The following is a 137,112-nucleotide window of genomic DNA, read 5'->3' as shown; positions in this document are numbered from 1 at the left end:
CGCGTGGTGAGCCCAGCGTCCTCCTACGCCACCATCTTCGCTCCCTCCTTACATTGTTTTCTTCTAATTAAAATTTTTAAAAATAACTTTTACTTAATTTTCTGAGAATCTTGACCTGGAAGCCAGAGCCATGGTGGTGAAGCCTGGAGACCAGGTTGTGGGTTGCTCCACAGCGCCAGTAGAGAAATGTTCTTTTGGCCTCCTCTAAGGATGGCTGGCTGGACCACTGAAAATACTCCAAGTGAGCGGGACATTGGCCACGGGTTGCACGGAAGAGGACGAGGTACCCAATAAATGCTGTATGTGCCCTGGTGAGTGCACCCCGAGCTTTCTGTGAGACAACAATGCCCATGGCTCACCGTGGATGGAGACCTTGAAGCAGCACAGTGGGACACAGGCCTTCCTGCACCTCGCGCTCACCACAGCCCAGCCTGGCAGGCATCCTGGCGTCTAAGCCTGATGCTGCTTCCTTTCACGGGTAGCCGGGATGGTTTGCTCATGCATCACTGTCTCCCTCGCACCTCCAAGTGCCTTTCCAGAGTGGTTCCTGTCTCAGGGTTCCCTGAAAGTGCCTTCTACCAAAGCAGAGACTCTCCCACCCCCACTTGGCACACAAACATTTTTGGCCAAGCAAGGTTCGGCACACTCGAGTGAGATCAACAGGAATTAATCCTGATGCACGCCAGATGTCCTCCTGACAATTTTCTCCAGTCTTCTGATTTCTTCCTGGATAGTCCAAGGCCCTTTGACCCAAGAATCCTCTTCCTCACGGGAAGGTGAGGTCACCCTGATGCCTCTGGGGTAGTACCAGGCAGGGCAGGATTTCTCCAAACAGGTGGACTGGGGAGGTGAGGTGACCAGTGGGCCCCCGAAAGCACATATATGTCCAAATCTCTGGAACTTGTATATGTGCCTTTACTTGGAAAAGGGGTCCTGGTAGGTGCAGCTAAGTGGAAGACGTTGAGATCACCCTGCAGTCTCCAGAAGTGATGTTCAAAGACAAATTTTGTTACAAGAGGCAGCAAGTATGTAAGATACACTGAGAAACGACAGGGCACGAAGGCCAGCAAGCACCGAAGCTGGGAAGGACATAGCTCCCCCGCCCCCCAAGTGTTTCTGCCCATGAACAGGGTGGTGTGGACACAACCCTGGCATCCAGCCAGGACTGGGAAAGCTGCAGCAAGAAGACAAAGACAAGAAACAGTTACACTATCTGTGGGAACAACTGTTCCTACCAACAAGTCAAGCAACAGGGGGGTAAGAGAAAGCAGAGTTCTGAGATCTTGAGAAACACCAAGTGAAGCCATATCATCAGGAAAGAAGAAATATCCCCTCTTGCCGCATGTACCTCTTGCCCCTCTGCAGAGGCCATGGGGACAGACCCCTCCCTGTACCGCTGAGCATCCTTCCAGGAGACGGCAGGACTCAACTAGCAAAAAACGAAGAACACGTGAAGCCACAACTACCTTCAGAACACTCGATTTGACACACGAGACAGGACCTTAAGGGTAGCAGTTATGAGGGTAGGGTGGCCTCAAGGAAGAGTGTGTAGCAGTAGGGGGAGTCAAGTGAATTTGGTGGGACCTAGCAGGACTGTAGAAAGGCCTACAAGCCCCAGAACATTCAGCATGGTGTGAACAGAGCCAAGTATGGTTAACACGTGTTCTCAGAGAGGCCAAACCTCTCCAACATCTGCTCGGAGCTTGGACTTTTTTCAATTGACGTTTGTTTTTTAGGAGTAATTGGAATCACCAATAATAAACTTCTCCAACCTAATGTACCTGTGGTGAATTGGTCTGTTTCCAGAAAGGTTCAGATGCTTAAGGTTTGTCCAGATTTGGTGGGGAAAAACAGAATGTTAGTTGTAAAATGCAGGGAAGCACTTTCGTCTTCCTAACCAGCACTAAGGACTAGGAAGTGCTGAAATTAAAGATCAGCTAGCAAAGATTCTGAACTGGAAGACATAGAATGACCTAACTATGCCTTATGGAGAAGAAAATGGAAGAATTACCCCCACATAAAGGAAATATGCATCCTTCACAGTAGTAAACGATGGACCATGGAAGGAGAGACAGTACAGGAAGATGAAATCCCAGCAATGGTCATCTGTGCCCACCACACAAAGCCCACGGTGTGTGCATCTTTCACAGAAGTAAACGATGGACCATGGAAGGAGAGACAGTACAGGAAGATGAAATCCCAGCAATGGTCAACTGTTCCCACCACACAAAGCCATCTCTTGACCCAATGCCCATAAGCTCTCCGTGGTCGGGAGGGAAGGAACCATCTCAGAGTTGCCTCAGCTATCGGAGATCTTGTGCTAGAGTCTTCTGAGGTGATCTCGTGAGGGCTGCCAGCCCCCAGTGTGGGTGGGCCCTCCCCTCTGCCACACTGGTATAAGACTCAGCACTGGGTCAGAGCTTTGTTAGAGGCAGCCTGGCAGGTTTCAAAAGGCTGAGATAATGGGGAAGGATGCAGCCCTGGGCACTTCTGGTGACCTTGAGAGGACAGCAGTAGGACAGGAAAACCAACACAGAAGATGGAAGAGGAATGGAGACTGGGTGGAAAGCATGAGCCTGCACAGACCTGCACACATGCATACACTCCTGTCTCCTGTGGTACTGGAGGAAGAGAGGCCTCAGCAAGCTGGCCCGTGGAAGTCACCCTGCCCTGATGGTCTATTACCTGAGCCCCCGACTGCACGGATTATGGGACCGCTTCCCTAGAGTACGCACATTTGGCCCACCTCTGGAGCACACCCTTGTCTTGAACTTCCACTTCCAGCTGGGTTATTCTATCAGCTGGTTTGCACACTAAAACTTCCATGTGGCCTAAGTGCCTTCGTGGCCCCGAGCACCAGAGAAAACGACAGCAGCCATTTCACAAGGTAATGGCAGCTTATTCTCACTACTCTTTATTGGCAGAGGGAAGCGCTCCACTACTGCATTGAAAGCCAGCAGTAAATAATGCCGTGATAAAATTAGTTCAAAGTAGACGGTACATAATCTGTTATACAACCAGGAAGTTCACAAAAGATTAATAGAAAAACAAAGGGAAACTGTGAAATGTCCAATGAAAAGCAGAAACGACATGAAAAAGCCATGCCGTTTCTATCTCTGTACCAGCTGCATAATAAATAAGGCACCAGGATCTGAGCACAATTTTTGGTGGCTTTTTTAATATGCCACCTCCATATTATAAGTTACATTGGCTACTTTTATAACACGAAATGGCTCTTTCCTCAAAATCTACAAATGGAGTTGGGGCACGTGTGTGGCTCAGTCAATTCAGCGTCCAATTTAAGTTCAGGTCATGATATCACAGTCTGTGAGTTCGAACCCCACGTCGGGTTCTCTGCTGACAGAGTTCAGAGCCTGGAGACTGCATCGGATTCTGTGTCTCCTGTCTCTGAAACTGCCATGCTCTTGTTCTGTCTCTCTCGCCTCTCAATAATAAACAAAATATTAAAGAAATTCTTCAAATTTCAAATGAAGTCCACTCTTAAACTTGTTTACAAACAAATGTAAACAGCTGATTTCCATAAGAAAAATATGGTCATTAGAGTTGCACTACATTCTTTCCAGGATCTCGCGCTTTCATTCTGGGTGCAACCCAGATCCCTGTCCCGAGGTGGGAGCCCTATGCTTCCAGAGTGGTGTTCTGAGAGTTTTGGTGTCAGGGGGCTAAAGGTTCTGATGGGGCAGAGGGAGGGGGAAGGGGTGGTCAGGTCGCCCTGCCCAAGCTTTCTGGGGCCTTAGCTCCCAGGTTCTGCGGGTCACACCAGTCAAGCTGCCCAGGCCCCCAGGAAGAGGCTCTGATAGGGCCAATGCTCTGAGGACACCCATGATGCCTATTTAGTAAGTGGAAGAACACAAAATATTCAAGCAGACAGGAACTTTAAAAAATCTCTTTCACTGTGAAACTTTAAGAAGAAGTTAGGAGTAATGTTCGATCATTTAACCCTGATCCTACCACAACCTTGTTACATAAGAAGTCGGCCATTCTCCACCATTGTTCAAATTCCAGTCAAATATCTTCCCGTGCCACCGCCAAGTACTGCGGCAGGTCAACACGTCACGTACCGACAAACTGCATGTTCTTTGCTGCATAGAGGATAGAGAAGTGACCTAGAAGGTTGCAGGGAAATTCTCTGCCGACCCAGCGGCTAAGTAACAAAAGTCCTTTGGTTACAATGATTTCTCCAAGAAGGTGCCTTCATAAAGCTTTTATCATTCAGAAATAAAGACTGGGATATAAAAAACAAAAATATATAATAACGGTTGTAACTCTTTAAAATGGCCAAACTCTGCAATTTGTTTATAAGTATTTACCTCGTTCCATCGGGCCCCCTGCCCAGAAAGCAGCCCCAGGGACTAAAGGGAGATAGGACCACAATTGTGCCAGGACCGGACCGGGCACAAGCCAGGAGAGTCCTGGGCTGCATGGGCCTGCTCCACTATTTGAAATGACCTTCCTGATATAGAAGATACTACTTTTTCATTTTAAGCGGCAGTGTCACATGCTGGCTGGGACTGTCTCACAACGCCCTTTCACTTGCCATTTTCTCGTCATAAGCGTGTATTCTTATGGCAGTGAAGACAGTTTTAAGTAGTAGTGTGAGAATAAAACAGTCCTTTTTTTTTTTAAGGAGAAAGAAACATTTTTTTGTTCAAATAAATGACTGAAACATTCCTCCAGAGCACAGGGCCCTTGATTGCAGTGAGATATCCGGTTACCCCAAAACACAACTTACAAGCTCTATACCTAGGCTTCAGCCAATGTGCAGACAGAAATATCTACCTCCACATACCCCTTATCCCAGAAGGGAGGACAGCTCCCTCCCAATATCAGTGACCCTGTCTCCACATGAGCGTTCCTGCTGGGCACTTTGAAATGCCCTGGGCTTACATTTGTCCACATAATACTGAAAGACAATTTTTGAAGGACGTTGTGGCCAAAGGGATCCTGCAGTGACAAGATTATGGCCTGAAACCCCAGTTAGAAGTAGAAAAAACGGCTCGAGACACTGTCCCTGAATGGACAACAGGGAGAACTTCATTAGAAAAGAACATCAGGTAGGAGAATGATAAAAAGCCAAAGTTTTTTCTAACACGAGAGAATGCGATAAAGCAAATTAATGCGACGAGCACAATCTCCTGAGAGCATGTTTGCCTCAGGAGTAAGAAGCCTGTGTGGGTTAGGACCAAGGGAATCCTCCTGCAGTGTTTCTCCAGAAAAGTGTGAAAATTTTCCGGCACTTGCCTTTTTTCCCTTTTCCTTTGAAGCCAGTAATGACACCTAGTTATCATATTCTGACTTGCAGCTATCCCTCAGGTATTTGGAGAGTGGTTTTGCTCCAAGAGTCCTTGAGAGTGCTGTGCCCGGCAAGTAGCAGATCCTGAACAATATTGCCAATGAATGAAATGTCTGCTCTGCATGGTGAAGGCATCTGTAGCCGACAGTCGGAGTTCTGCTTGGGGAACTGATGAATGGGGGTGACGGTGGGGGTAGTCCAGAGCCCAAGACCAAGAAAAATTTCTTGAAGACATTTTTCATACAAAAAAGGTGATTTTATTAAATGTTGGGGACAGAACCCACATGAAGGAAGACCTGCACTGGGGTCCTGACGGGTAACTCATTATTACACACCATCAGGTTGGCAGGGTGACAGGGATAGGGTAAATCTTTCTAAGCAGTGTTGAAAGCAAGTTTTCAGCACCCGAGGGGCTAGGTGTGGCTAGGGAAATACCTTTTATAACCACTTAATAAAACCCAAGTCATGAGACCTATTAAATGTATATCGGGGAAGGTGGTGCGTAAGCTTGGAGTAAGACTGCCAGCATATATCTGGGGCAGTTGAAATAAAAAAGTTGACTTGCAGGGTCATCAGAGTGGGATGATGTTAGACTAAGGTTGTGATTTGCCCCTAGCGAAGTGTCATCACCATCACTGAGCAGCTAAGCTCCTAGAGGGATGTCACTCTGCCCATTTCAGGGACTTGTCAGTGGGCTATAAGCAGTAAGGGAATTTAATTTTCATTTGCCATAGTATCACACATTACTATGGCGAGTACTATTACTATGACAAGTACTTAAGCCCCTTTTCTCTGTACTTGGGTTTTCAAGAGTGTCCAAAGAATAACAATCTTATCGCATGCGGGGTGGGAGGAGGGGCTAGATAGTGCTTTACCCCTCAGTCTGCATTTTGCTCCTTCATCATAACCTCCCTGAATAATGGCAACCCTGAAATGTTGAAGATTGATGAAGGTGGAAGATATCTTCTGTAGATTCTTTGTTCTGAGTAGGGGCGTACCTATATCGATTCTTATATATATCGGTCTTTATTGGTCTCTTGGGCAACATATAGACGAGTTACAAAAGTTGGCGGCAGCTGAATGAATACAAGGTGCACCATCTTGAGTAGTAAAACTTATCTTTTCCCTTCAATAGTGATGGAGTCGGCACCAGGCAGAGAAACTTGGGAGAAACCAAAAAAACATAGGTACAAAAACAAGAGAGAAGTGCTTTGGGAGTTGACAAACATGCTCCAGTCCAGGAATGTAGCCAGTCACTAGAGGAAAAAGACGTATTGTTTAAAGTCCCAATTTAAGTAAGCGTGTCGCTGAGATATCCAGAAATCTCTCTGTGGTAATCTGGAAAGTATACAGAGCATTTTGTCAGAGAACATTCGAAACCCTGTGTCTACCAGGGCTGCCAGTGAAGATTTTAGATGTGAGGCTTGAAGTATCCTCAGAGGGAAGTGGGAACAGGCAGTAGGAATCCGATTGGTCTTTCCAGTTGGGAACTCAAATGTCTGCAGTGATCCTTTGAATGGCCCATCGTAAGAAGAACCTGTTAGTATCAATTGAGAAAGTAAAATGAAAAAGAAAGGTGGGACCATCCTGAGAGGTTTGAGGTCCGGTACAGGTTCCTCGGAATAAGACGGCACATTCTTTTGCCCACTGACTGCCTGTAAAGTGGGTAGATGTTTTATTTCAATACGGGAGCCCATGAAGATTGCCCCTCGAAATTACTGCAGTAGGAAGACATGATGCAGTAAGGGCTTTTTATTTCAGAGTCAAAACCCCCGTTGCATGAGACTTTCCATCCTTTGAATAAACCGGGTCTTGGGGGTTTATATGGGGTGAGTTTCGAGTAACTCTCAGATCAGGTGTAGGGAGGACATGGTTTGCATACTTAGAGATTTATAAATTAACTCGTCTTCAAGTGAATACTACAATACTGTCTATTGCTAGGTCTGCAGTGAAAAAAGACTTTATGTACAGTTGTTGAGGAAACCCATCCCATTTTCAAGCTGTTTAAAGATTATACCCAGGAGATCCTATTTCTATGCCCACAGGAGAACAAGGTTGTCCATACCTGTGCTATCGTGACAGGATCTCTCAAGGTTCCCTCACGTTGTCTATTTAGGCAATTAAAGATAACTAGGATTTAACATCGATAATATGCATTGCTGAAATGTAGATTTTCTCTCTAAAAACCTTCTTTGACCGAGATAGCCAAATCCAGACTATTTCATTTGCAAAACAAAGCCACTCTTGAAAAATTGGCCTCATTATTTCCATAAACTCTGCAAGAAGTGTCATTGATCCTAAGGATATTTGAAAGTGCCCTTTGCTGGAATCCCTTCTAAGGAATATCCAGACTGAATTTCTGAGGCCCCTCCAGGCCAGAAGCGAAGGCAAGTACTTCCTGTCATACAGGCCTGCAATACCTGTGGAATTGGGCGAATTCCTCTTCACGAGGTCCCCAAGATATCCTGAGGTTCCTGTGTCTGCCAGGAAGGGACATTCTTTACTCGCCTGGTGAGGCTGCTGGGAACTCTGGGAACCAGGTATCCGACCAACATTTCCAAAGGGCTTTAATATCTCCATATTTCATCAAGTCAACCTTAGTTCCTTGAAGCTGTAGGGTCATTTCTGAGTCTACTCATATCTCTCAAATAGGACATTCCAGTAAAACCATAGGAAACAAACGGCATTTCTAATGGTGTCCTGTTACAAGCAAGAGATTCTTATTTCACGTAAGCAAATACCTGTAATTGCCATGAAAGAAAGAATACTTGAGAATTTTTGAATTTCAGAGGATTTAGGTACGGAGAAAAGATCAAGACTTCAGTTTACAAGTGAATAGTTGGTGATATCTCTGCATATTAGAGATAACTGAAGAGCAGAGAAACTTTCCTTGATATGGAAGAGCAATCATTAGAGAAGCAGCAAGATTTCCAGCAAGACTAACAAAACTATAATCTTCCTCAATTCATTTAGTCCCCTGTTCTTAATTCTGGTTTGGTTTGAATACAGTTTTTTGGTCTCGAAATCCTTACCCTTTTTAGTAGGAATCTGAATGATTTCAAATCCTTGTATTTGTCCTAAAAGTCGTTTTTTTGTGTGTGAATCTCCTACAAGATGAAGTCGTTTTGGTGAGAGAAGAACAATTCCGGGTGAAAAAAAAATCTCAGAAAAGGACACTGTTAAATATGTGATGACACCCAGCGTGATATATTTGACAAGAGCGTAAGACTTTGACACGAAGACTATCAAGGGAGGGCCTTAGAGCAAATCTAATTAAAACTTTAGGAATTGCATATGTCTTTGAGAAGTTACATCATTAACCCAAGCAAAAGAACCTAAGGTTTACCATTGTTTGACAATGCTTCTACCAGAAACAGAATACATGCCACGTAAAAAGGGCTAATTGGTCAAAAAGGTCTTAATTACAATTGAAATCTCGGAAAGTTTGTTCAAGCATTAGGAAGTGATAGAGCACATTCTAGAGAGACTTACAGATCATTAGTAATGTGAAACTTTATTGGGGCGCCTGTGTGGCTCAGTCGGTGAAGCGTCAGAGTGCAGATCGGGTCATTATCTAGCGGTTTTTGAATTCCAGCCTTGCGTCTGGCTCTGTGCTGACAGCTTGGAGCTTAGAGCCTGCTTCATATTCTGTGTCTCCCTCTGTCCCTCCCCTGACCGGGGTCTGTGTCTCGGTCTTTCAGAAATAAATGATAAAAATAAAACTTTAAATTATCTAACCAAGATGGCAAGACGAGATTCCAAAGGCAAATTGGGAACATAATAAAGTTGTTAGCAAAACCTAGCTCTTGTAGCAGTGAGATGTTTTCATTTTAAGTCATCAAAGACTTGACAAAGACCATATCTAAAGCTTTGGTTTTCCTGGCAGAAAGAGAAAGAAAAAACTCAACAAAACAACTAAAATTTGCTTATATTTTCTTATCAGGAGCAGATCTACAATCCAAGAACATCTTGTCTTTCCAAAACCGAAGAAAACAGGATTTTAATCTTATAACAGTGTAGTTGTAAAATCCATAGACAGCAAACAGTGCATCTTTACCACCCATAAAATTCCTTTCCAAAGATTTCCCTTCATGAACCTGCTACAACTTTCCTTTGCCTTCAGGTTTTGTCCCAAGTCATTTCTCGCCAAACAACCCATCTGTGTTAGCAGAAATTTACTATCTTTTACCTTCAACAAAAAATATACTGTCATTCTTTGACTTCCATTGTCTAGGTCTTACATACTTCCTATTGTCCAAAATACAAAGCTGCTTTCTTTATTTCCATCAGTCTTAAGTAAACAGCAGAATTTTAACTTTTAGAACCTTAGTCTAATGAAAACTTAGTAAGCAGTTGAGAACCGTTTGCACCATAATTTTTTAGATGGCTAATTCAGGAGTCAGTTAAGCACAAAGCATGTTTTAAAATAGGCCCAAATAGCTTTATTTGCTCTGCATTAAGGAGTTAAAAGCACAGGGTCTCCTGGGTGACTCAGTCGCTAAGAGTCCGACTGCGGCTCGGATCACGATCTAGTCGTTCATGGGTTCAAGACCCATGTTGGGCTCTGTGTGGACTGCTCAGAACCTGGAGACGGCTTCGGATTCGGTGTCTCCCTCTCTGCCCCTCCCACTCACTGTCTCTCTCTCTCTTCAAAAAGGGTAACATTACAAAAACTAGAAAAGAAAGAAGTTAAAAGCCGACCTTTATTCCAGTAAGCAAAGCTTTTCCCTGCAATCTATTTGGAAAGGACCTAGATGTCCCATGAACGTCATGTCATTCACCGTGTAAACTTGAAAGCAAAGTCTAAAGTCTCAGGTTTCTAAAGATTTTGAAAGCTATCTTCAGAATTACCCAAGTAATTTACCATTGGAGACTGTTGAATTTAACCAATATTTCATGTTCTCATTTGGTAACAAATAGCAATCGAGATCCAGTGAGAATATTTGACCTTTTATAAACGTTGGTAAAATAAAATTTCACACTGAATGCAAATAACTCTAAAGAGAGGTCTATCTTAATGAAAACAGCAAACTTCATTTACTGAAACACGGAATTGGTTCACCTACACCTACAAAAAAGACCTAGGACCATTTGTTCCAACGTTATCAGTTTTTACCAGAGATGCCAGTGGGCCCCAAGAACCTGAAGTGCGTGGTGCAAAAAAGTGCTCTCTTTTCCTTGATAAGGTGGGAAGAGGGGCCGATGGTGCCTGAAGCGCTGAGGGTGGTGAGTGAAGCAGTTCTATAGGCCTCACCCAAGGTGATGCAGAAACAGGAGGAAGGAGGGGGGAGAAGCAGAAGAGGTGAGGTGTCAGCAGAAGGCAGAGAAGGAAAATTTCCCGGGTCTAATCTTAGCTGGGACAGAAGAGCAGACACCATGGTCTTTTGTTCCAACAAAGTCGAATTAGGCAGTTCAGGTCAGGCCATTGAAGACAGGGAATTTCCCGGAAACAAGTGGACTTTCTGCAGTTGCTTGGGAATTTTCCTTAAAGTCTCCATCCTGAGGTAGACTGAGCACAGTTGCCTCCAGTTATAGACCTTAACCCACGAAAAGAATGAGGGGGAGGCTTTCACATCTATCAGGCAGAGGAACAGAGGAAGAGTCAGCGTCCCCTTTTCAGGGATGGCCTGTGTTCCTTTCATTGACTGAGTTTTCTCAGGAGGAGGCCTGTTTAAACAATTTCATCCAACATATCCGCGGGGAACTCACTGGCCTTGTTACTGACCAAATATATTCTGCAAGAGGCCCCGGTCCAGTAACCCCGAAAGGCTGGACCTAGGGCAACAGCCGTCTATTTGCCCTGGTTAGTAAGGCCATGAAGTGTTACAGGATCAGTCCTTTCCACATTTTGCAAACCCAACTGTTTCTAGGGGGTTCAAAAGGCATCCTAAAGGAGAATTTTTGCGGACCAAAGAAGAACTCCCATGTTCCACCTCGAGAGAAAAGGAGAGAGAGAGAGAGAAGGTCCATTACGTCTAGAACCCATCCCGACTCCCAAGTAGCATCCCCCACACAGGATATGTCAGGGGTTCCTGAAATGTCAAAGCGACCCGAGGCATCCCTTGAACAAAATTACTATGACTTCCAACCAAGTGACGAAGGGCTCCTGAAGGAGGGATGCTAGCCTCCCCACCCCCACCGGCTTCCCCATTGCATTCTAGACAACAGATGGGAGCCTGAATTAGAAAACTGCGTCTCTCTTGCTGAGAAGGCAGAGAAGAAACTGCTATTTTCAACCCATGGAAAACACTAAAGGAGTTTGACAAGGGGTAATGACGCAATTTTAAATAGTAGTGGGAGTAGGACATTGACGGAAAACATTAGAGAAATCCATCATTCCAACCCGCGTCTTCATTGCCAACTTCCCTAAGAAACGGCGCTCTGTTGGGTTTTAATTCAGTCGGGTACTGGTTTCGGTCAGCTATCAGTGGAGATCTGGCATGCAGAAGAGGTTAGCCCAGAGATGTGAGGGAGTCACATTAGAGTAATGAGGAGATATCCTCACACACGGGAGTATAAAGACTGGCAGCTGTGGTAGTCAGGTGGCTGACCACTGCCGGAGACAGACCACTTCAGACATGGAAAGAAATAAAGAGAGGGCATCAAGTTTCTGCATCTCACTACCATTCTGGCCAAGGTCCTAACTTCCAACTAAAAGGCAGGCTTTCTCCTCCCCGTAGAGTAGCCACAGGCTAGAGGATTGCAGCCAGAGCAAGCGCCAGAAAAGTGTTCCGATAAGACCCTACTTATCAAATTTCCCCTGAAATGAGAGTAAAGGAGGAAAGAGAAAACATTTTCACCAATTTCACACAGAAGCACAGAGTCGAGGTGAAAAGTTTCGTAGCCCCACATTCAGATGCCAAAATGATGTTTGCGGATGATGTTGAGCTAGTCCAGAGCTAATGACCAGCAAAGAATTCTGGAAGATGTCTTTGGTGCAAAAAGTTGATTTTTTTAATGCCTGGCAGAGTGTGCTGGGGTCCTACAGCTAACTCATCATTATATTCCCTCAGGTTGGCAGGAGGTCAGGGATGGAATAAGTCTCTAAGGAATTGTGGAAGCAAGGTTTCCAGCACCTTGAGAGGCTATTAGGGAAACACTACTTATATCCCCTTAATAAAACATGAATCATGAGATCCTTTAAATGTAGATCAGGGGCCATAAGCTTGGAGGATGATTGCCCGCATATATCTTGGGGAAACTGAGACAAAGAAAGTGCACTTACATGGTCCTGGATGTTCGGGTAATATTAAGCTACAGTTCTCTTTTGCCCCCAGCAAAGATCCATGATCTAGGCAGCTGAGCTTTTAGAGGGAGGTCATTGTGCTGGGTCAAGGAGTTGTCAATGTCAAAAATGTTAATTTTTCTTTTGCCTTAGTTTCCCGACATTAGCACGGCAAGGGCTTAAGCCCCTTTCCTTTGTTCTTGGGTAGCAGAGGTGTCCAAGGAATATCCCTCAGATCCCCCTGGGGTGGCAAGGGGAGGTGCTAATTTGCACTTTACCATCAGCCTGGTTCATGCTCCATCATAACTCTTACCATGCCAACTGCAGACTTTTGAGCCCCAAGTGATAAATGACAGGAGGTCAATGGATCCTTTTGTAAATAAGCAAAAGATTGCTTTCAGGTAGCATAGAAGAATGGGACCTCCCCACCACTCCCTGGATTTTCACTGAGTTATAGACAGGCCTATTGTGCCTGGTGGGAACCAAGAGAGAGAAAAGCAGCAAGTGATGGGGTGCCTAAGTAGCTCAGTTGTTTAAGCAGCTGACTCTTGATTTCAGGTCAGGTCATGATCTCAGAGTCATGAATTGAAGCCCTGCATTTGGCTTTGCACTCATGGCATGAATGAAGCCTGTTTTTGAACCTCTCCCCCTCTTTCTGCCCCAACCCTGTTCAATATCTTAGGAAATTATAAGACAAAGGCAAAGTTACCAACAGCTTAATCTACAGAAAACTATACTCATTTTCCTGGTGAGCAAACATCACTCACTTCTCCATAATGATGGGAGGAACAAAGGCAACAAAGAAGTGGTATATCTAATGGAATTTCCTGTGGTGACTGGGTGGTTCAGTGGTTTAACTTCAGACTTTGGCTCAGATTATGTTTTCGGGGTACTGAGTTCCAGCCCCATGTCGGGTACTGTGCTGACACCTCAGAGCCTGAAGGCTGCTTCACATTCTCTCTCCTCTCTCTCTCCCCTTCTGAGACACATTCTCTCCTACTCTCTCTCTGCCTCTGTTTCTCTCAAAAAATAATCAAATCATTAATTTCCTTTTTTTGTAATCTGAAGCTAATAGACAATTATTTGAGGTTGGCAGAGGAAAATTGTTCTACAAGATTTTCCTATTATCTTAATGTTTTCCTAGAGGGAGAAAGACCTTTGGCTTGACAAGAGCTAGGCCTACAGTGATCTGTGAGTCTTTAGCATATGAATGTCTCCTTGGAAACTTGCCTTTGGACTTTACCTTCCCCAAACCCCTAGGATATAACCAGTCTTCACGAACCCAGTGCAGACAGCTCTTCATGCCCACAGGTCCTGTCCCGTTCTTTAATAAAATCATCTCTGCACCAAAGGAGTCTTCAAAATTATTTTCGGGCCATCAGCTCTTAACCACACAAACCCCAGCATCACCCCTCAAAATTTTATCAAGGTAAACCTGAGATCCCTGACTGCAAGCTCCGTACATTCTTACCTCAGATAGGTCGAGTCTTTTGGCCCTCACCTGTTCTACAGCTCTTTCCTTCAATGGATAGAGGCAGGGGTAAATAAGTGATGGTGGCGTTGGCTCTCAGCTAATATTTGAGTGGAACTGAGCACTGGTCGTGTCCACTTTGATCTATGCTTTTCTTGGCTGACCAGCTCTGAGATTGCAATGTGCAAAGTCAAAACTTCAGCTGCTAGGAATGCAGGCATTTCAGGCAGCAGGGGAAAAGTGTCAGCAGGGTGACCATTGTCATGCCCACCAGAGTCTATGAAGCACCATGTTCTCTGTAAGATAATTCTTCCTCAGTGATATCAGAAAAAGATTTGTCCAAGTGGGACAAGGGTGTGGGAGCTTACTGCCAACTGCTGGGAGATTGATGTCTGGGTGGCAGCTGCATTGCTCCTGACTCCTTCCTGCTGATATATTTACTTTGCCTTAGAAGGAAGGCAAGCTGCTTTCCACCCGGCATTCTGTCTACAGGCAAACCTCTTGTGCTCAATGCTTTCCAACGCACTGTTCTCTGTTGCCAGTGTGAGTTTGCCAGCGAAGCCTATAATTTTCCAAGATGTCCCACATCAAGGACCCTGCTAAAAAAGAGTTGACAATAAAATATAACAATGGAGGCTTCCAGACTCCTACCACCAAAACCCCACAGGGAAGAACTGGTCAATAAAAAACAATGATTATGATGATAATCATAATCAGAATAATAACAAATGAGAAGAAAAACACGGGGGCCTGTTTTTCGCCTCCGATGGAAATGGAATGAAGCTGGGACTGCGGACATGAGCATTATTTTCCATGCAAGCTATGTGCCCTGAGAGTAAGAAGGAAAGTCTGTGGGGTTGGGATGATTGGAAGCACCAGTGACAAGAGCACTGCATCCTGAGCTACATAGGGCAGGAAGGTTTCTGGCTCTGGTCTTTTGCTTCCAACCATTTGGAAGAGGCACTCGTGATCTCAATGTTGGCTTCTCTGTGCTGGTTGGCAGCCTTGTCAGTGTATTGGGTTCTGGTCCCCGAGTCTTTGAATGGACTCTCTGCCCTGATCACCTGGGGAAGAACAATGCTCATGCTCCAACACTGGACTTCTCACCATGTGGTTACCTCACAGCTACCTGTGGAACAGGGTCACCAACAGCCCTCAGGCTAATAAGCACACAGGTCTCAATAAGGGAGGGCAATGTGTCCTTGGGAATCGCCATGTGTTAGCTGCTTGTGAATGCTGGGTGCTCTCTAAGTAACAGTAACTTGGTTCCTGACTCTGACCTCTGATCTCCAACTCCCCTTGCACAGAAGTGAAGATGGCTCCCTCCCAGTAACACTTACCCCATTGCAGAAGACTTTTTGCCTTCTCTTGCCAAGAGAGGTGTCACAGGTGAGCCCATGGAGAACACATTGTCCACGTTCCCCTGGATCTAGGGCAATTTAGCAGGATTCCACAATTAAATCAGACATAGTCCTAGGCTAAAAATCTCAATCCCTCCCTGGAAAACCTGTTTAGAAAGAGATCAAGGGAGTCAGAAGGGATGCATTTGGTTCCAAACTCTTTGTCTCAGATGATAATGGAATAAATCTGTGAGTGAAGTGACTGGCATGATTCCCCAAGGAAGTTTAGTGTCCTATGACTATGGAAAACCTGTGAGTTAAAGAGAAATGGAACATATTTAACTACATCTGGGAGCCTGAATGTAGCAGAAGCAACACAACATCTGACATCAAACAGTGTAGGGGGTTTGGGCACTAGACAGCTTTTTAGCTTTTCCTGTCCTTCGGTAAAAGGTGTGGTGATCTGGAAGGCAGAGTCTCAATATGAGCTGATGCTCAAGTCTGTAGGACTGGGTTCTGATTATGTTTAGTTTTTTGTCATTTCTTTGATCTTCAACAGTTGGCAAAATCACTGGGCATGCAGGGTCACTGAGTCTCCAAAAGCAGGATGTTGAGGCAATCTATGGCAGGGGGCAAAGAACACAGTAATATTGTACAAACAAGAAACTTCAATACACCACGTTTTGAGGAAGGCAACATTTTTTCGTTGATATCAAAAATTAGTTGTTCGGGGTGTTGAAAACAACCTTGATGTGTGCTCACTGGGAGTCAATCTGTCCTATGTGTAAACTTCCGACTTTGGCCCAGCTCATGATCTCAGGGTTCCTGAGTTCCAGCCCCATGTCGGGTTCTGTGCTAACACCTCAGAGCCTGAAGACTGCTTCGCATGCTGTCGCTCTCTCTCTCTGTGTCCCTCCCAGACTCATTCTCTCCTCCTCTCTGTCTCTCTCCCAAAAAGGAAATAAACATTCAAAACATTAAATTTGAATTTTTTTGTAATCTGTAGTAGTTGACCATTATTTGAAGCTGGCAGAGGAAAATTGTTCTCCAAGATCTTCCTATCTTAATTGCTTTCCTAGAGGGAGAAATTACCTTAGTTTGACAAAAGCTCGGCTTCCATTGATCTGTGAGTCTTTAGCTGATGAATGTCTCCTTGGAAACTTGCCTTTAGACTTTACCTTCCCCAAACCCCTAGGGTATAACCAGACTTCATAAGCCCAGTGCAGGCAGCTCTTCCTGCCCACAGGTCCTATTCCACTGCTTTAATAAAATCACCTCTGTGCACCAAAGAAGTCTTCAAGAATGCTTTCCGGGACGTCAGCTCTTAACCACACAAACCACACCATCACCCCGCAAAATTTTATCACGCTATACCTGAGATCCCTTCTGCAAGCTCTGTACATTCTTACCTCAGGTCAAGAAGTCTTTTGGCCTTCACCTGTCTTCCAGCTCTTTCCTTCAATGTATAAAGGCAGGGGTAATTAGGTGATGGTGTTGCCTCGGAGCTAACACTTACATGAGTGGAACCGGGCTCTGGTCTTGTCCACTTTGATCCTTTTCTTGGCCGACCAGCTCTGAGATTGCAATGTGCAAAGGCAACACTTCAGCTATTAGGAGTGCAGGCATTTCAGGCAGCAGGGGGAAGGTGTCAGCAAGGTGACCATTGGCATGCCTACCACAGCCTACCAAGCACCAGGTTCTCAATAAGATGATAATGCTCCCTCAGTGATATTAGAAAGAGATTTGTCCAGGTGGGACAAAGGTGTGGGAGCTTGCTGCCAACTGCTGGGATATTGCTGTCTGGGTGGCAGCTGCATTGCTCCTGACTCCTTCCTGCTGATATATTCATTTTGCCCTAGAAGGAAGGCAGGCTGCTTTTCACCCGGCCTTCTGTCCGCAGGCAAACCTCTTGTGCTCAATGCTTTCCAACGCACTGGGGTACCTGCTTCCTGTTGCCGGTGTAAGTTTTCCAGGGAAGCCCATGAAGCACTAATTTTCCAAGCTTTCCCACATCCAGGGAACCTGATATAAAAAAGTTGACAATTAAAAGTCAGAAGGGTGGCTTCCAGACTCCTGCTACCAAACACCACAAGGAAGAACTTGCCAATAAATAAAAATGATGATTATGATGATAATCATAACCACAATAATAACAAGTGAGAAGAAAAACACTAAGTGCCTAAGTTTTTCACCTCAGATGAGAATGGAATGAAACTGGGACTGCGAACATGAGCACCATTTCTCAGGCAAGCTATTTGTCCTGAGAGTAAGAAGGAAAAACTGTGGGGTTGGGATGTAAGGAAGCACTAGTCACAAGAGCACTGCATCCTGAGCTAAGTAGGGCAGGAAGTCTTCTGGCTCTGGCCATCCACTTACAACCAGTGGGCAAAGGCACTCGCGACCTATCTCAATGTTGGCTTCTTTGTGCTGGCTGGCAGCCATGTCTGTGGAATTGGGTTCTGGTCCCCGTGTCCTTGAATGGACTGTCTGCCATACCACCTGGGGTAAACAATGCTCATGCTCCAACACTGGACTTCTCACCATGTGGTTACCTCACAGCGACCTGTGGGACAGGGTCACAACAGCCCGCAGGCTAACAAGCACACAGGTCTCAGGGAGGGCAATGTTTCCTTGGGAATCGCCATGTGTTAGCTGCTTGTGAATGCTGGGCACTCTCTGAGTAACAGTCACATGATTACTGACTCTGACCTCTGATCTCCAACTTCCCATTCACAGGAGTGAAGATGGCTCCCTCCCAGTAACACTTGCCCCATTTCAGAAGACTTTTTGCCTTCTCTTGCCAAGAGAGGTGTCACAGGTGAGCCCGTGCAGAACCCATTGTCCGCGCTCCCCTGTATCTAAGGCAACGTCGCAGGACTCCACAATTAAAATCGTAGAGACATATTTCCGGGCTAAGAATCTCAATCATTCACTGGAATACTTGTTTAGAAAGGGATCAAGGGAGTCAGAAGGGATGCAGTTGGGTCCAAACCCTGTCCCAGATAATGGAATAATCTGTGAATGAAGTGACTGGCACGATTCCCCAGGGAAGCCTGGGGTCCTATGACTATGGAAAACCTGTGGGGGTATAGAGCAAAGAACATATTTTAGCTACACTTGGGAGCCTGAATGTAGCAAAAGAAACCCTACATCTCACATCAGTGTCAGGGGTTGGGCACTTGCCAGCTTTGCAGCTTTTCCTATCCTTGGGTAAAAGCAGTGGTGATCTGGAGGGCAGAGTCACAATAGGAGTTGATACCCCAGTCTGTAGGACTGGGTTTGTTTCTATTTAGTTTTTTGAGTCATTTCTTTGACGTTCACCTGCTGGCGAAACAACTGGGCATGCATGATCCCTGAGAGTCTCCGAAGGCAGCATTTTAAAGCAGTCTATGGCAGGGCAAAGAACTCAGTAATAGTCCCCGCACAACAAGAGACTTCAACACCCCACTTTTTGAGGAGGACATGTTTTCATTGATATCGGAAATTAGTTGTTCGGAGGGTTGAAAACAACCTTCATGTGTGCTCACTGGGAGTTAATCTGCCCTATCTGTAATGAGGAAGAATGAAATCAAGTCATTGGCAGCAATGTAGATGGAACGGGAAGGTTGTATGCTGAGCGACATAAGTCTGTCAGAGAAGGATAGGTATATGTTTTCACTCACATGTGCTTCTTGAGAAGCTTAAGAGAAGAATGTGGGGGAAGGGAAGGGGACAAAGAGTTACAGAGAGGGTTGGAGGCAAACCATAAGAGACTCTTAAATAGAGACAACAAATGGAGTGTTAATGGGTGGTGGGGGGAGAGAAAATGGGTGATGGCCATTGAAAAGGGCAGTTGGAATAAGTACTGGGTGTTTTAAGAAGCCAATTTATCAATAAACTATGAAAAAAAGAATAATTTTTTTTCAGCCCTATGTGATTTTTTTCTTTACTTCTGAATGTGGCCTTAAATGCCCCATCTCTATCAGTTTTGCCACAGCAGTGAGACCAACTGTCTCCCAATATCACCTGCCCATTCCCACAGGCAAGCCTCTTATGCTTCACACACATTCATGTCCCCAGTACCTCCTTTTCCCAAGGTATATCTGGAAGACACCAGAACACCAGTTCCTCAAGCGATTCCAAATTGATGGGAACATGGCAAGACTCCACCAATAAAACTGGAGACAAAGGTTGCCCGACTCCAGCACAGAATGTCTCCCAATGAACACACAGTGAGGATAAGTGAAAGGAAACTGAAAGATACACTGAGGGCTAAGGCTCTTCATCTAAGATGAGAACAGAAAGAAGCTGGAGCTGTTACTAGCACAACTCCCTGGGCAAGTCTGGGTTCCAAGGAGTGAAAAAGACTTGTTGGCATGAGGAGAAATGGAACACCCACTAACTATACCAGGGAGTTCCGTGAGCAACGTCATGCACCCCAACGTCAATATGGTCAGCAAAGTGTCAAGCTCTGGCCACGTTTCAAGCCATTCCCATCTGTGGATATAAAGGCCCTTGTGACTCACAGGTAGGCTCTTGCTCCTGGCCAATCTTCAGGTTCAGGCTCTGGTATTTTAGTCTTGGCGTATTGTGCCCCAACCTTCTCAGTGAATGAACTTTACACGCACGAACCCTGTCTCAGGGGGTAGGTAGCTCAGGCTTTCCTGAAAAGGGTAGGTAGAGAACAGGGCAATGGTCCCATTTTGAATAAAGTGAAACAAATTCTCAATGCAAAGATCTATTGTAAGTTCTGACCGAAGCCAATGTTTTTGGTAGGTGTTTCAGAATAAACATTTCCTTTCTACAAGGAGTCACCCATGGCCTTGGGCCTCATTTCACTGTGCAAAACTTGTCTTGCCAAAGTATTTGCTCTGCTTCAGTATCTTCAGAGAAGTCTTTTGAAAGACAAAATTCCCACAAATTAAAGAAAACCCATCTTCTGGAGGAGCTTTCTCGTTCTTCCTGACAAGTTAACGAGAGAAAGGTCCGGTCTTACATAATTATAGACTCTTGTCTTAGGGCTCACTACATAGGGCATTCTGAGGTGGGCACAACGGCCAGCACAGAGGTTCGGAGAGCATGCCTGATGCCAGAGGAGTTATTTTTGCAAGTGTATGGTTATTCTACAAAAACACTCTCACTCTTGAAAAATAATTCAACCTGGAAAATTTAGACAAGAGATTTTTTTGTTAAAGGACTTTTAGGGACTCCGAGGTGGCTCAGTCAGTTAAGGTTTCACCTTCGGCCTAGGTTATAATCTCATAGCTCATGGGTTCAAGCCCCGCCTCGGGCTCTGTGTTGACAGCTCAGAACCTCGAGTACGTTTTGGATTCTGTGTGTCCCTCCCTCCTTCTCTGGCCTCCCCTGATCATGCTCTCGCTCGGTCGCTCCCTCTCTCAAAAATAAATAAACATTAAAAATATCTAAAGTCCTTTTAAAAATTATGTATAAGGTGAGGTTCTTGCAAGGTTAACATTTAATCCCACAAAATTCTTCCTTCTGTTTGAGTTTAGCTTTGCGTGTGTATACTCACCGGATATCATGCCTTAAAACCCTCAAATAAATAAATTACTTGCTGTATACATCGTATTTCACGATCTGCCTTTTCCAGTCATGATTTGGAACACCTTACGTGCTCTCAAACAGCATTCCTGAATGTCATTTTAATGGCTTCCTAATATTTCACTTTTATTGTCATTTTGTGTCTACTGACACATTTTATAAACACACCAGGCAAACTTTGTTTCCAAGAAGCTGGATGAGGTTTTCCTTTTTACTGCCGGATGACTTGAGACAACCAAGGAAGAGACGTGCGGCTTCCCAAAAGACAGGGTCTTGCATCCTCAAGCCAGACTATGCTTCTGCACCTGATATTCTCCCCGATCTCAAGTACTAACCAAAACGGTCGGCTGCCTACAAATTCCTGGCCCCTCACCGCTCTTTTGGAAAGAGTGCTAACAAGCAAAAGTGTAACGTGCAGTTAACACATAAGAAGGAATCAATGAGGGTAGCAACATAACATGCTTACATAACATCTGAAAGATTCCCATGACGTTGAAGTAACCCCGTTTTTCAACACAAGATTTTAACATCCTGAAAATTTTACACTGAGACTAGGTCCTTAACTTCATTTGTAATTAACAAAAGAGGAATGAAGTTCAATGCAACCAACGATGATGCAGAGAGCGTTTCTTTGCGATCTCGTTTTCAAGTTTATCCTTGAGGTCGTGCAGGCAAGTGGCTTCATGCTGTGCCCTGAGACAGTGCTTCTCAAAGGTAGTGATCCTCTGTTGCATGTCTTCCTTCTGGGCCATGGCCTACAGCAGGTATTTCAGAGGAAAGACAGGGAAAGAATTAGTGTACGACACATTAATATACTCCAGACAGAAAAACAGGGTGAAATCCTAATTTCCAAAGAGAAAAGTAGCATCCTCGGGGCACCTGGGTGGCTCAGCCGGTGACGCTTTGTGAGTTGGGGCCCCGTGTAAGGCTCAGCGCAGACAATGCGGAAGCTGCTTGGGATTTTGACCACTCAGTTAACCAGGCTTATTCTTTCCGATGTGTTCAAAGACAAACGAATAATATAATCTCCCGGACATAAAATCTCCTCCCTCGTTGCCTCCGGACACAAGTGAGGTTTCCACAGTACAGGGCCTTCCATCCGGAGGCACACACCAGAAGACAACCATCATTTTTCCGGGAAAAGGGTGGATGAAATCTCACCCAATTACCACAAAGTTGAAGCAGTGGTGTTAACAAATGGAAACCAAACTCAACCTTTCATATAATTGGTAGTCATCTGTAGCTTAGCCTGTAACAAAACTGTATCACATGGTATCTGACACTGCAAATGGAACAAGAACATTCTGCCCTGCTTTTCTTGTCCACCACCCGAAAGATTCCTCTTCCAGCCTTCTGTTTACTAGGCAATTTATGTCAGCAGTCTCAAGAGTGAAAGTGATGAGTCTTAAGAAATGATTGAATTCTCCGCATATTGAACTCAGCTGCGGGGTTTCCACCCATCTTGGCCAAACAACTCCACTGAAAGGGTTATATAATTTCTGCAAATACTTTTGTTTTAAATTCTTACATGACCTCACCTACACTAAGGTACTAAACAGACTGCATGTGTACATACACGAGGGTCTGAGACGGTCTTCCTGAGTTGGCATTGCTGGGCTGCGGGGACTGTCCACAAAGGGCAGCTCACAGTGACAGGAGGAGGCACGGGGAAACCATCCTACCCTTACTAGTTTCTGTGACAATGATCAGATTCCCATCGACGACCACACGTGCAGAAGCGGCCGCACTCCTCCATGACCTTACACCAGGACCAGCGGGCTGCCCCTCGCTCACTCTGACCGCCACGACCAGGAGCACGGAACCCCTGGGAGGAGGGCAGGGCGGCAGAGGCAGCCGTGACGGCCCCTCGGCAGAGCCGCCCTCTCACGGTCGTGCCCCCGTAAGCGAGTTGAGACCAACACGCTGGTTCCTACGTGCCGAGTGTGTTCCCAACACGGACCGAGAGCACGGCATGGGCCAAGCTCAGATGGCCCACACTCCACACCCGATGGCACTCCGCCACCTGCCCCCCCAGGCCTCAGCAGGGGAGAGCCCAGGGAGGACAGATTCAACCACGCAGATGGAGAGACGGCCCGCCCAAGCCCCGGAGTAACGTTCCGTTCTGCTGCTACTTCTATCAAACTCCACAAGTTCAAACCCGTGGGAAATGAAGGACACACTGGGCAAAGGCCGAACAAAACACCCCACGTTTAGCTCGATGACGGCGTGGCCATTTCAAATGCCACCGACTTCACGGACATCTCGCTGCAACTTGGTGTTCTTTTCTTCAGAAATGAAGAGGTCCTTCCCTGAGGTGTCTAGGTTCTCTTCCAGCTTGACCACGAGACTGGAGAGGAGAGCCAGGCGCTCTTTCCTCTAGCTCTTCACCTTTGAAAGCCAGAAAGGGAAACAAGGGACGGGCCCCACCGCTAGTCTTGTTTAAAAAACAAGGGAAAAAAAGAAACCCCTCCAATCAAATCCTGTGATGACATCTGGAGCTGAACTCTGAATGTGGCCCTTATATCTTCAACGAAACTATACCCCTTTGTGCCACATGTAACTGCTCCTCACTTGGAAACAAAGGGATTGAGTTTGTTCTCAGAAGACTTTCGTTAGTCTTTACTGTAGAGTTACCCTAAGGTCCCCTTCGCCTCATATAACATGAGGGAATACTGGTAAGCTCTTTCTCGCTTGCTTTTTTTCACACAGTTGCTTGTTAACAGCTTTCAATTTTACATTGGAGAGAAAACTTCCCCGGAAAAAAGTACACTATGAAATTTGTACCAGCCAATCGATATGCACAACATTTCCACCAACCGCTGTTTTTTAACCATAGAGGTCTGACAAGAATTCAAGAAGCTTAAAAGGAAACTCCAGTTACACAAACACGCAATGTGTGCCTGATCACACACATCATGTGCACAAGTCAAGAACCGCTGTGGCTAGTCACACCGTTTCTTCCTCCGTTTTGTGGCTCCTGAACATAGAATTCAGGGCCATGAGCATCTCCGGCTAACTGGACAGGCCAGCCTGAGACTTCGCCTGTTGCCTCACCACCGTCATCCGGAGAGATCTCTCGTGCCTGGAGACAAGGAACTCCAAATGTTCTAGCAGCAGCTAGCGGGAGAGGCAAAAAGAATCCGTGTTTCAAGAACACTTTCAATTCCGGGCCTTAAGTTCACCAAATGCAAAACCAAGTCTGAATCCTTTAAATTCAATTCCGAGGTAGGGAGCTGCCCAAGCAATTGTGTTAAAATAGCCTTACTTTTCCTCACAGATCAAACAAGGTCTGAGAAAAATGGGTCCCATCCAACTCCACTGGGACATGTGGACCAAGGGAGAGAATGGTGTCCTGTGTGTAAATACACTGGCACGGCGCCTACTGACCCTGGTCTTATTTCTCTCTGCCTTCATTTCTGTGGTTTCCTCTCTCTGTAAGAGCTCCTCCTTGCAGATGGTGAGCTCATCAGTGAGTCCTGCAAACTCCTGGGGTTGGAAACGGGATAAAAGTGGAGAAACAGAGGGGGTCGTTAGCCAGAGCGCACCTGGCTTCCGTGGTTCTCCAGAGTCCACTCACCCTACTCCAATCACCCACAACCTTCAAGTAGCACACACACATAAGTCCCTTCCTCACCAATCACAGGAGTTCCAGGGATTTTTGTAGGAACTGAGACTCAATGGGACAGAGATATTTTCAGGTGCCTTGCAGGTCTATGACAGAGGAAATCTGCTGTTGCCCACTCCCAGCCTCTGGCCTCGTCTGGCAAGCAGGTTTGTGGAGCGGCAATGGGGAAAGGCACCGGGACTCAAAAGCTGCTGACAGCCTGAATAACTGGCTCAAAGTCAACCATACAGAATGGACTCTTCAAAAATGATAGTACGACTCGACGAAAGGAAGAGTTTAAGACTTATTTCCTTAGTCAAGCAGGAAACTTTCTGGCAGAAGGATTTCTGAGAGATGCCAGGGCCTACAACACCGCGTGGGGTTTTTCTTCCGTCAATACTGTGCGCCCACCCAGGACATGGCATACATGTGGGCTCCAAGGAGGTGTACGCACACTCTCCAGTCAATCGAGCGCAGAGACTGATGCAAGGCTCAATCCGTGAGCCATGACATCATGAACTGAGCTGAAACCAAGAGTCAGACGCTTAACTTCCTGAGCCACCCAGGCGCCCCAGAGGTTTTTTTCGCTATAGGACAAATGGAATAAAGTTTCACTTAACTGAAATTCCAAATAAAGAGTGGTTGACTTCGGCAATTCTAGAAAATCTGTGTATAAACAGGTGACATTCTTCAAGGTCCTTCATAAATTAACCCTTTACAAATCAATGGGAATTTTGCCACAGAACTGAACACGTTCCTTGAAATCTGACTTGACAAGGTGAACCCACAGAAGCCTTTCTGACCCTTGATGTAGAACTGTGCAAACCCATTTCCATGTGGAGATATTGTTCCAATAAATTCATTGGAAACTTTTCTGGAGATGTGTGACACTTGGAAAGGCTGGCAGATGAGCTGAGCAGCTTCGAAATATCAAAAAACAGTAACTAAAAGGGAGGTCTGAATCCATGAAATATACGCAGATACTAGGCTATTATAGCATTTCATACCCGAAAACATATAAAAAACTAACAAGATAAAACTTACCAAAACTTGTGCATTGAAACAGACAATACCCACAAGATGCCATTTGCAGTCAAGAGAAAGGCAAACAAAAGTGGAAATTCAGGATTAAGTCCTAATCGCATAAAATGAGCTGTAGCAGACGCTGTCCTCTGGGGAAAGTGTGCACCACCTCCTGTTGCTATTGAGGTCACGTCAAGTGTTGCACGAATCTGCTAATCAGCTCTTGGTAAGCCCTTCATTTCTCCAGTAAATCAAGCACCACAGGAAACGTGATATCTCATGGTTCCTGGGTAATTGTCACCGTGTTAAGCGTAATACCATGAACCATGGATTACACCCTGGGACCCGTCTGATGTGTCCGTAAGGATGCTGGACGTGCTCCCGAGATGCAGAGAAGAATCATGTTATGACAAGAAAAGGCTGAATGGCCTGACATGTACTGAGGCCCACAGCTGCAGCTGCCAGCCGGCCAGCGTGAAAGAAAGGGAAATTCTCGAAGCTCTCGCTGCGGCTATCCCAGCACCTGAAAAACCTGGGGCTTTTTGTGAGACATCTTTTTGTCTCATGTTGAAGATGTGGCATCTCTATGGGGGTACTAATGTTATGAGACGGGCACACGTGCAATCTCGACTCAAACGGAAAGACAAGTCCTGACATCACAAGTTAAGGCAGAAGGAAGGGAATGACCAAAAACTGGAATATTTCAATGCAGGCACAGGATAGCTTGGTGATTTTAGAAAGGGGTTTGGCTTTTAGAATGGTCAAGACGGATAGGAAGAGCAGCTTCTACCACGAAGAGGAAGTACACGGTTTCCCAGACGCCCAAGAGGTGATTGCAGAGAAGAAGGAACTACAATCCACCACATGTCAACCACTCCAACACAAACAGTGAAAAACCCAAGAAAATCAGTTGAGGAGACCATGGCTGCCTGCACAGGTTTTTCATGCAGAAGGAGGTGCCCTGTCGGGGGGAAATTGCCACAAAGGACATTTATTCACGAAAAAGACAAGTGAGCACAATGATGTTGGGTAGGAAGGGGTGAAGCAGCTACCGTCTGAGCGGACACAGGCTGGGTATGATCAGGGCGACTGGCCCTGTGTAGGAAGCTCACCCCAGGGTCCTGAAGGCAACAAGTGCCAGTGGCCAGTGGTCTGGCTGCACAACCAGAGCCCTTTCCCTGGACCAGTTCCATCCCGGCTCTGTCCCTCAACTCAGGAAGTACGCTGAAAGCAAGGGACTGTCCTTTAAATTTCCACTGACACTGGACAATGTCCTGGCCACCCAGAACCCCACGGGTCACCATCAAACGTGTCTTGGCAGCTCACTCGCTCTGGAGGGCAGCAAGTCTAAGTACACCAGCGGAGAAGGGGCCACGAGGACATGTGAAGCTCATGACAAATGCCATTTACAAGAAGGACGGTCATTGCTACCAAAGAGAACAACCTCAGATGAAATATATGAAAGGAAGATTCCGAGGGATGTTTTTATAAACTCCGTCAAGGCCAACACAATAAAGAAATCCCTGCTACAGAAAACTGTCCAAATGACGTGGTCACAGGACCTATGTCACAGCCTATCTGGAAACTCAAGAATGAGACTCTGATTATGGTAAAAAAAAAAAAAAATACGAAAAAGGTTTGGGGGATGCAGAGATTCAAAATGTGTATCCTAAAGAAGGTCGAGTGCAGAGAAAAACCCAGAGGATGTCACAGAAGACAGCACAGAGAGGAGATCTGGTGAAAAACCCAGAGGTCGAGGAAAGCTGAATGGAAGTGCCATCGCTGGAAAGCCTGCTGCCACCAGATGTGATCCGGCAGAGTCTCAGCTACTCTCCCACATGGACCATTCCATGACAAGGGCGCTGGGACTAAAGCCAGCCAGCCGTCTATGGAGACTTGAGCCAGGAAGGCCCTCCTGAAAAGTTGCAAAGACATTGCCCGCATCCACCACATACAGCCAGGCCCCGAGACCCAAAATTGCCCCATCCAGCGGGTCCTCCCCACCCCATGCAGGTCTGCACATCAGGACATTTGTGAGACCCACCCTCACTTTCCAGACAGCAAATCCTTACCAAGGAGCTCAGTGAATCTCTTCACCTGCCATGCACACGTCTGTGCGTGAAAATCGAGGGAGCATGCAGCCAGTCCACCCGAGACGCACGTGTGTCACTACCACCTAAGGGTTTTTCAGCAGGAACATCGTGTGTGAGACTTTTGTGCACTTGGACAACCTACCCACACACGGACATAAGGGACATAAGATCTGATATAAAACGAATAATGTGTTTTCCATAAGTAGTCTTTCAAAAAATGACATTACCTTGTAGCCTGCCTGTCTCTGTACCTGCCTGGAGAAAATGCCTCTCAGCCTACTCTCACAGGCCTTTTTTGTAATGCAACAATGTGTTCGGACTCTATTAGGAATATGGCTGTAAAATGCAGGCTAGAAAAGCCTTATAACAATTCATTCACCCCTGTATCTCCTAGGCCATGAGGTAGCAAGCGTACTGATTACATTAAGCAATCATGAAGTAGTCACTCTTCAATGTTAATGCATGGTTACGCATGTAACAATGTAAATATACAGGAATCTTTCTAATTCCTCCATTTCTGATGACTAGTTCTGGAGATACACTTAAAAACAGCTTAGTGTGTAACCTAAGCCAACACTGATGCGAGTTCTGGTAGAAAATTTATCCTAGAAACAAAACGGAGAAAAAACTTAGGTATGAATACAGCACAGAGCTGTGAACCTGTTTTCTATGTAACTGTTTCCATAGCTTCCTCGACTCGGAGAATATGGTATATATGACATAAAACATACAAATGTTAATGAAATTTTTGTGTTTCTACTAAGGTTTCTGGACAACAGGAGAGTTTGAACACTTAAGATTTCTGGTGAGGAAGTTATACATGGATTTTCAATTGTGGGCAGGATTTAAAACCGAGAACCAAGTTTTTCTAGGATCAGTTGTAGTCATCCGTGGGGAAAAATGGAGAAAGCACTACCATCGTCAACAGAAAAAAGTAAAATAGAATTTTTTTATTTTAATTTTTTAAATGTTATTCTTTATTTCTTAGAGACAGAGACAAAGAGCAGCAAGGGAGGGGCGGAGTGAGAAGGAGACAAGGAATTCAAAGCAGACTCCAGGCTCTGTGTTGTTAGCACAGAGCCAGACTCGGGGGTTACCTCGCCAACACAAAGTTCATGACCCGAGCTGAAGTTGGCTGTTTAACCGACTGAGCCACCCAGGAACAGAATAGGAGTAATTTGGAGGTTCCTTGTACACAAAGCAAACCTGTTTCCCCAAAAGAGTTAGTTACTAAGTTGCTCAGCAAAAGCCAGCACAAAGGGCCAACAGGAAGGAAGGCCGTCTTCTCAGAGATCGTGGCGTATTGTACACGGATGGGGCAGGATGTCGGCATCTCTGCACAGCGGGAGGCGCTCCCAACACAGCCAAGCTGCTGAGAGGCGAGTGGGGCAGGTGCAGGGAGGACTGCAGGACTCGGTCCCTCCACGAGTCCACCCAAGTGAAGACAGGGTACAGATCTCCAGGGACCTCACACATGGCCTCTGAGACATGCAAGCTCCATGACAGAGTACCCAGGGACCAGCAGGGAGAGGGAAGAGCAGGAAAGAGGCAAAGCCATCTCCCTGGCTTCTGACCACCGGACCAGGTAGCAAGCTGCTACGTTCACAAGAGGAGGCAGAGATGTTTGCAGATTTGTGGCCCATGTGGAACTCAAAGAGCCGACAACCCACCCAGATGGAGCTTCACTATGAGGCGGTCGGAAAGGTGTCCAAGAGACAGAGGGGAGTGGATGAAGAAGAATTCAGGGCAGCCGAACCTCCCAAGAAGAATCTCCTCCCCGATTCTGAGTGACTCAGACTCGTGACAAAATCAGCCATCCTGCAGCAGCACTGTGCACACGTCCCCCCTATTCCACCAAACCACACACTCCCATGCCCTTCTATTGCTCTCCGTATAACCACATACGTCTTTGGGTGAGGTACCTGCAGCACATAGTGTTCAGCACCTAGAACAGTACCTGCCATGCACTCAATAAACAGGTGAACACTTTAGTGTACGCCTTGTACTCACCCAGGTAACTATTACACACATTGCTTTTCAATATTACGTAGTTCTGTGTAGGGTATAAAGACACAAACTGTCCTGTGCTTTATGTGATGGGTGATATGAGGCGGTTGTACCTGTTGCCTAAAGCACGAATCTTATAGCTCAACCCACACAATAGGAGCCACACTACCCAATGGCGCCTACCCTGCTTCCAGTCGTGTCACCCCCCCAACACACTATCCACACAGTAACAGCACCAGCTTTCAAAAATTTTAACATCATGTCAGTCCTTTCCCCTGAGGACACAATGACCCAAGGCCCTTCTCTGAATACCAAATTCCTTACGGGGAAGTTTCTGCCCAACACCAGCGGCCTGGTGCCTCACTTGACTCCACTTCCCCTTCCATAGCTTAAAACAAAGCCACGTTTCTCCTTGATTCTGGCTTTTGGCCCCAGAGACTGCTTGGAGAATGTTCTGTTAGACTCAGATGCTGATGGACCTCTCCAGAAAAAGCCTTTCCTGAACGGCAGTGCGCAAGTAAGCAATTCCTCCTAACTGCATCATTCTCTCAGATAAACTCAGATGTGCCTCCACCTTCGACTCCGAGGAACACAGATGCCAGATCCCAACTACCACAATGGTGCAGGGTCATAAAGGGGCTCAACAAGGGTGCCTAGTTGTGTCTGTGCAGATGATGCAGGTGCACCAACCCAGAAACCCTTGTTGTCGGGGTTGCACTGTACAGTTGAGGGGCAATTCATCCCGATTCTGCTTCAGTTTCTGGGTCTCCCTTCCTCTGCCCTTTTGTCCGTACTTCCTCTCTCTCAAAAGTAAATAAATATTACCAAAAAAATTTTTAAAAAGCCAAAACTGATCAAACACTCACAGAATAAGTGTCACCCCATCCACCTCCTCGTCCTGCTTTGCCACATCCAGCCCGTCACTGCAATGCTTGCCCTGGGCAAGCACATGAAAGGGGAGGAAGGCAGCGGCGGTGGGGTGGGGGGGCCTGAGACACAACATCACCACTCAATGGACGCTGGCTGAGGATGAGCAAACTGACCATTTTAGAACGACGGGTACTAGGCAAGGATTACAGGGTTTCGTTTTCTCCTGCAACAAATGCTGTTGAGCAAAATGTTTACTATGACTTCTCTTTCTTCCCCGCCTGCTCTTATACTTGTGAATATTCTGTCAGTCAACCTATCATGAACTGGGAAAGATGATTTCAATCTGAAGCATGTTGGAAGGCATCAAGGAGACACTGAGGTAGTCACAACTGGAAGGAATGAGACCCCAACAAAAGGGAAGCCCGCTGAGCCAACACTAATGTTCAGAGTCCTCTCTCTCCCTCAAGACATGTGAGGATTCTGAATTTCTTCAGGGATTTGAGGCAATATACCAATGAGCAGGAAAGGAAACAAAACAGACAAGCAGAAAATCACTGATAACCAACACTGTACAGCACAGGGAGGTACAGAAAATTACCCCGGCACTCGGCAAACACTGCCTGAGAAGCTGAGCCTTCAATAATCTCATTGTGCTGCGGAGAAAATACCTGGGCTTTTGGACCAAGCCCCAAAGAGGGGTCCTGGAAGACACTCCAGGCCTCGAGATGGACATCCTGGAGGACTACACGGGGGTGGTGAACATTTTGAGCCCCGCTCACACTGAACCTTACAAAGACAGAGGACCGGTGACAAGTCATTCAGGCCTGACTGAGCTCAATAACCATCACACTCAGTGTGTGTGGGATGAAAGGCTGAAGAAAAGCAAGCACACGAAGAGCCTCTATGCTTCTCCATAATGTCCAACACAAAATTTAAAAAAGAAATTAAGAAAAGAAAAAGAATAAATGAAAAGAAATGAAAAAAAGAAACAAAAGAAAGAAAAGAAAAAAGAAAAGGGATGCCTGGGTGGCTCAGTCGGTTAATCATCCCACTTTGGTTCGGGTCATGATTTCACGGTTTTATGATTTGATTCCCGTGTCGGACTCTGTGCTGACATTGAAAAGCATGGAGCCTGCTTTGGATTCTGTGTCTCCCTGTTTGTCTCCATCTCCCATGCTCAAGATTTGTCTCTACCTCTCTCTCAAAATAAATAATATTAAAAAAATATATTTTAATAAAAAAGAAAAAAAAAAAAAAAACAGGGAAAGGCACGAGCCTAGCTCAGGTTACTCGTTTAGGTGACCAAAATTTGGTTTCGACCCAGGTTTGTGAGTGTGAGCCCTGTGTTGGTCTCTCTACTGATAGAATGGAGCCTCTCAAGAGTCTCTACGCTCCCCTCCCATCCTCTACCCCGACGCGTACTCTCACTCTCTTTCTGAAAAATAAATAAATAAACATTTTAAAAAACAAGGTTTTACATCATATAGACGAAAAGAAGAAAGAACAGAAAGAGACCAAAGGGAGACACACCGACTGGAAATACGGGATGCAAAGGTCAACTGTCCAACAAGCCTACTTGACAAATGGGAAATTTTCAGAGAATCAAAACAGATTCTAAACCTAAAAATTATCAGAGCTAAAACTAAGAACTCTAGGCGCCTGGATGGCTCATTTGGTTAAGCATCTGACTTCAGGTCAGGTCGTGATCTCGTGATTTGGGAGTTTGAGCCCCGCGTGGGACTCTGTGCTGAGTGCTCAGAGCCTAGAACTTGCTTCGGTATCTGTGTCTAGCTCTCTGTTCTTCCCTTGCTCAAATTCTGTCTTTCCAACATAAATAAGAGTAAAAAAAAATTTTTTTAGTAAGATTAAGAACTATGTGGGCTTAATATCAGACTAAACACAAGTGAAGAGAGCCACAGTGAACTGGAAGATAAGTATGTAAAAATTTATCTAGACCATACACAGAGAAAAAATCAATAGAGAAACCCAAAAGACACACAAAATATGGTTGAAGGGTCCAATGAGAACCTTCAAAGTAGAGGAAACACAGAATGGGGGTTACCAGATCCTACAAAGAATCAAAACTTTCCAAAACTCATAAAAGAACCATGACAATGACTCCACAAAGAATGCCTGAGGCAAAAAGATGTTAACAGTCATGAGAGGTAAAAGATACCGCCTTCCATGGGACAAGACTACCAGCTCATGTTTCCAGAAAGCAAATGAAGTCAGATGATGGATTGTCATCTAGAAATTGTTGAATGAAAATAACCACCAACCTGGAAGTCTTTACCTAATAAAAACCTTCAAAGTGAAGACAAGGTAAAGATATTTTCCAGGCAAAACAAAAGCAAAAAGAGAAAAAACAAACAAAAAACTAAGATTAGGAATCAACTACACAAACGAACTAAAAACAATATTAAAACACGTCGTTAAAGAAAAGAAACCTAGTCTCTGACAGATATAGGAAAAATCAAGGCTTCCAGAACAGCGTCCCAACAGAAAGGCTATGAGAACAAATCTTAACAATCATTAAAGACACAAAACAATGACAACTACGCCAAAATCTATCTAAAACTTTAAAATTTTACCGAAAAAAAGGTGAAAGTGTTCACCGTGGTTCAAATGTCAAAGGAAACAGCAGGGGCACCTGGTTAACTCAGTCAGTTGAATGTCCGACTTTGGCTCAGGTCACGATCTCACGGTTTGTGAGTTGGAACCCCGTGTCAGGTTCTGTGCTGATGGTTCAGAGCCTGGAACCTGCTTCAGATTCTGTGTCTCCATTTCTCTAGCCCCTCCCCCACTTTTTTATGTCTCTCTCAAAAAACCAATAAATATTAAAAAAAAAAAGAAAAGAAAAATGAGACGGCAGTGTCAAGGAAGCAGTCCAAGTCCTGAATCAGGCGGGGGTCAGTTTAAAATGCACCAGCCTCTAGAAATATATTCCAATTACCTACCAGATACGTGTACATTTCAAAAATCCCTCATATTTCTTTTTTTTAATATATGAAATTTATGGTCAAATTGATTTCCATACAACACCCCGTGCTCATCCCAAAAGGTGCCCTCCTCAATACCCATCACCCACCCTCCCTTCCCTCCCACCCCCCATCAACCCTCTGTTCTCATTTTTTAACAGTCTCTTATGCTTTGTCTTTCTCCCCCACTCTAACCTTTTTTTTTTTTTTTTCCTTTCCCTCCACCATGGGCTTCTGTTACGTTTCTCAGGATCCACATAAGAGTGAAACCATATGGTATCTGTCTTTCTCTGTATGGCTTATTTCACTTAGCATAACACTCTCCAGTTCCATCCACGTTGCTACAAAAGGCCATATTTCATTTTTTCTGATTGCCACGTAGTATTCCACGTGTGTATATAAACCACAATTTCTTTATCCATTCATCAGTTGATAAAAATCCCTTATATTTCTAATGGAAGGTCAGAGGCCAAAAGAACAAATAACAGGTGGGACCAGGAAGAAACTAGTAATATGGTAGGTGTAAACCAACATATCAGTCACACGTACTCAAATACTCCAAGCAAAAGATTGACTATCAAATTCATTAAAAGGAAACTAAGCATTCACTGGTCACAAAGTTACACCTTAAAACGAATGATCACTGACAGGTGGAAGTAAAAGATCGCCAGGCAAATCCTACCAAACAGAAAACTGATGTGGCCACTGGGACCCTCCAATAAAATAACCTCTATAGCAAAAAGCTCTACTAGAGAAAAAGAGGAACAATTTGCGATTAAAATTCCATCTTCCAAGAAAACAAGACTAATTTGCATATAACTGATAACGCAATGTCAAACTGCAGAAAAATTGACAAATATAGAAAAGGGCCACATCCATAAGCACGATGGGAGACTCGAAATAACATCTCTCAGTATCGGACAGAACTGACAACAACAGGAAAATCAAGGGAGTGGGACGGGGCTGTCCAAAATGCAGTCACGTACTTTATTATAAGTACTTGAAATGAGGCTCCTCCAAACTGCGATGTATAGAAAGTATAAAATGCACACCACATTTTAAAGAAAACATAAAAGAGAATGCAAAATCTTTCATTAGTTTTTTCTCACAGTAGCTAAACACTGTGATATGTTAGTAGTATTAAACTCATTCTCGTCTATTACTTACTTGATTTAAAGTTGTTACTAAAATCTGAATTCTGTCATTAACAAACTTCATCTAACCTATAAATATAGAAATACTGCATATCTTACCGATAAATATTTTTTTCACGTGACCAAAGAACAGTTCATGAAAACTCATATATGCTAGGACACTAGGAAAGTCATCTCATCTCAAAGGACTGAAATACTGCAGGGCATATTTAGGGCTTGCATTCAATGAAGAGTTCAATTTCCCCCAAAATTCATCACTTCCAAAGTGATGGTATGAAGACAGGGAGACTTCCGGTGATGACCAGTCATGGGCGGCTGAGAGAGCACTGTCACCCTTGCCACCACAGGAGGACATGGAGACGCAAGCTGTTGATGAACCAGGAAGCTGACTCTCACCTGACTCTGAATCTGCAGACGCCTTGACCTTGAGAACTTCCCAGTCTCCTCAACTATAAGAAAGAAGCTTCTTCTGCTTATTAGGCAGCCAGTCTATGGTATTTTGTTATAACCACACCAAAACACTGAGACAGATAACTTCATGGAATTAAGCTAGAAATCCGCACAGAGAGAACGAGAAAGTATCCCAAAATATCAAGGTGTTATGCTACTAAACATTGTGATGAATTAAGAAAAAAAAAATGCCACAATGAAAGTTAGAAAATAGTTTCACATAAAAGATAAACATTTGGCTTATCAAAACTTGTGAGATCAGTAAAAGCGTGCTTAAAGGGAGACTCATAGGGATAGCTCAGTCCCTCGGCAACCAACTATTGATTTTGGCTCAGGGCCTGATCCCATGGCCACAAGATCGAGCCCCGAGCAAGGTTCCTCACTGAGTGAGGAGCCTGCTTGAGATTCTCTCTCTCTCTGTCTCTCTCTCTCTCTCTCTCTCTCTCTCTCCCCCTCTGCCCCTCTGCCCTGCTCATGCTCTCATTCTAAAATGAATCAACACACCAATAAGCAAATACAATACACATACTGGAAAAGAACAAAGGCTAAAAATCAAATGAAGGATTTCTTTCTAGAACTACAAGAAAGGACAAAAATCACCACATAGATGGAACAATAAAAGGCAGAAATCCATGCAACAGAAAACAAAGAGTAGATGTCAGAAATCAAAAAAGCCAAAGTTGGTTGTCTGAGAAAGGGACAAAGCACGATTTACCTCTATCAAGGATTACTAAAGTAAATATCAAAACATATGCTGCAGATAAGAAGGATATTATAAACCAGTTTGCACTTTTTTCTTGGTAAGTTTGGGAAGTCTGAGCAAATTCTTCGAAAACAAAATGCCTTATCTAGAAAATAGAAGATATGGGAAATCGGAAAAATCTTGTTTCCACTTAAAAAAGCAATCTGCCATGAAATCCCTTCTCTCAAGGAAAACCTAACACCAGCAGGTTTGCCTATCACTTTTTCCCAAAAATAAAGAACATACAAAAAAATTCTTCTGGGAAAGCACAAGGAGTGCTCCTACCTACGTCGTTTTAGGAGGCCAGCAGGACCTTAACCTCAAACCCCAGGAAAGACAGCAAAATTGGGTGCAAGTGAACACCCACTACTCTCGAATACAGATGCAAGAATCCGAAGCACAATAGTTACAAATGGAATCCAATGAAAAGAGAATGGAATCCAATGAAAAGAGACAACAGGTTCTGCTTATTCTAGAAGGTCAAGAGTTGTTTTACGTTAAGCCAAAACATTAAAAAGAAAATCTCTTTTTGCAAAAGATGCACAAAACACTTCTCAGAAAATTTAGTCATTATTTCATTGATGATTTTTAAATCTTAGAAAATTAAAAATAGAGAATTTTCAAATTTTGATAGACCACTCTACCAGTAACGCCACTGGTGTCATATGTAGTGGTAAAATACTGAACTCTTTGGGTTCCTGAGTGGCCTATAGTTGGTGAAGCTTCCAGCTCTTGATTCAGCTCAGGCCATGATCTCACGGTTCATGGGTTTGAGCCCTGCATCAGACTCTCAGGTGAGAGTGTGGACTCTTCTTGGGAATCCTCTCTTTCCCCCCTCAGTCTCCTTCCCATGCATGTGCTCTAAATAAATAAATAAACAAACTTTAGAAAATATATACAAAAATAATGAAAACCTTCTCTCTACTATCTGGAAGGAGACAAGGACACCTACTCTCACCACTTCCTTTCAACACTGTACTGGAGGCCCTAGCCGGTTCAAGGCAAGAAAAGTGAAAACGGTCACACTACTGGAAAGAAACAAAAGAAACTTACGAAAGGCAACACTGGGAGAATGAAAGGCAGACATACACAAGAATATGAAAAATTCTGCCATTCACAGATATATTCCACACTCATAGAAAGACCTCTTTTGACAAAACACAAAACACACAAAACTATCACAAAGTGGCTTGCAAAAGGCAAATATTTGACAAAAGAAATATGCAAGTGGCTTAGAAGCACTTGCTTCCTGGGTCCCACGGGAGCAGCATGAATACTCCACACCTCCCAACACCTGAGCCCCAGCAAAGAGCAAACACAAGAGAAAAGGCAATACCAGGGATGAGCCACCGGGGAGCTCCCTCACTCTGTTGCTCGTGGGGAAAAGACACACGTGCCACCATTCATGACCTGCTCTTCCAAGGCAACCCAATACGATGCATGTGGATCTGCAGGCAGCCTCTGCACAAACCGGAACACCCACCGGAGAAAGAATAAACCGTTCCGTGCTCACTCACTAGGCCTTTGACAGCAAGGGAGGACGAGCAGAGCCACACAAGGAAAGCAGGTGCATTGCGCACACACAGCGCTCAAGGGTTAGCTCAACATGAAGCGAAGAACAAGCCAAAGCAATTGCCGGTGAAAGTCAAGACCGTGGTTACCTTTGGGGGACGTTCGGTGGGAGTCAGCAGGAGGTAGGAAGCACGGTAAGGTTCCAGTTCTTCACATCCAGGTGGTGGTTCCAAGAATGTGTTCGCTGAGTGAAAAATATGGAAGATCAGCTGAAAGTAGTGGCCTAGGATGTTCCAAACGTCCACCGCGTGCCACACAACTAGGCCGCTCTGTGCGGGCAGCTAACCCCCAAGAGAAGCAAGGAAGCCCCACCCATCTGAGTGCGGAGTCAGGAAAGAGCATCCAGACGCCAGAGGAGCTACCGCCACACCCTACTCGCCTCCAGCTGTTCATCTGGGGGAGTCCACATCACCTTCCTAAACATCATTGGCCACAAGACACTGAATGCAGAAGCAGCTGGAAGAATAAAGATCTTGCACTAAGCAAATGCCACGCTTCTACACAGTGTTGTTCTGAAAATGTACGGATTTTTTCCATGAAAGGTATGAGTACGTTAATAAGTACTAATTTATTGTCTTTAAGTGAATTCATCACATCTGAGATGCTCGGATTTGGTTTGGTTTCCTTAATGTTTGTTTTTGAGAGAGAGACGCAGGGCACGTGAAGGGGAGGGGCAGAGGGAGAGGGCCACAGAGAATCTGAGACAAGTCCAGGTTGGCAGCTGGCAGTACAGAGCCCGACATGGGGCTCTAAACCATCAACTGTGAGATCATCACCTGAGCCAGAGTAGGACCCTTAACACAGAGAGGCACCCAGGCGCCCGCTTCAATTCTCGGTTTAACCTCACCACAGTAGAGATCAAGAGACACAACCCCCACACTCGAAGGCTCTCTGGGGCCCTCAATAATCCCCTGATGCCCAAATGTCCCGACACCACCGAGTTTGAGAAACACTGACCCAGGGGAAAAAGGGCACTCTCCCCTTCTCCTCAACTTCCCAATTTCTATAGGGTTTCCCCAGCTCACCAAACTCTCTAGGGCCTGGCCCACAGGACTGGAGGGCCTAAGTCGACTTTTTTTCGTGAAAGCCGCCTCGGGGGACAGGACATGTGCAGCCTGTGCGGGGCCAAGTAACAGACAAGGCGGGACGGTCTGCGACAGCCTCGGCGTGGGCAGGCGGCACACTTCTCACACCACAGTAGCGGCTGAGGCAGGCACCGGGAGAACCTCCCAGAAGCAGCCTCTTGCAGTGAGAAGGGCCCTTACGGTCCCCCGAGCGTCCCACACACCGAACCCGCCGCCAGAAAGCGGCCACCACGACTGATGGGAGCCTGTGGGCATCCACATGGACAGTCTGTACTTTCTCCCGAGGGTGGCCAAATGCTGTCCCAGCATGAGTAGAACCAGGGGGCCCTGAGCCACCCGGCTTCTCATGGCTGGCATTGTGACGCCTGCGGGAGTCCTTGTGTCGAGGTGTTCTGCAGAACTCACCTGCCTCGATGGGGACGCCTTCTGAGAAGCAGGAGCCCCAAGGTGACATCCTCGTAGTTGGAAGTTATCTAGCAAGCGAGAAGAGCGACGTTCAGGGAGCACTTCTCTTGCCTTCTACAGCCTTCAGGAGCCTTCGCGAGCCTTCCTACTGCCTTCAGGAGCCCACTCTCCTCCCGCCCACCTCTCTGCCTGGCAAACGGGCTGTGGGGCCAGCAGACACAGAATCAGCTGCCTCAGGGCAGGAAGAACATCCAGTGGTAAGTTGCAACGATGGAGACTCATCAACAAACACCCGCCCGGACGCACTCTGGTACAACGTCAGAAGAGAACCCGATCTCAGCCGTGCTCCTTGGGCGTGGACACACGTCAGCAAAGTTTTGGGGTTTTAACAAAGGCCTCGCCTCAGAGGGCTGTACGAATACCTGCTCCTGGGAGAGACTTTGCAGCAGTGAGGGCAGGAATGTGTGTGACATCTCTGGAGCTTCCTCTCACGTTTGTTAAAACTGTCTAAAAAACTAGGCAAGAGGCCAAACACCCCCCCAAAAGATGCATGGGCGGGTTTCCATGCAATCACAACCCACATATGTGCTCTTTCCAAGCCTATTCCTCACCCCCTTCCTTGGCCACCGAGAGCGGCTCCAGAGCATGTACGAGCCCCGATGTTACTGATGGGCCAGGTTCGGGACACCCTGGGCTACGGTGGAGCCTCATTGTTCCTGATTGTCCATGTTTCCCAAAGAGCGAGTTCCCCCCCCCCCCTTGTCGCTTTTGGAAGACACACTGTGTCCCAAGCAAAGCAGCAGTGCTGACTGCCCACACATGGCACACTCTGACCCGTGTGAGGGGTCATCTCAGTGTGGATTTTAATTGTAGTCCTCTGATGAAGAGTGACTTTGAGCATCTTTTCCTTTTTCTTGTATTCAATATAATTTATTGTCAAATTGGTTTCCATTCAACACCCAGTACTCATCCCCACACATCCTCTCCTCAATGACCATCACCCGCTTTCCCCTCTCCCCCACCCCCCATCAAGCCTCAGCTTTTTCTCAGTATTTAAGACTCTCTTACAGTAAGACTCCTTCCCTCTCTGTAAATTTTTTCCCCCTTTCCCCTCTCCCCTGGTCTAAGTTTCTCAGCATCCAAATACGAATGAAAACATATTGTATCTGTCTTTGTCTTATTTCACTTGGCAGAACACCATCCAGTTCCATCCACTTTGCTACAAATTTCATTTTTATTGCCACGTATTAGTCAATTATGTTTGTAAACGACCATTTCTTCATCCATTCATCAGTTGAAGGCTATTTAGGTTCTTTCCATCATTTGTCTACTGTTGAAAATGCTGCTATAAACATTGGTGTGCCAGTCCCTTATGCACCAGCACTCCTGAGTCCCCTGTATTCTAGCAGTGCTTTTGCTGAGTCATAGGGTACATTTATTTTTAATTTTGTGAGGAATCTCCACAGTTTTCCAGAGAACCTTCACCAGTTTTCTTTCCCACCAACAATGCAAAAGGTTTCTTGTTTCTCCCCATCCTCTTCAGCATCTATAGTATCCTGATTTTTTCATTTCCCCCAGTCTGATGGGAAGTGCAATCTCTGTGTGGTTTTGATTTGTATTTCCGTGAAGAGTAGTGGTGTTGAGAGCAAGATGAGGAGCCTCTTGTCAGGTGTCTCTTGGCGATCTGTAGGTCTTCTTTAGAAGAGTGCCTATTCATATCTTCTGCCCAATTCATGACTGGATTGTTTTCAGATGTGGAGTTTGGTGAGTTCTTTATAGGTTTTTGGATAGTAGCCCTTGTCTGATAAGTCATTTGCAAATACACCCATTTCATCTGTTGCCTTTTTTGTGTTTATTGTTTTCTTTGGAGTGCAGAAGGTTTTTATCTTTATGAGGTCCGTATAGTTCATTTTTGCTTTTAATTCTCTTACCTTTGGAGATGTGTCATGTAAGAAATTGCCGCAGATGAGGTAAGAGAGGGTCTGTCTTTTCTCTTCTAGAGTTTTTACAGATTCCTGACTCACATTCAGGTCTTTATCCTTTTTAAGTTTATTTTGAGATATCTCTAAGGAATTGGTCTAGCTTCTTTTTTCTACATGTTGTTACCAGTTCTCCCAACAACATTTGTTAAAGAATCTGTTTTTTTCCCATTGGATACTGTTTCCTGCTTTGTGGAAGATTAGTGAGCCATATATATTTGGGTCTGATTCTGGGTTCTATATTTTATTCCATTGGCCTGTGTGTCTGTGTGCCCATACCGTACTGTCTTAATTACAGGTTTGTAGCAGAAGCTAAATTCTGAGATTGTGATGCATCGTGTTTTGGTTTTAGACTTCAATAATACTTTGGATATTCGGGGTCCTTTGTGATTCCACATAAATGTTAGGATTGTTTGTTCTAGCTTTAAAATAATGCTGACACAATGTTGATGTGGATTGCAGTGAATATGCCGATTGCTTTGGGTAGTATTGACATTTTAACAATAATTATTCTTCTAATCCACGAACATGGAAGATTTTCCCATTTCTTTGTGTCTTCTTCAATTTCCTTCATAACCATTCTATAGTTTTCAGCATAATTTTTTTATATCTTTGGATAGGTGTCTTTGTTATTTAGATTATACGTATTTTATGGTGCTGGCGCAATTGTGAATGTGATCAATTTCTTGATATCTCTCTGTTTTTCATTATTCGTGTATGAAAATGCAACGGGTTTCTGTACATTGATTTTGTACCCTGCGACTTTGCTGAATTCATGTTTCAGTTCTAGGAGATTTTTGTTGCGGTCTGTGAGGTTTTCCATGTAGAGTATCATGTGGTCTCTGAAGAGTGAAAGTTCGACTTCATCTTTGCCATTTTGATGCCATTTATTTCATTTTGTTGTATGAATTCTGGTTTCGGGAATTCCAAAACTACGTTCAACAACAGTGGTGAGAGTGGACATCTTTGTCATGTTCCTGATCTCAGGAGGAAAACTTTCATTTTTTTCCCCAGGAGGATGATACTAGCTATGGGCTTTTATCATCAATGGCTTTTATCATGTGTACTTATGTATGTTCCTTCTATTCCAACTTTCGTGAAAGTGTTTATTAAGAAAGTTTGCTGTGTTTTGTCAAATGCTTTTTCTGCCTGTATTGACAGAATCATGTGGTTCTTGTTCTTTTAGTAATGTGATATATCATATTGATTGATTTGCAAATATTGAACCAGCCCTATAGCCCAGGAAGGAATCCCATTTGACCATGGTGAATATTGTCATATGCTGTGTGTTTGATTTGCCAGTATCTTCTTGAGAATTTTTGCATCCTTATTCATCAGGCATATTGTTCTGTAGTCTTTTTTTTCTTGGTCTCTGGTTTCGGAGTCAAGGTAAAGCTGTCTTCGTAGAATGAGTCTGGAAGTTTTCCTTTCATTTCTATTCTCTAGAACACATTGAGTAAGAAAAGTATTAACTCTGCTTTAGCTATCTGGTGGTGTTCCCCAAGGAAGAATGTGGTCCAGAAAATGAGGTAAAATGACTAGGACAACTCCCTGGAAAGATGATCGTCCCAGGAATAAGATACAGATAGATAAGAAACACAAAAGAGTGGGGCAAAGGAAAGCTTCTGTCGTCTACAGTGGGAACCCAAAAGCAAGATGCCCGAGTTCTTACTTCAGAAAGAGAGGGAAAGCTTCTGGAGTTCACTGTTTTCCCTTGCCATCCTGTCAGTGGATAGAGAAGACAGTGATTCCAAGGTAACAGGCTTGTGTTGCAGGCGAAAGTTCAAATGTTTAGAACAGGGCTGGGGTGCTGTAATTCTTGAAAGGTCTCTTTCTGTGCTAAGCAGGTCCTCGAGAATCCTGCCCATGGTGAACCAACTGCTCTTCAGAATGAAATCTTTAATGGCCAGGGAGGGAAACAAGTTGGCTAGCCATTATTTCTTATACCAGCCAACCAAACACCATGTACTCTCAGGAAGGCAATCCTTCCTTTGGGATCTCAGAAACTGCTCTTGTTTAGCACAGACCAGATTCAGAGCTGGTTAGGAGTGGCCAGCACACACTATGTGGGGGACAGCCTCATTGTCCTTGCCTGAGACCCAATACAGGGTTATCCCTATGGTCAGGATAATCAGAATGGCTAGAAACAGAGCAAAAGTGTTTCAGTTCACCACATTATGGAATCAAGCTGAGACGGAAATATCTACCTCCACATGCTTCTTATCCCAGAAGAGAGGATAGCTCCCTCCCAATATCGGTGACGCTGACTCCACATAGGCATTCCTCCTGGGCAATTTGAAATGCCCTGGGCTTAACTTTGTCCACAGAGTACAGAAAGTCAATTGTTGAGGGATCCTGTGGCCGAAGGGACCCCGCAGTGACAAGAATATAGCCTGACACTCCAGTTAAAAGTAGAAAAAATGGTTCTGAGACACTGTCCTGAGTGGACACCAGGGAGAACTTTTTTGGAAAAGAGCAACAGGATGGAGGATACAGAGAAGACCAAAGTTCTTTCTTACTTAACACGAGAGAATGCGATAGAGCAATGAATGAAGCAACGAACGAGCACAGTATCCTGACAGAATGGTTGCCTCAGGAGTAAGAACCATGTATGGGCTAGTACCAAGGGAGACTTCCTGCACTGTTTCTTCAGACAGGGGTGGAAATTTTCTGGCATTGGCTTTTGTTGCCCTGTCCTTTGAAGCCAGTAGTGACACCTAGTTACCAGCTTTTGGCTCAGGTATTTGGAGAGTGGCTCTGCTGTAGCAGTGCTTTAGTGGGCGGTGTCCGGCATGTGGCACATCCTGAAGAATATTGCCAATGGATGAAGAGTCTGTTCTGCATGGTGAAGGCATCTGTAGCCACCAATGGTTGGTGTTCTGTTGTCAAACTGATGAAGAGTGGCGGTGATGGTTGGGGTGGTCCATAGCCCAAGACAAAGAAAGATTTCCTTAAGACAACTTTCATAAAAAGAAGGTGATTTTATTAAATGATGGGGACAGAACCCACATGCAGGAAGAACTGCACTGGGGTCCTGAAGGGTAACTCATTATTACACACCATCAGGATGGCAGGGCATCAGGGATAGGGTAAGTCTCTAAGCAGTGTTGGAAGCAAGTTTTCAGCACCTTGAGGGGCTAAGTGTGGCTAGGGAAATGCCACTTAATAAAACCCAAGTCATGAGATCCATTGAATGTATATCGGGGGTGCTTAAGCTTGGAGTAAGACTGCCAGCTTATATCTTGGGCCATTTGAATTAATAGAAGTTGACCTGCAGGGCCCTCGTTGTTGGGATAATGTTACGCTAAGGTTGTCTTTTGACCCTAGCAAAGTGTCATCACCATCATTGAGCAGCTGAGCTTCTAGAAGGAGCTCACTCTGTCCGTTTCAGGGACTTGTCAGTGGGCTATAGGCAGTAAGGGAATTTCATTTGCATTTGCTGTATCACACCTTACCATGGCAAGTGCTTAAGCCCCTTTTCCCTCTACTTGGGTTGTCAAGAGTGTCCACAGAAAAACAATAATATCCCCCCCGGGGTGGGAAGAGGGGCTAGCTTGTGCTTTATCCCTCAGTCTGCCTTATGCTCCCTCATCATATCCTCACTGAATAACGTCAACCCTGAAACCTTGAAGACTGATGAAGGTAGAAGGTTTCATCTTCTGTAGCTTCGTTGTACTGGGTAGAGGCGTAAGTCGTCCTAACCTATATGGATCCTTATTGGTTTCTTAAGCAACATGTAAAAGAGTTACAAAAGGCAGGGGCAGCTGAATTCAAAGTGGGCTTTCTTGAGTAGAAAGTCTCATCGTTTGGCAAGTAATTGTAGTGATGGAGTCGGCACCAGGCAGATAGGCATGGGAGAACCCTGCAAAGCCTAGTTAGAAAAACAAGAGAGAAGCCCAAAGTCCTTTGGTAGTTGACAAACATGCTCAAGTCCAGGAGTGTAGCCAGTCACTAAAGGAAAGAGAGGCATTGTTTAAATCAGTTGAAGTATTCATGTCAGTCAGAAATCCAGAATTCTCTCGGTGGTAATCTAGAATGTATACACAATATTTTGTCAGATCAGATTCCAAACCCCGTGTCTACCAGTGCTGCCAGTGAGGTTTTTAGATGTGAGGTTTGAAGCATCCTCAGATGGAAGTGGGAACAGGCAGCAGGAATCCGATTGGTCTTTCCAGTTGGGAACTCAAATGTCTGCAGTGATCCTTCGAATGGCCCATCTGTAAGAAGGAAATGTTAGTATGAATTGAGAAAGGAAAGTGAAAAAGAAAGGTGGGACCACCCTAAGAGAGGTTTGAGGTCTCGTACAGGTTCCTCGGAATAATAAGGCACACTCGTTTGCCCACTGACTTCCTGTAAAGTGGGTAGAGGTTTTGTTTCGATACGGGAGCCCATGAAGATTGCCCCTCTAAATGATTGCAGTTGGAAGACATAATATTAAGGGCTTTTTAAGGGCTTTTTATTTCAGAGTTAAATCCCCTGTTGCATGAGATTCCATCCTTTGAATAAACCAGGTCTTGGGGGTTTATATGGGGTGAGTTTCGAGTAACTGTCAGATCAGGTGTAGGGAGGACATCGTTTGCATACTTAGAGATTTACAAATTAACTCAGCTACAAGTGAATACTAGAGCACTGTCCCTTGATAGGTATACAGTGAGAAAAGACTTTGCATACAGTTGTTGGGGAAACCCATCCCATTTTCAAGCTGTTTAAAGATTATACCCAGGGTGGGTCTTATTACTATGCCCACAGAACAACAAGGTTGTCCATACCTGTGGTACTGTGACAGGATCTCTCAAGGTTACTTCACGTGTAGTTTAGGCAAACATTTAAAGACACCTAGGATTTAACATCTGTAAATGTGCATTGCTGAAATGTAGATTTTCTCTCTAAAAACCCTCATTGCCCAAAAGTAGCCATCCAGACTAATTCATTTGCAAAACACCACTTGAAAAACTTGGCCTCATTTATTTCCATAAACTCTGCAAGAAGAGTCATTGATCCTAAGGATCTTTGAAAGTGTATTTTGCTGGAATCCCTTCTAAGGTATCTCCAGACTGAATTTTTATAGCCTATCCAGGCCAGAAAGTTTTCAAATTCTTGTATTTCTCCTAAAAGTGGTTTTTTTTGTGAGTTTCCTACAAGACCAAAAAGGTTTTGTGAGAGAAGAACAATACCCCAAGTGTTAAAGTCTCAGAAATAGTGTTAGAGATCTGATGAGACTTCAGGATGACGCAACTGACAGGGGCATTCGGTTCTTTCTGTGGCATATAACACTGTGATACAAAGAATATCAAGTGAAGACCTTAGAGCAGAACCAATTAAAACTTGAGCATTGCCTGTCTTTGAGCAGTTACAGCATTAACCCAAGCAAGAGAACCTAAGGTTTACCATTGACCACGCTTCTCCAAGCAACTTAGCATACATGCCACATAAAAAGGCCTAATTGGTCAAAAAGACTTCATTTACAATTGAATTCTTGGGAAAGTTCGTTCAAGCCTTAGGAAGTGATAGAGCACATCCTAGATAGAATTACAGATCATTTCCAATGTGAAACTTTAAATTATTGGGGCACTGGGGTGGCTCTGTTGGTTAGACGTCTGACTGCAGCTCGGGTCATAATCTCGTGGTTTGTGAATTCCAGGCCCACGTCACACTCCTGTGCTGACAGCTTGGAGCCTGGAGCCTGGTTCAGATTCTGTGCCTCCCTATCTGCCCTTCCCCTGCTCATGTTCTATCTCTCTGAATTTCAAAAATAAATGATAAAAAATAAAATTTAAGTTGATATTTAACCGAGATGGCAAGACGAGATTCCAAAGGCAAATAGGGAACATTTTATAGTTGTTAGCAAAACCTAACTCCTTTACCATTGAGAAGTTTTCAGTTTAAGTCATCAGACTTGACAAAGAACATATCCAAAGCTTTGCTTTTCCTGGCATACAAAAGACAAAGAAAAAAACAAAACAAAAAACTTCGTTTACATTTTCTTATGAAGAGCAGATCAACAATCCAAGAAAACTTTGTCTTTCCAAAACATAAGAAAACAGGATTTTAAACTTATATCAGTGTAGTAAAATCCGTAGACGGCAAACTTAGTCCATCTTTACCACCCATAAAATTCCTTTCCAAAGATTTCCCTTCATGAACCTGGTACAACTTTCCTTTGCCTTCAGGTTTTGTCCCAAGTCATTTCTTTCCAAACAACCCATTTAACCCAATTTTCTTTCTTTTATACCCTCAACAAAAAATGTATTGCCATTCTTTGTATCTTTCTTACAACCTCCTATTTTCCAACAAAACTGCTTTCCTTATTTCCATCAGTCTTAAGAACACTTAGCAGAATTTTAACTTTTAGAACCTTAGTCTCCAATGAAAACTTAATAAGCAGTTGAGAACTCTTTGCACCAGAATTCTTTAGATGGCTAATTCATGAGTCAGTTAAGCACAAAGCATGTTTTCAAATAGGTCCAAATAGCCTTAGTTCCTATGCATTAAGGAGTTCCTCTGCATAAGTTCCTGTGCATTAAAAGCACAGAGGCGACTGGGTGACTCAGTCGTTAAGTGTCCGACTGCGGCTCGGGTCACGATCTAGCCGTTCATGGGTTCAAGCCCTACGTCGGGCTCTGTGTTGACTGCTCAGAGCCTGGAGGCTGCTTCGGTTTTATGTCTCCTTCTCACTCTGCACCTCCCCCACTCACACTCTGTTTCTCTGTCTTTTCTCTCTTCAAAAAGGATAAACATAAAAAGTAGAAAAGAAAGAAGTTAAAAGACCACTTCTATGTCCAATAATGAAAGAATTCCCCTGCAATCTCTTTGGAAAGGACATAGATGTCCCATGAACGTCTTGTCATTCACCGTGTAAACTTAAAAGCACAAGTCTAAAATAGTCTCAGGTTTCCAAAGACTTTGAAAGTTATCTTCAGAATTACCCAAGTAATTAACCATTTAAGACAGTTGAAAGTAACCATTATTTCAAGTCCTCATTTGGTGACAAATTGCAATCGAGATCCATTGAGCATAGTTGACCTTTCATAAAGATTGATAGAATAAATTTTCACACTGAATGCTGATAACTCTAAAGACAAGTCTATCTTAATGAAACCAGCAAACTTCATTTAGCTGAAACACGGAATTGGTTCACCTACACCCACAGAAAAGACCTACACTCATTTGTTCCACCGTTCAGTTTTTACCAGAGATGTCAGTGGGCTCCAAGAACCTGAAGTGCGTGGTGCAAGGGAATGCTCTTTTTCCCTTGATATTTAGCGTGGGAAGAGGGGCCGATGGTGCCTAAGGCACTGAGGGTGGTAAGGGAACCAGTTCCATAGGCCCCACACAAGCTGGTGCAGAAACAGGAGGAAGGGGATGGGAAAGGCAGAAGATTTGGGGTGCCAGCAGAAGGCAGAGAAGGAAAATTTCCCGGGTCTAATCTTGTCAGCTGGGACAGAAGAGCTGACACCATGTCTTTTGTTCCACCAAAGTGGAATAAGGCAGTTCAAGTCAGGCCGGAAAAGACAGGGAATTTCCCCGAAATTAGTGGATTTTCAGCAGCTGCCTGGGAAATTTCCTTAAAAGTCTCCATCTTGAGGTAACCTGAGCACAGTTGTCTCCAGTTATAGCCCCTAACTCACGAAAGGAATGAGGGAGAGGCCCTCATATCTATCATGCAGAGAGGAAGCGTCCGTGTTACCCTTTCAAGGATTGCCTCTCTTACCTTCAGTGACTGAGTTCTGAGTTCTCTCAGGAGGAGGCCTATTTAGACAAATTTCATCCAACATATCAAGGGGGAGCTCACTTGCTTAGCTACTGACCAAACACATTCTGCAAGAAGCCCCTGTGTCCCATTAGCCACCAAGGGCTGGACCTAGGGCAACAGCCGTCCATTTGCCCTGTTTAGTAAAGCCATGCAGTGTTACAGGATCAGTCCTTTCCACATTTTGCAAACCCAACTGTTTCCAGTGGGTTCAAAAGGCATCCTAAGGGAGAATCCTTGCGGACCAAAGAGGAACCCCCATGTTCCACCTCGAGAGAAAAGGGGAGAGAGAAGGTCCATTACCCTTAGAATCCATCCCGACTCCCCAGTAGCATCCCCCACACAGAATATGTCAGGGGTTCCCGAAGTGTCAAAGCGACCCGAGACATCCCTTGAACAAAATCACTATGACTGCCAACCAGGTGGCGAAGGGCTCCTGAAGGAGGGATGCTAGCCTCCCCACCCCCCACCGGCTTCCCCATTGCATTCTAGACAACAGATGGGTGCCTGACTTACAGACCCGCGTCTCCTTTGCTGAGAAGGCAGAGAAGTAACTGCCATTTTCAACCCATGGAAATACTAGAAGAGTTTGACAAGGGGAAATGACCCAATTTTAAGTAGTAGTTAATAGAGGACATTGAGGGAAAACAGAAAAGAGAGAAATCCATCATGATATAAGTGACATTCTGACCCGCGTAGTCTTCACAGCGAACCTCCCTAGGAAATGGCGCCCTGTTGGGTTTTAATTCAGTCAGGTACTGGTTTCGGTCAGCTCTCAGTGGAGATCTGGCATGCAGAAGAGGCTACCCCAGAGATATGGAGGGGGTCACATTAGATCAGTGAGGAGGAATCCTCACACACGGGAGTCTTAAGATTGGCAGACATGGTAGTCACTTAAGTGGCTGTCCACTGCCCAAGACAGACAACTTTAGACACGGAAAGGAATAAAGAGAGGGCGTCAAGTTTCTGCATCTCACTGCCATTCTGGCCAAGGTCCTAACTTCCAACCAAAAGGCAGGCTTTCTCCTCCCCGTAGAGTCGCCGCAGCCTAGAGGATTGCAGCCAGAGCAATCCCCGCAAAAGTGTTCCCTATATAAGACCCTACTTCTCAAAAATCCTCTGAAATGAGAGTAAATGAAAGAGAAAACATACCAAATTGACACTGAAGCACAGAGTCAAGGTGAGAAGATTCGAAGCCCCACATTCGGACACCAAAATGCTGATATTTGGGGATGATGGTGGACTGGTCCACAGCTGATGACCAACACAGAATTCTGGAAGACGTCTTTGGTGAAAAAGGTGGCTTTCTTAATGCCTGGAAGAGCTGTGCTGGGGCCCTACAGCTAACTCATCATTATATTCCTTCAGGTTGGCAGGAGGTCAGGGATAGAATAAGAAATTTTGGAAGCAAGGTTTCCTGCACCTTCAGGGCATAACTCTTGGGAAACACTATTAACCCTTAATGAAACGTGTCATGAGACCCTTTAGATGTAGATCAGGGACCGTAAGTTGGATCCCGTGTCCCAAGTTGATTGCCCGTGTATATCGGGGAAACTGAGGGAAAGGAAGTGGACTTACAAGGTCCTGGATGTTGGGGTAATGTTAGGCTACAGTTCTCTTTTGCCCCCATCAAAGTGCCATTATCTAGGCAGCTGAGCTCTTGGAGGTCACTGTGCTGGTTTCAAGGTGTTGTCAAAGGCCTAAAGGCATAAGGAATTTAATTTTTCCCGTGCCTTTGTTTCCGACATTAGCACGGCAAGGGCTTAAGCCCCTGTTCTTGGGTAGCAGGGGTGTCCAAGGGATATTCCTCAGATCCCCCATGGGGTGGCAGGGGGCGGCTAACTTGCGGTTTACTCTCAGTCGGGCTCATGCTCCATAACTCTTACCATGCCAACTGCCGCCTTTTAAGCACCAAGTGATAAGTGAAAGGGGGTCAATGGATCTTTTTGTAAATCAGCAAATGGTTGCTTTCAGGTAGCATGGTAGCAGAATGGGAGCTCTCCACCATTCCCTGGGTTTACACTGAGTTATGGACAAGCCCAATGTGCCTGGTGGGAACCAATAAAGACAGAAAATCAGCAAGTGTTGGGGTGCCTGGGTAGCTCAGTGGGTTAAGCGGCTGACTCTTGATTTCGGGTCAGGTCATGATCTCAAGGTCATGAATTGAAGCCCTGCATCTGGCTTTGAACTCATGGCATGAAGCCTGCTTTGGATCCTCTCACCCTCTTTCTGCCCCAACCTTGATCAATATCTTAGGAAATTACAAGACAGAGGCAATGTTAACAGTCTAATCTCCAGAAAACTACTCAATTTCCTGATGGGCCTGTATCACTCACCTCTCCATAGTGATGGGGGGGGGGGAATAAAGGCAAGAAGGAAATGTCAGATCAAATAGGATTACCTAGGGTGCCTTGGTGGCTCAGTGGGTTAAACTTCCGACTTTGGCCCAGCTCATGATCTCAGGGTTCCTGAGTTCCAGCCCCATGTCGGGTTCTGTGCTAACACCTCAGAGCCTGAAGACTGCTTCGCATGCTGTCGCTCTCTCTCTCTGTGTCCCTCCCAGACTCATTCTCTCCTCCTCTCTGTCTCTCTCCCAAAAAGGAAATAAACATTCAAAACATTAAATTTGAATTTTTTTGTAATCTGTAGTAGTTGACCATTATTTGAAGCTGGCAGAGGAAAATTGTTCTCCAAGATCTTCCTATCTTAATTGCTTTCCTAGAGGGAGAAATTACCTTAGTTTGACAAAAGCTCGGCTTCCATTGATCTGTGAGTCTTTAGCTGATGAATGTCTCCTTGGAAACTTGCCTTTAGACTTTACCTTCCCCAAACCCCTAGGGTATAACCAGACTTCATAAGCCCAGTGCAGGCAGCTCTTCCTGCCCACAGGTCCTATTCCACTGCTTTAATAAAATCACCTCTGTGCACCAAAGAAGTCTTCAAGAATGCTTCTCCGGGACGTCAGCTCTTAACCACACAAACCACACCATCACCCCGCAAAATTTTATCACGCTATACCTGAGATCCCTTCTGCAAGCTCTGTACATTCTTACCTCAGGTCAAGAAGTCTTTTGGCCTTCACCTGTCTTCCAGCTCTTTCCTTCAATGTATAAAGGCAGGGGTAATTAGGTGATGGTGTTGCCTCGGAGCTAACACTTACATGAGTGGAACCGGGCTCTGGTCTTGTCCACTTTGATCCTTTTCTTGGCCGACCAGCTCTGAGATTGCAATGTGCAAAGGCAACACTTCAGCTATTAGGAGTGCAGGCATTTCAGGCAGCAGGGGGAAGGTGTCAGCAAGGTGACCATTGGCATGCCTACCACAGCCTACCAAGCACCAGGTTCTCAATAAGATGATAATGCTCCCTCAGTGATATTAGAAAGAGATTTGTCCAGGTGGGACAAAGGTGTGGGAGCTTGCTGCCAACTGCTGGGATATTGCTGTCTGGGTGGCAGCTGCATTGCTCCTGACTCCTTCCTGCTGATATATTCATTTTGCCCTAGAAGGAAGGCAGGCTGCTTTTCACCCGGCCTTCTGTCCGCAGGCAAACCTCTTGTGCTCAATGCTTTCCAACGCACTGGGGTACCTGCTTCCTGTTGCCGGTGTAAGTTTTCCAGGGAAGCCCATGAAGCACTAATTTTCCAAGCTTTCCCACATCCAGGGAACCTGATATAAAAAAGTTGACAATTAAAAGTCAGAAGGGTGGCTTCCAGACTCCTGCTACCAAACACCACAAGGAAGAACTTGCCAATAAATAAAAATGATGATTATGATGATAATCATAACCACAATAATAACAAGTGAGAAGAAAAACACTAAGTGCCTAAGTTTTTCACCTCAGATGAGAATGGAATGAAACTGGGACTGCGAACATGAGCACCATTTCTCAGGCAAGCTATTTGTCCTGAGAGTAAGAAGGAAAAACTGTGGGGTTGGGATGTAAGGAAGCACTAGTCACAAGAGCACTGCATCCTGAGCTAAGTAGGGCAGGAAGTCTTCTGGCTCTGGCCATCCACTTACAACCAGTGGGCAAAGGCACTCGCGACCTATCTCAATGTTGGCTTCTTTGTGCTGGCTGGCAGCCATGTCTGTGGAATTGGGTTCTGGTCCCCGTGTCCTTGAATGGACTGTCTGCCATACCACCTGGGGTAAACAATGCTCATGCTCCAACACTGGACTTCTCACCATGTGGTTACCTCACAGCGACCTGTGGGACAGGGTCACAACAGCCCGCAGGCTAACAAGCACACAGGTCTCAGGGAGGGCAATGTTTCCTTGGGAATCGCCATGTGTTAGCTGCTTGTGAATGCTGGGCACTCTCTGAGTAACAGTCACATGATTACTGACTCTGACCTCTGATCTCCAACTTCCCATTCACAGGAGTGAAGATGGCTCCCTCCCAGTAACACTTGCCCCATTTCAGAAGACTTTTTGCCTTCTCTTGCCAAGAGAGGTGTCACAGGTGAGCCCGTGCAGAACCCATTGTCCGCGCTCCCCTGTATCTAAGGCAACGTCGCAGGACTCCACAATTAAAATCGTAGAGACATATTTCCAGGCTAAGAATCTCAATCATTCACTGGAATACTTGTTTAGAAAGGGATCAAGGGAGTCAGAAGGGATGCAGTTGGGTCCAAACCCTGTCCCAGATAATGGAATAATCTGTGAATGAAGTGACTGGCACGATTCCCCAGGGAAGCCTGGGGTCCTATGACTATGGAAAACCTGTGGGGGTATAGAGCAAAGAACATATTTTAGCTACACTTGGGAGCCTGAATGTAGCAAAAGAAACCCTACATCTCACATCAGTGTCAGGGGTTGGGCACTTGCCAGCTTTGCAGCTTTTCCTATCCTTGGGTAAAAGCAGTGGTGATCTGGAGGGCAGAGTCACAATAGGAGTTGATACCCCAGTCTGTAGGACTGGGTTTGTTTCTATTTAGTTTTTTGAGTCATTTCTTTGACGTTCACCTGCTGGCGAAACAACTGGGCATGCATGATCCCTGAGAGTCTCCGAAGGCAGCATTTTAAAGCAGTCTATGGCAGGGCAAAGAACTCAGTAATAGTCCCCGCACAACAAGAGACTTCAACACCCCACTTTTTGAGGAGGACATGTTTTCATTGATATCGGAAATTAGTTGTTCGGAGGGTTGAAAACAACCTTCATGTGTGCTCACTGGGAGTTAATCTGCCCTATCTGTAATGAGGAAGAATGAAATCAAGTCATTGGCAGCAATGTAGATGGAACGGGAAGGTTGTATGCTGAGCGACATAAGTCTGTCAGAGAAGGATAGGTATATGTTTTCACTCACATGTGCTTCTTGAGAAGCTTAAGAGAAGAATGTGGGGGAAGGGAAGGGGACAAAGAGTTACAGAGAGGGTTGGAGGCAAACCATAAGAGACTCTTAAATAGAGACAACAAATGGAGTGTTAATGGGTGGTGGGGGGAGAGAAAATGGGTGATGGCCATTGAAAAGGGCAGTTGGAATAAGTACTGGGTGTTTTAAGAAGCCAATTTATCAATAAACTATGAAAAAAAGAATAATTTTTTTTCAGCCCTATGTGATTTTTTTCTTTACTTCTGAATGTGGCCTTAAATGCCCCATCTCTATCAGTTTTGCCACAGCAGTGAGACCAACTGTCTCCCAATATCACCTGCCCATTCCCACAGGCAAGCCTCTTATGCTTCACACACATTCATGTCCCCAGTACCTCCTTTTCCCAAGGTATATCTGGAAGACACCAGAACACCAGTTCCTCAAGCGATTCCAAATTGATGGGAACATGGCAAGACTCCACCAATAAAACTGGAGACAAAGGTTGCCCGACTCCAGCACAGAATGTCTCCCAATGAACACACAGTGAGGATAAGTGAAAGGAAACTGAAAGATACACTGAGGGCTAAGGCTCTTCATCTAAGATGAGAACAGAAAGAAGCTGGAGCTGTTACTAGCACAACTCCCTGGGCAAGTCTGGGTTCCAAGGAGTGAAAAAGACTTGTTGGCATGAAGAGAAATGGAACACCCACTAACTATACCAGGGAGTTCCGTGAGCAACGTCATGCACCCCAACGTCAATATGGTCAGCAAAGTGTCAAGCTCTGGCCACGTTTCAAGCCATTCCCATCTGTGGATATAAAGGCCCTTGTGACTCACAGGTAGGCTCTTGCTCCTGGCCAATCTTCAGGTTCAGGCTCTGGTATTTTAGTCTTGGCGTATTGTGCCCCAACCTTCTCAGTGAATGAACTTTACACGCACGAACCCTGTCTCAGGGGGTAGGTAGCTCAGGCTTTCCTGAAAAGGGTAGGTAGAGAACAGGGCAATGGTCCCATTTTGAATAAAGTGAAACAAATTCTCAATGCAAAGATCTATTGTAAGTTCTGACCGAAGCCAATGTTTTTGGTAGGTGTTTCAGAATAAACATTTCCTTTCTACAAGGAGTCACCCATGGCCTTGGGCCTCATTTCACTGTGCAAAACTTGTCTTGCCAAAGTATTTGCTCTGCTTCAGTATCTTCAGAGAAGTCTTTTGAAAGACAAAATTCCCACAAATTAAAGAAAACCCATCTTCTGGAGGAGCTTTCTCGTTCTTCCTGACAAGTTAACGAGAGAAAGGTCCGGTCTTACATAATTATAGACTCTTGTCTTAGGGCTCACTACATAGGGCATTCTGAGGTGGGCACAACGGCCAGCACAGAGGTTCGGAGAGCATGCCTGATGCCAGAGGAGTTATTTTTGCAAGTGTATGGTTATTCTACAAAAACACTCTCACTCTTGAAAAATAATTCAACCTGGAAAATTTAGACAAGAGATTTTTTTGTTAAAGGACTTTTAGGGACTCCGAGGTGGCTCAGTCAGTTAAGGTTTCACCTTCGGCCTAGGTTATAATCTCATAGCTCATGGGTTCAAGCCCCGCCTCGGGCTCTGTGTTGACAGCTCAGAACCTCGAGTACGTTTTGGATTCTGTGTGTCCCTCCCTCCTTCTCTGGCCTCCCCTGATCATGCTCTCGCTCGGTCGCTCCCTCTCTCAAAAATAAATAAACATTAAAAATATCTAAAGTCCTTTTAAAAATTATGTATAAGGTGAGGTTCTTGCAAGGTTAACATTTAATCCCACAAAATTCTTCCTTCTGTTTGAGTTTAGCTTTGCGTGTGTATACTCACCGGATATCATGCCTTAAAACCCTCAAATAAATAAATTACTTGCTGTATACATCGTATTTCATGATCTGCCTTTTCCAGTCATGATTTGGAACACCTTACGTGCTCTCAAACAGCATTCCTGAATGTCATTTTAATGGCTTCCTAATATTTCACTTTTATTGTCATTTTGTGTCTACTGACACATTTTATAAACACACCAGGCAAACTTTGTTTCCAAGAAGCTGGATGAGGTTTTCCTTTTTACTGCCGGATGACTTGAGACAACCAAGGAAGAGACGTGCGGCTTCCCAAAAGACAGGGTCTTGCATCCTCAAGCCAGACTATGCTTCTGCACCTGATATTCTCCCCGATCTCAAGTACTAACCAAAACGGTCGGCTGCCTACAAATTCCTGGCCCCTCACCGCTCTTTTGGAAAGAGTGCTAACAAGCAAAAGTGTAACGTGCAGTTAACACATAAGAAGGAATCAATGAGGGTAGCAACATAACATGCTTACATAACATCTGAAAGATTCCCATGACGTTGAAGTAACCCCGTTTTTCAACACAAGATTTTAACATCCTGAAAATTTTACACTGAGACTAGGTCCTTAACTTCATTTGTAATTAACAAAAGAGGAATGAAGTTCAATGCAACCAACGATGATGCAGAGAGCGTTTCTTTGCGATCTCGTTTTCAAGTTTATCCTTGAGGTCGTGCAGGCAAGTGGCTTCATGCTGTGCCCTGAGACAGTGCTTCTCAAAGGTAGTGATCCTCTGTTGCATGTCTTCCTTCTGGGCCATGGCCTACAGCAGGTATTTCAGAGGAAAGACAGGGAAAGAATTAGTGTACGACACATTAATATACTCCAGACAGAAAAACAGGGTGAAATCCTAATTTCCAAAGAGAAAAGTAGCATCCTCGGGGCACCTGGGTGGCTCAGCCGGTGACGCTTTGTGAGTTGGGGCCCCGTGTAAGGCTCAGCGCAGACAGTGCGGAAGCTGCTTGGGATTTTGACCACTCAGTTAACCAGGCTTATTCTTTCCGATGTGTTCAAAGACAAACGAATAATATAATCTCCCGGACATAAAATCTCCTCCCTCGTTGCCTCCGGACACAAGTGAGGTTTCCACAGTACAGGGCCTTCCATCCGGAGGCACACACCAGAAGACAACCATCATTTTTCCGGGAAAAGGGTGGATGAAATCTCACCCAATTACCACAAAGTTGAAGCAGTGGTGTTAACAAATGGAAACCAAACTCAACCTTTCATATAATTGGTAGTCATCTGTAGCTTAGCCTGTAACAAAACTGTATCACATGGTATCTGACACTGCAAATGGAACAAGAACATTCTGCCCTGCTTTTCTTGTCCACCACCCGAAAGATTCCTCTTCCAGCCTTCTGTTTACTAGGCAATTTATGTCAGCAGTCTCAAGAGTGAAAGTGATGAGTCTTAAGAAATGATTGAATTCTCCGCATATTGAACTCAGCTGCGGGGTTTCCACCCATCTTGGCCAAACAACTCCACTGAAAGGGTTATATAATTTCTGCAAATACTTTTGTTTTAAATTCTTACATGACCTCACCTACACTAAGGTACTAAACAGACTGCATGTGTACATACACGAGGGTCTGAGACGGTCTTCCTGAGTTGGCATTGCTGGGCTGCGGGGACTGTCCACAAAGGGCAGCTCACAGTGACAGGAGGAGGCACGGGGAAACCATCCTACCCTTACTAGTTTCTGTGACAATGATCAGATTCCCATCGACGACCACACGTGCAGAAGCGGCCGCACTCCTCCATGACCTTACACCAGGACCAGCGGGCTGCCCCTCGCTCACTCTGACCGCCACGACCAGGAGCACGGAACCCCTGGGAGGAGGGCAGGGCGGCAGAGGCAGCCGTGACGGCCCCTCGGCAGAGCCGCCCTCTCACGGTCGTGCCCCCGTAAGCGAGTTGAGACCAACACGCTGGTTCCTACGTGCCGAGTGTGTTCCCAACACGGACCGAGAGCACGGCATGGGCCAAGCTCAGATGGCCCACACTCCACACCCGATGGCACTCCGCCACCTGCCCCCCCAGGCCTCAGCAGGGGAGAGCCCAGGGAGGACAGATTCAACCACGCAGATGGAGAGACGGCCCGCCCAAGCCCCGGAGTAACGTTCCGTTCTGCTGCTACTTCTATCAAACTCCACAAGTTCAAACCCGTGGGAAATGAAGGACACACTGGGCAAAGACCGAACAAAACACCCCACGTTTAGCTCGATGACGGCGTGGCCATTTCAAATGCCACCGACTTCACGGACATCTCGCTGCAACTTGGTGTTCTTTTCTTCAGAAATGAAGAGGTCCTTCCCTGAGGTGTCTAGGTTCTCTTCCAGCTTGACCACGAGACTGGAGAGGAGAGCCAGGCGCTCTTTCCTCTAGCTCTTCACCTTTGAAAGCCAGAAAGGGAAACAAGGGACGGGCCCCACCGCTAGTCTTGTTTAAAAAACAAGGGAAAAAAAGAAACCCCTCCAATCAAATCCTGTGATGACATCTGGAGCTGAACTCTGAATGTGGCCCTTATATCTTCAACGAAACTATACCCCTTTGTGCCACATGTAACTGCTCCTCACTTGGAAACAAAGGGATTGAGTTTGTTCTCAGAAGACTTTCGTTAGTCTTTACTGTAGAGTTACCCTAAGGTCCCCTTCGCCTCATATAACATGAGGGAATACTGGTAAGCTCTTTCTCGCTTGCTTTTTTTCACACAGTTGCTTGTTAACAGCTTTCAATTTTACATTGGAGAGAAAACTTCCCCGGAAAAAAGTACACTATGAAATTTGTACCAGCCAATCGATATGCACAACATTTCCACCAACCGCTGTTTTTTAACCATAGAGGTCTGACAAGAATTCAAGAAGCTTAAAAGGAAACTCCAGTTACACAAACACGCAATGTGTGCCTGATCACACACATCATGTGCACAAGTCAAGAACCGCTGTGGCTAGTCACACCGTTTCTTCCTCCGTTTTGTGGCTCCTGAACATAGAATTCAGGGCCATGAGCATCTCCGGCTAACTGGACAGGCCAGCCTGAGACTTCGCCTGTTGCCTCACCACCGTCATCCGGAGAGATCTCTCGTGCCTGGAGACAAGGAACTCCAAATGTTCTAGCAGCAGCTAGCGGGAGAGGCAAAAAGAATCCGTGTTTCAAGAACACTTTCAATTCCGGGCCTTAAGTTCACCAAATGCAAAACCAAGTCTGAATCCTTTAAATTCAATTCCGAGGTAGGGAGCTGCCCAAGCAATTGTGTTAAAATAGCCTTACTTTTCCTCACAGATCAAACAAGGTCTGAGAAAAATGGGTCCCATCCAACTCCACTGGGACATGTGGACCAAGGGAGAGAATGGTGTCCTGTGTGTAAATACACTGGCACGGCGCCTACTGACCCTGGTCTTATTTCTCTCTGCCTTCATTTCTGTGGTTTCCTCTCTCTGTAAGAGCTCCTCCTTGCAGATGGTGAGCTCATCAGTGAGTCCTGCAAACTCCTGGGGTTGGAAACGGGATAAAAGTGGAGAAACAGAGGGGGTCGTTAGCCAGAGCGCACCTGGCTTCCGTGGTTCTCCAGAGTCCACTCACCCTACTCCAATCACCCACAACCTTCAAGTAGCACACACACATAAGTCCCTTCCTCACCAATCACAGGAGTTCCAGGGATTTTTGTAGGAACTGAGACTCAATGGGACAGAGATATTTTCAGGTGCCTTGCAGGTCTATGACAGAGGAAATCTGCTGTTGCCCACTCCCAGCCTCTGGCCTCGTCTGGCAAGCAGGTTTGTGGAGCGGCAATGGGGAAAGGCACCGGGACTCAAAAGCTGCTGACAGCCTGAATAACTGGCTCAAAGTCAACCATACAGAATGGACTCTTCAAAAATGATAGTACGACTCGACGAAAGGAAGAGTTTAAGACTTATTTCCTTAGTCAAGCAGGAAACTTTCTGGCAGAAGGATTTCTGAGAGATGCCAGGGCCTACAACACCGCGTGGGGTTTTTCTTCCGTCAATACTGTGCGCCCACCCAGGACATGGCATACATGTGGGCTCCAAGGAGGTGTACGCACACTCTCCAGTCAATCGAGCGCAGAGACTGATGCAAGGCTCAATCCGTGAGCCATGACATCATGAACTGAGCTGAAACCAAGAGTCAGACGCTTAACTTCCTGAGCCACCCAGGCGCCCCAGAGGTTTTTTTCGCTATAGGACAAATGGAATAAAGTTTCACTTAACTGAAATTCCAAATAAAGAGTGGTTGACTTCGGCAATTCTAGAAAATCTGTGTATAAACAGGTGACATTCTTCAAGGTCCTTCATAAATTAACCCTTTACAAATCAATGGGAATTTTGCCACAGAACTGAACACGTTCCTTGAAATCTGACTTGACAAGGTGAACCCACAGAAGCCTTTCTGACCCTTGATGTAGAACTGTGCAAACCCATTTCCATGTGGAGATATTGTTCCAATAAATTCATTGGAAACTTTTCTGGAGATGTGTGACACTTGGAAAGGCTGGCAGATGAGCTGAGCAGCTTCGAAATATCAAAAAACAGTAACTAAAAGGGAGGTCTGAATCCATGAAATATACGCAGATACTAGGCTATTATAGCATTTCATACCCGAAAACATATAAAAAACTAACAAGATAAAACTTACCAAAACTTGTGCATTGAAACAGACAATACCCACAAGATGCCATTTGCAGTCAAGAGAAAGGCAAACAAAAGTGGAAATTCAGGATTAAGTCCTAATCGCATAAAATGAGCTGTAGCAGACGCTGTCCTCTGGGGAAAGTGTGCACCACCTCCTGTTGCTATTGAGGTCACGTCAAGTGTTGCACGAATCTGCTAATCAGCTCTTGGTAAGCCCTTCATTTCTCCAGTAAATCAAGCACCACAGGAAACGTGATATCTCATGGTTCCTGGGTAATTGTCACCGTGTTAAGCGTAATACCATGAACCATGGATTACACCCTGGGACCCGTCTGATGTGTCCGTAAGGATGCTGGACGTGCTCCCGAGATGCAGAGAAGAATCATGTTATGACAAGAAAAGGCTGAATGGCCTGACATGTACTGAGGCCCACAGCTGCAGCTGCCAGCCGGCCAGCGTGAAAGAAAGGGAAATTCTCGAAGCTCTCGCTGCGGCTATCCCAGCACCTGAAAAACCTGGGGCTTTTTGTGAGACATCTTTTTGTCTCATGTTGAAGATGTGGCATCTCTATGGGGGTACTAATGTTATGAGACGGGCACACGTGCAATCTCGACTCAAACGGAAAGACAAGTCCTGACATCACAAGTTAAGGCAGAAGGAAGGGAATGACCAAAAACTGGAATATTTCAATGCAGGCACAGGATAGCTTGGTGATTTTAGAAAGGGGTTTGGCTTTTAGAATGGTCAAGACGGATAGGAAGAGCAGCTTCTACCACGAAGAGGAAGTACACGGTTTCCCAGACGCCCAAGAGGTGATTGCAGAGAAGAAGGAACTACAATCCACCACATGTCAACCACTCCAACACAAACAGTGAAAAACCCAAGAAAATCAGTTGAGGAGACCATGGCTGCCTGCACAGGTTTTTCATGCAGAAGGAGGTGCCCTGTCGGGGGGAAATTGCCACAAAGGACATTTATTCACGAAAAAGACAAGTGAGCACAATGATGTTGGGTAGGAAGGGGTGAAGCAGCTACCGTCTGAGCGGACACAGGCTGGGTATGATCAGGGCGACTGGCCCTGTGTAGGAAGCTCACCCCAGGGTCCTGAAGGCAACAAGTGCCAGTGGCCAGTGGTCTGGCTGCACAACCAGAGCCCTTTCCCTGGACCAGTTCCATCCCGGCTCTGTCCCTCAACTCAGGAAGTACGCTGAAAGCAAGGGACTGTCCTTTAAATTTCCACTGACACTGGACAATGTCCTGGCCACCCAGAACCCCACGGGTCACCATCAAACGTGTCTTGGCAGCTCACTCGCTCTGGAGGGCAGCAAGTCTAAGTACACCAGCGGAGAAGGGGCCACGAGGACATGTGAAGCTCATGACAAATGCCATTTACAAGAAGGACGGTCATTGCTACCAAAGAGAACAACCTCAGATGAAATATATGAAAGGAAGATTCCGAGGGATGTTTTTATAAACTCCGTCAAGGCCAACACAATAAAGAAATCCCTGCTACAGAAAACTGTCCAAATGACGTGGTCACAGGACCTATGTCACAGCCTATCTGGAAACTCAAGAATGAGACTCTGATTATGGTAAAAAAAAAAAAAAAAATACGAAAAAGGTTTGGGGGATGCAGAGATTCAAAATGTGTATCCTAAAGAAGGTCGAGTGCAGAGAAAAACCCAGAGGATGTCACAGAAGACAGCACAGAGAGGAGATCTGGTGAAAAACCCAGAGGTCGAGGAAAGCTGAATGGAAGTGCCATCGCTGGAAAGCCTGCTGCCACCAGATGTGATCCGGCAGAGTCTCAGCTACTCTCCCACATGGACCATTCCATGACAAGGGCGCTGGGACTAAAGCCAGCCAGCCGTCTATGGAGACTTGAGCCAGGAAGGCCCTCCTGAAAAGTTGCAAAGACATTGCCCGCATCCACCACATACAGCCAGGCCCCGAGACCCAAAATTGCCCCATCCAGCGGGTCCTCCCCACCCCATGCAGGTCTGCACATCAGGACATTTGTGAGACCCACCCTCACTTTCCAGACAGCAAATCCTTACCAAGGAGCTCAGTGAATCTCTTCACCTGCCATGCACACGTCTGTGCGTGAAAATCGAGGGAGCATGCAGCCAGTCCACCCGAGACGCACGTGTGTCACTACCACCTAAGGGTTTTTCAGCAGGAACATCGTGTGTGAGACTTTTGTGCACTTGGACAACCTACCCACACACGGACATAAGGGACATAAGATCTGATATAAAACGAATAATGTGTTTTCCATAAGTAGTCTTTCAAAAAATGACATTACCTTGTAGCCTGCCTGTCTCTGTACCTGCCTGGAGAAAATGCCTCTCAGCCTACTCTCACAGGCCTTTTTTGTAATGCAACAATGTGTTCGGACTCTATTAGGAATATGGCTGTAAAATGCAGGCTAGAAAAGCCTTATAACAATTCATTCACCCCTGTATCTCCTAGGCCATGAGGTAGCAAGCGTACTGATTACATTAAGCAATCATGAAGTAGTCACTCTTCAATGTTAATGCATGGTTACGCATGTAACAATGTAAATATACAGGAATCTTTCTAATTCCTCCATTTCTGATGACTAGTTCTGGAGATACACTTAAAAACAGCTTAGTGTGTAACCTAAGCCAACACTGATGCGAGTTCTGGTAGAAAATTTATCCTAGAAACAAAACGGAGAAAAAACTTAGGTATGAATACAGCACAGAGCTGTGAACCTGTTTTCTATGTAACTGTTTCCATAGCTTCCTCGACTCGGAGAATATGGTATATATGACATAAAACATACAAATGTTAATGAAATTTTTGTGTTTCTACTAAGGTTTCTGGACAACAGGAGAGTTTGAACACTTAAGATTTCTGGTGAGGAAGTTATACATGGATTTTCAATTGTGGGCAGGATTTAAAACCGAGAACCAAGTTTTTCTAGGATCAGTTGTAGTCATCCGTGGGGAAAAATGGAGAAAGCACTACCATCGTCAACAGAAAAAAGTAAAATAGAATTTTTTTATTTTAATTTTTTAAATGTTATTCTTTATTTCTTAGAGACAGAGACAAAGAGCAGCAAGGGAGGGGCGGAGTGAGAAGGAGACAAGGAATTCAAAGCAGACTCCAGGCTCTGTGTTGTTAGCACAGAGCCAGACTCGGGGGTTACCTCGCCAACACAAAGTTCATGACCCGAGCTGAAGTTGGCTGTTTAACCGACTGAGCCACCCAGGAACAGAATAGGAGTAATTTGGAGGTTCCTTGTACACAAAGCAAACCTGTTTCCCCAAAAGAGTTAGTTACTAAGTTGCTCAGCAAAAGCCAGCACAAAGGGCCAACAGGAAGGAAGGCCGTCTTCTCAGAGATCGTGGCGTATTGTACACGGATGGGGCAGGATGTCGGCATCTCTGCACAGCGGGAGGCGCTCCCAACACAGCCAAGCTGCTGAGAGGCGAGTGGGGCAGGTGCAGGGAGGACTGCAGGACTCGGTCCCTCCACGAGTCCACCCAAGTGAAGACAGGGTACAGATCTCCAGGGACCTCACACATGGCCTCTGAGACATGCAAGCTCCATGACAGAGTACCCAGGGACCAGCAGGGAGAGGGAAGAGCAGGAAAGAGGCAAAGCCATCTCCCTGGCTTCTGACCACCGGACCAGGTAGCAAGCTGCTACGTTCACAAGAGGAGGCAGAGATGTTTGCAGATTTGTGGCCCATGTGGAACTCAAAGAGCCGACAACCCACCCAGATGGAGCTTCACTATGAGGCGGTCGGAAAGGTGTCCAAGAGACAGAGGGGAGTGGATGAAGAAGAATTCAGGGCAGCCGAACCTCCCAAGAAGAATCTCCTCCCCGATTCTGAGTGACTCAGACTCGTGACAAAATCAGCCATCCTGCAGCAGCACTGTGCACACGTCCCCCCTATTCCACCAAACCACACACTCCCATGCCCTTCTATTGCTCTCCGTATAACCACATACGTCTTTGGGTGAGGTACCTGCAGCACATAGTGTTCAGCACCTAGAACAGTACCTGCCATGCACTCAATAAACAGGTGAACACTTTAGTGTACGCCTTGTACTCACCCAGGTAACTATTACACACATTGCTTTTCAATATTACGTAGTTCTGTGTAGGGTATAAAGACACAAACTGTCCTGTGCTTTATGTGATGGGTGATATGAGGCGGTTGTACCTGTTGCCTAAAGCACGAATCTTATAGCTCAACCCACACAATAGGAGCCACACTACCCAATGGCGCCTACCCTGCTTCCAGTCGTGTCACCCCCCCAACACACTATCCACACAGTAACAGCACCAGCTTTCAAAAATTTTAACATCATGTCAGTCCTTTCCCCTGAGGACACAATGACCCAAGGCCCTTCTCTGAATACCAAATTCCTTACGGGGAAGTTTCTGCCCAACACCAGCGGCCTGGTGCCTCACTTGACTCCACTTCCCCTTCCATAGCTTAAAACAAAGCCACGTTTCTCCTTGATTCTGGCTTTTGGCCCCAGAGACTGCTTGGAGAATGTTCTGTTAGACTCAGATGCTGATGGACCTCTCCAGAAAAAGCCTTTCCTGAACGGCAGTGCGCAAGTAAGCAATTCCTCCTAACTGCATCATTCTCTCAGATAAACTCAGATGTGCCTCCACCTTCGACTCCGAGGAACACAGATGCCAGATCCCAACTACCACAATGGTGCAGGGTCATAAAGGGGCTCAACAAGGGTGCCTAGTTGTGTCTGTGCAGATGATGCAGGTGCACCAACCCAGAAACCCTTGTTGTCGGGGTTGCACTGTACAGTTGAGGGGCAATTCATCCCGATTCTGCTTCAGTTTCTGGGTCTCCCTTCCTCTGCCCTTTTGTCCGTACTTCCTCTCTCTCAAAAGTAAATAAATATTACCAAAAAAATTTTTAAAAAGCCAAAACTGATCAAACACTCACAGAATAAGTGTCACCCCATCCACCTCCTCGTCCTGCTTTGCCACATCCAGCCCGTCACTGCAATGCTTGCCCTGGGCAAGCACATGAAAGGGGAGGAAGGCAGCGGCGGTGGGGTGGGGGGGCCTGAGACACAACATCACCACTCAATGGACGCTGGCTGAGGATGAGCAAACTGACCATTTTAGAACGACGGGTACTAGGCAAGGATTACAGGGTTTCGTTTTCTCCTGCAACAAATGCTGTTGAGCAAAATGTTTACTATGACTTCTCTTTCTTCCCCGCCTGCTCTTATACTTGTGAATATTCTGTCAGTCAACCTATCATGAACTGGGAAAGATGATTTCAATCTGAAGCATGTTGGAAGGCATCAAGGAGACACTGAGGTAGTCACAACTGGAAGGAATGAGACCCCAACAAAAGGGAAGCCCGCTGAGCCAACACTAATGTTCAGAGTCCTCTCTCTCCCTCAAGACATGTGAGGATTCTGAATTTCTTCAGGGATTTGAGGCAATATACCAATGAGCAGGAAAGGAAACAAAACAGACAAGCAGAAAATCACTGATAACCAACACTGTACAGCACAGGGAGGTACAGAAAATTACCCCGGCACTCGGCAAACACTGCCTGAGAAGCTGAGCCTTCAATAATCTCATTGTGCTGCGGAGAAAATACCTGGGCTTTTGGACCAAGCCCCAAAGAGGGGTCCTGGAAGACACTCCAGGCCTCGAGATGGACATCCTGGAGGACTACACGGGGGTGGTGAACATTTTGAGCCCCGCTCACACTGAACCTTACAAAGACAGAGGACCGGTGACAAGTCATTCAGGCCTGACTGAGCTCAATAACCATCACACTCAGTGTGTGTGGGATGAAAGGCTGAAGAAAAGCAAGCACACGAAGAGCCTCTATGCTTCTCCATAATGTCCAACACAAAATTTAAAAAAGAAATTAAGAAAAGAAAAAGAATAAATGAAAAGAAATGAAAAAAAGAAACAAAAGAAAGAAAAGAAAAAAGAAAAGGGATGCCTGGGTGGCTCAGTCGGTTAATCATCCCACTTTGGTTCGGGTCATGATTTCACGGTTTTATGATTTGATTCCCGTGTCGGACTCTGTGCTGACATTGAAAAGCATGGAGCCTGCTTTGGATTCTGTGTCTCCCTGTTTGTCTCCATCTCCCATGCTCAAGATTTGTCTCTACCTCTCTCTCAAAATAAATAATATTAAAAAAATATATTTTAATAAAAAAGAAAAAAAAAAAAAAAAACAGGGAAAGGCACGAGCCTAGCTCAGGTTACTCGTTTAGGTGACCAAAATTTGGTTTCGACCCAGGTTTGTGAGTGTGAGCCCTGTGTTGGTCTCTCTACTGATAGAATGGAGCCTCTCAAGAGTCTCTACGCTCCCCTCCCATCCTCTACCCCGACGCGTACTCTCACTCTCTTTCTGAAAAATAAATAAATAAACATTTTAAAAAACAAGGTTTTACATCATATAGACGAAAAGAAGAAAGAACAGAAAGAGACCAAAGGGAGACACACCGACTGGAAATACGGGATGCAAAGGTCAACTGTCCAACAAGCCTACTTGACAAATGGGAAATTTTCAGAGAATCAAAACAGATTCTAAACCTAAAAATTATCAGAGCTAAAACTAAGAACTCTAGGCGCCTGGATGGCTCATTTGGTTAAGCATCTGACTTCAGGTCAGGTCGTGATCTCGTGATTTGGGAGTTTGAGCCCCGCGTGGGACTCTGTGCTGAGTGCTCAGAGCCTAGAACTTGCTTCGGTATCTGTGTCTAGCTCTCTGTTCTTCCCTTGCTCAAATTCTGTCTTTCCAACATAAATAAGAGTAAAAAAAAATTTTTTTAGTAAGATTAAGAACTATGTGGGCTTAATATCAGACTAAACACAAGTGAAGAGAGCCACAGTGAACTGGAAGATAAGTATGTAAAAATTTATCTAGACCATACACAGAGAAAAAATCAATAGAGAAACCCAAAAGACACACAAAATATGGTTGAAGGGTCCAATGAGAACCTTCAAAGTAGAGGAAACACAGAATGGGGGTTACCAGATCCTACAAAGAATCAAAACTTTCCAAAACTCATAAAAGAACCATGACAATGACTCCACAAAGAATGCCTGAGGCAAAAAGATGTTAACAGTCATGAGAGGTAAAAGATACCGCCTTCCATGGGACAAGACTACCAGCTCATGTTTCCAGAAAGCAAATGAAGTCAGATGATGGATTGTCATCTAGAAATTGTTGAATGAAAATAACCACCAACCTGGAAGTCTTTACCTAATAAAAACCTTCAAAGTGAAGACAAGGTAAAGATATTTTCCAGGCAAAACAAAAGCAAAAAGAGAAAAAACAAACAAAAAACTAAGATTAGGAATCAACTACACAAACGAACTAAAAACAATATTAAAACACGTCGTTAAAGAAAAGAAACCTAGTCTCTGACAGATATAGGAAAAATCAAGGCTTCCAGAACAGCGTCCCAACAGAAAGGCTATGAGAACAAATCTTAACAATCATTAAAGACACAAAACAATGACAACTACGCCAAAATCTATCTAAAACTTTAAAATTTTACCGAAAAAAAGGTGAAAGTGTTCACCGTGGTTCAAATGTCAAAGGAAACAGCAGGGGCACCTGGTTAACTCAGTCAGTTGAATGTCCGACTTTGGCTCAGGTCACGATCTCACGGTTTGTGAGTTGGAACCCCGTGTCAGGTTCTGTGCTGATGGTTCAGAGCCTGGAACCTGCTTCAGATTCTGTGTCTCCATTTCTCTAGCCCCTCCCCCACTTTTTTATGTCTCTCTCAAAAAACCAATAAATATTAAAAAAAAAAAGAAAAGAAAAATGAGACGGCAGTGTCAAGGAAGCAGTCCAAGTCCTGAATCAGGCGGGGGTCAGTTTAAAATGCACCAGCCTCTAGAAATATATTCCAATTACCTACCAGATACGTGTACATTTCAAAAATCCCTCATATTTCTTTTTTTTAATATATGAAATTTATGGTCAAATTGATTTCCATACAACACCCCGTGCTCATCCCAAAAGGTGCCCTCCTCAATACCCATCACCCACCCTCCCTTCCCTCCCACCCCCCATCAACCCTCTGTTCTCATTTTTTAACAGTCTCTTATGCTTTGTCTTTCTCCCCCACTCTAACCTTTTTTTTTTTTTTTTCCTTTCCCTCCACCATGGGCTTCTGTTACGTTTCTCAGGATCCACATAAGAGTGAAACCATATGGTATCTGTCTTTCTCTGTATGGCTTATTTCACTTAGCATAACACTCTCCAGTTCCATCCACGTTGCTACAAAAGGCCATATTTCATTTTTTCTGATTGCCACGTAGTATTCCACGTGTGTATATAAACCACAATTTCTTTATCCATTCATCAGTTGATAAAAATCCCTTATATTTCTAATGGAAGGTCAGAGGCCAAAAGAACAAATAACAGGTGGGACCAGGAAGAAACTAGTAATATGGTAGGTGTAAACCAACATATCAGTCACACGTACTCAAATACTCCAAGCAAAAGATTGACTATCAAATTCATTAAAAGGAAACTAAGCATTCACTGGTCACAAAGTTACACCTTAAAACGAATGATCACTGACAGGTGGAAGTAAAAGATCGCCAGGCAAATCCTACCAAACAGAAAACTGATGTGGCCACTGGGACCCTCCAATAAAATAACCTCTATAGCAAAAAGCTCTACTAGAGAAAAAGAGGAACAATTTGCGATTAAAATTCCATCTTCCAAGAAAACAAGACTAATTTGCATATAACTGATAACGCAATGTCAAACTGCAGAAAAATTGACAAATATAGAAAAGGGCCACATCCATAAGCACGATGGGAGACTCGAAATAACATCTCTCAGTATCGGACAGAACTGACAACAACAGGAAAATCAAGGGAGTGGGACGGGGCTGTCCAAAATGCAGTCACGTACTTTATTATAAGTACTTGAAATGAGGCTCCTCCAAACTGCGATGTATAGAAAGTATAAAATGCACACCACATTTTAAAGAAAACATAAAAGAGAATGCAAAATCTTTCATTAGTTTTTTCTCACAGTAGCTAAACACTGTGATATGTTAGTAGTATTAAACTCATTCTCGTCTATTACTTACTTGATTTAAAGTTGTTACTAAAATCTGAATTCTGTCATTAACAAACTTCATCTAACCTATAAATATAGAAATACTGCATATCTTACCGATAAATATTTTTTTCACGTGACCAAAGAACAGTTCATGAAAACTCATATATGCTAGGACACTAGGAAAGTCATCTCATCTCAAAGGACTGAAATACTGCAGGGCATATTTAGGGCTTGCATTCAATGAAGAGTTCAATTTCCCCCAAAATTCATCACTTCCAAAGTGATGGTATGAAGACAGGGAGACTTCCGGTGATGACCAGTCATGGGCGGCTGAGAGAGCACTGTCACCCTTGCCACCACAGGAGGACATGGAGACGCAAGCTGTTGATGAACCAGGAAGCTGACTCTCACCTGACTCTGAATCTGCAGACGCCTTGACCTTGAGAACTTCCCAGTCTCCTCAACTATAAGAAAGAAGCTTCTTCTGCTTATTAGGCAGCCAGTCTATGGTATTTTGTTATAACCACACCAAAACACTGAGACAGATAACTTCATGGAATTAAGCTAGAAATCCGCACAGAGAGAACGAGAAAGTATCCCAAAATATCAAGGTGTTATGCTACTAAACATTGTGATGAATTAAGAAAAAAAAAATGCCACAATGAAAGTTAGAAAATAGTTTCACATAAAAGATAAACATTTGGCTTATCAAAACTTGTGAGATCAGTAAAAGCGTGCTTAAAGGGAGACTCATAGGGATAGCTCAGTCCCTCGGCAACCAACTATTGATTTTGGCTCAGGGCCTGATCCCATGGCCACAAGATCGAGCCCCGAGCAAGGTTCCTCACTGAGTGAGGAGCCTGCTTGAGATTCTCTCTCTCTCTGTCTCTCTCTCTCTCTCTCTCTCTCTCTCTCTCCCCCTCTGCCCCTCTGCCCTGCTCATGCTCTCATTCTAAAATGAATCAACACACCAATAAGCAAATACAATACACATACTGGAAAAGAACAAAGGCTAAAAATCAAATGAAGGATTTCTTTCTAGAACTACAAGAAAGGACAAAAATCACCACATAGATGGAACAATAAAAGGCAGAAATCCATGCAACAGAAAACAAAGAGTAGATGTCAGAAATCAAAAAAGCCAAAGTTGGTTGTCTGAGAAAGGGACAAAGCACGATTTACCTCTATCAAGGATTACTAAAGTAAATATCAAAACATATGCTGCAGATAAGAAGGATATTATAAACCAGTTTGCACTTTTTTCTTGGTAAGTTTGGGAAGTCTGAGCAAATTCTTCGAAAACAAAATGCCTTATCTAGAAAATAGAAGATATGGGAAATCGGAAAAATCTTGTTTCCACTTAAAAAAGCAATCTGCCATGAAATCCCTTCTCTCAAGGAAAACCTAACACCAGCAGGTTTGCCTATCACTTTTTCCCAAAAATAAAGAACATACAAAAAAATTCTTCTGGGAAAGCACAAGGAGTGCTCCTACCTACGTCGTTTTAGGAGGCCAGCAGGACCTTAACCTCAAACCCCAGGAAAGACAGCAAAATTGGGTGCAAGTGAACACCCACTACTCTCGAATACAGATGCAAGAATCCGAAGCACAATAGTTACAAATGGAATCCAATGAAAAGAGAATGGAATCCAATGAAAAGAGACAACAGGTTCTGCTTATTCTAGAAGGTCAAGAGTTGTTTTACGTTAAGCCAAAACATTAAAAAGAAAATCTCTTTTTGCAAAAGATGCACAAAACACTTCTCAGAAAATTTAGTCATTATTTCATTGATGATTTTTAAATCTTAGAAAATTAAAAATAGAGAATTTTCAAATTTTGATAGACCACTCTACCAGTAACGCCACTGGTGTCATATGTAGTGGTAAAATACTGAACTCTTTGGGTTCCTGAGTGGCCTATAGTTGGTGAAGCTTCCAGCTCTTGATTCAGCTCAGGCCATGATCTCACGGTTCATGGGTTTGAGCCCTGCATCAGACTCTCAGGTGAGAGTGTGGACTCTTCTTGGGAATCCTCTCTTTCCCCCCTCAGTCTCCTTCCCATGCATGTGCTCTAAATAAATAAATAAACAAACTTTAGAAAATATATACAAAAATAATGAAAACCTTCTCTCTACTATCTGGAAGGAGACAAGGACACCTACTCTCACCACTTCCTTTCAACACTGTACTGGAGGCCCTAGCCGGTTCAAGGCAAGAAAAGTGAAAACGGTCACACTACTGGAAAGAAACAAAAGAAACTTACGAAAGGCAACACTGGGAGAATGAAAGGCAGACATACACAAGAATATGAAAAATTCTGCCATTCACAGATATATTCCACACTCATAGAAAGACCTCTTTTGACAAAACACAAAACACACAAAACTATCACAAAGTGGCTTGCAAAAGGCAAATATTTGACAAAAGAAATATGCAAGTGGCTTAGAAGCACTTGCTTCCTGGGTCCCACGGGAGCAGCATGAATACTCCACACCTCCCAACACCTGAGCCCCAGCAAAGAGCAAACACAAGAGAAAAGGCAATACCAGGGATGAGCCACCGGGGAGCTCCCTCACTCTGTTGCTCGTGGGGAAAAGACACACGTGCCACCATTCATGACCTGCTCTTCCAAGGCAACCCAATACGATGCATGTGGATCTGCAGGCAGCCTCTGCACAAACCGGAACACCCACCGGAGAAAGAATAAACCGTTCCGTGCTCACTCACTAGGCCTTTGACAGCAAGGGAGGACGAGCAGAGCCACACAAGGAAAGCAGGTGCATTGCGCACACACAGCGCTCAAGGGTTAGCTCAACATGAAGCGAAGAACAAGCCAAAGCAATTGCCGGTGAAAGTCAAGACCGTGGTTACCTTTGGGGGACGTTCGGTGGGAGTCAGCAGGAGGTAGGAAGCACGGTAAGGTTCCAGTTCTTCACATCCAGGTGGTGGTTCCAAGAATGTGTTCGCTGAGTGAAAAATATGGAAGATCAGCTGAAAGTAGTGGCCTAGGATGTTCCAAACGTCCACCGCGTGCCACACAACTAGGCCGCTCTGTGCGGGCAGCTAACCCCCAAGAGAAGCAAGGAAGCCCCACCCATCTGAGTGCGGAGTCAGGAAAGAGCATCCAGACGCCAGAGGAGCTACCGCCACACCCTACTCGCCTCCAGCTGTTCATCTGGGGGAGTCCACATCACCTTCCTAAACATCATTGGCCACAAGACACTGAATGCAGAAGCAGCTGGAAGAATAAAGATCTTGCACTAAGCAAATGCCACGCTTCTACACAGTGTTGTTCTGAAAATGTACGGATTTTTTCCATGAAAGGTATGAGTACGTTAATAAGTACTAATTTATTGTCTTTAAGTGAATTCATCACATCTGAGATGCTCGGATTTGGTTTGGTTTCCTTAATGTTTGTTTTTGAGAGAGAGACGCAGGGCACGTGAAGGGGAGGGGCAGAGGGAGAGGGCCACAGAGAATCTGAGACAAGTCCAGGTTGGCAGCTGGCAGTACAGAGCCCGACATGGGGCTCTAAACCATCAACTGTGAGATCATCACCTGAGCCAGAGTAGGACCCTTAACACAGAGAGGCACCCAGGCGCCCGCTTCAATTCTCGGTTTAACCTCACCACAGTAGAGATCAAGAGACACAACCCCCACACTCGAAGGCTCTCTGGGGCCCTCAATAATCCCCTGATGCCCAAATGTCCCGACACCACCGAGTTTGAGAAACACTGACCCAGGGGAAAAAGGGCACTCTCCCCTTCTCCTCAACTTCCCAATTTCTATAGGGTTTCCCCAGCTCACCAAACTCTCTAGGGCCTGGCCCACAGGACTGGAGGGCCTAAGTCGACTTTTTTTCGTGAAAGCCGCCTCGGGGGACAGGACATGTGCAGCCTGTGCGGGGCCAAGTAACAGACAAGGCGGGACGGTCTGCGACAGCCTCGGCGTGGGCAGGCGGCACACTTCTCACACCACAGTAGCGGCTGAGGCAGGCACCGGGAGAACCTCCCAGAAGCAGCCTCTTGCAGTGAGAAGGGCCCTTACGGTCCCCCGAGCGTCCCACACACCGAACCCGCCGCCAGAAAGCGGCCACCACGACTGATGGGAGCCTGTGGGCATCCACATGGACAGTCTGTACTTTCTCCCGAGGGTGGCCAAATGCTGTCCCAGCATGAGTAGAACCAGGGGGCCCTGAGCCACCCGGCTTCTCATGGCTGGCATTGTGACGCCTGCGGGAGTCCTTGTGTCGAGGTGTTCTGCAGAACTCACCTGCCTCGATGGGGACGCCTTCTGAGAAGCAGGAGCCCCAAGGTGACATCCTCGTAGTTGGAAGTTATCTAGCAAGCGAGAAGAGCGACGTTCAGGGAGCACTTCTCTTGCCTTCTACAGCCTTCAGGAGCCTTCGCGAGCCTTCCTACTGCCTTCAGGAGCCCACTCTCCTCCCGCCCACCTCTCTGCCTGGCAAACGGGCTGTGGGGCCAGCAGACACAGAATCAGCTGCCTCAGGGCAGGAAGAACATCCAGTGGTAAGTTGCAACGATGGAGACTCATCAACAAACACCCGCCCGGACGCACTCTGGTACAACGTCAGAAGAGAACCCGATCTCAGCCGTGCTCCTTGGGCGTGGACACACGTCAGCAAAGTTTTGGGGTTTTAACAAAGGCCTCGCCTCAGAGGGCTGTACGAATACCTGCTCCTGGGAGAGACTTTGCAGCAGTGAGGGCAGGAATGTGTGTGACATCTCTGGAGCTTCCTCTCACGTTTGTTAAAACTGTCTAAAAAACTAGGCAAGAGGCCAAACACCCCCCCAAAAGATGCATGGGCGGGTTTCCATGCAATCACAACCCACATATGTGCTCTTTCCAAGCCTATTCCTCACCCCCTTCCTTGGCCACCGAGAGCGGCTCCAGAGCATGTACGAGCCCCGATGTTACTGATGGGCCAGGTTCGGGACACCCTGGGCTACGGTGGAGCCTCATTGTTCCTGATTGTCCATGTTTCCCAAAGAGCGAGTTCCCCCCCCCCCCTTGTCGCTTTTGGAAGACACACTGTGTCCCAAGCAAAGCAGCAGTGCTGACTGCCCACACATGGCACACTCTGACCCGTGTGAGGGGTCATCTCAGTGTGGATTTTAATTGTAGTCCTCTGATGAAGAGTGACTTTGAGCATCTTTTCCTTTTTCTTGTATTCAATATAATTTATTGTCAAATTGGTTTCCATTCAACACCCAGTACTCATCCCCACACATCCTCTCCTCAATGACCATCACCCGCTTTCCCCTCTCCCCCACCCCCCATCAAGCCTCAGCTTTTTCTCAGTATTTAAGACTCTCTTACAGTAAGACTCCTTCCCTCTCTGTAAATTTTTTCCCCCTTTCCCCTCTCCCCTGGTCTAAGTTTCTCAGCATCCAAATACGAATGAAAACATATTGTATCTGTCTTTGTCTTATTTCACTTGGCAGAACACCATCCAGTTCCATCCACTTTGCTACAAATTTCATTTTTATTGCCACGTATTAGTCAATTATGTTTGTAAACGACCATTTCTTCATCCATTCATCAGTTGAAGGCTATTTAGGTTCTTTCCATCATTTGTCTACTGTTGAAAATGCTGCTATAAACATTGGTGTGCCAGTCCCTTATGCACCAGCACTCCTGAGTCCCCTGTATTCTAGCAGTGCTTTTGCTGAGTCATAGGGTACATTTATTTTTAATTTTGTGAGGAATCTCCACAGTTTTCCAGAGAACCTTCACCAGTTTTCTTTCCCACCAACAATGCAAAAGGTTTCTTGTTTCTCCCCATCCTCTTCAGCATCTATAGTATCCTGATTTTTTCATTTCCCCCAGTCTGATGGGAAGTGCAATCTCTGTGTGGTTTTGATTTGTATTTCCGTGAAGAGTAGTGGTGTTGAGAGCAAGATGAGGAGCCTCTTGTCAGGTGTCTCTTGGCGATCTGTAGGTCTTCTTTAGAAGAGTGCCTATTCATATCTTCTGCCCAATTCATGACTGGATTGTTTTCAGATGTGGAGTTTGGTGAGTTCTTTATAGGTTTTTGGATAGTAGCCCTTGTCTGATAAGTCATTTGCAAATACACCCATTTCATCTGTTGCCTTTTTTGTGTTTATTGTTTTCTTTGGAGTGCAGAAGGTTTTTATCTTTATGAGGTCCGTATAGTTCATTTTTGCTTTTAATTCTCTTACCTTTGGAGATGTGTCATGTAAGAAATTGCCGCAGATGAGGTAAGAGAGGGTCTGTCTTTTCTCTTCTAGAGTTTTTACAGATTCCTGACTCACATTCAGGTCTTTATCCTTTTTAAGTTTATTTTGAGATATCTCTAAGGAATTGGTCTAGCTTCTTTTTTCTACATGTTGTTACCAGTTCTCCCAACAACATTTGTTAAAGAATCTGTTTTTTTCCCATTGGATACTGTTTCCTGCTTTGTGGAAGATTAGTGAGCCATATATATTTGGGTCTGATTCTGGGTTCTATATTTTATTCCATTGGCCTGTGTGTCTGTGTGCCCATACCGTACTGTCTTAATTACAGGTTTGTAGCAGAAGCTAAATTCTGAGATTGTGATGCATCGTGTTTTGGTTTTAGACTTCAATAATACTTTGGATATTCGGGGTCCTTTGTGATTCCACATAAATGTTAGGATTGTTTGTTCTAGCTTTAAAATAATGCTGACACAATGTTGATGTGGATTGCAGTGAATATGCCGATTGCTTTGGGTAGTATTGACATTTTAACAATAATTATTCTTCTAATCCACGAACATGGAAGATTTTCCCATTTCTTTGTGTCTTCTTCAATTTCCTTCATAACCATTCTATAGTTTTCAGCATAATTTTTTTATATCTTTGGATAGGTGTCTTTGTTATTTAGATTATACGTATTTTATGGTGCTGGCGCAATTGTGAATGTGATCAATTTCTTGATATCTCTCTGTTTTTCATTATTCGTGTATGAAAATGCAACGGGTTTCTGTACATTGATTTTGTACCCTGCGACTTTGCTGAATTCATGTTTCAGTTCTAGGAGATTTTTGTTGCGGTCTGTGAGGTTTTCCATGTAGAGTATCATGTGGTCTCTGAAGAGTGAAAGTTCGACTTCATCTTTGCCATTTTGATGCCATTTATTTCATTTTGTTGTATGAATTCTGGTTTCGGGAATTCCAAAACTACGTTCAACAACAGTGGTGAGAGTGGACATCTTTGTCATGTTCCTGATCTCAGGAGGAAAACTTTCATTTTTTTCCCCAGGAGGATGATACTAGCTATGGGCTTTTATCATCAATGGCTTTTATCATGTGTACTTATGTATGTTCCTTCTATTCCAACTTTCGTGAAAGTGTTTATTAAGAAAGTTTGCTGTGTTTTGTCAAATGCTTTTTCTGCCTGTATTGACAGAATCATGTGGTTCTTGTTCTTTTAGTAATGTGATATATCATATTGATTGATTTGCAAATATTGAACCAGCCCTATAGCCCAGGAAGGAATCCCATTTGACCATGGTGAATATTGTCATATGCTGTGTGTTTGATTTGCCAGTATCTTCTTGAGAATTTTTGCATCCTTATTCATCAGGCATATTGTTCTGTAGTCTTTTTTTTCTTGGTCTCTGGTTTCGGAGTCAAGGTAAAGCTGTCTTCGTAGAATGAGTCTGGAAGTTTTCCTTTCATTTCTATTCTCTAGAACACATTGAGTAAGAAAAGTATTAACTCTGCTTTAGCTATCTGGTGGTGTTCCCCAAGGAAGAATGTGGTCCAGAAAATGAGGTAAAATGACTAGGACAACTCCCTGGAAAGATGATCGTCCCAGGAATAAGATACAGATAGATAAGAAACACAAAAGAGTGGGGCAAAGGAAAGCTTCTGTCGTCTACAGTGGGAACCCAAAAGCAAGATGCCCGAGTTCTTACTTCAGAAAGAGAGGGAAAGCTTCTGGAGTTCACTGTTTTCCCTTGCCATCCTGTCAGTGGATAGAGAAGACAGTGATTCCAAGGTAACAGGCTTGTGTTGCAGGCGAAAGTTCAAATGTTTAGAACAGGGCTGGGGTGCTGTAATTCTTGAAAGGTCTCTTTCTGTGCTAAGCAGGTCCTCGAGAATCCTGCCCATGGTGAACCAACTGCTCTTCAGAATGAAATCTTTAATGGCCAGGGAGGGAAACAAGTTGGCTAGCCATTATTTCTTATACCAGCCAACCAAACACCATGTACTCTCAGGAAGGCAATCCTTCCTTTGGGATCTCAGAAACTGCTCTTGTTTAGCACAGACCAGATTCAGAGCTGGTTAGGAGTGGCCAGCACACACTATGTGGGGGACAGCCTCATTGTCCTTGCCTGAGACCCAATACAGGGTTATCCCTATGGTCAGGATAATCAGAATGGCTAGAAACAGAGCAAAAGTGTTTCAGTTCACCACATTATGGAATCAAGCTGAGACGGAAATATCTACCTCCACATGCTTCTTATCCCAGAAGAGAGGATAGCTCCCTCCCAATATCGGTGACGCTGACTCCACATAGGCATTCCTCCTGGGCAATTTGAAATGCCCTGGGCTTAACTTTGTCCACAGAGTACAGAAAGTCAATTGTTGAGGGATCCTGTGGCCGAAGGGACCCCGCAGTGACAAGAATATAGCCTGACACTCCAGTTAAAAGTAGAAAAAATGGTTCTGAGACACTGTCCTGAGTGGACACCAGGGAGAACTTTTTTGGAAAAGAGCAACAGGATGGAGGATACAGAGAAGACCAAAGTTCTTTCTTACTTAACACGAGAGAATGCGATAGAGCAATGAATGAAGCAACGAACGAGCACAGTATCCTGACAGAATGGTTGCCTCAGGAGTAAGAACCATGTATGGGCTAGTACCAAGGGAGACTTCCTGCACTGTTTCTTCAGACAGGGGTGGAAATTTTCTGGCATTGGCTTTTGTTGCCCTGTCCTTTGAAGCCAGTAGTGACACCTAGTTACCAGCTTTTGGCTCAGGTATTTGGAGAGTGGCTCTGCTGTAGCAGTGCTTTAGTGGGCGGTGTCCGGCATGTGGCACATCCTGAAGAATATTGCCAATGGATGAAGAGTCTGTTCTGCATGGTGAAGGCATCTGTAGCCACCAATGGTTGGTGTTCTGTTGTCAAACTGATGAAGAGTGGCGGTGATGGTTGGGGTGGTCCATAGCCCAAGACAAAGAAAGATTTCCTTAAGACAACTTTCATAAAAAGAAGGTGATTTTATTAAATGATGGGGACAGAACCCACATGCAGGAAGAACTGCACTGGGGTCCTGAAGGGTAACTCATTATTACACACCATCAGGATGGCAGGGCATCAGGGATAGGGTAAGTCTCTAAGCAGTGTTGGAAGCAAGTTTTCAGCACCTTGAGGGGCTAAGTGTGGCTAGGGAAATGCCACTTAATAAAACCCAAGTCATGAGATCCATTGAATGTATATCGGGGGTGCTTAAGCTTGGAGTAAGACTGCCAGCTTATATCTTGGGCCATTTGAATTAATAGAAGTTGACCTGCAGGGCCCTCGTTGTTGGGATAATGTTACGCTAAGGTTGTCTTTTGACCCTAGCAAAGTGTCATCACCATCATTGAGCAGCTGAGCTTCTAGAAGGAGCTCACTCTGTCCGTTTCAGGGACTTGTCAGTGGGCTATAGGCAGTAAGGGAATTTCATTTGCATTTGCTGTATCACACCTTACCATGGCAAGTGCTTAAGCCCCTTTTCCCTCTACTTGGGTTGTCAAGAGTGTCCACAGAAAAACAATAATATCCCCCCCGGGGTGGGAAGAGGGGCTAGCTTGTGCTTTATCCCTCAGTCTGCCTTATGCTCCCTCATCATATCCTCACTGAATAACGTCAACCCTGAAACCTTGAAGACTGATGAAGGTAGAAGGTTTCATCTTCTGTAGCTTCGTTGTACTGGGTAGAGGCGTAAGTCGTCCTAACCTATATGGATCCTTATTGGTTTCTTAAGCAACATGTAAAAGAGTTACAAAAGGCAGGGGCAGCTGAATTCAAAGTGGGCTTTCTTGAGTAGAAAGTCTCATCGTTTGGCAAGTAATTGTAGTGATGGAGTCGGCACCAGGCAGATAGGCATGGGAGAACCCTGCAAAGCCTAGTTAGAAAAACAAGAGAGAAGCCCAAAGTCCTTTGGTAGTTGACAAACATGCTCAAGTCCAGGAGTGTAGCCAGTCACTAAAGGAAAGAGAGGCATTGTTTAAATCAGTTGAAGTATTCATGTCAGTCAGAAATCCAGAATTCTCTCGGTGGTAATCTAGAATGTATACACAATATTTTGTCAGATCAGATTCCAAACCCCGTGTCTACCAGTGCTGCCAGTGAGGTTTTTAGATGTGAGGTTTGAAGCATCCTCAGATGGAAGTGGGAACAGGCAGCAGGAATCCGATTGGTCTTTCCAGTTGGGAACTCAAATGTCTGCAGTGATCCTTCGAATGGCCCATCTGTAAGAAGGAAATGTTAGTATGAATTGAGAAAGGAAAGTGAAAAAGAAAGGTGGGACCACCCTAAGAGAGGTTTGAGGTCTCGTACAGGTTCCTCGGAATAATAAGGCACACTCGTTTGCCCACTGACTTCCTGTAAAGTGGGTAGAGGTTTTGTTTCGATACGGGAGCCCATGAAGATTGCCCCTCTAAATGATTGCAGTTGGAAGACATAATATTAAGGGCTTTTTAAGGGCTTTTTATTTCAGAGTTAAATCCCCTGTTGCATGAGATTCCATCCTTTGAATAAACCAGGTCTTGGGGGTTTATATGGGGTGAGTTTCGAGTAACTGTCAGATCAGGTGTAGGGAGGACATCGTTTGCATACTTAGAGATTTACAAATTAACTCAGCTACAAGTGAATACTAGAGCACTGTCCCTTGATAGGTATACAGTGAGAAAAGACTTTGCATACAGTTGTTGGGGAAACCCATCCCATTTTCAAGCTGTTTAAAGATTATACCCAGGGTGGGTCTTATTACTATGCCCACAGAACAACAAGGTTGTCCATACCTGTGGTACTGTGACAGGATCTCTCAAGGTTACTTCACGTGTAGTTTAGGCAAACATTTAAAGACACCTAGGATTTAACATCTGTAAATGTGCATTGCTGAAATGTAGATTTTCTCTCTAAAAACCCTCATTGCCCAAAAGTAGCCATCCAGACTAATTCATTTGCAAAACACCACTTGAAAAACTTGGCCTCATTTATTTCCATAAACTCTGCAAGAAGAGTCATTGATCCTAAGGATCTTTGAAAGTGTATTTTGCTGGAATCCCTTCTAAGGTATCTCCAGACTGAATTTTTATAGCCTATCCAGGCCAGAAAGTTTTCAAATTCTTGTATTTCTCCTAAAAGTGGTTTTTTTTGTGAGTTTCCTACAAGACCAAAAAGGTTTTGTGAGAGAAGAACAATACCCCAAGTGTTAAAGTCTCAGAAATAGTGTTAGAGATCTGATGAGACTTCAGGATGACGCAACTGACAGGGGCATTCGGTTCTTTCTGTGGCATATAACACTGTGATACAAAGAATATCAAGTGAAGACCTTAGAGCAGAACCAATTAAAACTTGAGCATTGCCTGTCTTTGAGCAGTTACAGCATTAACCCAAGCAAGAGAACCTAAGGTTTACCATTGACCACGCTTCTCCAAGCAACTTAGCATACATGCCACATAAAAAGGCCTAATTGGTCAAAAAGACTTCATTTACAATTGAATTCTTGGGAAAGTTCGTTCAAGCCTTAGGAAGTGATAGAGCACATCCTAGATAGAATTACAGATCATTTCCAATGTGAAACTTTAAATTATTGGGGCACTGGGGTGGCTCTGTTGGTTAGACGTCTGACTGCAGCTCGGGTCATAATCTCGTGGTTTGTGAATTCCAGGCCCACGTCACACTCCTGTGCTGACAGCTTGGAGCCTGGAGCCTGGTTCAGATTCTGTGCCTCCCTATCTGCCCTTCCCCTGCTCATGTTCTATCTCTCTGAATTTCAAAAATAAATGATAAAAAATAAAATTTAAGTTGATATTTAACCGAGATGGCAAGACGAGATTCCAAAGGCAAATAGGGAACATTTTATAGTTGTTAGCAAAACCTAACTCCTTTACCATTGAGAAGTTTTCAGTTTAAGTCATCAGACTTGACAAAGAACATATCCAAAGCTTTGCTTTTCCTGGCATACAAAAGACAAAGAAAAAAACAAAACAAAAAACTTCGTTTACATTTTCTTATGAAGAGCAGATCAACAATCCAAGAAAACTTTGTCTTTCCAAAACATAAGAAAACAGGATTTTAAACTTATATCAGTGTAGTAAAATCCGTAGACGGCAAACTTAGTCCATCTTTACCACCCATAAAATTCCTTTCCAAAGATTTCCCTTCATGAACCTGGTACAACTTTCCTTTGCCTTCAGGTTTTGTCCCAAGTCATTTCTTTCCAAACAACCCATTTAACCCAATTTTCTTTCTTTTATACCCTCAACAAAAAATGTATTGCCATTCTTTGTATCTTTCTTACAACCTCCTATTTTCCAACAAAACTGCTTTCCTTATTTCCATCAGTCTTAAGAACACTTAGCAGAATTTTAACTTTTAGAACCTTAGTCTCCAATGAAAACTTAATAAGCAGTTGAGAACTCTTTGCACCAGAATTCTTTAGATGGCTAATTCATGAGTCAGTTAAGCACAAAGCATGTTTTCAAATAGGTCCAAATAGCCTTAGTTCCTATGCATTAAGGAGTTCCTCTGCATAAGTTCCTGTGCATTAAAAGCACAGAGGCGACTGGGTGACTCAGTCGTTAAGTGTCCGACTGCGGCTCGGGTCACGATCTAGCCGTTCATGGGTTCAAGCCCTACGTCGGGCTCTGTGTTGACTGCTCAGAGCCTGGAGGCTGCTTCGGTTTTATGTCTCCTTCTCACTCTGCACCTCCCCCACTCACACTCTGTTTCTCTGTCTTTTCTCTCTTCAAAAAGGATAAACATAAAAAGTAGAAAAGAAAGAAGTTAAAAGACCACTTCTATGTCCAATAATGAAAGAATTCCCCTGCAATCTCTTTGGAAAGGACATAGATGTCCCATGAACGTCTTGTCATTCACCGTGTAAACTTAAAAGCACAAGTCTAAAATAGTCTCAGGTTTCCAAAGACTTTGAAAGTTATCTTCAGAATTACCCAAGTAATTAACCATTTAAGACAGTTGAAAGTAACCATTATTTCAAGTCCTCATTTGGTGACAAATTGCAATCGAGATCCATTGAGCATAGTTGACCTTTCATAAAGATTGATAGAATAAATTTTCACACTGAATGCTGATAACTCTAAAGACAAGTCTATCTTAATGAAACCAGCAAACTTCATTTAGCTGAAACACGGAATTGGTTCACCTACACCCACAGAAAAGACCTACACTCATTTGTTCCACCGTTCAGTTTTTACCAGAGATGTCAGTGGGCTCCAAGAACCTGAAGTGCGTGGTGCAAGGGAATGCTCTTTTTCCCTTGATATTTAGCGTGGGAAGAGGGGCCGATGGTGCCTAAGGCACTGAGGGTGGTAAGGGAACCAGTTCCATAGGCCCCACACAAGCTGGTGCAGAAACAGGAGGAAGGGGATGGGAAAGGCAGAAGATTTGGGGTGCCAGCAGAAGGCAGAGAAGGAAAATTTCCCGGGTCTAATCTTGTCAGCTGGGACAGAAGAGCTGACACCATGTCTTTTGTTCCACCAAAGTGGAATAAGGCAGTTCAAGTCAGGCCGGAAAAGACAGGGAATTTCCCCGAAATTAGTGGATTTTCAGCAGCTGCCTGGGAAATTTCCTTAAAAGTCTCCATCTTGAGGTAACCTGAGCACAGTTGTCTCCAGTTATAGCCCCTAACTCACGAAAGGAATGAGGGAGAGGCCCTCATATCTATCATGCAGAGAGGAAGCGTCCGTGTTACCCTTTCAAGGATTGCCTCTCTTACCTTCAGTGACTGAGTTCTGAGTTCTCTCAGGAGGAGGCCTATTTAGACAAATTTCATCCAACATATCAAGGGGGAGCTCACTTGCTTAGCTACTGACCAAACACATTCTGCAAGAAGCCCCTGTGTCCCATTAGCCACCAAGGGCTGGACCTAGGGCAACAGCCGTCCATTTGCCCTGTTTAGTAAAGCCATGCAGTGTTACAGGATCAGTCCTTTCCACATTTTGCAAACCCAACTGTTTCCAGTGGGTTCAAAAGGCATCCTAAGGGAGAATCCTTGCGGACCAAAGAGGAACCCCCATGTTCCACCTCGAGAGAAAAGGGGAGAGAGAAGGTCCATTACCCTTAGAATCCATCCCGACTCCCCAGTAGCATCCCCCACACAGAATATGTCAGGGGTTCCCGAAGTGTCAAAGCGACCCGAGACATCCCTTGAACAAAATCACTATGACTGCCAACCAGGTGGCGAAGGGCTCCTGAAGGAGGGATGCTAGCCTCCCCACCCCCCACCGGCTTCCCCATTGCATTCTAGACAACAGATGGGTGCCTGACTTACAGACCCGCGTCTCCTTTGCTGAGAAGGCAGAGAAGTAACTGCCATTTTCAACCCATGGAAATACTAGAAGAGTTTGACAAGGGGAAATGACCCAATTTTAAGTAGTAGTTAATAGAGGACATTGAGGGAAAACAGAAAAGAGAGAAATCCATCATGATATAAGTGACATTCTGACCCGCGTAGTCTTCACAGCGAACCTCCCTAGGAAATGGCGCCCTGTTGGGTTTTAATTCAGTCAGGTACTGGTTTCGGTCAGCTCTCAGTGGAGATCTGGCATGCAGAAGAGGCTACCCCAGAGATATGGAGGGGGTCACATTAGATCAGTGAGGAGGAATCCTCACACACGGGAGTCTTAAGATTGGCAGACATGGTAGTCACTTAAGTGGCTGTCCACTGCCCAAGACAGACAACTTTAGACACGGAAAGGAATAAAGAGAGGGCGTCAAGTTTCTGCATCTCACTGCCATTCTGGCCAAGGTCCTAACTTCCAACCAAAAGGCAGGCTTTCTCCTCCCCGTAGAGTCGCCGCAGCCTAGAGGATTGCAGCCAGAGCAATCCCCGCAAAAGTGTTCCCTATATAAGACCCTACTTCTCAAAAATCCTCTGAAATGAGAGTAAATGAAAGAGAAAACATACCAAATTGACACTGAAGCACAGAGTCAAGGTGAGAAGATTCGAAGCCCCACATTCGGACACCAAAATGCTGATATTTGGGGATGATGGTGGACTGGTCCACAGCTGATGACCAACACAGAATTCTGGAAGACGTCTTTGGTGAAAAAGGTGGCTTTCTTAATGCCTGGAAGAGCTGTGCTGGGGCCCTACAGCTAACTCATCATTATATTCCTTCAGGTTGGCAGGAGGTCAGGGATAGAATAAGAAATTTTGGAAGCAAGGTTTCCTGCACCTTCAGGGCATAACTCTTGGGAAACACTATTAACCCTTAATGAAACGTGTCATGAGACCCTTTAGATGTAGATCAGGGACCGTAAGTTGGATCCCGTGTCCCAAGTTGATTGCCCGTGTATATCGGGGAAACTGAGGGAAAGGAAGTGGACTTACAAGGTCCTGGATGTTGGGGTAATGTTAGGCTACAGTTCTCTTTTGCCCCCATCAAAGTGCCATTATCTAGGCAGCTGAGCTCTTGGAGGTCACTGTGCTGGTTTCAAGGTGTTGTCAAAGGCCTAAAGGCATAAGGAATTTAATTTTTCCCGTGCCTTTGTTTCCGACATTAGCACGGCAAGGGCTTAAGCCCCTGTTCTTGGGTAGCAGGGGTGTCCAAGGGATATTCCTCAGATCCCCCATGGGGTGGCAGGGGGCGGCTAACTTGCGGTTTACTCTCAGTCGGGCTCATGCTCCATAACTCTTACCATGCCAACTGCCGCCTTTTAAGCACCAAGTGATAAGTGAAAGGGGGTCAATGGATCTTTTTGTAAATCAGCAAATGGTTGCTTTCAGGTAGCATGGTAGCAGAATGGGAGCTCTCCACCATTCCCTGGGTTTACACTGAGTTATGGACAAGCCCAATGTGCCTGGTGGGAACCAATAAAGACAGAAAATCAGCAAGTGTTGGGGTGCCTGGGTAGCTCAGTGGGTTAAGCGGCTGACTCTTGATTTCGGGTCAGGTCATGATCTCAAGGTCATGAATTGAAGCCCTGCATCTGGCTTTGAACTCATGGCATGAAGCCTGCTTTGGATCCTCTCACCCTCTTTCTGCCCCAACCTTGATCAATATCTTAGGAAATTACAAGACAGAGGCAATGTTAACAGTCTAATCTCCAGAAAACTACTCAATTTCCTGATGGGCCTGTATCACTCACCTCTCCATAGTGATGGGGGGGGGGAATAAAGGCAAGAAGGAAATGTCAGATCAAATAGGATTACCTAGGGTGCCTTGGTGGCTCAGTGGGTTAAACTTCCGACTTTGGCCCAGCTCATGATCTCAGGGTTCCTGAGTTCCAGCCCCATGTCGGGTTCTGTGCTAACACCTCAGAGCCTGAAGACTGCTTCGCATGCTGTCGCTCTCTCTCTCTGTGTCCCTCCCAGACTCATTCTCTCCTCCTCTCTGTCTCTCTCCCAAAAAGGAAATAAACATTCAAAACATTAAATTTGAATTTTTTTGTAATCTGTAGTAGTTGACCATTATTTGAAGCTGGCAGAGGAAAATTGTTCTCCAAGATCTTCCTATCTTAATTGCTTTCCTAGAGGGAGAAATTACCTTAGTTTGACAAAAGCTCGGCTTCCATTGATCTGTGAGTCTTTAGCTGATGAATGTCTCCTTGGAAACTTGCCTTTAGACTTTACCTTCCCCAAACCCCTAGGGTATAACCAGACTTCATAAGCCCAGTGCAGGCAGCTCTTCCTGCCCACAGGTCCTATTCCACTGCTTTAATAAAATCACCTCTGTGCACCAAAGAAGTCTTCAAGAATGCTTCTCCGGGACGTCAGCTCTTAACCACACAAACCACACCATCACCCCGCAAAATTTTATCACGCTATACCTGAGATCCCTTCTGCAAGCTCTGTACATTCTTACCTCAGGTCAAGAAGTCTTTTGGCCTTCACCTGTCTTCCAGCTCTTTCCTTCAATGTATAAAGGCAGGGGTAATTAGGTGATGGTGTTGCCTCGGAGCTAACACTTACATGAGTGGAACCGGGCTCTGGTCTTGTCCACTTTGATCCTTTTCTTGGCCGACCAGCTCTGAGATTGCAATGTGCAAAGGCAACACTTCAGCTATTAGGAGTGCAGGCATTTCAGGCAGCAGGGGGAAGGTGTCAGCAAGGTGACCATTGGCATGCCTACCACAGCCTACCAAGCACCAGGTTCTCAATAAGATGATAATGCTCCCTCAGTGATATTAGAAAGAGATTTGTCCAGGTGGGACAAAGGTGTGGGAGCTTGCTGCCAACTGCTGGGATATTGCTGTCTGGGTGGCAGCTGCATTGCTCCTGACTCCTTCCTGCTGATATATTCATTTTGCCCTAGAAGGAAGGCAGGCTGCTTTTCACCCGGCCTTCTGTCCGCAGGCAAACCTCTTGTGCTCAATGCTTTCCAACGCACTGGGGTACCTGCTTCCTGTTGCCGGTGTAAGTTTTCCAGGGAAGCCCATGAAGCACTAGTTTTCCAAGCTTTCCCACATCCAGGGAACCTGATATAAAAAAGTTGACAATTAAAAGTCAGAAGGGTGGCTTCCAGACTCCTGCTACCAAACACCACAAGGAAGAACTTGCCAATAAATAAAAATGATGATTATGATGATAATCATAACCACAATAATAACAAGTGAGAAGAAAAACACTAAGTGCCTAAGTTTTTCACCTCAGATGAGAATGGAATGAAACTGGGACTGCGAACATGAGCACCATTTCTCAGGCAAGCTATTTGTCCTGAGAGTAAGAAGGAAAAACTGTGGGGTTGGGATGTAAGGAAGCACTAGTCACAAGAGCACTGCATCCTGAGCTAAGTAGGGCAGGAAGTCTTCTGGCTCTGGCCATCCACTTACAACCAGTGGGCAAAGGCACTCGCGACCTATCTCAATGTTGGCTTCTTTGTGCTGGCTGGCAGCCATGTCTGTGGAATTGGGTTCTGGTCCCCGTGTCCTTGAATGGACTGTCTGCCATACCACCTGGGGTAAACAATGCTCATGCTCCAACACTGGACTTCTCACCATGTGGTTACCTCACAGCGACCTGTGGGACAGGGTCACAACAGCCCGCAGGCTAACAAGCACACAGGTCTCAGGGAGGGCAATGTTTCCTTGGGAATCGCCATGTGTTAGCTGCTTGTGAATGCTGGGCACTCTCTGAGTAACAGTCACATGATTACTGACTCTGACCTCTGATCTCCAACTTCCCATTCACAGGAGTGAAGATGGCTCCCTCCCAGTAACACTTGCCCCATTTCAGAAGACTTTTTGCCTTCTCTTGCCAAGAGAGGTGTCACAGGTGAGCCCGTGCAGAACCCATTGTCCGCGCTCCCCTGTATCTAAGGCAACGTTGCAGGACTCCACAATTAAAATCGTAGAGACATATTTCCGGGCTAAGAATCTCAATCATTCACTGGAATACTTGTTTAGAAAGGGATCAAGGGAGTCAGAAGGGATGCAGTTGGGTCCAAACCCTGTCCCAGATAATGGAATAATCTGTGAATGAAGTGACTGGCACGATTCCCCAGGGAAGCCTGGGGTCCTATGACTATGGAAAACCTGTGGGGGTATAGAGCAAAGAACATATTTTAGCTACACTTGGGAGCCTGAATGTAGCAAAAGAAACCCTACATCTCACATCAGTGTCAGGGGTTGGGCACTTGCCAGCTTTGCAGCTTTTCCTATCCTTGGGTAAAAGCAGTGGTGATCTGGAGGGCAGAGTCACAATAGGAGTTGATACCCCAGTCTGTAGGACTGGGTTTGTTTCTATTTAGTTTTTTGAGTCATTTCTTTGACGTTCACCTGCTGGCGAAACAACTGGGCATGCATGATCCCTGAGAGTCTCCGAAGGCAGCATTTTAAAGCAGTCTATGGCAGGGCAAAGAACTCAGTAATAGTCCCCGCACAACAAGAGACTTCAACACCCCACTTTTTGAGGAGGACATGTTTTCATTGATATCGGAAATTAGTTGTTCGGAGGGTTGAAAACAACCTTCATGTGTGCTCACTGGGAGTTAATCTGCCCTATCTGTAATGAGGAAGAATGAAATCAAGTCATTGGCAGCAATGTAGATGGAACGGGAAGGTTGTATGCTGAGCGACATAAGTCTGTCAGAGAAGGATAGGTATATGTTTTCACTCACATGTGCTTCTTGAGAAGCTTAAGAGAAGAATGCGGGGGAAGGGAAGGGGAAAAAGAGTTACAGAGAGGGTTGGAGGCAAACCATAAGAGACTCTTAAATAGAGACAACAAATGGAGTGTTAATGGGTGGTGGGGGGAGAGAAAATGGGTGATGGCCATTGAAAAGGGCAGTTGGAATAAGTACTGGGTGTTTTAAGAAGCCAATTTATCAATAAACTATGAAAAAAAGAATAATTTTTTTTCAGCCCTATGTGATTTTTTTCTTTACTTCTGAATGTGGCCTTAAATGCCCCATCTCTATCAGTTTTGCCACAGCAGTGAGACCAACTGTCTCCCAATATCACCTGCCCATTCCCACAGGCAAGCCTCTTATGCTTCACACATTCATGTCCCCAGTACCTCCTTTTCCCAAGGTATATCTGGAAGACACCAGAACACCAGTTCCTCAAGTGATTCCAAATTGATGGGAACATGGCAAGACTCCACCAATAAAACTGGAGACAAAGGTTGCCCGACTCCAGCACAGAATGTCTCCCAATGAACACACAGTGAGGATAAGTGAAAGGAAACTGAAAGATACACTGAGGGCTAAGGCTCTTCATCTAAGATGAGAACAGAAAGAAGCTGGAGCTGTTACTAGCACAACTCCCTGGGCAAGTTTGGGTTCCAAGGAGTGAAAAAGACTTGTTGGCATGAGGAGAAATGGAACACCCACTAACTATACCAGGGAGTTCCGTGAGCAACGTCATGCACCCCAACGTCAATATGGTCAGCAAAGTGTCAAGCTCTGGCCACGTTTCAAGCCATTCCCATCTGTGGATATAAAGGCCCTTGTGACTCACAGGTAGGCTCTTGCTCCTGGCCAATCTTCAGGTTCAGGCTCTGGTATTTTAGTCTTGGCGTATTGTGCCCCAACCTTCTCAGTGAATGAACTTTACACGCACGAACCCTGTCTCAGGGGGTAGGTAGCTCAGGCTTTCCTGAAAAGGGTAGGTAGAGAACAGGGCAATGGTCCCATGGCAATGGAAACCAGCCAAACACAGAGCTCTTACTGGCAGGAGGTCAACCTTTCCTTTTTGATATCAGAAATTAAGTGCTATGTGATGACACACGGTGTGAGTGCAGGCTCCCCAGGAAGGACTGGGCACTGTCTGAGTGACAGCCCTGTAGCTCCTCAACATGGTACTAGGCCTTTGATCCAGAAATGAGATCGTATCCTTCCAAACCAACATGAAAAACGAATTGCTGTAGGGTACCACACCACCGAGTGGGAGCTCCCCTAGAGCTTCTTGCCTGAGGACAGACAGTTGCTCCTGAATCTGACCCCTGATCCCAGTCTCTTCTTGACAATGAAGAGGTGTGCTCTCTCCAGCACCAACTGCTTTGAATTGCTTTAGCATATTATATTCTCTATTCTATTTAACATCTAAGTTGATTGCTTTGCAGCATGACACCTGTCTGTGGAGTGCTTTCAACCCACAGGGACACATCACTGTTTGTTTTTATGTCTCTGGCTAAAAGTATGTCACTTTACAACAACCTATGTTGCTAAAGTGCGAAATCTCCCAATGGTTTAGCTGTAATTCTGTGATTGCCAACAGGAAACTGATATCTGACAGAAATATAGAAATATCTAAATTCCCTTGAAAGACAGTCTTTGTCAGTTGTGGTTCCTGCATTTGGTCACGTTCTACTATCATCTAGAAATGAGGATTTTGCATATTTAGAAACACTTGTGAGTAGAAAATGTCATAAACATTGAATGTTCATTATAGCACACTCTTCTGTCTTATTTTCCTTCATTTATTCTAAATATCTGAGTGGCAAACATTAGATTTTATTCGATTCCTGCTGAGGTATAAGAATAAAGAGAAACTAAATAGAAATATTTCTGGAATAAGTGAGTCAGTCATAATAAATCTTTTTGTTTTTAGGCTTTTTGTTTTAGGCTTTTTGTTTTTTTTTGTTTTTGTTTTTGTTTTCAGTCCTCTTTGTAATATGTAATGATGCCTCCAGTTTTTCTTTGGTTTGTAGGATTGCTTTATTTGGGGACTCGTGGAATTCCATACACATTTTAGGATCCTTTTTCTGTGAAAGATGGTGGTGGTATTTTGATAAGGATTGCATTAACATGTAGATTGTTTGGCGTAGTATAGACCTTTTAACCATTTTTTAGTCCAAACCATGGGCATGGAGAGGTTTCCCTTTTCTTTGTGTCCTCTTGCATTTCTTTCATAAGATTTCAGAGTACAGATTTTGTACCTCTCTATTAAGGTAATTTCTACGTAACTCATAAAGTATTTTGGTGCAATTGGCAATAGCTTAAACCTCTCCCATCATGTTTGCTTTAAAAATGAGAGATGAATATTGTAGAAGAAATCATGCCAACACTTGCTGTGCATTTGGGGTCATCTTACTATCCAAATTCCACATATGAACTGGCACACACACACTGACGATATGTTCAAGAGAGGCTGGACACTGGGCATTGACAAAACAGAAAGAAGAAACAGGTTAGAGAGAGCTCTGCCATGGGGCAGCAGCATCCATTTTCACAGCTGCATGCACAAAGGCCCAAAGATGGTCAAGAAATTCTTGATGTTCGTAGATCTCTGCTACACCCAGGGCGACCTTTGACCCAGCCTCCAGAGGAAAGGACTAGGGTCCTACAGTCCACCTCTCTGGACACCTGGAATTATGATGAACTAACTTCAGTTAGTTTGACAATAACTAAAGGAGAAAAGTCTTCAGTGTTCTCCCATAATCATTTGTGTTACCAGCGGGTTTCTCCTGAGTTCCGTAAAATCATAAAGTGTCATCTAGCTTTGGTTCTCGATCAATGCTTCGCTGTGTTCTGAGATACTAGAGAAGGACTTGATACTTGCTGAAGCCTTTAGAGACTAGAGAGCTTTGGGGACTTGGGGCGGTGAGAGCTGGGATAAGGAAGGACATGTCAGAGCACTGTACACTGAGTCCAGAGCCCAAGCCCAATAACAGGCCAGGGTCCCCAGGCCCTTCATTTGGAAACAGGGGATTTATTTTGCTGGCTGACTGGAGGATGCCTCCTGAGTCACAAGTATACACTGGAGATGGACAAAGGGGAACGGTACAAACCTGAGATCCGTAGCACAGCTCTTGGGCGTGTAGGTTATGAGCTTTACTCAGGGACCTTCAAGGGCTACGTTAGCTTAGGTTTAAGTTAGGTTAGGTTAAGTTAGGGTTAGAGTGCTGATTCTGTCTGGTGGTCTTCATGCCTGTGGCTGCAGTGCTAGTGCCGGACACCAGGGTACAGGCAGCCTCCTGTGTCAGGGGTACACACTGAGACTTGCTGGAGGAACGGAACAAGAGAAAGTTCATGTAGAGGTCATTCTGGAATCCCCCAGCCTCTGATACAACAGGAATCCCCATTAGTAGCAGTTATCTTCACAGAGTAAGCCCATTAAATCTAGACAGAGGGCTCCACGGTCCTTCAATTTCTTCATTCAGTAACTGCTCCAAGGACGTACTTTGTGCTAGGGGATCTTGTGGGCCTAACTTAAAGGCTGACAATGACAAAGCAGTCCCCGCCTGCCAGGTCTTCACAGTCTGGTGGGGAGATGAACGAAGGTATGAAAGACAAGACGTCCCAATAAAAAGGGAAGGGGTTCAAGGACTGTAGTAGAGAAAAAAAAGTGTGCTCTAAGGACAGCCTGGGGAGTCACTGGAGAGTATGTCACTGAAGTGACATTTGCTGGGGACAGAATGACAAGAGAGAACCACCCTGCCCATGTCTGCAATGTGTCAGGAGAAGATATTGCTGTGGCCAAGAATAGGAGACAAAATCGAGTGTGTCCAGAAACATTAGAAAGGTGGAAAATGTGGCTGTGGGATCTTGGGAGGGGAGAGGCAGGGAGGAGCCAGAGCATAGACCAGATGCTGGGACCTGGTAGACTATTAGGTTTCCATTCCTCTCTGACAGCATTACCTAGGTACTTTGAAACTTAAAGCTACAAATATTTAATAGATCACAATTTTTGTAGGAGAGGAATCCAGTCACAGCATAGCTGTGTGACCCTGCCTCAAAGTCTCTATGAATCCAGGTTTGTGGTCTGAACGGAGACTCAAAAGGGTGATACTTTCTTTTCAAGCTCACTCACACAGACAGTGTCAGAACTCAGTTGCAACTGAGAGCCTATTTCAATCTTTTGACTTGGAAACTTGCTTCTTACTCTCCTATATCATGTTCTCATATGGTAGCCCTTAACGCAAGGCTTGATTCCCCATTTCCAGGGTTAGCAGAGAGGCATAGGGAGCAAATGAGGACAGAGAGCAGAGAGAGAGAGAGAGAGACAAAAGAGAAAGAGATAGAGACAGAGAGAGAGAGAAAGAGGAGTAGACAGACATAGAGATGGAACAAACACGGGACAAAGCAAGAAGTGACAGAATTTCTGTCCTGAAATCTTGAAACTGACCTCCAATCACTAACAGCTTAGTGGTTTCACAAGGGGTGAAGTTTCCTGATTGGACACAGATCACTGTCTGTGTCCCTGGGGGATGTCCAGGAGAGTGTGTTCATCATGTTCACCCAGAACTGAAAACAGTGGCTACATTTTGGAAATGGCAGTGATAAACTTCCAGCCTCATCATTAGAAAAGTGAACATAGGACGATGAGTTTGGTGTAAATCTCATCCACAAAACTAGAAAAATAACTCATCACACTCCTGAAACTAGTCACCTTGTTGTGCACACACTCCTGAAATTAGACCCCTTGTTGTGCATTTGAGGTTAGGACACTCATTTTTCAGTAGCGAGAGGGGCCTCAACTCTGTTACTGGAGAGTTATTGTTGCCATGATTTCAGTTGCCATCACCGTTGATTCCGGAAGGGAAGGGTCTGCTTCTGGAGACCAAAGCCAGGGATTAGGGATTTGCACAAAGACTTTCATGTAGGCATATGTCATCTCTATTTTTTCTCTAAGAGCCCTGAATGGGACACCTTCTCAGAGAGGATCCGATTCCTCTGGCAACACGACCATGATACAGCATTTAGAATGATGGTGTCAGAATGTCAACACTGTTGTCAAAACCATTTAATGGACCATGACCAAGTGTTTAGATTTCTGTTTCTTATTTTAATTTAAATTTTAGTTAACATATTGGTTTCAGAAGTCGAATTCAGTGAGTCATCACTTACAACACTCAGTGCTCATCACGAGTGCCCTCCTTAGGACCCACCACCCATCTAGCCCATCTCTCACCCACATCCCTCCATAAACTCTCAGTTTGTTCTTTATCATTAAAAGTCTACCTCTCTTCTAGGTGCATGTGTGGCTCAGTCGGTTGAGTGTCTGACTCCGGATCAGGTCATGATCTCACAGTCTGTGAGTTCGAGCCCTGCGTCAGGCTCTGTGCTGACAGCTCAGAGCCTGGAGTTGGCTTTGGATTCTGTGTCTCCCTCTCTCTCTGCCTCTCCCTGTTCAAGCTCTGTCTCTCTCTCTCTGTCAAAAATAAATAAGCATTAAAAAAAATATATTTCATCGCACTGTGTGCTGACAGCTCAGAGCCTGGAGCATGCTTCTAATTCTGTGTCCCCCCCCCCCGCCCTTCCCCGGCTCATGCTCTGTCTCTCTCTGTCTCAGCAATAAACATTAAAAAAAATTTTTGTCTACCTCTCTTCTCTTCCTCACCTTCTCATATGTTAAATTACACACGCTAGTGAAATTGTGATATTTGTCTTTCTCGGTTGGACTCATTTAGTTTAGCATAATACATTCTAGTTCCATCCACATAGTTGCAAATGGCTATGCACTCTCAGTTGATGGCTGAGTAATATTCTCATCAATATAAAACCTGCACAGTGAAGGAAACAATGAACAAAAAAGCAGCACCCAGCATGGGGGAAGATATTTGCAAGACACTTATCTGATAAAGGGTTAAGATCCAAAATCTAGAAGCAACTTATCAAACTCAGCACCTCCCCCAAAAAAAACCCAGTTATGAAATGGGCAGAAGACATGAATAGACCCTTTCACAAAGAAGACTTCCTGATGGTTAACAGACATATGGAAAGATGCTCAACATCACTCTGCATTAAGGAATGCAAAGCAAAACCATGACGGGAGACCACCTCACACCTGTTAGAATGGCTACAATTAACCACACAAGAAAAAACAATTGGTGAGATTTGGAGAAAGGGGAACACTCTTGCAGTGCTGGTCACAATACAAACTGGTGCAGCCACTCTGTTATGACTTTTTAAAGAAGCAACTTTAGCAAGCACTCCTCCTTCTATGGCTACTTTTTCTCATTTATGTGTACTATTAAGGGCATTGGCAGCAGGTGAAGATTTTTCCTTAGGAGGAGTAGGGTAAAAAAAATTGAAAACCTGGGGCACCTGGGTGGCTCAGTTGGTTAAGCAGCCGACTTCAGTCAGGTCATGATCTCACGGTCCGTGAGTTCGAGCCCCGTGTCGGGCTCTGTGCTGACAGCTCAGAGCCTGGAGACTGTTTCAGATTCTGTGTCTCCATCTCTCTCTGACCTTCCCCCATTCATGCTCTGTCTCTCTCTGTCTCAAAAATGAATAAACATTAAAAAAAAATTTTTTTAATTGAAAACCAATGTAAATGGATATTTAAAGATATGAAGTAAGGTTTACCCAGTTGAAATGAAAACAAGAATAAAAACAGAAACAAAACAGTTTGCCCAACAAAAAAGCCAAACTCACATTGTGATTCCACTCTCTGAAAATAATGCTTATATGTAGAAAAATAGTGTAGGCTGTGATTGTCCTTGAATGTCAGGATTTTTATTTCCTTCATTATCCTTATTTTGTCTTTCCAAATAACACAGAAAGCTACCGACAAATGTAACCTGGTTTGGTTAAGCTGCTTCAAAATCAAAGGAAAGTCAATAAGGAAGATGACCCAATGGAGGTTTCCAAAGAGAATGACTTGATTGTCACAGGAATAGAGAAGCCCTTGGAAAAACTAAAGAGGCCTAGAAGATTTCTGCCACAATGCTATAATTTGGTGAGACAAATTACTTGGTCCTCTCCAGTTTAAACAAGTTCTAGGAAATAAATACACAGGAGATTATAAAACTTTTGTTCAGTATACAAACACATTTTCCAAAAGCTTTAATGCATTCCTTTGCAAGACCTTCGTGCTAAGCTTTCCTTTTGGAGGAATTTTCCTTTGAAGTGCAAGTCTCTGCTCTAAATGACCCATGCTGTGCTCTCCATCCCTACTAACCACATGGACCCCCTTTTCACCTGTTTTCTTCATTGGCAGTGATCTCCACATGGGCACAGATCACATTTTGTCCCGGTCACTAATGAAGATATAGTGCTGGACACAGAGGAAGGATGGGTGGCCTTTAAAGGAATTCATACAAAATGAACCTGTATTTGACGCGTCATGAGCGTCAAAACTACAGGCCCAGGATGGCACGCACGGAGTATTTCCCGCTAACCTTCCATTGTTAAGCTGCCTTTGTCTCTCTGAAAACATTGTCATCCTCATTCTTCTTCAATGCCTGCACAACTACTGCTAAATATTTCTGCACAGGAAAGAGAGGAATCTGTGCAATGTGACTTAGAGGACACTGTAACTTTTTTGAAGGTAGTTCTTTTTTTTTTAATTTTTTTTAACGTTCATTCATCTTTAGAGACAGAGAGAGATACAGCATTAGCAGGGAAGGGGCAGAGAGAGAAGGAGACATAAGCTCTGAGCTATCAGCACAAGGCCCAACACAGGGCTCGAACTCACAGATGGCGAGATCATGATTTGAACCCGTCAGACACACAACTCACTGAGCCGCCCATACGCCCCCCCCCCCCCAAGGTAGTTCTGAAGCCACAGCAGGCCTGGCAAGGGAGCCATAACTACAATCTCATGTAATGCACCTACTAAATGATTGGACAGGTACTCATTTCATTTACTTTCTTTTTCAAATTGTATTTTTTTGTTGTTTCTTAGATTTCAAAAGGTTAATACAAATAGTTAATTAGTCTCAGGGACCAAATATTACCCAGTGTGCATTTTGGCAGGTACACATTTCAATCCACTTCACGTGCTGCAAAAACTACCCAACCAACCACCTTCCCTCTAGTACTATCAAACTGTTCTAATACTAGGGTCTGTTACTTGATAGTCTATTGCTCTCCTCTCGCTTTCTCTCTCTTTCTCTTTCTCTCTCGCTCTCTTCTCACTCTCTCTTATTTCCGGTGATTCTTTGCTTCTAACCCATAAATAATTACATTATTGCAAAGTACTTCTATATTTCTGACAAAATTCATTATCAAAATTGTTAAATTCATCAAACTATTACAAGTTGAAACGTTACACTCTTCACTGGGCTGCATAATATATATCCTACAGGCTCACCCAGGAATAAAACAAACCCTTATGGCACCCATAAAAGACCTAGATGGATGCTCAGTGGGAAGAAGGTGCAAGCTACCAGGGACATTCGGCCAGCCTGGCCTTACACCCCTGCAGATACTCATCAACTCCTGCCCACCCTAGTGCTGGAACAGCACGCCAGCTGGCCTTTCCCTCCCATCTGCCCCACCTGGCTCAAATCCAACCCGGAAACCTCATCTTGCCCAGAGAACATCACCAGCCCAAGCCCACTACCTTAGCTGCATCCTGTGAATGGCCAGAGATCTGGGGATGAGGGCTTCGAGGGAGAGAACAGGTCCAAGACCCAAGGAACACAGGCCTGTGGCAGACTCTGAGTCTGGGGTGTGCATGCACTTACCACCCCTCCTGGGTCCTAGTATCCATCCATCCAGCCCCCAAACTCCAGCCCACAGTCCCCAACACCCTACCTCCGACACCCGGGTGGAGCGCACTACCCTCCATGCAGGTGCTAGGGGTGTGTCAAGGAACATGCAAAACAGGGATGGGGATAGAAGCCCGTGCAGTGGGATTTGGCCCAGGGATGACAGCGGAGTGGGGAGCGGCCCCCTGTGACATATGGTGGGTTGTGTGATCCAGACCAGACGGCTGGGCAGGCCTGGGAGGGGCCGAGAAAGCAGTGACTGGGGTGTGCTTGGCCCCAGGAGCACTGCACCCTGGGAAGTAAGACAGTGAGGAAGGGGCGCAGGCGGGCACCAAAGCAGAGGTGAAAGAAGACAAAGGTAAAAGGCAAAAGCCTACAGCACGCTTTGTTCCCTCAAGGGCTCCCATCCAAGTACTAACGAAGCCCAAAACTGCTTAGGTTCTGATAACAATAGAGATCTGGCACATTCAGGGAAGTATGGCATAAGACACAAGAGGCTGCCACTGGGCGCCTCAAGAGCCTTCTCCACGCCCCTAAAACCCAGTACGTGCAACTCTTCACCCGTGCACCTGCCTGCCTGCCTCCCTGCCACTGTGCTGGCCAGCCTGCCTCCCACCGACTTCCTCTGCTGGCACCAAGTGGGTGGCAGAGGCCGCGCAACAGGCCCCTGGCAACCCGGAGTGGCGAAAGCCCTGGCTGTCTCTGAAACTGGTACTCTTGCAGGCTGCTCCGGCTTGGTCCCACGTCCACCTCCGCCTTCATCCCACACCTCACCGCACTGCATGGCACTGCACCTCACAGCAACTCAGCAAACCACACCACCCCACTCCACCACACCCCACACAACCCCACACAACCCCACACCACACCAAAGCACAGCACACCACACCACGCCCCACTGCTTATGTGAAATGTGTGGGAGCGAGCAGGAGCATCCTCCCGGGCAGGCCTTAGGGGCCCCCCGGATTCTCAGGGCCTCCTCTCCACCCTAAGGAAGCCCCCCACCTGGCCTATCCCTCCCTTCAGCCCCATCTGGCTCAAACGCAAACTGGAGGCCCAAGCATCCCCAGAGAATATCACCAACCAAAGCCCGCTGCCCTAGATGGGCCTTGTGAATTGACAGGGGCTCTGGGGATGAGGGCTCCGAGGGAGGGAAGAGGTCCAGGAACCATGCAGCCCAGGCCTGTGGCATAGTTGGAGTCTGTGTCCCTCATGCCCCTTCTTTGTCCTCAGATACATGCACCCCAGCCCCCACCGTCCAGCCCCCAGCCCCTGGACCCCAGACTCAGGAACCTGGACTTTGGAAACAAGTCCCACCTGCACTCCAAGCGGTGTAGGTGGTATGTCAGGAAAGGTGCAAAGCTAGGGTGTGGATTCAAGCCCGTGCAGTGGGATTTGGCCTGGTTTTGGGAGTGGGGGGCAGGGAGCGGGACCCTTGTGAGGTGAGCTGGGGTGTGCAAGGCAGGCCAGGCCCCTGGGCTGAACAGGGAGGGGCTGAGGGATTCCTGGTTGGTTTGAGATTGGCACCAGGAGCGCAGCTCCCTGGTCAGGGAGGGAGGGGACCTGGGCTGGAGCCAAAGGAGAGGTGAAGGAGGTCAAAGTCAAAAGGCAAAGCCTACAGCACCCGGTATTCCCAGACGGTCTCCCATCAAAGTACTCACCAGGCCCGAAAGTCCTTAGCTTCCGAGACAAAACAATCAGGCGCATTCAGGATAGTATGTCCCTAAAGGCCATCCGCTTCTGCTTGGTGCCTAAAGAGAATGGCCCTCGCCTCCCAAGACCAGAGCGTGTCCCACAACACACGTGAAGCTGCCTGCCAGCCTTCCTGTCAGCTGGACGGACTGCCTCCTGCCGCGTTCCTCCGTGGGCACCGGGAACCAGGAGTGGGTGGGAGGGCAGGTGGCGCAGCGAGACCACAGACTCCGACTCCGCCACACGCCTGGGCTCCCTGGGTCCTGGACCTCGCCCCTCCCTCTAGCCCTAATCCCCAGGGACCCTGGCATTTCGCGAGGCCGGGTAGGGCAGCGGGCTCGGGCTGGTGATGTTCTCTGGGGGCGCTGGAGCCTCTGGGGTGGCTTGGCACCAGGTGGGGCAGACGGGAGGGAAAGGCCGGGTGGCTGGCTGCGTTCGCCCTGCGGCTGAGGAGGAGGCGCTGAGACCCCGGCGGGGCGGGCCCGGAAGACACGGCCGGCAGGATGCCCCACGCTCGCCTCCACCCTCTTGCCAGGCAGCAACCCTACGTGGTGCGGTGCGGTGCGGGATGGAGCGGAGGCGGACGTGGGGGCAAGCCGGGAGCACCCTGCAAGAGTCCCGGGATCGGAGAACGCCGGGGCTTGCGCCACAGCGCCTTGCCAGGGTCCTCTTGCGCGGCCTCCGCCACCCGCCCGGGGCCCGCGGCGGAGGGCGGTGGCAGTCAGGCAGACAGGCAGGCATGCAGGCAGGCAGAAGGGCAGGCAGGGGCGTGCATGGGTGAAGCGCGGCACCCGCAGGGTTGGGACGCGTGGAGCAGGCTCTTGAGGCGCCCAGCGGCGGCGGCTGGCGTCGACGGCCAGACCACCCCGAACGCGCCCGATCTCCTCTGATCTCGGAAGCTAAGCAGGGCCGGGCCTGGTTAGTACTTGCATGGGAGACCGCCTGGGAATACCGGGTGCTGTAGGCTTTTTTGCCTTTGGCCTTTGGCCTCCTTGACATTTCCTTTGGCGCGCGCCGCCGCTCCCCCCTCGCCCTCCCTCCCTGTGTCACTCTCTCCCCTGGGAGCGCGGCTGCTGGGGCCAAACACACCCCAGCCATTGATCCCTCCGCCCCTCCCGGGCCACCAAAGCGGCCTGGCCTGGCCCGGCCCCTCCCCGCCCGGCCCCGCCCCCCGAGCCCGCACACCCCACGGCACTTCACGAGGGGCACGCTCCCCGCTCCCCGCACCCGGCCAGATCCCACTGCACCGGCTGGAAGCCACGCCCCAGCTTTGCACCTTTCCTGACACACCACCCACACCGGCACCCGGCACCGGCACGGAGGGCGGGGGTGCGGTGAGGGCAGGAACGGGGGCTGGCGCCTGGGAACTGGAGGGTGGGGACTGGGTGGGTGGATAGGAGAACCCAGGAGCGGGCGGGCGGGGCAGCGAGACCCCAGACTCGGACTCCGCCACACGCCTGGGCTCCCTGGGTACTGGACCTCTCCCCTCCCTGGAGCCCTCATACCCAGGGCCCCTGACATTTCGCGAGGCGCACCTAGGGCAGCGGGCTCGGGCTGGTGATGTACTCTGGGGGCGCTGGGGCCCCCAGGGTGGCTTGGCACCAGGTGGGGCAGACGGCAGGGAAAGGCCGGGTGGCTGGCTGCGCTCGCCCTGGGGCTGGGGAGGAGGCGATGAGACCTCGGCGGGGTGGGCCCGTAAGGCACGGCCGGCCGGCCGGATGCCCCACGCTCGCTTCCACCCTCTTGCCAGGGAGCAGCCCGACGTGGTGCGGTGCGGTGCCGTGCGATACTGTGCGGGATGGAAGCGGAGGCGGGCGTGGGGCCAGGCCGGGATCAGCCTGCAAGAGTCCCGGGATGAGAGAACGCCGGGGCTTGCGCCACAGCGCCTTAACAGGGTCCTCTTGTGCGGCCTCCGCCACCCGCCCGGGCCCTCGGCGGAGGGCGGCGACAGGCAGGCAGGTCCGTGCACGGGTGAAGCGCGGCACCGGCTGGGCTTGGGACCCGTGGAGCAGGCTCTTGAGGCGCCTGGCGACAGCCGCTGGCGTCTACGGCCATAGCACCCCGAACGCGCCCGATCTCCTCTGATCTAGGAAGCTAAGCAGGGTCGGGCCTGTTTAGTATTTGGATGGGAGACGCCTGGGAATATCGGGTGCTGTAGGCTTTTTTGCCTTTGGCCTCCTTGACGCTCCTTTGGCGCGCGCCGCCGCTCCCCCCTCCCCCCTCCCTCCCTGTGTCCCTCTCTCCCCTGGGAGCGCAGCTACTGGGGCCAAACACACCCCAGCCACTGCTCCCTCAGGCCCTGGCGCAACAGCAAGGCGGCCTGGCCTGGTCCGGACCCGCCCCGCCCCGCCCCCCTAGCCCGCACACCCCACGGCACTTGACAAGGGGCACGCTCCCCGATCCACGCACCCGGCCAGATCCCACCGCACCGGCTGGAAGCCACGCCCCAGCTTTGCACCTATCCTCACACATCACCCACACCGGCACCCGGCACCCGCACGGAGGGCGGGGGGGGGGGGGACGGGGGGTGCGGTGAGGGCAGGAACGGGGGCTGGCGCTTGGGAACCGGAGGGTGGGGACAGGGTGGGTGGATAGGAGAACCCAGGAGCGGGCGGGCGGGTGGCGGAGGCCGCGCAAGACGACCCTGGCAAGGTGCTGTGGCGCAAGCCCCGGCTTTCTCCGATCCCGGGACTCTTGCAGGCCGCTCCCGGCTTGGCCCCACGCCCGCCTCCGCTTCCATCCGGCGCGGCACCGCACCGCACCTCACCGCACTAGGTCGGGCTACTCACTGGCAAGAGGGTGGAAGCGAGCGTGGGGCATCCGGCCGGCCGTGCCTTCCGGGGCCCGCCCCGCCGGGGTGTCCGCGCCTCCTCCCCAGCCCCAGGGCGAGCGCAGCCAGCCACCCCCCCGGCCTTCCCGTCCCGTCTGCCCCACCTGATGCAAACCCACCCCGGAGGCCCCAGCGCCCCCAGTGAACATCACCAGCCCGAGCCCGCTGCCCTAGCTGGGCCTCGCGAATTGCCTGGGCCCTGCCCGGGGATGAGGGCTCGAGGGAGGGGAGAGGTCCAGGACCCAGGGAGCCCAGGCGTGTGGCGGAGTTGGAGTGTGGGGTCTCGCTGCCCCACCCGCCCGCCCGCTCCTGGGTTCTGGGATCCACCCACCCAGCCCCCACCCTCCAGTCCCCAGGCGCCAGGCCCCGGTCCCGCCCTCACCGCACGCCCCCCACCCCCCACCCCCCGCACCCCCCCACCCTCCGTGCGGGTGCCGGTGTGGGTGGTGTGTCAGGAAAGGTGCAAGGCTGGGGCGTGGCTTCCAGCCGGTGCGGTGGGATCTGGCCGGGTGCGGGGAGCGAGCGGGGAGCGTGGCCCTCGTGAAGTGCCGTGGGGTGTGCGGGCTCGGGGGGCGGGGCCGGGCGGGGAGGGGCCGGGCCAGGCCAGGCCGCTTTGGTGGCCCGGGAGGGGCGGAGGGATCAGTGGCTGGGCTGTGTTTGGCCCCAGCAGCCGCGCTCCCTGGGGAGAGGGGGACCCAGGGAGGGAGGGGGGAGGGGCGGCGGGCGCCAAAGGAGAGGTCAAGGAGGCCAAAGGCCAAAGGCCAAAAGCAAAAAAGCCTACAGCACCCGGTATTCCCAGGCGGTCTCCCATCCAAGTACTAACCAGGCCCGACCCTGCTTAGCTTCCGAGATCAGACGAGATCGGGCGCGTTCAGGGTGGTATGGCCGTAGACGCCGGCGGCTGCCGCTGGGCGCCTCAAGAGCCTGCTCCACGCGTCCCAGGCCCAGCGGGTGCCGCGCTTCACCCGTGCACGCACCTGTCTGCCTGTCTGCCTGCCTGCCTGCCTGCCTGCCTGCCTGCCGCCGCCCTCCGCCGCGGGCCCCGGGCGGGTGGCGGAGGCCGCGCAAGAGGACCCTGGCAAGGCGCTGTGGCGCAAGCCCCGGCGTTCTCCGATCCCGGGACTCTTGCAGGCCGCGCCCGGCTTGGCCCCACGCCCGCCTCCGCTTCCATCCGGCGCGGCACCGCACCGCACCTCACCGCACTAGGTCGGGCTACTCACTGGCAAGAGGGTGGAAGCGAGCGTGGGGCATCCGGCCGGCCGTGCCTTCCGGGGCCCGCCCCGCCGGGGTGTCCGCGCCTCCTCCCCAGCCCCAGGGCGAGCGCAGCCAGCCACCCCCCCGGCCTTCCCGTCCCGTCTGCCCCACCTGATGCAAACCCACCCCGGAGGCCCCAGCGCCCCCAGTGAACATCACCAGCCCGAGCCCGCTGCCCTAGCTGGGCCTCGCGAATTGCCTGGGCCCTGCCCGGGGATGAGGGCTCGAGGGAGGGGAGAGGTCCAGGACCCAGGGAGCCCAGGCGTGTGGCGGAGTTGGAGTGTGGGGTCTCGCTGCCCCACCCGCCCGCCCGCTCCTGGGTTCTGGGATCCACCCACCCAGCCCCCACCCTCCAGTCCCCAGGCGCCAGGCCCCGGTCCCGCCCTCACCGCACGCCCCCCACCCCCCACCCCCCGCACCCCCCCACCCTCCGTGCGGGTGCCGGTGTGGGTGGTGTGTCAGGAAAGGTGCAAGGCTGGGGCGTGGCTTCCAGCCGGTGCGGTGGGATCTGGCCGGGTGCGGGGAGCGAGCGGGGAGCGTGGCCCTCGTGAAGTGCCGTGGGGTGTGCGGGCTCGGGGGGCGGGGCCGGGCGGGGAGGGGCCGGGCCAGGCCAGGCCGCTTTGGTGGCCCGGGAGGGGCGGAGGGATCAGTGGCTGGGCTGTGTTTGGCCCCAGCAGCCGCGCTCCCTGGGGAGAGGGGGACCCAGGGAGGGAGGGGGGAGGGGCGGCGGGCGCCAAAGGAGAGGTCAAGGAGGCCAAAGGCCAAAGGCCAAAAGCAAAAAAGCCTACAGCACCCGGTATTCCCAGGCGGTCTCCCATCCAAGTACTAACCAGGCCCGACCCTGCTTAGCTTCCGAGATCAGACGAGATCGGGCGCGTTCAGGGTGGTATGGCCGTAGACGCCGGCGGCTGCCGCTGGGCGCCTCAAGAGCCTGCTCCACGCGTCCCAGGCCCAGCGGGTGCCGCGCTTCACCCGTGCACGCACCTGTCTGCCTGTCTGCCTGCCTGCCTGCCTGCCTGCCTGCCTGCCGCCGCCCTCCGCCGCGGGCCCCGGGCGGGTGGCGGAGGCCGCGCAAGAGGACCCTGGCAAGGCGCTGTGGCGCAAGCCCCGGCGTTCTCCGATCCCGGGACTCTTGCAGGCCGCGCCCGGCTTGGCCCCACGCCCGCCTCCGCTTCCATCCGGCGCGGCACCGCACCGCACCTCACCGCACTAGGTCGGGCTACTCACTGGCAAGAGGGTGGAAGCGAGCGTGGGGCATCCGGCCGGCCGTGCCTTCCGGGGCCCGCCCCGCCGGGGTGTCCGCGCCTCCTCCCCAGCCCCAGGGCGAGCGCAGCCAGCCACCCCCCCGGCCTTCCCGTCCCGTCTGCCCCACCTGATGCAAACCCACCCCGGAGGCCCCAGCGCCCCCAGTGAACATCACCAGCCCGAGCCCGCTGCCCTAGCTGGGCCTCGCGAATTGCCTGGGCCCTGCCCGGGGATGAGGGCTCGAGGGAGGGGAGAGGTCCAGGACCCAGGGAGCCCAGGCGTGTGGCGGAGTTGGAGTGTGGGGTCTCGCTGCCCCACCCGCCCGCCCGCTCCTGGGTTCTGGGATCCACCCACCCAGCCCCCACCCTCCAGTCCCCAGGCGCCAGGCCCCGGTCCCGCCCTCACCGCACGCCCCCCACCCCCCACCCCCCGCACCCCCCCACCCTCCGTGCGGGTGCCGGTGTGGGTGGTGTGTCAGGAAAGGTGCAAGGCTGGGGCGTGGCTTCCAGCCGGTGCGGTGGGATCTGGCCGGGTGCGGGGAGCGAGCGGGGAGCGTGGCCCTCGTGAAGTGCCGTGGGGTGTGCGGGCTCGGGGGGCGGGGCCGGGCGGGGAGGGGCCGGGCCAGGCCAGGCCGCTTTGGTGGCCCGGGAGGGGCGGAGGGATCAGTGGCTGGGCTGTGTTTGGCCCCAGCAGCCGCGCTCCCTGGGGAGAGGGGGACCCAGGGAGGGAGGGGGGAGGGGCGGCGGGCGCCAAAGGAGAGGTCAAGGAGGCCAAAGGCCAAAGGCCAAAAGCAAAAAAGCCTACAGCACCCGGTATTCCCAGGCGGTCTCCCATCCAAGTACTAACCAGGCCCGACCCTGCTTAGCTTCCGAGATCAGACGAGATCGGGCGCGTTCAGGGTGGTATGGCCGTAGACGCCGGCGGCTGCCGCTGGGCGCCTCAAGAGCCTGCTCCACGCGTCCCAGGCCCAGCGGGTGCCGCGCTTCACCCGTGCACGCACCTGTCTGCCTGTCTGCCTGCCTGCCTGCCTGCCTGCCTGCCTGCCGCCGCCCTCCGCCGCGGGCCCCGGGCGGGTGGCGGAGGCCGCGCAAGAGGACCCTGGCAAGGCGCTGTGGCGCAAGCCCCGGCGTTCTCCGATCCCGGGACTCTTGCAGGCCGCGCCCGGCTTGGCCCCACGCCCGCCTCCGCTTCCATCCGGCGCGGCACCGCACCGCACCTCACCGCACTAGGTCGGGCTACTCACTGGCAAGAGGGTGGAAGCGAGCGTGGGGCATCCGGCCGGCCGTGCCTTCCGGGGCCCGCCCCGCCGGGGTGTCCGCGCCTCCTCCCCAGCCCCAGGGCGAGCGCAGCCAGCCACCCCCCCGGCCTTCCCGTCCCGTCTGCCCCACCTGATGCAAACCCACCCCGGAGGCCCCAGCGCCCCCAGTGAACATCACCAGCCCGAGCCCGCTGCCCTAGCTGGGCCTCGCGAATTGCCTGGGCCCTGCCCGGGGATGAGGGCTCGAGGGAGGGGAGAGGTCCAGGACCCAGGGAGCCCAGGCGTGTGGCGGAGTTGGAGTGTGGGGTCTCGCTGCCCCACCCGCCCGCCCGCTCCTGGGTTCTGGGATCCACCCACCCAGCCCCCACCCTCCAGTCCCCAGGCGCCAGGCCCCGGTCCCGCCCTCACCGCACGCCCCCCACCCCCCACCCCCCGCACCCCCCCACCCTCCGTGCGGGTGCCGGTGTGGGTGGTGTGTCAGGAAAGGTGCAAGGCTGGGGCGTGGCTTCCAGCCGGTGCGGTGGGATCTGGCCGGGTGCGGGGAGCGAGCGGGGAGCGTGGCCCTCGTGAAGTGCCGTGGGGTGTGCGGGCTCGGGGGGCGGGGCCGGGCGGGGAGGGGCCGGGCCAGGCCAGGCCGCTTTGGTGGCCCGGGAGGGGCGGAGGGATCAGTGGCTGGGCTGTGTTTGGCCCCAGCAGCCGCGCTCCCTGGGGAGAGGGGGACCCAGGGAGGGAGGGGGGAGGGGCGGCGGGCGCCAAAGGAGAGGTCAAGGAGGCCAAAGGCCAAAGGCCAAAAGCAAAAAAGCCTACAGCACCCGGTATTCCCAGGCGGTCTCCCATCCAAGTACTAACCAGGCCCGACCCTGCTTAGCTTCCGAGATCAGACGAGATCGGGCGCGTTCAGGGTGGTATGGCCGTAGACGCCGGCGGCTGCCGCTGGGCGCCTCAAGAGCCTGCTCCACGCGTCCCAGGCCCAGCGGGTGCCGCGCTTCACCCGTGCACGCACCTGTCTGCCTGTCTGCCTGCCTGCCTGCCTGCCTGCCTGCCTGCCGCCGCCCTCCGCCGCGGGCCCCGGGCGGGTGGCGGAGGCCGCGCAAGAGGACCCTGGCAAGGCGCTGTGGCGCAAGCCCCGGCGTTCTCCGATCCCGGGACTCTTGCAGGCCGCGCCCGGCTTGGCCCCACGCCCGCCTCCGCTTCCATCCGGCGCGGCACCGCACCGCACCTCACCGCACTAGGTCGGGCTACTCACTGGCAAGAGGGTGGAAGCGAGCGTGGGGCATCCGGCCGGCCGTGCCTTCCGGGGCCCGCCCCGCCGGGGTGTCCGCGCCTCCTCCCCAGCCCCAGGGCGAGCGCAGCCAGCCACCCCCCCGGCCTTCCCGTCCCGTCTGCCCCACCTGATGCAAACCCACCCCGGAGGCCCCAGCGCCCCCAGTGAACATCACCAGCCCGAGCCCGCTGCCCTAGCTGGGCCTCGCGAATTGCCTGGGCCCTGCCCGGGGATGAGGGCTCGAGGGAGGGGAGAGGTCCAGGACCCAGGGAGCCCAGGCGTGTGGCGGAGTTGGAGTGTGGGGTCTCGCTGCCCCACCCGCCCGCCCGCTCCTGGGTTCTGGGATCCACCCACCCAGCCCCCACCCTCCAGTCCCCAGGCGCCAGGCCCCGGTCCCGCCCTCACCGCACGCCCCCCACCCCCCACCCCCCGCACCCCCCCACCCTCCGTGCGGGTGCCGGTGTGGGTGGTGTGTCAGGAAAGGTGCAAGGCTGGGGCGTGGCTTCCAGCCGGTGCGGTGGGATCTGGCCGGGTGCGGGGAGCGAGCGGGGAGCGTGGCCCTCGTGAAGTGCCGTGGGGTGTGCGGGCTCGGGGGGCGGGGCCGGGCGGGGAGGGGCCGGGCCAGGCCAGGCCGCTTTGGTGGCCCGGGAGGGGCGGAGGGATCAGTGGCTGGGCTGTGTTTGGCCCCAGCAGCCGCGCTCCCTGGGGAGAGGGGGACCCAGGGAGGGAGGGGGGAGGGGCGGCGGGCGCCAAAGGAGAGGTCAAGGAGGCCAAAGGCCAAAGGCCAAAAGCAAAAAAGCCTACAGCACCCGGTATTCCCAGGCGGTCTCCCATCCAAGTACTAACCAGGCCCGACCCTGCTTAGCTTCCGAGATCAGACGAGATCGGGCGCGTTCAGGGTGGTATGGCCGTAGACGCCGGCGGCTGCCGCTGGGCGCCTCAAGAGCCTGCTCCACGCGTCCCAGGCCCAGCGGGTGCCGCGCTTCACCCGTGCACGCACCTGTCTGCCTGTCTGCCTGCCTGCCTGCCTGCCTGCCTGCCTGCCGCCGCCCTCCGCCGCGGGCCCCGGGCGGGTGGCGGAGGCCGCGCAAGAGGACCCTGGCAAGGCGCTGTGGCGCAAGCCCCGGCGTTCTCCGATCCCGGGACTCTTGCAGGCCGCGCCCGGCTTGGCCCCACGCCCGCCTCCGCTTCCATCCGGCGCGGCACCGCACCGCACCTCACCGCACTAGGTCGGGCTACTCACTGGCAAGAGGGTGGAAGCGAGCGTGGGGCATCCGGCCGGCCGTGCCTTCCGGGGCCCGCCCCGCCGGGGTGTCCGCGCCTCCTCCCCAGCCCCAGGGCGAGCGCAGCCAGCCACCCCCCCGGCCTTCCCGTCCCGTCTGCCCCACCTGATGCAAACCCACCCCGGAGGCCCCAGCGCCCCCAGTGAACATCACCAGCCCGAGCCCGCTGCCCTAGCTGGGCCTCGCGAATTGCCTGGGCCCTGCCCGGGGATGAGGGCTCGAGGGAGGGGAGAGGTCCAGGACCCAGGGAGCCCAGGCGTGTGGCGGAGTTGGAGTGTGGGGTCTCGCTGCCCCACCCGCCCGCCCGCTCCTGGGTTCTGGGATCCACCCACCCAGCCCCCACCCTCCAGTCCCCAGGCGCCAGGCCCCGGTCCCGCCCTCACCGCACGCCCCCCACCCCCCACCCCCCGCACCCCCCCACCCTCCGTGCGGGTGCCGGTGTGGGTGGTGTGTCAGGAAAGGTGCAAGGCTGGGGCGTGGCTTCCAGCCGGTGCGGTGGGATCTGGCCGGGTGCGGGGAGCGAGCGGGGAGCGTGGCCCTCGTGAAGTGCCGTGGGGTGTGCGGGCTCGGGGGGCGGGGCCGGGCGGGGAGGGGCCGGGCCAGGCCAGGCCGCTTTGGTGGCCCGGGAGGGGCGGAGGGATCAGTGGCTGGGCTGTGTTTGGCCCCAGCAGCCGCGCTCCCTGGGGAGAGGGGGACCCAGGGAGGGAGGGGGGAGGGGCGGCGGGCGCCAAAGGAGAGGTCAAGGAGGCCAAAGGCCAAAGGCCAAAAGCAAAAAAGCCTACAGCACCCGGTATTCCCAGGCGGTCTCCCATCCAAGTACTAACCAGGCCCGACCCTGCTTAGCTTCCGAGATCAGACGAGATCGGGCGCGTTCAGGGTGGTATGGCCGTAGACGCCGGCGGCTGCCGCTGGGCGCCTCAAGAGCCTGCTCCACGCGTCCCAGGCCCAGCGGGTGCCGCGCTTCACCCGTGCACGCACCTGTCTGCCTGTCTGCCTGCCTGCCTGCCTGCCTGCCTGCCTGCCGCCGCCCTCCGCCGCGGGCCCCGGGCGGGTGGCGGAGGCCGCGCAAGAGGACCCTGGCAAGGCGCTGTGGCGCAAGCCCCGGCGTTCTCCGATCCCGGGACTCTTGCAGGCCGCGCCCGGCTTGGCCCCACGCCCGCCTCCGCTTCCATCCGGCGCGGCACCGCACCGCACCTCACCGCACTAGGTCGGGCTACTCACTGGCAAGAGGGTGGAAGCGAGCGTGGGGCATCCGGCCGGCCGTGCCTTCCGGGGCCCGCCCCGCCGGGGTGTCCGCGCCTCCTCCCCAGCCCCAGGGCGAGCGCAGCCAGCCACCCCCCCGGCCTTCCCGTCCCGTCTGCCCCACCTGATGCAAACCCACCCCGGAGGCCCCAGCGCCCCCAGTGAACATCACCAGCCCGAGCCCGCTGCCCTAGCTGGGCCTCGCGAATTGCCTGGGCCCTGCCCGGGGATGAGGGCTCGAGGGAGGGGAGAGGTCCAGGACCCAGGGAGCCCAGGCGTGTGGCGGAGTTGGAGTGTGGGGTCTCGCTGCCCCACCCGCCCGCCCGCTCCTGGGTTCTGGGATCCACCCACCCAGCCCCCACCCTCCAGTCCCCAGGCGCCAGGCCCCGGTCCCGCCCTCACCGCACGCCCCCCACCCCCCACCCCCCGCACCCCCCCACCCTCCGTGCGGGTGCCGGTGTGGGTGGTGTGTCAGGAAAGGTGCAAGGCTGGGGCGTGGCTTCCAGCCGGTGCGGTGGGATCTGGCCGGGTGCGGGGAGCGAGCGGGGAGCGTGGCCCTCGTGAAGTGCCGTGGGGTGTGCGGGCTCGGGGGGCGGGGCCGGGCGGGGAGGGGCCGGGCCAGGCCAGGCCGCTTTGGTGGCCCGGGAGGGGCGGAGGGATCAGTGGCTGGGCTGTGTTTGGCCCCAGCAGCCGCGCTCCCTGGGGAGAGGGGGACCCAGGGAGGGAGGGGGGAGGGGCGGCGGGCGCCAAAGGAGAGGTCAAGGAGGCCAAAGGCCAAAGGCCAAAAGCAAAAAAGCCTACAGCACCCGGTATTCCCAGGCGGTCTCCCATCCAAGTACTAACCAGGCCCGACCCTGCTTAGCTTCCGAGATCAGACGAGATCGGGCGCGTTCAGGGTGGTATGGCCGTAGACGCCGGCGGCTGCCGCTGGGCGCCTCAAGAGCCTGCTCCACGCGTCCCAGGCCCAGCGGGTGCCGCGCTTCACCCGTGCACGCACCTGTCTGCCTGTCTGCCTGCCTGCCTGCCTGCCTGCCTGCCTGCCGCCGCCCTCCGCCGCGGGCCCCGGGCGGGTGGCGGAGGCCGCGCAAGAGGACCCTGGCAAGGCGCTGTGGCGCAAGCCCCGGCGTTCTCCGATCCCGGGACTCTTGCAGGCCGCGCCCGGCTTGGCCCCACGCCCGCCTCCGCTTCCATCCGGCGCGGCACCGCACCGCACCTCACCGCACTAGGTCGGGCTACTCACTGGCAAGAGGGTGGAAGCGAGCGTGGGGCATCCGGCCGGCCGTGCCTTCCGGGGCCCGCCCCGCCGGGGTGTCCGCGCCTCCTCCCCAGCCCCAGGGCGAGCGCAGCCAGCCACCCCCCCGGCCTTCCCGTCCCGTCTGCCCCACCTGATGCAAACCCACCCCGGAGGCCCCAGCGCCCCCAGTGAACATCACCAGCCCGAGCCCGCTGCCCTAGCTGGGCCTCGCGAATTGCCTGGGCCCTGCCCGGGGATGAGGGCTCGAGGGAGGGGAGAGGTCCAGGACCCAGGGAGCCCAGGCGTGTGGCGGAGTTGGAGTGTGGGGTCTCGCTGCCCCACCCGCCCGCCCGCTCCTGGGTTCTGGGATCCACCCACCCAGCCCCCACCCTCCAGTCCCCAGGCGCCAGGCCCCGGTCCCGCCCTCACCGCACGCCCCCCACCCCCCACCCCCCGCACCCCCCCACCCTCCGTGCGGGTGCCGGTGTGGGTGGTGTGTCAGGAAAGGTGCAAGGCTGGGGCGTGGCTTCCAGCCGGTGCGGTGGGATCTGGCCGGGTGCGGGGAGCGAGCGGGGAGCGTGGCCCTCGTGAAGTGCCGTGGGGTGTGCGGGCTCGGGGGGCGGGGCCGGGCGGGGAGGGGCCGGGCCAGGCCAGGCCGCTTTGGTGGCCCGGGAGGGGCGGAGGGATCAGTGGCTGGGCTGTGTTTGGCCCCAGCAGCCGCGCTCCCTGGGGAGAGGGGGACCCAGGGAGGGAGGGGGGAGGGGCGGCGGGCGCCAAAGGAGAGGTCAAGGAGGCCAAAGGCCAAAGGCCAAAAGCAAAAAAGCCTACAGCACCCGGTATTCCCAGGCGGTCTCCCATCCAAGTACTAACCAGGCCCGACCCTGCTTAGCTTCCGAGATCAGACGAGATCGGGCGCGTTCAGGGTGGTATGGCCGTAGACGCCGGCGGCTGCCGCTGGGCGCCTCAAGAGCCTGCTCCACGCGTCCCAGGCCCAGCGGGTGCCGCGCTTCACCCGTGCACGCACCTGTCTGCCTGTCTGCCTGCCTGCCTGCCTGCCTGCCTGCCTGCCGCCGCCCTCCGCCGCGGGCCCCGGGCGGGTGGCGGAGGCCGCGCAAGAGGACCCTGGCAAGGCGCTGTGGCGCAAGCCCCGGCGTTCTCCGATCCCGGGACTCTTGCAGGCCGCGCCCGGCTTGGCCCCACGCCCGCCTCCGCTTCCATCCGGCGCGGCACCGCACCGCACCTCACCGCACTAGGTCGGGCTACTCACTGGCAAGAGGGTGGAAGCGAGCGTGGGGCATCCGGCCGGCCGTGCCTTCCGGGGCCCGCCCCGCCGGGGTGTCCGCGCCTCCTCCCCAGCCCCAGGGCGAGCGCAGCCAGCCACCCCCCCGGCCTTCCCGTCCCGTCTGCCCCACCTGATGCAAACCCACCCCGGAGGCCCCAGCGCCCCCAGTGAACATCACCAGCCCGAGCCCGCTGCCCTAGCTGGGCCTCGCGAATTGCCTGGGCCCTGCCCGGGGATGAGGGCTCGAGGGAGGGGAGAGGTCCAGGACCCAGGGAGCCCAGGCGTGTGGCGGAGTTGGAGTGTGGGGTCTCGCTGCCCCACCCGCCCGCCCGCTCCTGGGTTCTGGGATCCACCCACCCAGCCCCCACCCTCCAGTCCCCAGGCGCCAGGCCCCGGTCCCGCCCTCACCGCACGCCCCCCACCCCCCACCCCCCGCACCCCCCCACCCTCCGTGCGGGTGCCGGTGTGGGTGGTGTGTCAGGAAAGGTGCAAGGCTGGGGCGTGGCTTCCAGCCGGTGCGGTGGGATCTGGCCGGGTGCGGGGAGCGAGCGGGGAGCGTGGCCCTCGTGAAGTGCCGTGGGGTGTGCGGGCTCGGGGGGCGGGGCCGGGCGGGGAGGGGCCGGGCCAGGCCAGGCCGCTTTGGTGGCCCGGGAGGGGCGGAGGGATCAGTGGCTGGGCTGTGTTTGGCCCCAGCAGCCGCGCTCCCTGGGGAGAGGGGGACCCAGGGAGGGAGGGGGGAGGGGCGGCGGGCGCCAAAGGAGAGGTCAAGGAGGCCAAAGGCCAAAGGCCAAAAGCAAAAAAGCCTACAGCACCCGGTATTCCCAGGCGGTCTCCCATCCAAGTACTAACCAGGCCCGACCCTGCTTAGCTTCCGAGATCAGACGAGATCGGGCGCGTTCAGGGTGGTATGGCCGTAGACGCCGGCGGCTGCCGCTGGGCGCCTCAAGAGCCTGCTCCACGCGTCCCAGGCCCAGCGGGTGCCGCGCTTCACCCGTGCACGCACCTGTCTGCCTGTCTGCCTGCCTGCCTGCCTGCCTGCCTGCCTGCCGCCGCCCTCCGCCGCGGGCCCCGGGCGGGTGGCGGAGGCCGCGCAAGAGGACCCTGGCAAGGCGCTGTGGCGCAAGCCCCGGCGTTCTCCGATCCCGGGACTCTTGCAGGCCGCGCCCGGCTTGGCCCCACGCCCGCCTCCGCTTCCATCCGGCGCGGCACCGCACCGCACCTCACCGCACTAGGTCGGGCTACTCACTGGCAAGAGGGTGGAAGCGAGCGTGGGGCATCCGGCCGGCCGTGCCTTCCGGGGCCCGCCCCGCCGGGGTGTCCGCGCCTCCTCCCCAGCCCCAGGGCGAGCGCAGCCAGCCACCCCCCCGGCCTTCCCGTCCCGTCTGCCCCACCTGATGCAAACCCACCCCGGAGGCCCCAGCGCCCCCAGTGAACATCACCAGCCCGAGCCCGCTGCCCTAGCTGGGCCTCGCGAATTGCCTGGGCCCTGCCCGGGGATGAGGGCTCGAGGGAGGGGAGAGGTCCAGGACCCAGGGAGCCCAGGCGTGTGGCGGAGTTGGAGTGTGGGGTCTCGCTGCCCCACCCGCCCGCCCGCTCCTGGGTTCTGGGATCCACCCACCCAGCCCCCACCCTCCAGTCCCCAGGCGCCAGGCCCCGGTCCCGCCCTCACCGCACGCCCCCCACCCCCCACCCCCCGCACCCCCCCACCCTCCGTGCGGGTGCCGGTGTGGGTGGTGTGTCAGGAAAGGTGCAAGGCTGGGGCGTGGCTTCCAGCCGGTGCGGTGGGATCTGGCCGGGTGCGGGGAGCGAGCGGGGAGCGTGGCCCTCGTGAAGTGCCGTGGGGTGTGCGGGCTCGGGGGGCGGGGCCGGGCGGGGAGGGGCCGGGCCAGGCCAGGCCGCTTTGGTGGCCCGGGAGGGGCGGAGGGATCAGTGGCTGGGCTGTGTTTGGCCCCAGCAGCCGCGCTCCCTGGGGAGAGGGGGACCCAGGGAGGGAGGGGGGAGGGGCGGCGGGCGCCAAAGGAGAGGTCAAGGAGGCCAAAGGCCAAAGGCCAAAAGCAAAAAAGCCTACAGCACCCGGTATTCCCAGGCGGTCTCCCATCCAAGTACTAACCAGGCCCGACCCTGCTTAGCTTCCGAGATCAGACGAGATCGGGCGCGTTCAGGGTGGTATGGCCGTAGACGCCGGCGGCTGCCGCTGGGCGCCTCAAGAGCCTGCTCCACGCGTCCCAGGCCCAGCGGGTGCCGCGCTTCACCCGTGCACGCACCTGTCTGCCTGTCTGCCTGCCTGCCTGCCTGCCTGCCTGCCTGCCGCCGCCCTCCGCCGCGGGCCCCGGGCGGGTGGCGGAGGCCGCGCAAGAGGACCCTGGCAAGGCGCTGTGGCGCAAGCCCCGGCGTTCTCCGATCCCGGGACTCTTGCAGGCCGCGCCCGGCTTGGCCCCACGCCCGCCTCCGCTTCCATCCGGCGCGGCACCGCACCGCACCTCACCGCACTAGGTCGGGCTACTCACTGGCAAGAGGGTGGAAGCGAGCGTGGGGCATCCGGCCGGCCGTGCCTTCCGGGGCCCGCCCCGCCGGGGTGTCCGCGCCTCCTCCCCAGCCCCAGGGCGAGCGCAGCCAGCCACCCCCCCGGCCTTCCCGTCCCGTCTGCCCCACCTGATGCAAACCCACCCCGGAGGCCCCAGCGCCCCCAGTGAACATCACCAGCCCGAGCCCGCTGCCCTAGCTGGGCCTCGCGAATTGCCTGGGCCCTGCCCGGGGATGAGGGCTCGAGGGAGGGGAGAGGTCCAGGACCCAGGGAGCCCAGGCGTGTGGCGGAGTTGGAGTGTGGGGTCTCGCTGCCCCACCCGCCCGCCCGCTCCTGGGTTCTGGGATCCACCCACCCAGCCCCCACCCTCCAGTCCCCAGGCGCCAGGCCCCGGTCCCGCCCTCACCGCACGCCCCCCACCCCCCACCCCCCGCACCCCCCCACCCTCCGTGCGGGTGCCGGTGTGGGTGGTGTGTCAGGAAAGGTGCAAGGCTGGGGCGTGGCTTCCAGCCGGTGCGGTGGGATCTGGCCGGGTGCGGGGAGCGAGCGGGGAGCGTGGCCCTCGTGAAGTGCCGTGGGGTGTGCGGGCTCGGGGGGCGGGGCCGGGCGGGGAGGGGCCGGGCCAGGCCAGGCCGCTTTGGTGGCCCGGGAGGGGCGGAGGGATCAGTGGCTGGGCTGTGTTTGGCCCCAGCAGCCGCGCTCCCTGGGGAGAGGGGGACCCAGGGAGGGAGGGGGGAGGGGCGGCGGGCGCCAAAGGAGAGGTCAAGGAGGCCAAAGGCCAAAGGCCAAAAGCAAAAAAGCCTACAGCACCCGGTATTCCCAGGCGGTCTCCCATCCAAGTACTAACCAGGCCCGACCCTGCTTAGCTTCCGAGATCAGACGAGATCGGGCGCGTTCAGGGTGGTATGGCCGTAGACGCCGGCGGCTGCCGCTGGGCGCCTCAAGAGCCTGCTCCACGCGTCCCAGGCCCAGCGGGTGCCGCGCTTCACCCGTGCACGCACCTGTCTGCCTGTCTGCCTGCCTGCCTGCCTGCCTGCCTGCCTGCCGCCGCCCTCCGCCGCGGGCCCCGGGCGGGTGGCGGAGGCCGCGCAAGAGGACCCTGGCAAGGCGCTGTGGCGCAAGCCCCGGCGTTCTCCGATCCCGGGACTCTTGCAGGCCGCGCCCGGCTTGGCCCCACGCCCGCCTCCGCTTCCATCCGGCGCGGCACCGCACCGCACCTCACCGCACTAGGTCGGGCTACTCACTGGCAAGAGGGTGGAAGCGAGCGTGGGGCATCCGGCCGGCCGTGCCTTCCGGGGCCCGCCCCGCCGGGGTGTCCGCGCCTCCTCCCCAGCCCCAGGGCGAGCGCAGCCAGCCACCCCCCCGGCCTTCCCGTCCCGTCTGCCCCACCTGATGCAAACCCACCCCGGAGGCCCCAGCGCCCCCAGTGAACATCACCAGCCCGAGCCCGCTGCCCTAGCTGGGCCTCGCGAATTGCCTGGGCCCTGCCCGGGGATGAGGGCTCGAGGGAGGGGAGAGGTCCAGGACCCAGGGAGCCCAGGCGTGTGGCGGAGTTGGAGTGTGGGGTCTCGCTGCCCCACCCGCCCGCCCGCTCCTGGGTTCTGGGATCCACCCACCCAGCCCCCACCCTCCAGTCCCCAGGCGCCAGGCCCCGGTCCCGCCCTCACCGCACGCCCCCCACCCCCCACCCCCCGCACCCCCCCACCCTCCGTGCGGGTGCCGGTGTGGGTGGTGTGTCAGGAAAGGTGCAAGGCTGGGGCGTGGCTTCCAGCCGGTGCGGTGGGATCTGGCCGGGTGCGGGGAGCGAGCGGGGAGCGTGGCCCTCGTGAAGTGCCGTGGGGTGTGCGGGCTCGGGGGGCGGGGCCGGGCGGGGAGGGGCCGGGCCAGGCCAGGCCGCTTTGGTGGCCCGGGAGGGGCGGAGGGATCAGTGGCTGGGCTGTGTTTGGCCCCAGCAGCCGCGCTCCCTGGGGAGAGGGGGACCCAGGGAGGGAGGGGGGAGGGGCGGCGGGCGCCAAAGGAGAGGTCAAGGAGGCCAAAGGCCAAAGGCCAAAAGCAAAAAAGCCTACAGCACCCGGTATTCCCAGGCGGTCTCCCATCCAAGTACTAACCAGGCCCGACCCTGCTTAGCTTCCGAGATCAGACGAGATCGGGCGCGTTCAGGGTGGTATGGCCGTAGACGCCGGCGGCTGCCGCTGGGCGCCTCAAGAGCCTGCTCCACGCGTCCCAGGCCCAGCGGGTGCCGCGCTTCACCCGTGCACGCACCTGTCTGCCTGTCTGCCTGCCTGCCTGCCTGCCTGCCTGCCTGCCGCCGCCCTCCGCCGCGGGCCCCGGGCGGGTGGCGGAGGCCGCGCAAGAGGACCCTGGCAAGGCGCTGTGGCGCAAGCCCCGGCGTTCTCCGATCCCGGGACTCTTGCAGGCCGCGCCCGGCTTGGCCCCACGCCCGCCTCCGCTTCCATCCGGCGCGGCACCGCACCGCACCTCACCGCACTAGGTCGGGCTACTCACTGGCAAGAGGGTGGAAGCGAGCGTGGGGCATCCGGCCGGCCGTGCCTTCCGGGGCCCGCCCCGCCGGGGTGTCCGCGCCTCCTCCCCAGCCCCAGGGCGAGCGCAGCCAGCCACCCCCCCGGCCTTCCCGTCCCGTCTGCCCCACCTGATGCAAACCCACCCCGGAGGCCCCAGCGCCCCCAGTGAACATCACCAGCCCGAGCCCGCTGCCCTAGCTGGGCCTCGCGAATTGCCTGGGCCCTGCCCGGGGATGAGGGCTCGAGGGAGGGGAGAGGTCCAGGACCCAGGGAGCCCAGGCGTGTGGCGGAGTTGGAGTGTGGGGTCTCGCTGCCCCACCCGCCCGCCCGCTCCTGGGTTCTGGGATCCACCCACCCAGCCCCCACCCTCCAGTCCCCAGGCGCCAGGCCCCGGTCCCGCCCTCACCGCACGCCCCCCACCCCCCACCCCCCGCACCCCCCCACCCTCCGTGCGGGTGCCGGTGTGGGTGGTGTGTCAGGAAAGGTGCAAGGCTGGGGCGTGGCTTCCAGCCGGTGCGGTGGGATCTGGCCGGGTGCGGGGAGCGAGCGGGGAGCGTGGCCCTCGTGAAGTGCCGTGGGGTGTGCGGGCTCGGGGGGCGGGGCCGGGCGGGGAGGGGCCGGGCCAGGCCAGGCCGCTTTGGTGGCCCGGGAGGGGCGGAGGGATCAGTGGCTGGGCTGTGTTTGGCCCCAGCAGCCGCGCTCCCTGGGGAGAGGGGGACCCAGGGAGGGAGGGGGGAGGGGCGGCGGGCGCCAAAGGAGAGGTCAAGGAGGCCAAAGGCCAAAGGCCAAAAGCAAAAAAGCCTACAGCACCCGGTATTCCCAGGCGGTCTCCCATCCAAGTACTAACCAGGCCCGACCCTGCTTAGCTTCCGAGATCAGACGAGATCGGGCGCGTTCAGGGTGGTATGGCCGTAGACGCCGGCGGCTGCCGCTGGGCGCCTCAAGAGCCTGCTCCACGCGTCCCAGGCCCAGCGGGTGCCGCGCTTCACCCGTGCACGCACCTGTCTGCCTGTCTGCCTGCCTGCCTGCCTGCCTGCCTGCCTGCCGCCGCCCTCCGCCGCGGGCCCCGGGCGGGTGGCGGAGGCCGCGCAAGAGGACCCTGGCAAGGCGCTGTGGCGCAAGCCCCGGCGTTCTCCGATCCCGGGACTCTTGCAGGCCGCGCCCGGCTTGGCCCCACGCCCGCCTCCGCTTCCATCCGGCGCGGCACCGCACCGCACCTCACCGCACTAGGTCGGGCTACTCACTGGCAAGAGGGTGGAAGCGAGCGTGGGGCATCCGGCCGGCCGTGCCTTCCGGGGCCCGCCCCGCCGGGGTGTCCGCGCCTCCTCCCCAGCCCCAGGGCGAGCGCAGCCAGCCACCCCCCCGGCCTTCCCGTCCCGTCTGCCCCACCTGATGCAAACCCACCCCGGAGGCCCCAGCGCCCCCAGTGAACATCACCAGCCCGAGCCCGCTGCCCTAGCTGGGCCTCGCGAATTGCCTGGGCCCTGCCCGGGGATGAGGGCTCGAGGGAGGGGAGAGGTCCAGGACCCAGGGAGCCCAGGCGTGTGGCGGAGTTGGAGTGTGGGGTCTCGCTGCCCCACCCGCCCGCCCGCTCCTGGGTTCTGGGATCCACCCACCCAGCCCCCACCCTCCAGTCCCCAGGCGCCAGGCCCCGGTCCCGCCCTCACCGCACGCCCCCCACCCCCCACCCCCCGCACCCCCCCACCCTCCGTGCGGGTGCCGGTGTGGGTGGTGTGTCAGGAAAGGTGCAAGGCTGGGGCGTGGCTTCCAGCCGGTGCGGTGGGATCTGGCCGGGTGCGGGGAGCGAGCGGGGAGCGTGGCCCTCGTGAAGTGCCGTGGGGTGTGCGGGCTCGGGGGGCGGGGCCGGGCGGGGAGGGGCCGGGCCAGGCCAGGCCGCTTTGGTGGCCCGGGAGGGGCGGAGGGATCAGTGGCTGGGCTGTGTTTGGCCCCAGCAGCCGCGCTCCCTGGGGAGAGGGGGACCCAGGGAGGGAGGGGGGAGGGGCGGCGGGCGCCAAAGGAGAGGTCAAGGAGGCCAAAGGCCAAAGGCCAAAAGCAAAAAAGCCTACAGCACCCGGTATTCCCAGGCGGTCTCCCATCCAAGTACTAACCAGGCCCGACCCTGCTTAGCTTCCGAGATCAGACGAGATCGGGCGCGTTCAGGGTGGTATGGCCGTAGACGCCGGCGGCTGCCGCTGGGCGCCTCAAGAGCCTGCTCCACGCGTCCCAGGCCCAGCGGGTGCCGCGCTTCACCCGTGCACGCACCTGTCTGCCTGTCTGCCTGCCTGCCTGCCTGCCTGCCTGCCTGCCGCCGCCCTCCGCCGCGGGCCCCGGGCGGGTGGCGGAGGCCGCGCAAGAGGACCCTGGCAAGGCGCTGTGGCGCAAGCCCCGGCGTTCTCCGATCCCGGGACTCTTGCAGGCCGCGCCCGGCTTGGCCCCACGCCCGCCTCCGCTTCCATCCGGCGCGGCACCGCACCGCACCTCACCGCACTAGGTCGGGCTACTCACTGGCAAGAGGGTGGAAGCGAGCGTGGGGCATCCGGCCGGCCGTGCCTTCCGGGGCCCGCCCCGCCGGGGTGTCCGCGCCTCCTCCCCAGCCCCAGGGCGAGCGCAGCCAGCCACCCCCCCGGCCTTCCCGTCCCGTCTGCCCCACCTGATGCAAACCCACCCCGGAGGCCCCAGCGCCCCCAGTGAACATCACCAGCCCGAGCCCGCTGCCCTAGCTGGGCCTCGCGAATTGCCTGGGCCCTGCCCGGGGATGAGGGCTCGAGGGAGGGGAGAGGTCCAGGACCCAGGGAGCCCAGGCGTGTGGCGGAGTTGGAGTGTGGGGTCTCGCTGCCCCACCCGCCCGCCCGCTCCTGGGTTCTGGGATCCACCCACCCAGCCCCCACCCTCCAGTCCCCAGGCGCCAGGCCCCGGTCCCGCCCTCACCGCACGCCCCCCACCCCCCACCCCCCGCACCCCCCCACCCTCCGTGCGGGTGCCGGTGTGGGTGGTGTGTCAGGAAAGGTGCAAGGCTGGGGCGTGGCTTCCAGCCGGTGCGGTGGGATCTGGCCGGGTGCGGGGAGCGAGCGGGGAGCGTGGCCCTCGTGAAGTGCCGTGGGGTGTGCGGGCTCGGGGGGCGGGGCCGGGCGGGGAGGGGCCGGGCCAGGCCAGGCCGCTTTGGTGGCCCGGGAGGGGCGGAGGGATCAGTGGCTGGGCTGTGTTTGGCCCCAGCAGCCGCGCTCCCTGGGGAGAGGGGGACCCAGGGAGGGAGGGGGGAGGGGCGGCGGGCGCCAAAGGAGAGGTCAAGGAGGCCAAAGGCCAAAGGCCAAAAGCAAAAAAGCCTACAGCACCCGGTATTCCCAGGCGGTCTCCCATCCAAGTACTAACCAGGCCCGACCCTGCTTAGCTTCCGAGATCAGACGAGATCGGGCGCGTTCAGGGTGGTATGGCCGTAGACGCCGGCGGCTGCCGCTGGGCGCCTCAAGAGCCTGCTCCACGCGTCCCAGGCCCAGCGGGTGCCGCGCTTCACCCGTGCACGCACCTGTCTGCCTGTCTGCCTGCCTGCCTGCCTGCCTGCCTGCCTGCCGCCGCCCTCCGCCGCGGGCCCCGGGCGGGTGGCGGAGGCCGCGCAAGAGGACCCTGGCAAGGCGCTGTGGCGCAAGCCCCGGCGTTCTCCGATCCCGGGACTCTTGCAGGCCGCGCCCGGCTTGGCCCCACGCCCGCCTCCGCTTCCATCCGGCGCGGCACCGCACCGCACCTCACCGCACTAGGTCGGGCTACTCACTGGCAAGAGGGTGGAAGCGAGCGTGGGGCATCCGGCCGGCCGTGCCTTCCGGGGCCCGCCCCGCCGGGGTGTCCGCGCCTCCTCCCCAGCCCCAGGGCGAGCGCAGCCAGCCACCCCCCCGGCCTTCCCGTCCCGTCTGCCCCACCTGATGCAAACCCACCCCGGAGGCCCCAGCGCCCCCAGTGAACATCACCAGCCCGAGCCCGCTGCCCTAGCTGGGCCTCGCGAATTGCCTGGGCCCTGCCCGGGGATGAGGGCTCGAGGGAGGGGAGAGGTCCAGGACCCAGGGAGCCCAGGCGTGTGGCGGAGTTGGAGTGTGGGGTCTCGCTGCCCCACCCGCCCGCCCGCTCCTGGGTTCTGGGATCCACCCACCCAGCCCCCACCCTCCAGTCCCCAGGCGCCAGGCCCCGGTCCCGCCCTCACCGCACGCCCCCCACCCCCCACCCCCCGCACCCCCCCACCCTCCGTGCGGGTGCCGGTGTGGGTGGTGTGTCAGGAAAGGTGCAAGGCTGGGGCGTGGCTTCCAGCCGGTGCGGTGGGATCTGGCCGGGTGCGGGGAGCGAGCGGGGAGCGTGGCCCTCGTGAAGTGCCGTGGGGTGTGCGGGCTCGGGGGGCGGGGCCGGGCGGGGAGGGGCCGGGCCAGGCCAGGCCGCTTTGGTGGCCCGGGAGGGGCGGAGGGATCAGTGGCTGGGCTGTGTTTGGCCCCAGCAGCCGCGCTCCCTGGGGAGAGGGGGACCCAGGGAGGGAGGGGGGAGGGGCGGCGGGCGCCAAAGGAGAGGTCAAGGAGGCCAAAGGCCAAAGGCCAAAAGCAAAAAAGCCTACAGCACCCGGTATTCCCAGGCGGTCTCCCATCCAAGTACTAACCAGGCCCGACCCTGCTTAGCTTCCGAGATCAGACGAGATCGGGCGCGTTCAGGGTGGTATGGCCGTAGACGCCGGCGGCTGCCGCTGGGCGCCTCAAGAGCCTGCTCCACGCGTCCCAGGCCCAGCGGGTGCCGCGCTTCACCCGTGCACGCACCTGTCTGCCTGTCTGCCTGCCTGCCTGCCTGCCTGCCTGCCTGCCGCCGCCCTCCGCCGCGGGCCCCGGGCGGGTGGCGGAGGCCGCGCAAGAGGACCCTGGCAAGGCGCTGTGGCGCAAGCCCCGGCGTTCTCCGATCCCGGGACTCTTGCAGGCCGCGCCCGGCTTGGCCCCACGCCCGCCTCCGCTTCCATCCGGCGCGGCACCGCACCGCACCTCACCGCACTAGGTCGGGCTACTCACTGGCAAGAGGGTGGAAGCGAGCGTGGGGCATCCGGCCGGCCGTGCCTTCCGGGGCCCGCCCCGCCGGGGTGTCCGCGCCTCCTCCCCAGCCCCAGGGCGAGCGCAGCCAGCCACCCCCCCGGCCTTCCCGTCCCGTCTGCCCCACCTGATGCAAACCCACCCCGGAGGCCCCAGCGCCCCCAGTGAACATCACCAGCCCGAGCCCGCTGCCCTAGCTGGGCCTCGCGAATTGCCTGGGCCCTGCCCGGGGATGAGGGCTCGAGGGAGGGGAGAGGTCCAGGACCCAGGGAGCCCAGGCGTGTGGCGGAGTTGGAGTGTGGGGTCTCGCTGCCCCACCCGCCCGCCCGCTCCTGGGTTCTGGGATCCACCCACCCAGCCCCCACCCTCCAGTCCCCAGGCGCCAGGCCCCGGTCCCGCCCTCACCGCACGCCCCCCACCCCCCACCCCCCGCACCCCCCCACCCTCCGTGCGGGTGCCGGTGTGGGTGGTGTGTCAGGAAAGGTGCAAGGCTGGGGCGTGGCTTCCAGCCGGTGCGGTGGGATCTGGCCGGGTGCGGGGAGCGAGCGGGGAGCGTGGCCCTCGTGAAGTGCCGTGGGGTGTGCGGGCTCGGGGGGCGGGGCCGGGCGGGGAGGGGCCGGGCCAGGCCAGGCCGCTTTGGTGGCCCGGGAGGGGCGGAGGGATCAGTGGCTGGGCTGTGTTTGGCCCCAGCAGCCGCGCTCCCTGGGGAGAGGGGGACCCAGGGAGGGAGGGGGGAGGGGCGGCGGGCGCCAAAGGAGAGGTCAAGGAGGCCAAAGGCCAAAGGCCAAAAGCAAAAAAGCCTACAGCACCCGGTATTCCCAGGCGGTCTCCCATCCAAGTACTAACCAGGCCCGACCCTGCTTAGCTTCCGAGATCAGACGAGATCGGGCGCGTTCAGGGTGGTATGGCCGTAGACGCCGGCGGCTGCCGCTGGGCGCCTCAAGAGCCTGCTCCACGCGTCCCAGGCCCAGCGGGTGCCGCGCTTCACCCGTGCACGCACCTGTCTGCCTGTCTGCCTGCCTGCCTGCCTGCCTGCCTGCCTGCCGCCGCCCTCCGCCGCGGGCCCCGGGCGGGTGGCGGAGGCCGCGCAAGAGGACCCTGGCAAGGCGCTGTGGCGCAAGCCCCGGCGTTCTCCGATCCCGGGACTCTTGCAGGCCGCGCCCGGCTTGGCCCCACGCCCGCCTCCGCTTCCATCCGGCGCGGCACCGCACCGCACCTCACCGCACTAGGTCGGGCTACTCACTGGCAAGAGGGTGGAAGCGAGCGTGGGGCATCCGGCCGGCCGTGCCTTCCGGGGCCCGCCCCGCCGGGGTGTCCGCGCCTCCTCCCCAGCCCCAGGGCGAGCGCAGCCAGCCACCCCCCCGGCCTTCCCGTCCCGTCTGCCCCACCTGATGCAAACCCACCCCGGAGGCCCCAGCGCCCCCAGTGAACATCACCAGCCCGAGCCCGCTGCCCTAGCTGGGCCTCGCGAATTGCCTGGGCCCTGCCCGGGGATGAGGGCTCGAGGGAGGGGAGAGGTCCAGGACCCAGGGAGCCCAGGCGTGTGGCGGAGTTGGAGTGTGGGGTCTCGCTGCCCCACCCGCCCGCCCGCTCCTGGGTTCTGGGATCCACCCACCCAGCCCCCACCCTCCAGTCCCCAGGCGCCAGGCCCCGGTCCCGCCCTCACCGCACGCCCCCCACCCCCCACCCCCCGCACCCCCCCACCCTCCGTGCGGGTGCCGGTGTGGGTGGTGTGTCAGGAAAGGTGCAAGGCTGGGGCGTGGCTTCCAGCCGGTGCGGTGGGATCTGGCCGGGTGCGGGGAGCGAGCGGGGAGCGTGGCCCTCGTGAAGTGCCGTGGGGTGTGCGGGCTCGGGGGGCGGGGCCGGGCGGGGAGGGGCCGGGCCAGGCCAGGCCGCTTTGGTGGCCCGGGAGGGGCGGAGGGATCAGTGGCTGGGCTGTGTTTGGCCCCAGCAGCCGCGCTCCCTGGGGAGAGGGGGACCCAGGGAGGGAGGGGGGAGGGGCGGCGGGCGCCAAAGGAGAGGTCAAGGAGGCCAAAGGCCAAAGGCCAAAAGCAAAAAAGCCTACAGCACCCGGTATTCCCAGGCGGTCTCCCATCCAAGTACTAACCAGGCCCGACCCTGCTTAGCTTCCGAGATCAGACGAGATCGGGCGCGTTCAGGGTGGTATGGCCGTAGACGCCGGCGGCTGCCGCTGGGCGCCTCAAGAGCCTGCTCCACGCGTCCCAGGCCCAGCGGGTGCCGCGCTTCACCCGTGCACGCACCTGTCTGCCTGTCTGCCTGCCTGCCTGCCTGCCTGCCTGCCTGCCGCCGCCCTCCGCCGCGGGCCCCGGGCGGGTGGCGGAGGCCGCGCAAGAGGACCCTGGCAAGGCGCTGTGGCGCAAGCCCCGGCGTTCTCCGATCCCGGGACTCTTGCAGGCCGCGCCCGGCTTGGCCCCACGCCCGCCTCCGCTTCCATCCGGCGCGGCACCGCACCGCACCTCACCGCACTAGGTCGGGCTACTCACTGGCAAGAGGGTGGAAGCGAGCGTGGGGCATCCGGCCGGCCGTGCCTTCCGGGGCCCGCCCCGCCGGGGTGTCCGCGCCTCCTCCCCAGCCCCAGGGCGAGCGCAGCCAGCCACCCCCCCGGCCTTCCCGTCCCGTCTGCCCCACCTGATGCAAACCCACCCCGGAGGCCCCAGCGCCCCCAGTGAACATCACCAGCCCGAGCCCGCTGCCCTAGCTGGGCCTCGCGAATTGCCTGGGCCCTGCCCGGGGATGAGGGCTCGAGGGAGGGGAGAGGTCCAGGACCCAGGGAGCCCAGGCGTGTGGCGGAGTTGGAGTGTGGGGTCTCGCTGCCCCACCCGCCCGCCCGCTCCTGGGTTCTGGGATCCACCCACCCAGCCCCCACCCTCCAGTCCCCAGGCGCCAGGCCCCGGTCCCGCCCTCACCGCACGCCCCCCACCCCCCACCCCCCGCACCCCCCCACCCTCCGTGCGGGTGCCGGTGTGGGTGGTGTGTCAGGAAAGGTGCAAGGCTGGGGCGTGGCTTCCAGCCGGTGCGGTGGGATCTGGCCGGGTGCGGGGAGCGAGCGGGGAGCGTGGCCCTCGTGAAGTGCCGTGGGGTGTGCGGGCTCGGGGGGCGGGGCCGGGCGGGGAGGGGCCGGGCCAGGCCAGGCCGCTTTGGTGGCCCGGGAGGGGCGGAGGGATCAGTGGCTGGGCTGTGTTTGGCCCCAGCAGCCGCGCTCCCTGGGGAGAGGGGGACCCAGGGAGGGAGGGGGGAGGGGCGGCGGGCGCCAAAGGAGAGGTCAAGGAGGCCAAAGGCCAAAGGCCAAAAGCAAAAAAGCCTACAGCACCCGGTATTCCCAGGCGGTCTCCCATCCAAGTACTAACCAGGCCCGACCCTGCTTAGCTTCCGAGATCAGACGAGATCGGGCGCGTTCAGGGTGGTATGGCCGTAGACGCCGGCGGCTGCCGCTGGGCGCCTCAAGAGCCTGCTCCACGCGTCCCAGGCCCAGCGGGTGCCGCGCTTCACCCGTGCACGCACCTGTCTGCCTGTCTGCCTGCCTGCCTGCCTGCCTGCCTGCCTGCCGCCGCCCTCCGCCGCGGGCCCCGGGCGGGTGGCGGAGGCCGCGCAAGAGGACCCTGGCAAGGCGCTGTGGCGCAAGCCCCGGCGTTCTCCGATCCCGGGACTCTTGCAGGCCGCGCCCGGCTTGGCCCCACGCCCGCCTCCGCTTCCATCCGGCGCGGCACCGCACCGCACCTCACCGCACTAGGTCGGGCTACTCACTGGCAAGAGGGTGGAAGCGAGCGTGGGGCATCCGGCCGGCCGTGCCTTCCGGGGCCCGCCCCGCCGGGGTGTCCGCGCCTCCTCCCCAGCCCCAGGGCGAGCGCAGCCAGCCACCCCCCCGGCCTTCCCGTCCCGTCTGCCCCACCTGATGCAAACCCACCCCGGAGGCCCCAGCGCCCCCAGTGAACATCACCAGCCCGAGCCCGCTGCCCTAGCTGGGCCTCGCGAATTGCCTGGGCCCTGCCCGGGGATGAGGGCTCGAGGGAGGGGAGAGGTCCAGGACCCAGGGAGCCCAGGCGTGTGGCGGAGTTGGAGTGTGGGGTCTCGCTGCCCCACCCGCCCGCCCGCTCCTGGGTTCTGGGATCCACCCACCCAGCCCCCACCCTCCAGTCCCCAGGCGCCAGGCCCCGGTCCCGCCCTCACCGCACGCCCCCCACCCCCCACCCCCCGCACCCCCCCACCCTCCGTGCGGGTGCCGGTGTGGGTGGTGTGTCAGGAAAGGTGCAAGGCTGGGGCGTGGCTTCCAGCCGGTGCGGTGGGATCTGGCCGGGTGCGGGGAGCGAGCGGGGAGCGTGGCCCTCGTGAAGTGCCGTGGGGTGTGCGGGCTCGGGGGGCGGGGCCGGGCGGGGAGGGGCCGGGCCAGGCCAGGCCGCTTTGGTGGCCCGGGAGGGGCGGAGGGATCAGTGGCTGGGCTGTGTTTGGCCCCAGCAGCCGCGCTCCCTGGGGAGAGGGGGACCCAGGGAGGGAGGGGGGAGGGGCGGCGGGCGCCAAAGGAGAGGTCAAGGAGGCCAAAGGCCAAAGGCCAAAAGCAAAAAAGCCTACAGCACCCGGTATTCCCAGGCGGTCTCCCATCCAAGTACTAACCAGGCCCGACCCTGCTTAGCTTCCGAGATCAGACGAGATCGGGCGCGTTCAGGGTGGTATGGCCGTAGACGCCGGCGGCTGCCGCTGGGCGCCTCAAGAGCCTGCTCCACGCGTCCCAGGCCCAGCGGGTGCCGCGCTTCACCCGTGCACGCACCTGTCTGCCTGTCTGCCTGCCTGCCTGCCTGCCTGCCTGCCTGCCGCCGCCCTCCGCCGCGGGCCCCGGGCGGGTGGCGGAGGCCGCGCAAGAGGACCCTGGCAAGGCGCTGTGGCGCAAGCCCCGGCGTTCTCCGATCCCGGGACTCTTGCAGGCCGCGCCCGGCTTGGCCCCACGCCCGCCTCCGCTTCCATCCGGCGCGGCACCGCACCGCACCTCACCGCACTAGGTCGGGCTACTCACTGGCAAGAGGGTGGAAGCGAGCGTGGGGCATCCGGCCGGCCGTGCCTTCCGGGGCCCGCCCCGCCGGGGTGTCCGCGCCTCCTCCCCAGCCCCAGGGCGAGCGCAGCCAGCCACCCCCCCGGCCTTCCCGTCCCGTCTGCCCCACCTGATGCAAACCCACCCCGGAGGCCCCAGCGCCCCCAGTGAACATCACCAGCCCGAGCCCGCTGCCCTAGCTGGGCCTCGCGAATTGCCTGGGCCCTGCCCGGGGATGAGGGCTCGAGGGAGGGGAGAGGTCCAGGACCCAGGGAGCCCAGGCGTGTGGCGGAGTTGGAGTGTGGGGTCTCGCTGCCCCACCCGCCCGCCCGCTCCTGGGTTCTGGGATCCACCCACCCAGCCCCCACCCTCCAGTCCCCAGGCGCCAGGCCCCGGTCCCGCCCTCACCGCACGCCCCCCACCCCCCACCCCCCGCACCCCCCCACCCTCCGTGCGGGTGCCGGTGTGGGTGGTGTGTCAGGAAAGGTGCAAGGCTGGGGCGTGGCTTCCAGCCGGTGCGGTGGGATCTGGCCGGGTGCGGGGAGCGAGCGGGGAGCGTGGCCCTCGTGAAGTGCCGTGGGGTGTGCGGGCTCGGGGGGCGGGGCCGGGCGGGGAGGGGCCGGGCCAGGCCAGGCCGCTTTGGTGGCCCGGGAGGGGCGGAGGGATCAGTGGCTGGGCTGTGTTTGGCCCCAGCAGCCGCGCTCCCTGGGGAGAGGGGGACCCAGGGAGGGAGGGGGGAGGGGCGGCGGGCGCCAAAGGAGAGGTCAAGGAGGCCAAAGGCCAAAGGCCAAAAGCAAAAAAGCCTACAGCACCCGGTATTCCCAGGCGGTCTCCCATCCAAGTACTAACCAGGCCCGACCCTGCTTAGCTTCCGAGATCAGACGAGATCGGGCGCGTTCAGGGTGGTATGGCCGTAGACGCCGGCGGCTGCCGCTGGGCGCCTCAAGAGCCTGCTCCACGCGTCCCAGGCCCAGCGGGTGCCGCGCTTCACCCGTGCACGCACCTGTCTGCCTGTCTGCCTGCCTGCCTGCCTGCCTGCCTGCCTGCCGCCGCCCTCCGCCGCGGGCCCCGGGCGGGTGGCGGAGGCCGCGCAAGAGGACCCTGGCAAGGCGCTGTGGCGCAAGCCCCGGCGTTCTCCGATCCCGGGACTCTTGCAGGCCGCGCCCGGCTTGGCCCCACGCCCGCCTCCGCTTCCATCCGGCGCGGCACCGCACCGCACCTCACCGCACTAGGTCGGGCTACTCACTGGCAAGAGGGTGGAAGCGAGCGTGGGGCATCCGGCCGGCCGTGCCTTCCGGGGCCCGCCCCGCCGGGGTGTCCGCGCCTCCTCCCCAGCCCCAGGGCGAGCGCAGCCAGCCACCCCCCCGGCCTTCCCGTCCCGTCTGCCCCACCTGATGCAAACCCACCCCGGAGGCCCCAGCGCCCCCAGTGAACATCACCAGCCCGAGCCCGCTGCCCTAGCTGGGCCTCGCGAATTGCCTGGGCCCTGCCCGGGGATGAGGGCTCGAGGGAGGGGAGAGGTCCAGGACCCAGGGAGCCCAGGCGTGTGGCGGAGTTGGAGTGTGGGGTCTCGCTGCCCCACCCGCCCGCCCGCTCCTGGGTTCTGGGATCCACCCACCCAGCCCCCACCCTCCAGTCCCCAGGCGCCAGGCCCCGGTCCCGCCCTCACCGCACGCCCCCCACCCCCCACCCCCCGCACCCCCCCACCCTCCGTGCGGGTGCCGGTGTGGGTGGTGTGTCAGGAAAGGTGCAAGGCTGGGGCGTGGCTTCCAGCCGGTGCGGTGGGATCTGGCCGGGTGCGGGGAGCGAGCGGGGAGCGTGGCCCTCGTGAAGTGCCGTGGGGTGTGCGGGCTCGGGGGGCGGGGCCGGGCGGGGAGGGGCCGGGCCAGGCCAGGCCGCTTTGGTGGCCCGGGAGGGGCGGAGGGATCAGTGGCTGGGCTGTGTTTGGCCCCAGCAGCCGCGCTCCCTGGGGAGAGGGGGACCCAGGGAGGGAGGGGGGAGGGGCGGCGGGCGCCAAAGGAGAGGTCAAGGAGGCCAAAGGCCAAAGGCCAAAAGCAAAAAAGCCTACAGCACCCGGTATTCCCAGGCGGTCTCCCATCCAAGTACTAACCAGGCCCGACCCTGCTTAGCTTCCGAGATCAGACGAGATCGGGCGCGTTCAGGGTGGTATGGCCGTAGACGCCGGCGGCTGCCGCTGGGCGCCTCAAGAGCCTGCTCCACGCGTCCCAGGCCCAGCGGGTGCCGCGCTTCACCCGTGCACGCACCTGTCTGCCTGTCTGCCTGCCTGCCTGCCTGCCTGCCTGCCTGCCGCCGCCCTCCGCCGCGGGCCCCGGGCGGGTGGCGGAGGCCGCGCAAGAGGACCCTGGCAAGGCGCTGTGGCGCAAGCCCCGGCGTTCTCCGATCCCGGGACTCTTGCAGGCCGCGCCCGGCTTGGCCCCACGCCCGCCTCCGCTTCCATCCGGCGCGGCACCGCACCGCACCTCACCGCACTAGGTCGGGCTACTCACTGGCAAGAGGGTGGAAGCGAGCGTGGGGCATCCGGCCGGCCGTGCCTTCCGGGGCCCGCCCCGCCGGGGTGTCCGCGCCTCCTCCCCAGCCCCAGGGCGAGCGCAGCCAGCCACCCCCCCGGCCTTCCCGTCCCGTCTGCCCCACCTGATGCAAACCCACCCCGGAGGCCCCAGCGCCCCCAGTGAACATCACCAGCCCGAGCCCGCTGCCCTAGCTGGGCCTCGCGAATTGCCTGGGCCCTGCCCGGGGATGAGGGCTCGAGGGAGGGGAGAGGTCCAGGACCCAGGGAGCCCAGGCGTGTGGCGGAGTTGGAGTGTGGGGTCTCGCTGCCCCACCCGCCCGCCCGCTCCTGGGTTCTGGGATCCACCCACCCAGCCCCCACCCTCCAGTCCCCAGGCGCCAGGCCCCGGTCCCGCCCTCACCGCACGCCCCCCACCCCCCACCCCCCGCACCCCCCCACCCTCCGTGCGGGTGCCGGTGTGGGTGGTGTGTCAGGAAAGGTGCAAGGCTGGGGCGTGGCTTCCAGCCGGTGCGGTGGGATCTGGCCGGGTGCGGGGAGCGAGCGGGGAGCGTGGCCCTCGTGAAGTGCCGTGGGGTGTGCGGGCTCGGGGGGCGGGGCCGGGCGGGGAGGGGCCGGGCCAGGCCAGGCCGCTTTGGTGGCCCGGGAGGGGCGGAGGGATCAGTGGCTGGGCTGTGTTTGGCCCCAGCAGCCGCGCTCCCTGGGGAGAGGGGGACCCAGGGAGGGAGGGGGGAGGGGCGGCGGGCGCCAAAGGAGAGGTCAAGGAGGCCAAAGGCCAAAGGCCAAAAGCAAAAAAGCCTACAGCACCCGGTATTCCCAGGCGGTCTCCCATCCAAGTACTAACCAGGCCCGACCCTGCTTAGCTTCCGAGATCAGACGAGATCGGGCGCGTTCAGGGTGGTATGGCCGTAGACGCCGGCGGCTGCCGCTGGGCGCCTCAAGAGCCTGCTCCACGCGTCCCAGGCCCAGCGGGTGCCGCGCTTCACCCGTGCACGCACCTGTCTGCCTGTCTGCCTGCCTGCCTGCCTGCCTGCCTGCCTGCCGCCGCCCTCCGCCGCGGGCCCCGGGCGGGTGGCGGAGGCCGCGCAAGAGGACCCTGGCAAGGCGCTGTGGCGCAAGCCCCGGCGTTCTCCGATCCCGGGACTCTTGCAGGCCGCGCCCGGCTTGGCCCCACGCCCGCCTCCGCTTCCATCCGGCGCGGCACCGCACCGCACCTCACCGCACTAGGTCGGGCTACTCACTGGCAAGAGGGTGGAAGCGAGCGTGGGGCATCCGGCCGGCCGTGCCTTCCGGGGCCCGCCCCGCCGGGGTGTCCGCGCCTCCTCCCCAGCCCCAGGGCGAGCGCAGCCAGCCACCCCCCCGGCCTTCCCGTCCCGTCTGCCCCACCTGATGCAAACCCACCCCGGAGGCCCCAGCGCCCCCAGTGAACATCACCAGCCCGAGCCCGCTGCCCTAGCTGGGCCTCGCGAATTGCCTGGGCCCTGCCCGGGGATGAGGGCTCGAGGGAGGGGAGAGGTCCAGGACCCAGGGAGCCCAGGCGTGTGGCGGAGTTGGAGTGTGGGGTCTCGCTGCCCCACCCGCCCGCCCGCTCCTGGGTTCTGGGATCCACCCACCCAGCCCCCACCCTCCAGTCCCCAGGCGCCAGGCCCCGGTCCCGCCCTCACCGCACGCCCCCCACCCCCCACCCCCCGCACCCCCCCACCCTCCGTGCGGGTGCCGGTGTGGGTGGTGTGTCAGGAAAGGTGCAAGGCTGGGGCGTGGCTTCCAGCCGGTGCGGTGGGATCTGGCCGGGTGCGGGGAGCGAGCGGGGAGCGTGGCCCTCGTGAAGTGCCGTGGGGTGTGCGGGCTCGGGGGGCGGGGCCGGGCGGGGAGGGGCCGGGCCAGGCCAGGCCGCTTTGGTGGCCCGGGAGGGGCGGAGGGATCAGTGGCTGGGCTGTGTTTGGCCCCAGCAGCCGCGCTCCCTGGGGAGAGGGGGACCCAGGGAGGGAGGGGGGAGGGGCGGCGGGCGCCAAAGGAGAGGTCAAGGAGGCCAAAGGCCAAAGGCCAAAAGCAAAAAAGCCTACAGCACCCGGTATTCCCAGGCGGTCTCCCATCCAAGTACTAACCAGGCCCGACCCTGCTTAGCTTCCGAGATCAGACGAGATCGGGCGCGTTCAGGGTGGTATGGCCGTAGACGCCGGCGGCTGCCGCTGGGCGCCTCAAGAGCCTGCTCCACGCGTCCCAGGCCCAGCGGGTGCCGCGCTTCACCCGTGCACGCACCTGTCTGCCTGTCTGCCTGCCTGCCTGCCTGCCTGCCTGCCTGCCGCCGCCCTCCGCCGCGGGCCCCGGGCGGGTGGCGGAGGCCGCGCAAGAGGACCCTGGCAAGGCGCTGTGGCGCAAGCCCCGGCGTTCTCCGATCCCGGGACTCTTGCAGGCCGCGCCCGGCTTGGCCCCACGCCCGCCTCCGCTTCCATCCGGCGCGGCACCGCACCGCACCTCACCGCACTAGGTCGGGCTACTCACTGGCAAGAGGGTGGAAGCGAGCGTGGGGCATCCGGCCGGCCGTGCCTTCCGGGGCCCGCCCCGCCGGGGTGTCCGCGCCTCCTCCCCAGCCCCAGGGCGAGCGCAGCCAGCCACCCCCCCGGCCTTCCCGTCCCGTCTGCCCCACCTGATGCAAACCCACCCCGGAGGCCCCAGCGCCCCCAGTGAACATCACCAGCCCGAGCCCGCTGCCCTAGCTGGGCCTCGCGAATTGCCTGGGCCCTGCCCGGGGATGAGGGCTCGAGGGAGGGGAGAGGTCCAGGACCCAGGGAGCCCAGGCGTGTGGCGGAGTTGGAGTGTGGGGTCTCGCTGCCCCACCCGCCCGCCCGCTCCTGGGTTCTGGGATCCACCCACCCAGCCCCCACCCTCCAGTCCCCAGGCGCCAGGCCCCGGTCCCGCCCTCACCGCACGCCCCCCACCCCCCACCCCCCGCACCCCCCCACCCTCCGTGCGGGTGCCGGTGTGGGTGGTGTGTCAGGAAAGGTGCAAGGCTGGGGCGTGGCTTCCAGCCGGTGCGGTGGGATCTGGCCGGGTGCGGGGAGCGAGCGGGGAGCGTGGCCCTCGTGAAGTGCCGTGGGGTGTGCGGGCTCGGGGGGCGGGGCCGGGCGGGGAGGGGCCGGGCCAGGCCAGGCCGCTTTGGTGGCCCGGGAGGGGCGGAGGGATCAGTGGCTGGGCTGTGTTTGGCCCCAGCAGCCGCGCTCCCTGGGGAGAGGGGGACCCAGGGAGGGAGGGGGGAGGGGCGGCGGGCGCCAAAGGAGAGGTCAAGGAGGCCAAAGGCCAAAGGCCAAAAGCAAAAAAGCCTACAGCACCCGGTATTCCCAGGCGGTCTCCCATCCAAGTACTAACCAGGCCCGACCCTGCTTAGCTTCCGAGATCAGACGAGATCGGGCGCGTTCAGGGTGGTATGGCCGTAGACGCCGGCGGCTGCCGCTGGGCGCCTCAAGAGCCTGCTCCACGCGTCCCAGGCCCAGCGGGTGCCGCGCTTCACCCGTGCACGCACCTGTCTGCCTGTCTGCCTGCCTGCCTGCCTGCCTGCCTGCCTGCCGCCGCCCTCCGCCGCGGGCCCCGGGCGGGTGGCGGAGGCCGCGCAAGAGGACCCTGGCAAGGCGCTGTGGCGCAAGCCCCGGCGTTCTCCGATCCCGGGACTCTTGCAGGCCGCGCCCGGCTTGGCCCCACGCCCGCCTCCGCTTCCATCCGGCGCGGCACCGCACCGCACCTCACCGCACTAGGTCGGGCTACTCACTGGCAAGAGGGTGGAAGCGAGCGTGGGGCATCCGGCCGGCCGTGCCTTCCGGGGCCCGCCCCGCCGGGGTGTCCGCGCCTCCTCCCCAGCCCCAGGGCGAGCGCAGCCAGCCACCCCCCCGGCCTTCCCGTCCCGTCTGCCCCACCTGATGCAAACCCACCCCGGAGGCCCCAGCGCCCCCAGTGAACATCACCAGCCCGAGCCCGCTGCCCTAGCTGGGCCTCGCGAATTGCCTGGGCCCTGCCCGGGGATGAGGGCTCGAGGGAGGGGAGAGGTCCAGGACCCAGGGAGCCCAGGCGTGTGGCGGAGTTGGAGTGTGGGGTCTCGCTGCCCCACCCGCCCGCCCGCTCCTGGGTTCTGGGATCCACCCACCCAGCCCCCACCCTCCAGTCCCCAGGCGCCAGGCCCCGGTCCCGCCCTCACCGCACGCCCCCCACCCCCCACCCCCCGCACCCCCCCACCCTCCGTGCGGGTGCCGGTGTGGGTGGTGTGTCAGGAAAGGTGCAAGGCTGGGGCGTGGCTTCCAGCCGGTGCGGTGGGATCTGGCCGGGTGCGGGGAGCGAGCGGGGAGCGTGGCCCTCGTGAAGTGCCGTGGGGTGTGCGGGCTCGGGGGGCGGGGCCGGGCGGGGAGGGGCCGGGCCAGGCCAGGCCGCTTTGGTGGCCCGGGAGGGGCGGAGGGATCAGTGGCTGGGCTGTGTTTGGCCCCAGCAGCCGCGCTCCCTGGGGAGAGGGGGACCCAGGGAGGGAGGGGGGAGGGGCGGCGGGCGCCAAAGGAGAGGTCAAGGAGGCCAAAGGCCAAAGGCCAAAAGCAAAAAAGCCTACAGCACCCGGTATTCCCAGGCGGTCTCCCATCCAAGTACTAACCAGGCCCGACCCTGCTTAGCTTCCGAGATCAGACGAGATCGGGCGCGTTCAGGGTGGTATGGCCGTAGACGCCGGCGGCTGCCGCTGGGCGCCTCAAGAGCCTGCTCCACGCGTCCCAGGCCCAGCGGGTGCCGCGCTTCACCCGTGCACGCACCTGTCTGCCTGTCTGCCTGCCTGCCTGCCTGCCTGCCTGCCTGCCGCCGCCCTCCGCCGCGGGCCCCGGGCGGGTGGCGGAGGCCGCGCAAGAGGACCCTGGCAAGGCGCTGTGGCGCAAGCCCCGGCGTTCTCCGATCCCGGGACTCTTGCAGGCCGCGCCCGGCTTGGCCCCACGCCCGCCTCCGCTTCCATCCGGCGCGGCACCGCACCGCACCTCACCGCACTAGGTCGGGCTACTCACTGGCAAGAGGGTGGAAGCGAGCGTGGGGCATCCGGCCGGCCGTGCCTTCCGGGGCCCGCCCCGCCGGGGTGTCCGCGCCTCCTCCCCAGCCCCAGGGCGAGCGCAGCCAGCCACCCCCCCGGCCTTCCCGTCCCGTCTGCCCCACCTGATGCAAACCCACCCCGGAGGCCCCAGCGCCCCCAGTGAACATCACCAGCCCGAGCCCGCTGCCCTAGCTGGGCCTCGCGAATTGCCTGGGCCCTGCCCGGGGATGAGGGCTCGAGGGAGGGGAGAGGTCCAGGACCCAGGGAGCCCAGGCGTGTGGCGGAGTTGGAGTGTGGGGTCTCGCTGCCCCACCCGCCCGCCCGCTCCTGGGTTCTGGGATCCACCCACCCAGCCCCCACCCTCCAGTCCCCAGGCGCCAGGCCCCGGTCCCGCCCTCACCGCACGCCCCCCACCCCCCACCCCCCGCACCCCCCCACCCTCCGTGCGGGTGCCGGTGTGGGTGGTGTGTCAGGAAAGGTGCAAGGCTGGGGCGTGGCTTCCAGCCGGTGCGGTGGGATCTGGCCGGGTGCGGGGAGCGAGCGGGGAGCGTGGCCCTCGTGAAGTGCCGTGGGGTGTGCGGGCTCGGGGGGCGGGGCCGGGCGGGGAGGGGCCGGGCCAGGCCAGGCCGCTTTGGTGGCCCGGGAGGGGCGGAGGGATCAGTGGCTGGGCTGTGTTTGGCCCCAGCAGCCGCGCTCCCTGGGGAGAGGGGGACCCAGGGAGGGAGGGGGGAGGGGCGGCGGGCGCCAAAGGAGAGGTCAAGGAGGCCAAAGGCCAAAGGCCAAAAGCAAAAAAGCCTACAGCACCCGGTATTCCCAGGCGGTCTCCCATCCAAGTACTAACCAGGCCCGACCCTGCTTAGCTTCCGAGATCAGACGAGATCGGGCGCGTTCAGGGTGGTATGGCCGTAGACGCCGGCGGCTGCCGCTGGGCGCCTCAAGAGCCTGCTCCACGCGTCCCAGGCCCAGCGGGTGCCGCGCTTCACCCGTGCACGCACCTGTCTGCCTGTCTGCCTGCCTGCCTGCCTGCCTGCCTGCCTGCCGCCGCCCTCCGCCGCGGGCCCCGGGCGGGTGGCGGAGGCCGCGCAAGAGGACCCTGGCAAGGCGCTGTGGCGCAAGCCCCGGCGTTCTCCGATCCCGGGACTCTTGCAGGCCGCGCCCGGCTTGGCCCCACGCCCGCCTCCGCTTCCATCCGGCGCGGCACCGCACCGCACCTCACCGCACTAGGTCGGGCTACTCACTGGCAAGAGGGTGGAAGCGAGCGTGGGGCATCCGGCCGGCCGTGCCTTCCGGGGCCCGCCCCGCCGGGGTGTCCGCGCCTCCTCCCCAGCCCCAGGGCGAGCGCAGCCAGCCACCCCCCCGGCCTTCCCGTCCCGTCTGCCCCACCTGATGCAAACCCACCCCGGAGGCCCCAGCGCCCCCAGTGAACATCACCAGCCCGAGCCCGCTGCCCTAGCTGGGCCTCGCGAATTGCCTGGGCCCTGCCCGGGGATGAGGGCTCGAGGGAGGGGAGAGGTCCAGGACCCAGGGAGCCCAGGCGTGTGGCGGAGTTGGAGTGTGGGGTCTCGCTGCCCCACCCGCCCGCCCGCTCCTGGGTTCTGGGATCCACCCACCCAGCCCCCACCCTCCAGTCCCCAGGCGCCAGGCCCCGGTCCCGCCCTCACCGCACGCCCCCCACCCCCCACCCCCCGCACCCCCCCACCCTCCGTGCGGGTGCCGGTGTGGGTGGTGTGTCAGGAAAGGTGCAAGGCTGGGGCGTGGCTTCCAGCCGGTGCGGTGGGATCTGGCCGGGTGCGGGGAGCGAGCGGGGAGCGTGGCCCTCGTGAAGTGCCGTGGGGTGTGCGGGCTCGGGGGGCGGGGCCGGGCGGGGAGGGGCCGGGCCAGGCCAGGCCGCTTTGGTGGCCCGGGAGGGGCGGAGGGATCAGTGGCTGGGCTGTGTTTGGCCCCAGCAGCCGCGCTCCCTGGGGAGAGGGGGACCCAGGGAGGGAGGGGGGAGGGGCGGCGGGCGCCAAAGGAGAGGTCAAGGAGGCCAAAGGCCAAAGGCCAAAAGCAAAAAAGCCTACAGCACCCGGTATTCCCAGGCGGTCTCCCATCCAAGTACTAACCAGGCCCGACCCTGCTTAGCTTCCGAGATCAGACGAGATCGGGCGCGTTCAGGGTGGTATGGCCGTAGACGCCGGCGGCTGCCGCTGGGCGCCTCAAGAGCCTGCTCCACGCGTCCCAGGCCCAGCGGGTGCCGCGCTTCACCCGTGC

The 137,112-nt window shown here is 53.1% G+C and overlaps 2 protein-coding genes, 2 long non-coding RNA genes, 29 other non-coding genes and 1 pseudogene across 35 annotated transcripts; 3 read left to right on the top strand and 31 right to left on the bottom strand.

Annotated features, from left to right (window-relative positions):
* Nucleotides 1–21,036: 21,036 nt before the first annotated feature.
* On the bottom strand, nt 21,037–38,959 carry LOC122231807 (liprin-alpha-4-like). 2 transcript variants are annotated; one of them, XR_006209056.1, is made up of 3 exons: nt 38,410–38,868; nt 37,474–37,568; nt 21,037–21,646 (listed from the first exon to the last, which is right to left on the bottom strand). XR_006209056.1 is itself a non-coding variant. In XM_042960325.1 (3 exons), the coding sequence occupies exons 1-3, from the start codon at nt 38,921–38,923 to the stop codon at nt 21,488–21,490; spliced, it is 303 nt and encodes a 100-aa protein (XP_042816259.1). In that variant the 5' UTR covers nt 38,924–38,959; the 3' UTR covers nt 21,037–21,487. The 2 variants fall into 2 exon arrangements, 1 of the variants encoding a protein (XP_042816259.1); XM_042960325.1 differs by lacking the exon at nt 38,410–38,868 and adding an exon at nt 38,875–38,959.
* On the top strand, nt 38,890–88,020 carry LOC122231809. Its single transcript, XR_006209058.1, has 3 exons — nt 38,890–39,131; nt 52,984–53,065; nt 87,885–88,020. It is a non-coding gene; the product is annotated as an uncharacterized LOC122231809 (long non-coding RNA).
* LOC122231808 lies at nt 43,773–54,920 on the bottom strand. The gene is made up of 3 exons (XR_006209057.1): nt 54,753–54,920; nt 51,657–52,269; nt 43,773–45,070 (listed from the first exon to the last, which is right to left on the bottom strand). It is a non-coding gene; the product is annotated as an uncharacterized LOC122231808 (long non-coding RNA).
* LOC122231806 (liprin-alpha-4-like) lies at nt 55,934–73,861 on the bottom strand. Of its 2 annotated transcripts, none has more exons than XR_006209055.1 (3): nt 73,312–73,770; nt 72,376–72,470; nt 55,934–56,543 (listed from the first exon to the last, which is right to left on the bottom strand). XR_006209055.1 is itself a non-coding variant. In XM_042960324.1 (3 exons), exons 1-3 carry the CDS (start codon nt 73,823–73,825, stop codon nt 56,385–56,387), a joined length of 303 nt encoding a protein of 100 aa, XP_042816258.1. In that variant the 5' UTR covers nt 73,826–73,861; the 3' UTR covers nt 55,934–56,384. The 2 variants fall into 2 exon arrangements, 1 of the variants encoding a protein (XP_042816258.1); XM_042960324.1 differs by lacking the exon at nt 73,312–73,770 and adding an exon at nt 73,777–73,861.
* A 12,092-nt stretch (nt 88,021–100,112) lies between the features above and the next one.
* Nucleotides 100,113–100,231, top strand: LOC122232164. Its single transcript, XR_006209524.1, has one exon. It is a non-coding gene; the product is annotated as a 5S ribosomal RNA (ribosomal RNA).
* A 1,076-nt stretch (nt 100,232–101,307) lies between these two features.
* Nucleotides 101,308–101,425, top strand: LOC122232165 (annotated as a pseudogene).
* A 1,443-nt stretch (nt 101,426–102,868) lies between these two features.
* LOC122232162 lies at nt 102,869–102,987 on the bottom strand. The gene has a single exon (XR_006209522.1). It is a non-coding gene; the product is annotated as a 5S ribosomal RNA (ribosomal RNA).
* Nucleotides 102,988–104,129: 1,142 nt separating this feature from the next.
* Nucleotides 104,130–104,248, bottom strand: LOC122232160. Its single transcript, XR_006209521.1, has one exon. It is a non-coding gene; the product is annotated as a 5S ribosomal RNA (ribosomal RNA).
* A 1,142-nt stretch (nt 104,249–105,390) lies between these two features.
* Nucleotides 105,391–105,509, bottom strand: LOC122232159. The gene has a single exon (XR_006209520.1). It is a non-coding gene; the product is annotated as a 5S ribosomal RNA (ribosomal RNA).
* Nucleotides 105,510–106,651: 1,142 nt separating this feature from the next.
* On the bottom strand, nt 106,652–106,770 carry LOC122232158. The gene has a single exon (XR_006209519.1). It is a non-coding gene; the product is annotated as a 5S ribosomal RNA (ribosomal RNA).
* Nucleotides 106,771–107,912: 1,142 nt separating this feature from the next.
* Nucleotides 107,913–108,031, bottom strand: LOC122232156. The gene has a single exon (XR_006209517.1). It is a non-coding gene; the product is annotated as a 5S ribosomal RNA (ribosomal RNA).
* Nucleotides 108,032–109,173: 1,142 nt separating this feature from the next.
* LOC122232155 lies at nt 109,174–109,292 on the bottom strand. Its single transcript, XR_006209515.1, has one exon. It is a non-coding gene; the product is annotated as a 5S ribosomal RNA (ribosomal RNA).
* Nucleotides 109,293–110,434: 1,142 nt separating this feature from the next.
* On the bottom strand, nt 110,435–110,553 carry LOC122232154. Its single transcript, XR_006209514.1, has one exon. It is a non-coding gene; the product is annotated as a 5S ribosomal RNA (ribosomal RNA).
* A 1,142-nt stretch (nt 110,554–111,695) lies between these two features.
* LOC122232153 lies at nt 111,696–111,814 on the bottom strand. Its single transcript, XR_006209513.1, has one exon. It is a non-coding gene; the product is annotated as a 5S ribosomal RNA (ribosomal RNA).
* A 1,142-nt stretch (nt 111,815–112,956) lies between these two features.
* LOC122232152 lies at nt 112,957–113,075 on the bottom strand. Its single transcript, XR_006209512.1, has one exon. It is a non-coding gene; the product is annotated as a 5S ribosomal RNA (ribosomal RNA).
* Nucleotides 113,076–114,217: 1,142 nt separating this feature from the next.
* Nucleotides 114,218–114,336, bottom strand: LOC122232151. The gene has a single exon (XR_006209511.1). It is a non-coding gene; the product is annotated as a 5S ribosomal RNA (ribosomal RNA).
* A 1,142-nt stretch (nt 114,337–115,478) lies between these two features.
* Nucleotides 115,479–115,597, bottom strand: LOC122232149. The gene has a single exon (XR_006209510.1). It is a non-coding gene; the product is annotated as a 5S ribosomal RNA (ribosomal RNA).
* A 1,142-nt stretch (nt 115,598–116,739) lies between these two features.
* On the bottom strand, nt 116,740–116,858 carry LOC122232148. The gene has a single exon (XR_006209509.1). It is a non-coding gene; the product is annotated as a 5S ribosomal RNA (ribosomal RNA).
* Nucleotides 116,859–118,000: 1,142 nt separating this feature from the next.
* Nucleotides 118,001–118,119, bottom strand: LOC122232147. The gene has a single exon (XR_006209508.1). It is a non-coding gene; the product is annotated as a 5S ribosomal RNA (ribosomal RNA).
* Nucleotides 118,120–119,261: 1,142 nt separating this feature from the next.
* Nucleotides 119,262–119,380, bottom strand: LOC122232146. The gene has a single exon (XR_006209507.1). It is a non-coding gene; the product is annotated as a 5S ribosomal RNA (ribosomal RNA).
* A 1,142-nt stretch (nt 119,381–120,522) lies between these two features.
* Nucleotides 120,523–120,641, bottom strand: LOC122232144. The gene has a single exon (XR_006209504.1). It is a non-coding gene; the product is annotated as a 5S ribosomal RNA (ribosomal RNA).
* Nucleotides 120,642–121,783: 1,142 nt separating this feature from the next.
* LOC122232143 lies at nt 121,784–121,902 on the bottom strand. The gene has a single exon (XR_006209503.1). It is a non-coding gene; the product is annotated as a 5S ribosomal RNA (ribosomal RNA).
* A 1,142-nt stretch (nt 121,903–123,044) lies between these two features.
* Nucleotides 123,045–123,163, bottom strand: LOC122232142. The gene has a single exon (XR_006209502.1). It is a non-coding gene; the product is annotated as a 5S ribosomal RNA (ribosomal RNA).
* Nucleotides 123,164–124,305: 1,142 nt separating this feature from the next.
* LOC122232141 lies at nt 124,306–124,424 on the bottom strand. Its single transcript, XR_006209501.1, has one exon. It is a non-coding gene; the product is annotated as a 5S ribosomal RNA (ribosomal RNA).
* Nucleotides 124,425–125,566: 1,142 nt separating this feature from the next.
* LOC122232140 lies at nt 125,567–125,685 on the bottom strand. Its single transcript, XR_006209500.1, has one exon. It is a non-coding gene; the product is annotated as a 5S ribosomal RNA (ribosomal RNA).
* Nucleotides 125,686–126,827: 1,142 nt separating this feature from the next.
* On the bottom strand, nt 126,828–126,946 carry LOC122232295. The gene has a single exon (XR_006209632.1). It is a non-coding gene; the product is annotated as a 5S ribosomal RNA (ribosomal RNA).
* Nucleotides 126,947–128,088: 1,142 nt separating this feature from the next.
* Nucleotides 128,089–128,207, bottom strand: LOC122232294. The gene has a single exon (XR_006209631.1). It is a non-coding gene; the product is annotated as a 5S ribosomal RNA (ribosomal RNA).
* Nucleotides 128,208–129,349: 1,142 nt separating this feature from the next.
* On the bottom strand, nt 129,350–129,468 carry LOC122232292. Its single transcript, XR_006209630.1, has one exon. It is a non-coding gene; the product is annotated as a 5S ribosomal RNA (ribosomal RNA).
* Nucleotides 129,469–130,610: 1,142 nt separating this feature from the next.
* Nucleotides 130,611–130,729, bottom strand: LOC122232291. The gene has a single exon (XR_006209629.1). It is a non-coding gene; the product is annotated as a 5S ribosomal RNA (ribosomal RNA).
* Nucleotides 130,730–131,871: 1,142 nt separating this feature from the next.
* LOC122232290 lies at nt 131,872–131,990 on the bottom strand. The gene has a single exon (XR_006209628.1). It is a non-coding gene; the product is annotated as a 5S ribosomal RNA (ribosomal RNA).
* A 1,142-nt stretch (nt 131,991–133,132) lies between these two features.
* LOC122232288 lies at nt 133,133–133,251 on the bottom strand. The gene has a single exon (XR_006209626.1). It is a non-coding gene; the product is annotated as a 5S ribosomal RNA (ribosomal RNA).
* A 1,142-nt stretch (nt 133,252–134,393) lies between these two features.
* Nucleotides 134,394–134,512, bottom strand: LOC122232287. Its single transcript, XR_006209624.1, has one exon. It is a non-coding gene; the product is annotated as a 5S ribosomal RNA (ribosomal RNA).
* A 1,142-nt stretch (nt 134,513–135,654) lies between these two features.
* LOC122232286 lies at nt 135,655–135,773 on the bottom strand. The gene has a single exon (XR_006209623.1). It is a non-coding gene; the product is annotated as a 5S ribosomal RNA (ribosomal RNA).
* A 1,142-nt stretch (nt 135,774–136,915) lies between these two features.
* Nucleotides 136,916–137,034, bottom strand: LOC122232285. The gene has a single exon (XR_006209622.1). It is a non-coding gene; the product is annotated as a 5S ribosomal RNA (ribosomal RNA).
* Between the last annotated feature and the right edge of the window lie 78 nt (nt 137,035–137,112).

This window comes from Panthera tigris, chromosome D2, assembly GCF_018350195.1.
Source record: "Panthera tigris isolate Pti1 chromosome D2, P.tigris_Pti1_mat1.1, whole genome shotgun sequence".
Taxonomy (NCBI): domain Eukaryota; kingdom Metazoa; phylum Chordata; class Mammalia; order Carnivora; family Felidae; genus Panthera; species Panthera tigris.
This window is presented reverse-complemented; position numbering and strand designations above follow the sequence as displayed.

Bases quoted from the DNA above. Each gene is read 5' to 3' on its own strand.
- LOC122231807 (XM_042960325.1), bottom strand. From the start codon at position 38,923: ATGTCACCTTGGGGCTCCTGCTTCTCAGAAGGCGTCCCCATCGAGGCA. The intron at 37,569-38,874 runs GTGAGTTCTGCA...TTTTTCACTCAG, and splicing joins AGGCGTCCCCATCGAGGCAG to CGAACACATTCTTGGAACCA. The intron at 21,647-37,473 runs GTAACCACGGTC...TACCTGCTGTAG, and splicing joins CCACCGAACGTCCCCCAAAG to GCCATGGCCCAGAAGGAAGA.
- LOC122231806 (XM_042960324.1), bottom strand. From the start codon at position 73,825: ATGTCACCTTGGGGCTCCTGCTTCTCAGAAGGCGTCCCCATCGAGGCA. The intron at 72,471-73,776 runs GTGAGTTCTGCA...TTTTTCACTCAG, and splicing joins AGGCGTCCCCATCGAGGCAG to CGAACACATTCTTGGAACCA. The intron at 56,544-72,375 runs GTAACCACGGTC...TACCTGCTGTAG, and splicing joins CCACCGAACGTCCCCCAAAG to GCCATGGCCCAGAAGGAAGA.